Genomic DNA, 144,179 nt, shown 5'->3' with positions numbered 1-144,179 from the left:
TTCTGGTCCCTGTGTGTCTGGGCAGTGGTGGTGGGGGGATGTGGGTGAGTAGCGCCCAACAAAGGTGTTTATGTTAATGAGACTGGTTTTTGGGGCGAAATACGTCTGAAAAGCGTATCAATGGTTAATATATGGCATGTGTTTGTGTTACTATGTGGGGGGATTTCGTTTGTGTAACCTCACTGTTAGAAAAGCATGATGTTTGAATGAGTAGAATATTTGTTTGTGAAATAAATGAAAATGTTGATTACGTTTTTAGGGAGCCCGGTTTGCCTTTGAATAAAAAGTTTAGGAGGTAAAGCGTGTTTTATTTTGTTGTTTTTTTTTAAATAATCTGTTTAAAAGAATCACGTGTATTACCTGTCTTTCAAACATAAACCTTTAGGAGGTAAAAACTGATTAAAAGAGCTGTTTAAATGACTTATTACATGACTTCTAAACATGATCCTTATGAGATAAAATGTTAAAGTGTTGGCTAAAAGAATCGCCCGTATTGTTTAAACTAGAAGATTTTGTGAGATGTCTTCCAATTGCCGGGAAAAGCATTAATGATGTTAAAACCGATTCACCTCTGTGTGTGTGTGTGTGTGTGTGAGAGAGACAGAGAGAGAGAGACAGAGAGAGAGGGTCATGTGTTTCCTGGGGGTTTGCTGACCAGAATGTTTACAGTGTGTTTATGTTAATGAATTAAGGGACAAGTCGTGTGTTTCAGTGTTTTACGACACCTACCAATGTGTACAATATGTGGTTTAAGTGAATCTTTGTTTCTGAAATTACTTCTGTGGTAATTATCAGTTTGCGTAACTAATCTATCAGAAGGTACTAGATCTGGTGTCTGAATGTGGTAGATGTATTAGAATTGTGGACATTTTACGTGTGTAGCTGATTTGTGTAATCCTTCTGTCGAGAAATGAACAGGTAACATCTATTGCCTATGCTGTTGAGAAAAACACTGTGATGTGTAAAACATTTCTACATTCCTTCAAGGCTGTATGAGGACGTTGTTCTCTTTTACTGAAATAAAGACCAAAACCATTGGTGTTATTCGTTGTGGAGACCGAAGTGACAATATGTCTGAAGAAAATTAAAAATATTTATTACATAGCCTACTTTCCAAACAAGGTACTTTAAGGGTAAAAAAAAAAAAAACTTTTTAAAAGTGCTGTTTAAAAGAATCGTGCGTTTTGTTTCGAGTTTTCGGAAAAATGGTTCACTGATGAGGATACTAACACAGAACTGTCGCTAAATACATAAGCTTTGTCTATGGTTTGACGTCCCATGTCCCCACTGGCTGATGATCTTCATGTAGTGTGAAAAATGTACATACATCCTCCGTGACTACATTACTTAAGGTTTAAACATTTTTATTTTGTGGTGGCAGAAAGACAAAACTGTTGTACATTTGGTATCTAGTGATTTTAGAATTAGACCCCCAACTGTCAAATATGTTTTGTGAATCTCTTTGTCAGGCAAAGATCACGATGGCAAGGAAAGAGTATACAAGAGTAATTGTGGTGATCTAATGCTTAGGAGTTCTACAGTACTTCGACTTTCCAACTTTCCAACATGGCCCTCAGAGAGGCATTATCTAAGGTACGTATATATAATATAGATCAGACGACCAGTCTGTCTTTACCCTCTCCTGATCTGGAGTCAAATTTATTACTTTTTATTTCCTCGTATGGGTTTATGACAGTGAGCAGTCATATACACTATAAGCCAAAGGTATATAAGCAGGCGAGTTATTTTAAAGGTTCCAAAATAATTGAACAGTTAAGGCATGTTTCCAACAGAACAGAATATTAGACATTTAGTGTAAATTAGTGTAAAAAAAAATTCTCTGAAATATTTCAGTGAAAATATTTTTCCATATTAAAGACATTATATTAGAAATGATAGTACAGTCTTTGTTGATAAGTTACAAACTCATACTTTGTAATAATTCGTTTAGGAGCATCGGAATCTGGCAAATAACTTTTATTCCATTTAGGCATACAATAAAAGTTAATAAACAAATGAGGAAGAAATGACTTGTACACTACTGCTGCGGATATTAAGTCAAACCATTTTGTTCAAACTTCAGCATGATCCATAGTGTAGCAGAAACTTATGACACCTTATGTATACCATGTGAAGGATTAAGTTGACTAGTCACTTACAGTTACAAAGACATGTCCTTGTGCAGGATCACCTTCGCATCAGCATTGCCCATTGCACATCTTCTCCCATGTCGACGTATAAGAAAAGTTTATTTCAAAGTCACGCCATTCTCCCAAAAACATAATTAACATTTGTTTTAATTTATTTCTCAAACATTCTGCTCATACGTTCACATTCAACCATCATACTTTTTCCAACAATGTAGTTACACAAAACGAAATCCCCCACACAGTAACACACGTATACCCAATATTAACCATGTGATACTCTTTTTCTTACAGACGTATTTCACCTAAACCATCCTTATGCTTCAAAATAAAACAATAACACAAAAGTAATTTCAGAAAACAAACATTCTCTTATGCCACAAAAAGGTAAACATTGTGTGTGATTAATTCAGGGAGAAACACATTTCACAACACTCTCATTAACATAAACACATTTGCTGGGGGAGATCCCCCACAATACACAAAGCCCCCACCCCCAGGAAAGGAAGAACACAGCCCAGACATAGAGGTGTCAGAATGACCCACTGATACAGTCAATAGGGTTATAAGTGACCCATTATCTGGTCCAGGAGAATCCGGGAACAAAGCAGGGGACACCCTGGATGGGGTGCCAATCCACTGCAGGGCACAACCACACACCCATTCAAAGACTACGGACAAATTGGAAATGTCAATTAGCCTACAACACATATCGTTGGACTGTGGGAGGAAGCTGGAGTACCTGGAGGAAACCCCAGAAGCATGGGGAGAACATGCATGCTCCATGCACACAGGGCGGAGGTGGGAACGGAAGCCCCAACCCTGAAGGTGCGAGTCAGATGTGCTTACCACTAAGCCACTGTTCCCCCATGAATTACTTCTTAAGTGAATGAATTCTTCTTAAGGCTAACAGTAAAATATTGTACATTTTAGTTTCGGCAAATAATACCCAAGTAGTGACTAATTTATTATTTTTGTGTATTGCTTGGTTAAAATGTGAATGTACTGTGCATGTATGTGTGTATTTGTCTAGCTCTCTCCAACTCTTTGTCCTGAATATTCACCACAATTCACCCCTCCCCAACATGGCCGCCCATCGGTGTGTTTAATAAACCCAACCAAGCAGCTGCCCACGATGCCCTTAAAAGAAAAAAAACACATAAATGATAAGCCTGTGAGAGCATTATAAATCCCACAACACACTCAGCTCAGTTTGTTTTCAGCTGAAATGTGGCCGCTAACCTCATGGAAAATGAAAACCTCCTGATCTTAGAGGATAGTTTCCTGAAGAGCATGTGTAAATATTTCTGATATAAATCAGCTCGGTTGAATCATAAAACTGATACAATGACCAGCAGGTATGTGTTGCTGATTAGCCGAAATCTTCCCCATCACAAAATCTCGCCGCTGCCTTTCTTTCGTAAATCATCAGCAGAAGATAATGCGGTAATAATTTCCTAGATTTATCAGAGCACACTTGCAAAAGCAAACACACTTTAGAATGTCCATATTTGGTCTGGTGATTGGGGTTCCATAGTGGGAACTGAGGAACTTGGAGGAAATGACATTAAAGTTAGCCAGAAGCAGTTATCAAAGTGGTATGAACTTCTGAAATAAGTGTGTGTGTGTGTGTGTGTGTGTGTGTGTGTGTGTGTGTGTGGCCAGCCAGATGTGAAGATGAACAGATAAGAAAAGAAGAAAATAAGACATGCCTCAAGAGCTGTCAGTTATAAGAGTCCTCTTATGATCCAGTCTAAACAATTTTTACACTCCACCTCCTCTTTATGAACTCTACATTTCAATGTGTGTGTGTGTGTGTGTGTGTGTGTGTGTGTGTGTGTGTGTGTTAATGAGAGTACATAGTGTTTCACATGTGTGAGCAATATGGCACAGATGGTGTCTCTTGAAATGTTTAAGGGAGGTAATCGAGGGATCTTGAGCAGCCAAAGAGAAAAGTCAGCAATTTTCCACTCATATAAAGAAACCCTGCAATGCTGCTCTAAATATCATAAAGAAAGATTTTTGATTTGTTTCATTTACCAAAATAACCAAATTTACACCTACTCCAAATGCAGTAGCTCAGCCAAAACATGTAGTGTGCTCTCTTACATTTGCACTGCATGTAAGAGACTAATGTTGTTAACAATCAGTAGGATTTTTTATACTAAAATATTTTACATATATGCATACCAGAATCTTCATATACTTGCTTCAGACCACATTGCTATAAGCTATGCGGTTTGAATTTTTACATAAACAGTTTTGTAAAGTAGAATGTATTTACAAATTTAAGGTGTCAAAGTAAAACTGTGTCATCATCATTTCCAGATTTCCAGCTCAGTTTCTGCCTCACCACGAGTCACTTTGAGAGGACTTGTACAAAATTGTGCTAAGCAAAAATGTAATACGGGGCTGAACAAACGATGTTATTGTGTTCAGCTACAAGGTAATGTTTGGTCATGTTTATAGATCACAATAGATCATACTGTGATGAACTGTATTGCCAAGTGTATTTGCATAATTAATAATCTCTCTCTCTCACTCTCTCGCTCTCTCTCTCTCTCTCTCTCTCTCTCTCTCTCTCTCAAGCTGTATGCATAACTTTGACCTGCATGATTCATCTTAATACTCTGCATCCTCTGCACTTGTGACTCACCCTCTGCTGCTGTGGATGATGCAAATAATGCTGCAAATTCTATGATGTAAATGAGAACACAAATGAGTGAGTAAACAGTAACATGACTAAAAACTCTTTTCCCACTGCCCCTAGAGTCACCGCCATAACCTCCCTAGGGGAACTAGACTTATATATATTGTAAAGGTGACAACATGTCTTGTAAACAACAACGACTGTAAGTCACCTAGAAGCAGAAACGCCGACCCTGCCTCATCTGTCTCTGTTGCCATTTAAAAACAAAATAAAGCCAGTGCTATTTAGACATCTATGTCATTGTTTCCGGCCTGGCTGCACCTCGGTTGCCAAGACACACACACACACACACACACACACACACTTGTGGGGTCACAGTGTGAAACCGCAATGAATACTCTAGGGTATGCAGGGTCAAAGGTCTTACACACTTAGACTCCTACACAGACAATTAGGCTCAACCGAGTTTGTATAAGCCTGACTTATACAAAAGACATGCAAAAGAAAAATCTGAGGTCTGACATCGTTGGACTCTAATACATATGTTATACGTTTCGTGTGGCTAAAACAACAGTACAAATGTGATTTGGCTGCAGTTTCTTCCAAGTCAAGACCTGAAGTCACCGGAGGATGACAAACAAAATAAGACACCAAGAAAGCAAAGCTACTGGTTATGAGTCAGATATAATGGAAGCAAAAGTCAAGAAAAAACATACAATAAATCTATAAAATGTGTGTGTGTGGGGGGGGGGGGGGGCTTGTGGGATTTTCACAGCTTTTCCTTAAGCTGTGAAATCAATTTGTCCTACTAACGACTGGAAAAAGGAGACAGCTCCTGAGGGAAATATATGTGGGGTTAATAGGACAGAATAACAAAACGTGTTTGAATAAAACAGAGCAAAAACAAGCCAATGCATCTCTCCATCTCTCACACAAATTACTCTTTCTATTCAGAAAGGTTTGAAAGTTTAATGAAGTTTAATGGAGGAAAAATCTAACTTACACATATTTTCATTTACACAAACATTTGCTAGTTTGGCAAACTGGACTCCTGGAGTTACGAGGCTAATACTGATATCGGATCTCCATCCCATAACATGCACATTTACCCATACTTATATATATATATATAAATGAATAACGTTATAAAGAACAAGCCTAGTAGCCTAAGTGCATGATCACAGTTTCACAGCCACTATGTAAACCAGGGAAAGATAAATAGTGCATCATAAAATGTATCATTCTGTGATAGTATTGCTATCATGACCATAAATACCTGCCCAGATATGTTAATTATATGTTTATTTCATATATGTTTTATAATTATTGTGTAGCTACATGCTGTAACATAATGGGGGTAGTCATCTAAAACAACCCCAATGATATACAGTGGGTTAACATGGGCTAAGAAACGCTAAGCAAGTGTAGCTTTACATAGACCGCAGGATTGTACCAGAGGTTCCACAGACGGTAATATATAAAAACACTGTATTTTATTCAAAAATAAGGGAATAATTACACAACTTAAAAATGTCCTTGAAGACTGGATAATGTTTTTAACATAAAAGATAATGGGTGAGATCTTGTGTGCTTTTGTTAGCTAATTTAGCGCCAGTGCAGTACTGAAGCAGCAAATGTCCATCAGTATGTCTTCAGGATCCAGATGTGCACAGCTGAGAGAGATATTGTATATGACAGAAGACTTGCAGCTGTAATTGGGTCAACCAAGAAATGACCCAGGGGGAAATCCAAAAAAAAAAAACAATTAAGTCCATTTCAGTTTTCAAAGGGGAAGTTTAAAGGTGAGTGAATACTTTTAAAAGGCAATGTATACCGAGTTATGAGGAAAATTAGATTTTTTACTAAACCATAACTCCATAATGTTACCATGTTACCATAATTATTATGTTATTCCTAGTTGTACAATTCCCTTTTTATGCTACATTAGTGCATTGGTTTAAAAAGGCCTTGATTTTGATTTTTTGGTTTCTCAAGGCAATCTTAACACGGTATGAACCTGAGAAGGTACCACCATATTGCTGTCTCTCTGTCTTCCATCACACTGTCTGATCTCACCAGTTTTCGTGCCTAAAGTTTCTTGTTTTAATAAGCTACATCCTTGCTTCTTCCAAAACCTCAAGGTTTGATGAAGCCATTTGGCTGGCAACTTCAGTACCCTAAGATTTGTGGTCAGGATGCTTCATTGCCAGTCTCCGAAAAGGGATAGGAGTCCCACTCAATGAAGTTTCGATTACATTCTCATTCCTCAGACAAATTGTAGGTCGACAGCTGTTTCCCATTGTTACTGTCTGAACAAATCAAACGGGCCCAGATGAAGGTATGATACTGTATTTAAGCAGGGGGTTGGTTCCAGTCGGAGGAATACTGATGGGGAGGAGAGTAACTAAACCCAGCTTGGCCTGGACAGAAAACTGTAGGGTGGTGATGCGCTTGGAGGAAACAGCAGCTTGGAATCTCTGAAGCATTTGAGAATGTTCACACACTGTAAATGGGACACTAGAACGATAATTACTTCCAGAGAATCAGGAATGGTTCCCAGAAATGAAAACATGACAAAATGAGCCTGAATGCCACTCCTGAAATCTTATAAACAGCACCACTCTGAGGGATGCACTCTCAGCGTGGATTACTCCGATTAATGGGTGATACTGTTATGCTTTTAAGGCTCAACTAATAGCCCAAAGCCTTTATGACCTTTCAGCACACAGACTATATTGGCAAGGAAGCAACCGGACTAAGTTACTCCTGTCACTCTGATACTCCAATCAGAGCCATTAAAACACACCAGTGTTCTTCACACTCCTTATTGTGGTCTGTCCTACTGCAGTTTCCCTGTTCCCTGTAAATGCTGGTTGGGGTGTTTAAAGTTCATAATATGTTTTACTTAAAGGAATTCCTTTACTTAAAGGAATACTTTTTCCGCATAATGTCTGTATACAATTTCTGTAGCTTAGAAGCATAGGAAATTTGACACCATTTAATATACTAGAGAAACTAACTTATAATGGAACAGCAGTTGTTGTAATGTAAAGTAAAGTTAAACAGCTGTTCCCTATAGCCTCTCTCTCTCTTTCTCTCTCGCTCTCTCTCTCGCTCTCTGATTTCAAACCTTGAATGGATGTTTTTAATAAATTTACACAGGTATTTGATGATGGCAAGAAAAGAAATCCACATTAACACTCTGGGATTGGATGGTTCACCAAATATCTCTAGTTTCACAGTAGAAAAAATATTTCCTGAAATAATAAAGGAGCAGCATTGCTCCAAACATAACATGAAATTTCTTCCAGGCTGGGAAGAGAATTCATCTGGTAGCAGAATAGCGTGAGATTTAAATGCACATGTGTGTGACAGGAAGACAATAAAATGCACATACTAAGAAACTATTTTAGGACAGTGGCACGTATAAAGATACTGTTTTAAAAAAAAAAGTCCCAAATCACCACAACATTGCAAAGCAGAAGAAAACAACTATATGCTAAAGGTAATTGTTTTGCATGTCTAAAATGGAACTGGATGCAGCACATATGCCTGTGTGTTTTATGTGGGTAGCTCATGTGTATGTGGCTAGAATCTTCTCGTCTTGCATTTCCTGTTTTGTATAGAATGACTTTCACACGTTATATTTGGCAGATGGACTAACATGTGTAAAAGCTCATCCGTCTTGTCTACCAAAGCATTTTACTGTTCTTCTGAAAAAAACTGATATAGTTTTTCACGGTTTTCACTGGTGCAGAAATATCATAGGGGAGTTATGATCTGTTGCACAGCTTTTTGAAGTTCATCCACTATAAGAATTTGGCCAAGATACCATATCTGCTGCAAACAGCCAGCTCTTAAACTCCACATCATGCCTTTATGCAACTAGATCTCTCTTGGAGCTGTTTAAGTTGGTGTGCTCTTGGCAGTTGTCTCATCTAGAGGACTAAGAGTTTCACTCGAGCAACACCACTTTGTTTTGTCTTTACATTCCATATTTTAAAATGGTGGGCCTGGTTTAGTGATGTGCCGTTGTGTTATGGAAACTATAACATCTTTTTATTCTATAGTATGACACTTGATTTGGAGAGAATCAGACTCAGGGTTATCTTTCAGTGACGATTGAGGATGAAGGGAGGGCGGACTTGATTAATAACAAGCCATGACTTGATGACTATTATTTTGTTCCATTTTTATGCCCAAATTTTTAGTCATTAAGAAACTAGAGAGGCACATTGAAAAATGCAAAATGGAGGCCCTGAAATAGCAGAGACATGCTCCTGGGGCACAGCTATATTTTCTTGGCTTGGCTTGTTTGCATTTCTAAAGGACTACTGAATGGACTATTGTTCTTACATAATGATAAATCTAAACGAATAAATTAGTGAGGGTGAAAGTTCAGCTCACCCTTACAAGTGTACTGACTCGTGACAGTAATCACTTGATCAGATCAGTCAGGTTTGATTTGCATTGTTTCAGATGAGTGCCCAGACCATTCCAGATAAGAAGCTCCATCACTGGTTCAGATTAGCAGAGAAGATTAGCTCTATGATTTCCTGTAGGCAACCATGCAGCATTCAGAGTTTTACCATGTCACATCAGTAAAAAAAGTAAGAAATTGAAAAAATAAAATAAAAGTTTACGTTTAAAAGTGTAGGTGTGAATATCGATCAAGCAGAGTCAATATTCTGGGAATATAATTACAAACATAGGCCAAAATTTAAATTTACACAATGGTTCCTTACATCAATTGGTTTATAAAATTTGCTTTTAGGCATTTACTGCATGAATTATTACAAAAAAAATGTTGAATTTAATTCAAGTAATAAAAAATATTGTAGAAACTGTGAAAAATGTTTTGTTTGGGGGTTTTTTTGTTGGGGGGGGGTAGTTGGTAAACACAACACTGTGCAGTGGTGGAAAGTATCATATAGTCAAAAATAACACAAAATGTTTGTGGTTCCAATTCCAATTATTGCATTTTCCAGACTATAAATCACAGAGTTTTTTTTTTTTGTCACCTAGTAAGCATGTAAAAGTTATGTAATCCGCTGAAGATTTACTGTATGCGTTTTCCTGAGGGTTAATTCATGGGACCATCTCAGTTCACACTATGGGTAATCAGTTTCAATAATTATTAAATATTCATATCTTGGCAAATACTCTGAAAATGGTCAATTTTGCAATAATTAATATGTTTAGTGAATTCATATTGTGTTAACAAGCAAAATGTTAAGTTTAAAATGGGTGCATCTGATTGGTTGTGTGTGCGTGCGTCTTCCCGTTATTGGGGGAGTTCTCACGATGCGTTTCATTCTCAGTAAAGCTATGATTGTGACGAATCGCGTGTTGAGTATTTACTGATAAACATGTTCCCTTACAGGTATCTAAAACACATTTGCACACAAATGTATAATATTGTGTGTTGTAGTAATGTATAAATTGTAACTTGCAATTTACAATTGCAAAATGTCTGAAATTACAACAGTTTTTCTTACTTTGAATGCAAAATAATATAAATACACTACCAGAGAAGCCTAGTGTCTTTTTTGCTATGTAGGTCTGCTTGAATTCATGAATGCACATACCACAGTTCCATTATTGCCTGTTGTTGCCATATGGCAACAATTACATTTTACCATTGAACAGCACACTCAAAATATATACATAAATGACAAAAAATAAATGTTAACTTATCTCAGATAGTGTTCCAATTGTTTCCTTTAAATAGTTTTGCCTAAATATTGGAAAAGTAATCAAATTTTGAGAGCCCTCCAAGGATGATCTATACCATGCCATGTGATTGCAGATAAGGAAGTGCAAACAGCAGTTCCTGGTCATCTGACAAGGCATTTTTTTTGTTATGTCAAAGTTAAAGCCCACCTTTACCAGTTAAATTGGAAAACAGTATTTTTGTATTATTGCATATCAAAAAAAAATTACATCAATTAATGGCAACACCATGCAGTAAATGGTTAAAAGCTAACAAATGGATGCACATAGTTCTAGTGTTGCACATGGATGCCTATAAAAGTCTAAAAATTACCATCCTGTAATCTTTTTTCTTTTAATGTATAATGGTTACTATGTTTAAGCTCTCTCTAAGGAAAATGACTGTTGTGATAGAAGAACTAACTTGATTAACTTAAGGGACCGGCCACCAAATAAAATGTAACTTTAAATGAATAACAAGTATGATGTCTCATTCTTTAATAAATAAACAACTGTAATCATTGGCATAAGTCTATGGTATAAGGGAATAAAACACTTTTGGACATTTTGTTACTGGAAAATAATGAACGCCAATGTGGTATTGACCATCAACTTTGCATCATCACACCACTTTTTTAAAAACTTATTTTCATATAACTGCATGCAATGAAATGTTTTATTCCTTACTTTGCTTACTTAACATTATACTCAGATTTACAGCAGCCGTTGAAGCTGCTGTCATTTTTTAGTCAGAAAAATTCAGTGTTAAAAGGAAACATAGTTTCATATTTGCATTGTGACTGCATGTATAATTCATCACACAATTTCCTTGAACTGTGTTGAATTGCTTGGTAGCACAAATTGACTTGCTGATGTGGTTGTTGACACTGTATAACATACTATATATTTGATCAAAAACGGACCATGGTATAACCCCAATCCCAAAAATGTTGGGACGCTGTGTAAAATGTAAATAAAAACAGAATGCAATGATTTGCGAATCTCATAAACCCATATGTTATTCACAATAAAACCTAGAAAACATATCAAATGTTTAAACTGAGTAAATGTACCATTTAAAGAAAAAAAAATACGTTCATTTTGAAATTCATGGCCACAAAACATCTAAAAAAAATAATAATAATAAAAAAAATGCTGGGACGGGGCAACAAAAGGCTGGCAAAGTAAGTGTTACTAAAAAGAAACAGCTGGAGGTTAATTGGCAACAGGTCAGTAACATGATTGGGTATAAAAAGATTATTTTAGAGAGTCTTTCAGAAGTAATGTCTGGGAAGAGGTTCAATCTGCAAAAAAAAACTGTGTCTACAATTTGTGGAACAATTTCAGAATAATGTTCTTTAACGTAAAATTGCGAAGACTATGAATATTTCATCATCTACAGTACATAATATCATCAAAAGATTCAGAGAATCTGGAGAAATCTCTGTGCGCAAGGGACAAGGGTGAAAATCAATATTGCATGCCCGTGATCTTCGGGCCCTCAGGAGGCACTGCGTTAAAAACAGGCATGCTTCTGTAATGGAAATCACTGCATGGGCTCAGAAACACCTCTACAACTCAGTGTCTGTGAACACACTTCGCCGTGTCATCCACAAATGCTGGTTATGTCACGTACCGTAGGTGGGGGCGGAGACAGTCGCGGGTGACAGGAATCAAGGCAGAAATATCCAAAGGGGACAGACAAAGTTCGTGGTCGATAAACAGGCGAGGATCATGCGATCGGTCAAACAAACAAAGGAGGCAAGGCAGAGCTCGAAGTCAGGGGCGGAAAAACTGGTCAAAAGGTAGCTTAGTCAATGTACGAGAAACGGCTTAGGAAATGGCAGAGAAATGAGTCAACTGAACATTACTTCGCAAACTCTCCTCTCTTCCACAGTCTCTCTAATACTGTGGTGTGATTGTCCTTGTAATGGCTTGCAGGTGTGTGCTTAGAACTCTGGGGAGGGTGAGCGCATGCGTGAGTGGGAGGTGTCGTTTGCAGCGGCCATGTTGGGAGTGAGTGTTGCCTCCTGGGAAATTGAGTCTTGGCAGGGCTGAGATATGACAGGTTAAAGCTCTATCATGCAAAGAAGAAGCAATATGTGATCATGATCCAGAAACGCCGCCGTCTTCTCTGGGCCAAAGCTCATTTAAAATGGACTGAGGCAAAGTGGAAAACTGCTCTGTGGTCAGATGAATCAAAATTTTAAATTCTCTTTGGAAACCATGGACACCGCATCATCTAAAGAGGACTAAAGAGGAGAGGAACCATCCAGGTTTTTATCAGCACTCAGTTCAAAAGCCTGCATCTCTGATTGAATGGGTGTGCCTATGGAATGGGCAGCTTGCACATTTGGAAATGGCATCATCAATGCTGAAAGGTATATACAGGTTTTTGTGCAACATATAGTTCTATCCAGATTCCATCCCATCTTTACTTCTGAGAGACTCTGCCGCTCTAAGATACTCTTTTTATACCCAATCATCTTACTGACCTGTTGCCAATTAACCTAATTAGTTGCAAAATGTTCCTCCAGCTGTTTCTATTTAGTAACACTTACTGTTCCAGTCTTTTGTTGCCCCCGTCCCAACATTTTTGCGATTTGTTGCGCCCATCAAATTCAAAATTACCTTATTTTTTGTGTTAAAATGGAACATTTCCTCACTTTAAACATTTGATATGTTTTCTATGTTCTATTGTGAATAACATATGGGTTTGTGAGATTTGCAAATTCTTCTGTTACATTCTGTTTTTATTTGCATTTATTTACATTTTACACAGCGTCCCAACTTTTTTGGAATTGGGGTTGTACATCACACAGCAAAAAAAAACATTGCTTTTGCTCAACACATGCATCAGATTCAGGAAGAAGGTCTGGCTAAAAGGCTGAAGCAGCGACAGACAACAATGACCACAAAAACCAAAAGCTAGACCATGGCTGTGTCTGACGTCAAATATTTTTACAGTATCTACTGCATTCAAATCAGTACCTACAGCTCGGCCGTCGATGCAGTACCTACTGATCAGTATATGTGTGCAGTATGAATACAATCCAGACATACTACATCTGCCATGTTGGCATTGTCATGTGACCTACAACTTAAAAAAGAGCCAACATGCTGCCTTCTGCCATTTTTTATTCTGACAACTCTTCCACACCAGTTCCATTGCATTATGTGGTAGCACAGTATCCATTGGTTTCCCTACAGCAGAATCTAGGCAGAAGCAGTAGGTCATGTCTGTGTCCAAATATCCCTACTACCCAACTACACAGTAGGTGAAAGCAGTACGCCAAAGGAGTACAGTAATATGTCCAAATTCTCAGAATTCATAAAACAGTAGGCGAGAAATACCCGGATGACCTACTGCTTCAGCCGAGATTCTGCAGTATGGAATCACTGGAAACTGTGGATACTGTGCTATCCCATAATGCAACGGGACTGGTGCGGAAGAGCTGAGAATTGGCTCCACATAGTACCTCCAGATTGTATTCATGCTTACCACTTATACTGATCCCTACGAGCAGTAGGTACTGAATCAAATGCACTAGCTACTGTCACAGTATGCAATTTCAGACACAGCCCATGAGTGCCCTACAAGATGTGACTTAGATTCATTAAACCAAAACGTGAATCAGGTGTACTCATGTGACATGAGTGTTGTGATCAAGTGAGGTGCAGTGGCTGATGAAAGTTGTAGTCCTGTGCTGCAATCATGACATCATCATTAGTGTTGAAGAATCGCTGGTTTGTGCAGCAAAAACTACATTTGCATTCCTTGAAGTGGCACAGACAAAAAAGAAAGAGGGAAAAAGTACAAAAATAAGAGAAAGATGTTAATAAGGAAGAGGACAGAGGGGGAGGAACCATATAGTGCAGCTCACACCTGCTCTGTTTGTATGTTTTCAGCAAAGTGCAACAGTCCATACCGCCAACATTTTTCAATGATTAAGTCTCAAAATTTAAGTTTGAGTATACCACAACACAAATCTGATCAGTCAGAAGGTGTTGATTTATTTTTTTTTTAAACAGACAACTAGTTATCCACATAGGCTTAGAAAGGATGATCATGTGGTTCCCTAGATTAAGCTGTAAACTTTCAAACTTTCAGTTTTGTTGGCGTTTCACACAACCGTGTTAACGAACCGTTTGAAGCCTGCATGTTAGAAATGAATTGGGTGATAATACTGTAGGCTACCGTTTCATTTGGGGATGAGTTATTACTTTAATGTCTGTTCAGTCTGTCAATTTCAGATGCTGTATAAAAGTTACACATTTAACTGAATTCACTCTGAGAAATGTATTATTTAACTTAGTTAAACTTCCATTACAATATTGATTATTTAAAAATTCTTTTGTATTTTCATATTTGGAAATCCGGTTAATTTATTTATTTTATTTTTTTTGCTCACCCAAACTTTGCTGGTCTCTACAGCTTCATTTTGCATGAATCATGCATCATGAATTTTCATTGGGAAAAAAACTGTATTCATGGAGGATGGAAGAGAAATCGGTTCAGGCTTTAGTGCGTTAGCTCCAGATATTTCCCACTGCAGGCTTTACCAATTAGCTCATTAAACAGAAGGTCCCAAACATGTTGTCTATGTCTGGCACTCATTCAGCTCATTACTGGTGTTTTCATTTAATTCACAACAGAGAGGAATGCCAGAGGCCATGAGAGGCCCGACAAATGATGCGAGCGAATGATGATTGTCTCCAGAACACAACAAATTAGACCAAAGTGCTATCTACAATACACTGACTCAGCTAGCAGACCACACTACATACACACACACTGCTACTTCGTCTTTTGTGACGCATTCATTGGAGTATGTACACTCCTTAGCACTCAACAGAATGACAGAGCTTATCAGCAAGCTCAGGACACAGTGTAACAGCTGAAATAACGGATGAATTCAGCTACAAGTTTCAGCTGCACGGAGGACAAAAAAGTGTGTAAAAGGGTGATATGTACGGCATGACAGCAGAGTGAATGCTGTTAATATGCTGTAATACGCAACCAACTGTTTATGGATCAGCGTTCATCAGGTCTCAATTTAGCCAGTATTCAACTGTCCTGTATTCAGACCTTGAGGACAAAAACATTAAGGACTCAAGAACTCAAGAAAGAAAAAAGAAAGAGAGAGAGAAAGAAAGAAAGTGAAATTCTGAAAGAAAGAAAGTTAAATGCTGAAAGAAAGAAAGAAAGAAAGAAAGAAAGAAAGTGAAATATGCTGAAAGAAAGAAAGGAAGGAAGTGAACTATGCTAAAAGAAAAAAGAAAGAAAGAAAGAAAGAAAGAAAGTGAAATATGCTGAAATAAAGAAAGAAAGAAAGAAAGAAAGAAAGTGAAATATGCTGAAATAAAGAAAGAAAGTAAGAAAGTGAAATATGCTGAAAGAAAGAAAGGAAGTGAAATATGCTAAAAGAAAAAAGAAAGAAAGAAAGAAAGAAAGAAAGAAAGAAAGTGAAATATGCTGAAAGAAAGAAAGAAAGAAAGAAAGTGAAATATGCTGAAATAAAGAAAGAAAGAAAGAAAGAAAGAAAGAAAAAAGTGAAATATGCTGAAATAAATAAATAAAGAAAGAAAGAAAGTGAAATATGCTGAAAGAAAGAAAGAAAGGAAGGAAGTGAAATATGCTGAAAGAAAAAAGAAAGAAAGAAAGAAAGAAATTGAAATGCTGAAAGAAAGAAAGAAAGAAAGAAAGAAAGTGAAATATGCTGAAAGAAAGAAAGAAAGAAAGAAAGAAAGAAAGAAATTGAAATGCTGAAAGAAAGAAGGGAAGGAAGGAAGGAAGGAAGGAAGTGAAATATGCTGAAAGAAAAAAGAAAGAAAGAAAGAAATTGAAATGCTGAAAGAAAGAAAGAAAGAAAGAAAGAAAGAAAGAAAGAAAGAAAGAAAGAAAGAACAGAAGTGAAATATGCTGAAAGAAAAAAGAAAGAAAGAAAGAAATTGAAATGCTGAAAGAAAGAAAGAAAGAAAGAAAGTGAAATATGCTGAAAGAAAAAAGAAAGAAAGAAAGAAATTGAAATGCTGAAAGAAAGAAAGAAAGAAAGAAAGTGAAATATGCTGAAAGAAAAAAGAAAGAAAGAAAGAAATTGAAATACTGAAAGAAAGAAAGAAAGAAAGAAAGAAAGAAAGTGAAATATGCTGAAAGAAAAAAGAAAGAAAGAAAGAAAGAAATTGAAATGCTGAAAGAAAGAAAGAAAGGAAGAAAGAAAGAAAGAAAGAAATTGAAATGCTGAAAGAAAGAAAGAAAGAAAGAAAGTGAAATATGCTGAAAGAAAAAAGAAAGAAAGAAAGAAAGAAATTGAAATGCTGAAAGAAAGAAAGAAAGAAAGAAAGAAAGAAATTGAAATGCTGAAAGAAAAAAGAAAGAAAGAAAGAAAGAGAAAGAAATTGAAATGCTGAAAGAAAGAAAGAAAGAAAGAAAGTGAAATATGCTGAAAGAAAAAAGAAAGAAAGAAAGAAAGAAATTGAAATGCTGAAAGAAAGAAAGAAAGAAAGAAAGAAAGAAAGAAATTGAAATGCTGAAAGAAAAAAGAAAGAAAGAAAGAAAGAGAAAGAAATTGAAATGCTGAAAGAAAGAAAGAAAGAAAGAAAGAAAGAAAGGAAGTGAAATATGCTGACAGAAAGAAAGTAAAATGCTGAAAGAAAAAAAGTGAAATATGCTGAAAGATTTTCCAGTCATGTGTTTTTATAATGTCACATTACACGTTATCAGTATTATCAGCAAATGGTTTCCAACTCTGATAACCAGTAGCAGTCATAATTTCATGCAATGCCTTATAACAGATAAGCTACTTCATAAAGGATGAGGTTTGCTAGAGCTGGCCAGAACACACCATACAGCCATGTTTAAAAAATGTGCGAGAATCCAATTTACACGTCCACTAAAATGTGCCCATTTACGTATGTAAACAACAACATTATGGTGTATAGAGCCTCCAGGACCTGAATATAGCAAGTAGAAAATATAGGGTTTAGGGGTGGACCTGTGTTTCAGTAAAAAAGTTTCAGTAAAACAAGTATAGAACTACTGTATACAAAAAATATATAGGACAGCCTGTATAAGCACACAGCAGTTGTGCTGGTAAAGCTGTAGCAATGTCAGAGACACTGAAGCATCAGTGGCACAAAACAGCATGATAATGATCTGTAATGATAATGAATAATGCAGAAGTCATTAGCTAGCTGAGTCATCTAGACTGTAAATAGACAGATCTTTTGAGCCTTTGCAGAACGGAAGCTCTGTATTATACTTTGATGTTCAGTAGCAATTGCCTGTTGTGTTAAATATATTCTATATTGCTGCTCTGGCCTATACAGTATGCAGGCTTTGGGAATTAACGGAATACATGTAACGGCATTATGTAATCAGGATACAAAAAACTGGTAACTGTAATCCATTACAGTTACGTCAAAAAACAAAGTAATCAGATTTCAGGTACATTTAGTAAAACATGGGAATACTATCAGGATTACAAATTTTTTTTCCATTTAAGACCAAAGAAATTAATCTTTTGACATGACACAATATAGACAGCTGCTTGATTATAGTTCTGGTTCTGTCTAAATAAATCAATAAATAAAATAACATTTGGGCAAATTTGGTAGAAATTAACAAAAATTGTTCTCTGAAATGCTTTTCTTAGAAAGACCATACGTCCTCTTTTTTGACCCTTAAAAAAAAACATCTAAATTGGAGAAAATGTCCGGGATTCGGCTTTAGTTTCATTATGATGTGCTTATGGTCTAATAATGCATCATGTGTGTGCATGTTTGCATTGCTTTAAGCCCTCTCTGTAATTCCTGCCTTTTCGCTCACCAATTGGTCGATTATAAAAGGCTTGCAGCAACTATTGGCCAAAGTCCTCCCTCTCAACCGTTAGCCTCCTCTCAGAGAACGTGCGAAGGTGAAGCGCTGTTGTGTACGCCGTCAAACAGTTGCTTGACAATAGCAGCAAATGACAGCTGTCCTGAGTCGAAACAATGCCTATGCCCATATAAGGTCATTTTAAATTTCATGTTATCACATTGCTTCATATTTACATGGCCATTCAAATGTGTAAATGATGGTAGAAGATACACTCCTGGCATCCGATATTTTATTTTATTCCATACGGATATTCAGAAGAACGTAGGAAAAAAGTAAAACATGGGCAGAGGGAAACCAATTTTATTTATATATATTTATGTGATGCTAATGGGGTGTCTTTTTCAGTGTATTAAAGTCTGCATTCATAGTAACACTGTTTTGAATGCAATTAAGACAACAAACATAAAGAACCACAGAACCATATAGCTCAACTGGAGCACCCTATACAATAAAAATGGTTCTTGACATGAAGGAGGTTCTTTGCAGAACCTATGGTGCTGTAAAGAACCATTGAAGAACCTTTAACAGTGTACAGAACATTTTTGGATTAGTTGTGTCAAAAAGTTATTAAAAACTCCCTTTACTTTTACTCAAGTCACTCAACCCTTTCCACCACTGTCTAGTGTTCTATAGCTGGTACCTTTTCTCCAAAGTTGTAAATATATTAGGGTTGTTCCACAGAGAATGCTGCGCAAGTCAACTTCCTATAAGAAACCGGCCGTTACAGCACACATTCGAGTTTAAGCTTAACTTTTGAGAGCGTTGACCATATGAGTTGCAAATAATATCAGAATATGGGGTTGGTGTGGTGACTGTGGCGGTCCTCCTGCTGTGCTGGTTCACCCTGACCTCATAAATACTATTCCATTAGCTGGAATAACTCATGTCAATAACTACATGTCACATGGGACCGTGCAGCTGAATGATGTACCAGATTTTACAAAAAAAAAAAAAACGAAAAAAATGTGGAAAAGCACGTTTCTAAAACTAGCTTACTAGCAATAAAGATGCTATTAAATTAGCTAGGCCAGTGGTTTTCAAAGTGGGGGCCGCCCCTTGGGGGCCGCCAGGGGGCGCCCGGGGGGCCTCAACAATTTGGTGTGCCCATCCCTCCCACCAGTATGTTTTCTCTTTCTCACTCTCAGACAACCACACCCACACACAATCAATTCCTAATGTAATGTAAAGATGTAAGATGTAATTATTAAAAAAAAAAAAGGGGGATATATTCAGAAGTCTGTATTTTTTATGCGTTTTAAAGACCTCTGCAAAAGGGGGGCCTCGGTCAAATGTTAATGCCTTTTGGGGGGCCTTGCCCTGGTAAAGTTTGGGAACCGCTGAGCTAGGCAACATTGTGGTATGTTGGAAAAATAACTACACTTTCACACTATAAAATTAGCTCCAAATTAAAATTAAGTGTTAAATAAAGCCAGTGTTACACTGAAAGGCTGCCATAACATATATTAATTTAGATAGCTATCTCACTCAGTACTATTACTTGGTTAAGGTTGTCAAGTGTCCTATAGTAAATAGTCACTACACTGATGGTGGAGGAACGACTTCCTACATTATACAGACTAGAATAACTTTTTGGTCAAACTATTTCTTTATCTTCTGCCAGAAAGATGGAGAGAGTGAGAGAGATGGACAGAAAAACAGATCAGCAAGAACAGGAAACCAAAAGATATGTCAGATATCGTAAGAGTTGGGTTTGAGTTTGAATAAGGCAGGTGACCTTTAGCATAACCTACGTCTTCCCTGTGAGCTAATCTGTCTCTCTGTAGAGTGTTATCTCCGTAATTAGGATAATCCAGCATTGGCTTCCTGATGAATGGGGATCGCTTTCATGAGTCAGCGCTCACAAATGCTTCTCGTAACCACAAAAGGGATCATTTTACCACTTCTCTCTCTCTCTCTCTCTCTCTTTCTCTGTGTCAGTAAAGCTACAAGTACAGTTTCCCCCTTTCTTTGACTCTCATTTCATTGCCTCTTCTTTTCTCTGCTTTGGAGTCCACCCCAAACCGCCATGTAGAAAAATAAACCCTCATAAATCGCTCATGCATGGCTTCAAAGACTCATGTGCTCATACTGAAAAAAAGAGGTCGTAACGATCGGACCATCTTAGGTCACACAGCACGATTCTGGTACCGGTCCACTGACTAACGGATGGCAGAGAGTAATGCACGAAACATGAGGCCACCATTTTAGACGGGCCGGGGAGAGAGAGAATGAGAGTGATGCACAAAATCCGAAGTGGTAACAGTCAGCTGAGGAATGTTGTGTTTATCTCGGCCTCTGTGACACAGTCTGAATACTTATCAGCAGGGAGGAAGTGTGCGTGTGTGTGTGTGTGTGTGTGTGTGTGAAGTCTGAAGGTAGGAGGCTGAGGAGGTCAGCTGTGAAATTGTGTGAGTGTGTGTGTCTGAATAATAACATTTAGGGGAGTAAAATGCATTATCCACAAGGGACACTTTATGAGAATGAATTAACATTCCCTCTGCATGGAGGCAATTATGTCATGTCTATTTATACAGTGCATACAAACAAATTCATTGAATTGAAGCTCTGTATTTAAGGTTTTGTCTTTGTAACCATAAAGTTGTGGGTTGAAATCCCAAGGCTGACAGGAAGAGAGCAGAGAGAATGGTCAGAGAAGAATGGCTAGACAGGTTTGAGCTCAATTAACCACTCTTTACAACCGTGCCGAAAAGCATCTCAGAATGCACAATATATCACACCTCGAGGTGGATGGGCTACAATAACAGAAGACCACATCCAATTCTAATCCTGAGACAAGAACGGTGGACACAGGTTCACTGAAACTGAAGATTGAAAAAAGACAACGTCCAAATTTCGGTGAGCCTGTGCACACAGTAGCCTGGGGAGTATATTGTGGAAAGTGAAGAGTGGTCTTCTTCTGTTGTAGTCCATCCACCTCAAGGTTCGATGTATTGTATGTTCTAAGATGCTTTTTTTATCAAGTTGTAAGAGTGGTTATTTGGGTTACTGTAACCTTCCTGTCAGGCCAAACCATGGCATTCTGGCCATTCTCCATGGTACAGTGTTCTGAGTGGTGCTGCCCAGTGGCATTGTGGCTGTACAGGCCATGTGGGACATACCTGTGCAGGCCTTGAGTGGGACTATGAGCATCTACATTACTGAAATTAGATCCCGGCAGCTTTTAGAGGATTGTGTCTTTGTTCCTTCTGTGTGTGCGCGTGTGTTTTTTTTTGTTTGTTTGTTTGTTTTTTGTAATTGTGAATTAACAATTTTGTAATTATAATTGTAAGGCACTATATAAATGAAACACATTATTATTATTATTATTATTATTATTGTTGTTGTTGTCATATAACTTCCTCATCATGAATTCCCGATACAGTGAATATGTAAATTAAAGACATTAGAATACAAAAGACATCCTTTGTACCTCAGTCCCCACAATATGGCCTGAATTTGCATAATGATACAAAACTGGCTTGTATATTTTATAATGCAGTCAGACTAAGTGGACTTTTCAGACTTTCTACTCAGTCTGTGCACGCATTAATTCCACTGAATTTTATCATTTAAAAAATATTTTATACAGTTTAAGAATTATCTCCTAATATAGCTAATGTACCTAAACACTGTTTTCCGTACGTAATGTTTTCAAAGAACCTGGCCAGACAGATACAGCAAGTTTTGACTGGGGTTTTAATTTAGTTAAGGAACTAATAAGCCCCAAATTAGTGGAAAATAACATAACGTCATTCATGATATCAGTGGTATGTCATTATCTGAATTATGAGCAGATCTCATTACAAACTAAGCAAGTTTCATTGCTCCGGAATTTGATATAACTGAATGTCAGTGCTGTGCAGACATGAACAACATGGATCGAGAAGAAGGATGATGGCCAGACTCTGGTTAATACCTATACACACTGGTGCCAGTAAATATTATGGCACCCATCCATGGACAATATTTTTCTCCTGCATGATTTTCATTCTGTAGGGTCTCTATTCATGTTTCTTCCCTTTTACAGGACCCTTGCTTGTACACAGATGAATATACATAGGAGTTAATTTATCATCAGCAAAACTGATCCGAGGTCTGTAAAGATTAACTTAAATAAATAAAATAAGAAAGAAAGAAAGTAATAGATAGATCCAGCCATCCAGACTGTTTATCCTATACAGGGTCACAGGGGACCTGGAGCCTATCCCAGGGAGCTCGGGGTGGCTGTGGCTCAGGCGGTAGAGCTGGTTGTCCATTAATCGTAGGGTTAGCGGTTCGATTCCCGGCCCACATGACTCCACATGCCAAGTGTCTCCCAATGGCAAGCTAGCGCCTTGCATGGCAGCTCTGCTACCATTGGTGTGTGAGTGTGTGTGTGAATGGGTGAATGAGAACCAGAGTAAAGTGCTATATAAGTGCAGACTATTTACAAGGTGGGGGAGACCCGCGATGTGCAGGGCACAATCGCACACACATTCACACAGCAATTCACACACTACGGACAATTTGGAAATGCCAATCAACCTACAGTGCATGTCTTTGGACTGGGGGAGGAAACCAGAGTACCCAGAGGAAATCCCCAAAGTACGAGCATGGGAATAAATAATTAATAATTAATTGAAGTTCTTTATCCTATATTGATGCCAAATCTACAAATTGGAAATGCTATCATGCCATCAGCGTCATCTGTCAAATAAGAGTTAAACAGTTAAAAATCACTTTTCAAACTGGATGGGTGCTAAAAAAACAAATAATGTTAACAAACTCAGGTGCGGTTTCATGGTTTGCAGAATGTGCTATGAATCACGTCCAACTGGTTTTGCTGCACCATCATACAACATGTATCTGGTTGTTTATTTAGTTCTTAGGTCAATATTAATAAAGACTTCATCTCAGTACAACCAAACGGTTTGTTTGTTTTTTTCTTTTGGCTCAGACAAAACATTTCTAGTGAAATAAAGATTACAAAAGGATCTTCTTTGTCTCATGGGAAACATAAGGTGATACGTTTGTCGGCAAAACTGGTTTTTCGCAACCTCTGATGGATGGTCTAAGAGATCAAACACAAGAGATAAAAGCTGAAGAAGACAGAAAAATAAGAGAATGTTGACTGGGTGAGCGAGTGGATGTGTTCGTTTGGTCCTGTAGCATCTGCAGAATCGTTCATCCCCAGAGACACACACACACACACACACACACACACACTTTCCTCTCTCGCTTTTTGATGTCTGCTAGCACTGCTCTTTCTCACAGGATATTATGCTTTAACGACGTTCTAAGAAGGCTACAGCTCCTGACCACAGTCCTTTAAAGACAGAATGACATTACAGTAATTAAATTCTATAACCAGGAAATCTAGAATGCACTAGCGTTCAGTAATGTTCATTTGTTGTCAAATTTGTTTTTGATCCTGCTATTGAAATCGTACTTCTCTAATACTATGTCCAAATGGAACATTTGCACTTTCTACATGGGAAGTTGAACACACAATACACATGCAGTTCATCCCTTCCAGGAAAGTCGTCCTGATGAAAAAAAACCCCAAAACAATAGAACAGCAGAAATTCTAATGGTTTCCACTACAAATACCATTACAAACCATCCTTAACCATCAAACCATCCTCCACTTAACAAACCATCCTCCACTAGACATAACATGCCACCAGTAGAAGTCAACAGAGACCCACAGGGAGCATTACAGTTTCCATTAAAACTAATACTAATACTTATTCCCATTATAACCATTAAAACCATTACAGATTCTGTAAGGGTTTCTATTGTTTTTTCAGCATTACAGTTTTAACTTAAACACTGTTTTTTATTTGACACACAATTCATTTACTTTTTATAGCATGTCTTTTTTTTTTTTTAAATAGATGATTTGTTTATTTTCTCATGTTTACCTAGGCCATGTGACTCCCCTTACAGAAAAATAACATATATTTTACATGTGATTAAATGTTATTTGTGCATACATACACACGTTATACTAACCTGAAACCGCATGTGATTGCAAGTAAACACATTCGGTAATTAAGATGCTATGAATTAAATGTGTAAATGTAAATTATTCACGTTAAATTTGTGTGACTTTTCTGTAAGGGAAAAGTTGCCGATGTTGCTAGGCAAGAAGTCAATCAGCTAGCTAGCGACTGATACTAATGATTTAGCTAGCAAGCTAGAAAAGTCTACATGTGTAAATTTAATGTGTAAATCATGTGATTATTCACATTTTGAAGTTTGTATGACTCTCCTCTGAGGTAAGCCACAAGGTCCCTGTTGCTAGGCAACTGGGAAATATGAACTAGCTAATGGCTGATGTTAATGTTTTGCTAGCTAGCAGGTAACTACTCAGTCTTTTATATACATAGACAGTGTAATTGCAGATTGATGGTGGAGGCAAAAAAAAGAAAGAAAGAAACATCAGGAATATTAACTTTTCTCTTAGAGATGGTGGTAAATTACTGTAAGGACGCCATAGCATGAGGAGGGTTAGAATCCATACTGCAGAGATTTATTAGCAACGGGCCTACAGTAAACACTCCAAAGGTTGTCATCAGAAGCGTGGTCACATTCAAACACAGAGAGGAAGATTGAAGTATTATCCAAAATGTAAGACAAAAGGCAAAATCCAGAAAACAGGCAAAAGGGTCACTAACACAGAGCATAGGTAGCATGAACAAATGGCTTAGTAAGGCAGAATAATACTGGCAGTACGTCACAACGTAACCCAGGAAGCACATCGCTTATAAAGCTATAGACAGGAAGTGATGTTAATACTCAGGTGACGGTTCCCTCTGAAGGAGGGGAGAACTGTTCATAGCCGGAAGTGTTACAATTACTAAGAAAAGCTTCCATTTGAAGTGGATTAGCTAATCCCATTAGCATCAACCATCTTCCACACGTAGCATCTTCCATATTGATAATTGTAATAGACAAACTATAGAGCCTAGGTAAATGATGAGTGTTATATGAGGACATTTTATACACTGTCTGGCATTAAAAGAGCTTTTCTGGCCAGTCCATAACATGTTTTAATCACACAAGATAAATTTGCTTTAATGTTGTGGGACATTCCCAGACATTCCCATCTTACCAGAGTCTTCTGTACGACACTCTACAATCCCCAGACCAAACACAGGTCTAGTGAGAGGAGAGGAGCCAGACCTAATCCCTACTCTCTGTTGCTCAGTGGATTAGAGGTTATCAGTATGTCTCTATCACTGGTAAGGGACCCTTGAATAAGTCAAGCCAAAACTTTTTTTTTTTTCAGTTGAGAGTGGTCAGCAACCACAGGTTCAGCCAAAGGGTCTCCAAATGTCATCGAGAACTAAGCTTAGCTAATCTGTTCCTTCCCTTATCTTCAGCAGGGGCAGATTTTGTTGGTGAATGTTATGTTCTGTTTAACACACTTCTGTTTTTTTGTTTTCCCTAAAACTGAAACCTTCTAACATACCTAACATACATCTAACAAGTTATGGATATTTAGTCAAATCCACACGTGCAATAGTTTATTGTTATCAATGCAGTGAAGTTGGACTTGTAAATTTGCCCATTAAGCCTGGACAAAGATTACTACAGATTGCAACCGTGATATGACATTAAAATTAACATTAAAATGATTCTTTTTTTGTTTTATTTAAACTCATACAATCTCAGTCATTGGAGCAAAATAAGGACTTATTAAAATATATAAAGTATAACGCTAAATTTTTATGGACTATTAAGGCCACTCCTTAGAGAGAGAGCGAGCGAGAGAGAGAGAGTGAGAGAGTGAGAAGGGAAGGGAAGAAAGAGAAAAATCTATATAAATAATAGAAAAAAGGAAAGCAGAATACTTTCATTTTAAACAAAAAAAATGTAAGGAGAAATGAAAAAGAAAATATTACACACATGTATGTGGCCATCAACAAATTAAAATCAAACTCATTTTGACAATAATAGATTGTAGAAATGACTAAAAATAATATGAAAGTTGAAGCTTTGAACGCTGATCTGTTTCAGCAGAGTGTACAGAAGAGGAGGTGAGAGAGCTGGACAGACTAAAGGACTAATGCGCTGCTGTAGTGTTCAAGCTATAAATTTGGGAGAAAACATGGATGCTTCCATGTCCGTGTCTTTTGTTAGCAACAGACTAGCCAGCTAACTGTGATGAGTGAAGTACAGTTTCCTTCTCAAACATCGAAGTGTGTTGTCGGTGTTAGATTATAATACAGCATAATAAGGTAGGAAGTGCCTTGATGAGTTGAGGAAACTGTCCCAAGTTCCCAAATAGGAATTCCAATCTGAGAGGGCATTTTCTTTGGTTTTTCCTAGTTGGAGATCAGAAATTATGAGTTACGACTTTCAGTCGAATGCAGCATAAAATCTCACTAGTGCCACTATCACTATCATTGTAGGTAATGTAGGAAACGGTTAACCAAAGTGAGAAAAGACCACGTCTATGAAAGTCACAAAAATAAATCACAAAATAAATGTTTTGCACAATTGAAGATCACGTGCTAATTATAAAGATCAATATGCAAGGGGTAGGCGCACAGTGGCTTAGTGGCTAACACGTTCGTCTCACACCTCCAGAGTTGAGAGTCTGATTCTCAACGCTGCCCTGTGTGTGCCGAGTTTGCATGTTATCCCTGTGCTGCCGGGGTTTCCTCCGTGTACTCCGGTTTCCTCCCCCAGTCCAATGACATGCGTCGTAGGTTGATTGGCATGTCCAAAGTGTCCGTAGTGTGTGAATGTGATTGTGCCCTGCAATGGATTGGCACCCTGTCCAGGATGTACCCCATCTTGTGCCCGATGCTTCCTGTGATAGGTTCCAGGTTCCCCGCGACTAAGTAGGATAAGCAGTATAGAAAATGGATGGATGGATGTATGGATGGATATGCACGTGGTTCGGGGTGTACCACTTGTTTTAACAAACAGATATTCAGAACAACAAATACACTGATTAAACAGGCAGGGCTATTTACTCTTAAACGGTCACCCGATTAAACCGTCAACCTGTGTTTACTGCCTACTACAGATAGACATACCCATCCATCTCATTAGAATGTGAATTATGATATCCAGATCAGACAGCACACTGTAACTAGACTGACAGACAGATAGATACACACACACACACAAAGGTGTGTAAACAGGTACTGCTTGTAGGCACTGGTTATGGTAATGTTTCTCACAGGGATATGGTTTCCTAACAGGAAATACTGCTGTGTTACCCAGGCGTTATACGCAAGCGCTATAAAGAGAGCAAGCATGACGACAAGACTGAACTTGACTTTACAGAGAAGGTTACTGCATGCAGATGAAACCACCAAGTGACAAGCAGATTGAAAGACAGACATGCTGTAACTACTACTAGAGCACTTTAAAACGATATACTTTCAACAGTAATTCGGAAAGCTCTAACAAAGTAATATTATTATTTTTCATTTTCACATTAATGAAAAACAGTAGAATTATGGGCCAAGTGCAAAACTGCACCAAAATAAAAAGCAGTGCATTGGCCTGTTTATCATTATGTTTATCTTTTTCATACAGTGTTTGTATATACAGAACATTTGCCACACACCTCCAGGGTCGGGGGTTCGATTCCCGCCTCCACCCTGTGCTTCGAAGGTTTCCTCCAGGTACCCTGGTTTCCTCCCCCAGTTCAAAGACATGCGTTGTAGGCTGATTGGCATCTCTAAATTGTCCATAGTGTGTGAATTGGTGTGCGAGTGTAGCGCTTGCCTTTTGCTATATTAGTACCACTAAAGGTCAATAATATTGTGACCACGTTTAACAACCAAATATATGGTGGTGCTCTACTTTTTATCTATTCAGTTTTAGACTGCGGTTGCATTTTTTCCTGCTTTGTACAGACTATAACCCTACACAACATTCTTCCTTTAGTGTAACTGGACTAAAGGTCTAAACTTTTTAAACTAAAATGTCTGACGAAGTAGCTACTGTAGACTTTTTTTTTAATCTGCACAGAGAATAGTTATTTACTACAATAACATAAAATCTCAGATCATTTATGAAATATGGCTCTTTTGGGGGGTATTTTTGGACATTGTTTGAAGAATGACGTAAAGGTACAAAACTGCTTTTTCTTGTCGCTTAAGTGGTACTATCAAGTATACATCTTTTGTACCTTTAGTATGTATCGTTTACATGGGATGGTGCATGTGGTGTACCACTTATTATGCTTTACTTTAATTGGACCCTTTAATTAGGTCCAATTAAGCACCTTCGATTATTTTTTAAAGATACAGTATTCATGCATACTAAATGTACAAAAGGTTTCATTTTAATGGATCCATCCAAGCGACACAGAAAATACAGATTTATAGCTTTCTGTGAGTGCATGACGAAACAAAACAAATAATATAGTCAAACAGACAAAACATGTCTTTTGTGTGAAGTCTGTTTTTTTGTTTGTTTGGGTTTGTTTTTAGCTTTGTACTGAAGCTGTGAGGTTAAAGTAGCTAAGAAGTAAGAGACGTTTATAGCTACCAGTTAAGCATTGTGCAAACTGCATGCATAAAATTACAATATACTATGCGCTTCAGTTTCAACTACAAGTTGAAACTTTTGTCCATTTGTATATAAATAAACAGTATATATAAACATACAGTATCGAAAGCAGGTTTAAGACTGGCTTAAATTAGTTAGCATGGACTTTGCTCAGCTCTTTCTTTCTTTTGAGCTACATTAGCCTTGGGGTTTCAGTGCAAAACTAAAGCAAAGGTCAGACGCCGAATGTCTTGGCTGATTTTGCGTACAAGTACATTTATGTACATTTAATTTCCCTTGACAACGAGTAAATTTTTATTGCCAGCTGCAATAAAACAAACTGCAATAAAACATCTCAGAAAATATAGGCTACATGTTTAATGGCAATTCTAGTTGTCTTTTTAAGTACATCTCAAGTTGAATTATGGTCTCGTTTGCATTCGATTTATCCAGTTCAAACCAGTAAATTGGGAGAAGAGTTGCTGCAGAAAGCAAAGAACGAGAAGAGAGTGGGTGCAAAGAGTGTGGTGAAAACAGAGCAGGAGGAGAAAGAGATCAAGTCCAGCCCACTCCTGTTCAGCGTGTGACCTGCTTGTCTGTCTCGACTCTGTTTCACTCCCCACATGCTGCACAATACTAACCACCTTCAGCCTTCATTACTGCGGTGAGTAAATGTTTCTCAATTTTTCTTTTCTTCATGAGTTAACCAGTGTAAAAATATGCTGTGAAAAGAAGTTTTGCTTGGTGTCCTATAGCAAAAAATTTGATTCCTCTTGTTGCATAACTGTCACATTCAGACGCACTACTGAATATCAGATCAGGGCATCTAAAATCACGAATGAATTTGATTGGTTATTGGTATGCATTAATACACAATAATCAAGGGATTTCTTGATTATGCTACTTGAATGGCAGTGTAATGAAAGAATTTAAACAACACCTTCAACTTTCTAGCTTTCATTCAAATTTCCAGAGCTGTAAATTGCAATTCATTGCTCTTGCAATTCTATTTATTTTGTGTATTATTTTGGATGTAATGGAGTCTTTGCATATCCACACAGTCCAGTACGAAAGTTTCAGTTTACATTCGAAATCACTATAAAGACTCAACATTATACCGCCTACATATTGCCACACGGTGCAATCTCAGTATGCTTTGAATTCTACAAGAAACATACTGTCCTACATGAGATGTGGTCCAAAATTGTCCTGAACCAAAATGATTTCCATTTAATTCATCCAAAAATCTCATCTGGTTTGTCGATAAAGCACATAATACAAAGTTCGTAGACTGGTTAGAGAGCACTTTAGCACTTTGCTCGCACTTTGAAGCTTTATAAGATGTCTAGAAAAGACTGATAATATCACAATAATGATTAACATAAGATGCATTATGCAGCCCTACTTTCCGCCGTTGAAATCCCGGGTAGTGAACTTCAGCGAGTGTAACCTGAGATCTTAAAATGTTACCATGTGTCTGAGTGAGGCACAGGAATGCTGAAAAATCCTGGAGCATTTTCCTGTTGTAAAACCATCCCATGGAACTTTTTGTATAAACTTTGTTATAGATTTTTATTTTATGACTTCTACATTATCAAGCCAGTACAAAACAAAAAAACATTTTAGATTTCCAAACATTAGTTTTCTAGCACAAAATTAACTGTTATAGAAAAATGTTTGTATGTCAGTAAAGAAAGCAGCATATTATGTAAGAGACATTTTTCACAGAAAAAACACAGTGAAGTCTGCTGAGTTTTGCTTCAAAAATAAGAAGCAAGTGCGAAAGTCAAAGTCTCCAGAATAACTGTGGCTGGTTCTTCAAGATGCACAATAAAACTTACAGCTCATTTCCTTATAAAACTGTACAAACTGTACCGGAGACTACTATTTTTATTCTTATTTTTTTGTCACACCAAATATTGACTTTGTTTTTAACTTTTTGACTTTGTTTTATTTATTACTGTTTACTGCTCTTCATAGTATTTTTTTAAATGTAGAAATATTTAATTTCATTATTTTTGAAGGCATCTTTGCTCTATAGCATTTCTTTGCATATGCCTAGAACTTTTGCACAGTACTGTGTATTGTATGTGTGTGTGTGTATATATATATATATATATATATATATATATATATATATATATATATATATATATATGTATACATACATAAACAATGTATATATGATGTGTGTGCGTGGTGTGCAATATTTTGTTATACAGTTATTTTATGCTACCTTCTATTGTATGTGTATGTGTATTTTATTGTATTTATTGAATTGTATTTAATGAATTTATTGTATTGTACTATGTATATATGTACATGGTAAAATACATTTTATATACATATATATATATATATATATATATATATATATATATATATATATATATATATATATATATATATGGGCCAGTTACTTTTCTTTTTTGGAAACTTGACATTTATTTAACCATTGAGCATGCACTCTGAAGCTAGCCTTTAATAACTGCTTTTCAAAATATTCTGAAGACAGTTAGTTTGTATAATAATAACCTTTTTACTGTAATATCCAATTCATATTTTCATGTAATAGTCTAATGTGTACATTTCTCAAGAAGCGTACATAAACACATAGTCTATGTTAAATTTAGCATCTGTAGTGACCTGATTTCAGGTATATAATGTATAATATTATATAATATAATATATAAACACACACACACACACCATATTCCATTTATTCTACTTTCTTCATGAATCCACATTAATTGTTTTTTCTTTGTTTAGGCACCATAGGGCTTTGGAAAGTAGAGTCTGGAAATCAGAGTTGCGCTCTTCTGCCCTCTGGTGGGGTAAATAGTGTTGGGACGCTACATAATGCCACTGGAAAACAAGGAATAATTTACAGACAAAACATAAATGGACAAACATAGAACAAAAATAGCTCTTTGTCCTTGAGCAACTTCTGCACGATGCCCAGCCAAAGGACTTTTAAACAGTAATCCAGCACTGAAAGCCCAGTGAGGAAGATTTAGCCTATCAAAAAAAAAAAATGAATTGGCCCTTCAACATTTATGCTGATTACCATAACAATAGTGTAATTCGACACCACTATAATTACACAGGGAAACTGAAACAGGACAGATATAAGGATGGGCTCAAACCAGAAGCTATCGCATTTGTTCTTATTTGCCTGCTTATTGTTGTGGAAAACACAATTGTATTGGTGGCCATCTGGAAGAACAAGAAGTTCCACCTGCCCATGTATTACTTACTAGGCAACCTGACTCTGTCGGATCTGCTGGCCGGATTCACATACATGGTCAATATTATCATGTCAGGGCGCAACACTCTTAATTTGACCCCTCTGCTTTGGTTTCTGAGGGAGGGTGGAGTCTTCATCACACTCGCCGCATCAGTCATCAGCCTGTTGGCCATCGCCATTGAGCGTCACATCACTATGGTGAAGATGAAGCCCTATCATGGCACCAAGCGCAAACGCATGTTTGCCTTGATTGGTGCCAGCTGGGCGCTGGCCGTGTTGCTCGGTGTGCTGCCCATCATAGGCTGGAACTGCATGGGGGAACTACAACTGTGCTCCACCGTGCTTCCACTCTATGCCAAGAGCTACGTCCTGTTCTGCGTCACTGTCTTCATTTTTATCCTGCTGGCCATTGTCGTGCTATACGGGCACATCTTTCACACAGTCAAGAGAAATACGAAGAGGTTGGGCAGCCTACGGCGCAAGGGCTTGGCACGCCGCTCACAGCAGTACATGGCCCTGCTAAAGACAGTTACCATCGTCCTGGGAGTCTTCATTGCCTGTTGGCTGCCGCTCTTCCTGCTCTTACTGCTGGACTTTGTATGCCAAACTGGAACCTGCCCCATCTTGTTCAAGGCGGACTACTTTCTGGGGGTGGCCATGATCAATTCGCTGATCAACCCAATTATATACACACTGACAAGCAAGGACATGCGCAAGGCCATTATTAAGCTTCTCTGTCGTCGCTGTTTGATCAACGAAGATGGTCAGGTAAAGAAGATCGGAATACCCTTCCTGGAGTGCAGCTTAAGCAAAGCTGAGACAGCCATTCACCGTGGCCTTGAGACCACCATCTCTTCTGGGAATGGCACCTCCTCCCCAATTCGAATCATCTCCCCAAAAATCAAAGCTGTCAAACTGTAAAGACTGATTGTATCACCAGGTGCTGGAACATGGTGCAATTCCACCGGAGATTGCCCGAAGCTACTAGCACCCTTTGAGAATTAAACAAACACTTGAGCGTTCTCGGGACAAGCAGTCACAGGTAAAACGGGAGCTCTGATAAGTTTCCTGCTCAAGTCTTTTGACAGAAGTCTAAAGGCAAACAGCGTGAGAAACTGCACTGGCAGCATCCCGCCAACACAAAAAGTCGGAGCATGCCCAAGTTCACACATATAAAGTGTATCCCCTATGGGACTGTAAATGAAATCTGGCATCAGATCTGTGGAGACTTGGATTGAAAAAGGTGCTTAAATTGTGAATCAGGTATGCTTAGACATCAAAATCATGACAACCATAACCTAGAGGTAATAACACCTGAAGATGGCACCTAATGGGGGGCCAGATTACTGTAATGGACATCCCAAAATCGGACTGCTATACAAACATTGGCTTTAAACCTGTATCACTGTTTAGAAAGCTCAGATGACTTGAGTCACAACAGTTACAGTATGCAGAGAGGAGAATAAGCAGGTAGGCAGTAGGCGGTGTGTGAATTATGGGTTAAGTCCTGTGACAAAGCCAGATGCAGGAACCTCCGCGGAAAATCTAGGTTTATAAAAAAAAAAAACACCTATGGGAATTTCTGAAGGTAGGCGGAGGCCTCCTTTTTCAAGCACTTGTAAATAACCTTGCCTAACAATATTACTTTTTTACATTTTTAAGTTATTACATTATTTTGCAAGGTCCAGAATTTCATTCGTCAGAGATCTTTCAGTCCTGTAGACTCTACAGTCGGCTAAATGGACTTTGCAGCCAGATCAACCTGGAGAATGATAATCCAGGCTTTTTCATTTCTCAAACAAAACCATAAAGCCTAGGTAAGCTAGCATTCAAATCCACAAAGCATTCAAAGCATGCACTGTTCCATGCTTAAAGGAAATTTGCCACATCTTTATAATTCATGCACATGTAAATATTCCTCTTACCGCCGATTATCAAAATGGCCGCGTTGTGTGTAGAATGTATTTCGTATTCCATACAAGATGTAAGTCACTGTGTACAGTTTTCTTGTCATTACAATGCATTTTCTATTGTCCTTATAATTGTACAGAATGTTTCTATTTTTAACATCAACGTGATCTTAAATTATGTGCCTTTCTGCCTTTGTGCCTAAAATAATAAATTTCATTTGACCAGAACTGATGTTTTCTTTTAGTGTCCCCATACTGTCATATCTCCATAAAGACCACTGCAACTAGTCTGAAGGGGAAAAAAACAACAATTTGATATACAGAAAACTTTAGCAAGTGTGTATTTGCTGTGTGTTTAAAAGCTTCAGCAGCAAAAGCTATAACCGTTATAAGGAGGATGTCGGAGGAAGTGTAGCCACCCTGTCTGCACATCTGGTATAGGCATTGCCCTACATATCTTAGCCCACCAGAGGCTGTAAAAACTGTAAAAGTGTGTCAGTCATAAATAACAAAACCTGCTGCCATAAACCGCGACCCCTAAAGGATACAATGAAGGATTAGTTATTCTGCATTTAACACAATGGGTCAAAATGATTCTTATACCAATCTATTACTGGATGTTTAAATTTGATATATTTGATAATTTTAGAATGTTTAATGCTAAAATTATCTGATGCTAGCCATAGTACTGATAATGAGTGAAATTCTTTTCTTCGCATACCCCAGCATGTTAGGAAGTTGGGTCAGAGCGCAGGGTCAGTCATGATACAGCACCCCTGGAGCAGAGAGGGTTAAGGGCCTTGCTCAAGGGCCCAACAGTAGCAGCTTGGCAGCACTGGGGCTTGAACCCCCGACCTTCCGATCAGTAACCCAGAGCCTTAACCGTGTAATTATTAAGCCACCACTGCTTCCCACTGTGCTGAAGACTTTCTAACATGCTATGCTTTCCGTAGCAAAACCATATTACAGTAGAATTGTACTGTATACTTGCATTTTATTATTCTCACGGAACATATGTAGAACATCTACAACTAAAAGATACTTTCTCCTCCAGTTCACCATACCAAGGTTCCAAGTCAGTGTAAACAGAACATTGATATTGATTAGTAAAGTCCGCTTATGTTTCGTTCATCCTCAATGTTGATTGGCCAACAGAAAAAGCCTTATAAAATCAAATTTATCGTTGAGCTTGGAGATAGAACTTTAAACTACATAAAACGTACCTAAAACAAATCTCACAGTGATGACGTTAATGTGGTCGGCTCATTTTCAACCAAAAATCCAGATAGAGCAGGATATTACATGCCTTAACCCTTAAATTGGTGTTTATAAGCAAGTCTCCTTTTTGACTCTTTAACCCTTGGACTGTGATATTATCTGATTATTTATATAGCTCCCTCTGTGAGAACTCTCTGTTTATCATGATTCTTAGTAAACCTAGGATTAGTCTTCATCCAAGAGATCACCTTAGCTCTATGTATGCAAATCTAAACATGTATTGTAAAGTGTATTTCATAATATATGCTGTAACCACCAGTAAGAACTTTGGCTTTATGTTACTTGTACAAAGTTTATTGTTAAGGGTTTATCTTATGTGCTACCTGATGACTGGGCTTTTTTCTTTACTCTTGCAATGCCACCTGTTTTACATGGGCATGTGTCTACCTGACAAATTGAGGAGTTTATTATATTTACCGTAAGAGTTGACCACCCATAATAATCAATCTTTCATCTGTCATTTCGCAATCTGCATCTGACTATTTCCAACAGCCAATAATTATATTGTTATAAGCATTCAGCAACCCTATTGTTCAAAGCATGTTTTGATGATGATCACAGATGCCTTTGAAAATGTGGTCATAAATTAGATGAGTCAGAGTTTAGATGAAAGAACACGCACTACTATTGATCAAAAAATCTTGATCATAAATCTTGATATATGTCCTGATATAGCTCAAAGCCAAATAAACATCTAGCTTTTCCAGTGACATAAAAGTTGTAATTTTGTCAAAACAAACACAAAATAAACTCGTGTCAATGCAGAAGTGTTGATTTATGGGAGTAATTTAAGGAATCCTATGGGAATACAGCATGCAATAAGTATTTAATGAATCACAAATCCATACTCGATTTTGTCATTTCAAAAATGGGTAACTTCACGTGTAATTATTAAGCACACATTGGGTTAATACTTTTTTAACTCTCGTTATGGGTTTACAGACAGGAGAGCATTTATATAAACACATACAGCTGGCAGTGGTCATTATTGGTAAGACATTACAAAATGGGTTTTTTTTAAGTGTAATGCATTTATATACATAAACAGCCCATAAGTCAGCACATCTGTGTGACATTATTAGGACTGATTGCATTTAAAGGCCTATAGAGTCGTGTGAAAAAATATGTACACCCCATGGGAATTGTTGGCTTTTTTGACATATTTGGACAAGTGAACATTTGATCATCTTTGAAACAGCACCTATTAATGAAGTTGATATACTTGAACAAAACCACAAGGAATTTTTGCTTTTTCAATCATTTAATCTGCAGAAATATCAATAGATGTGATTTTCTTCTGTGGAAAAAGTAAGTACACCCTTGGCCTCAGAAGCTAGTATTGCCTCCTTCAGCAGAAATAACTTCTTGGAGGCGTTTTGCATAATTGTCCACCAGGCTTGCTGGAATTTTTGACCACGCTTCCATGCAATATTCTTTCAATAGCAAGATGTTTGAGGGTTTTGAAGCTTTTGAAGTTCTTTATACTAGTATAACATATGTAGTCATAAAAAATAAGTCTACCGAGACCTCTAATTATTATTTACAGACCCCCAGGGCTATATTCTGAATTCCTTGGTGAATTTGCAGATTTCATCTCGATTCTGGTTGTTTTCCTAGATAAAGTTTTAATTGTTGGTGACTTTAATGTTCATTTTTTATAACTCGGAAGACCCTCTGAGAACAGCGGTTGCGTCCATTTTAGATTCAGTAGGGGTCAGTCAGAATATAATAGGACCCAATGATAATGGTGGTCACACACTTGACCTGATACTAACATATGTATTAAATATAGAAAATATAGTAACACTTCCGCAGTCTGAAGTCGTCTCAGACCATTATCTTATCTCGTTTAAATTGCATATTGATCATAATATTTGCACCTTGCCATGCTACCGTGTCAAACGTACAGTCATGTCAGCTACTGCACAGAGTTTTATCAATAACCTCCCAGATATATCAGCTATGATTGGATTGATCCTGTCCGATCCCAAAGAACTTGATCACGTGACTAAATGCTTAGAGTCAATGTTCCGCTACACATTAGATAAGGTAGCTCCACTTAAAAGAAAAATAATTAGAGAGTAAAAGCTAGCACCTTGGTATAACGATCAAACACGCACCTTAAAACAGACCATTCGACAATTAGAACGTAAATGGCGTCAAACCAAATTGGTTGTATTTCAAACAGCATGGAAGGAAAGCCTTCTGAACTATAGAAAACCTCTTACTACTAGAAAAGTCTATCTCTCCACCTTAATTGAAGATAACAAAAATAATCCTAGATTCTTATTCAATACTGTAGCAAAACTGACTAGGAATAAAACCACCACAGACACATGCACACAATCATTACATAGCAGTGAAGATTTCATGATTTTTTTCAGTTTTATAACTAACACTGTAGATGATAATATAGCAATATCAGATCAACGATTAGAGTGTTTTACTCCCCTTAGAGAGACCGGACTAATTTCATTAATTTCTTCATCAAAATCATCAACTTGTATACTAGATCCTACATGTAGATACATACATGTTTCTTCAAACTGATTATTTCAGAAGTAATCAAAACCCTTCTAAATATAATTCTTGCCTAAGCACTGGCTATATACCTAAATCATTTAAACTAGCAGTAATTAAACCCCTGATTAAAAAACCTGACCTCGACCCCTATCAATTGTCCAGCTATAGACATATATCAAATCTCCCTTTTATCTCCAAGAGCTTAATAAAAGGTTGTAACACAGCAGTTATGCTCAGACCTACATAGGAATAACATTCATGAAATGTATCAGTCAGGATTTAGGCCTCATCATTGCACAGAGACAACGCTGGTTAAAGTGGTAAATGACCTACTACTGGCCTCTGATCGGGGTTGTGTCTCCTTGCTTGTGTTGTTTGATCTTAGTGCAGCTTTTGATACCATTGATCATACTATTCTCCTTGATAGACTAGAAAACGTTGTTGGCATTAAGGGAACAGTCCTCTCCTGGCTCAGGTCTTATTCGACCAATCAGTTCGTAGATGTCAGTGGAGATTTCTCTGTGCATACTGAGGTAAAGTTTGTTTTAGGCCCACTGCTTTTTACTTTATATATGCTACCTCTAGGTCAAATTATTCGTAAACATGGAATTAGTTTCCATTGTTGTGCTGATGATACACAGCTGTATGTTTCAGAGAAGCCAGAGGACAGACAGCAGCTTAATAAAGTTGAGGAATGTGTAAAGGACATTAGACACTGGATGCTTATTAACTTCCTCTTACTTAATTCTGATAAGAAAGAAGTACTTGTACAAGGACCACGTGTAGCTAAAAGTAAGCTCTCTGATTACATAGTAACTCTGGATGTCCTTTCTGTTTCATCATGTGCAGCAGTAAAAGTGCTTGGTGTGATTATTGACCCCAGTCCTTCATTTGGCACTCATGTAGATAATATTACTAGGATAGCTTTCTTTCATCTCAGAAATATTGCTAAGATAAGAAATATAACGTCACTACACGATGCAGGAAAATTAGTTCATGCTTTCGTCACCTCTAGGTTGGATTATTATAATGATTATTGTATTGTAATTGTCTGGATGTTCCAGTAGGAGCATAAACAAGCTCCAGTTAGTCCGGAATGCAGCTGCAAGAGTCCTTACTAGAACCAAAAGATATGACCACATCACCCCGCTCTTATCCACACTGCACTGGCTCCCAGTAAAATTTCACATTGATAATAAAATACTACTATTGGCCTATAAAGCACTGAATGGTCTTACGCCACAGTATCTAAGCAAACTTTTGGTCTTTTATGATCCACCAAGCCTACATCGATTAAAAGGTGCAGGGGGAAGACCTTTCTCTTACAAAGTCACACAGTTATGGAACAGCCTTCCAAATAGTGTTTGGGACTCAGACACAGTCTCAGTGTTTAAGTCCAAGCTGAAAACATATTTGTGTAGTCAAGCTTTTTGTGAATAGATTTTCTTTGGGTAAAGGAGCAGATCTAGAGGGCTCACAGGTATAGAGTGTTGTGGTGAACTGGGATGTTTGGATGCTGTCGCCACCCCAGTCTCACGCGTTCACCGAGGTTTGTTGATGGTGGAATGGCTGGCCGCCTTATGTTCCCTCTATATCTGTGTTATCTTCTGGCTCTCCCTTTAGTTATGCTATCATAGCTAGTCTTGCCAGAGTCCCTGCTTGCACTCACACAAAGTACATTGTCCTTAAACATTACAGGACAATAAGCATACTTAATAATCTCTCTCTCTCTCTTTCCCTCTCTCTCCCGCTCTCTTTCTGTTGAGCTACACACAATACTCCTGAGATGCCAGTGATCCTGACCCCTTCTGCTCTCCGGAACTACCGGATCCATCCTGATGCCCTACTTCTGGTTGGAGTTCAGATGGAAGTTACATGCTGCTGCTGAGGATAGCCCCACGTGGGGCAGCCTGGAGGTCACTGGGATTGCTGAGGATGGTACCACTTAAAAACCATAAAGATAGCTTTGGACCTCAATTCATGTGAACAGTTATGCTATGATGCCTAGGACTACAATTACTATTATAGCCTCAGCACTGCAATTACCACAAACAGTTTTGCACTCAAGTCTCCATCAGTGAACAGTGGAGACATTCAACAAAACAGACTTCATGTAAAAAAATGTAATGAATTTTCCTGGATACACAACTGCACTATTTGACCATGAAGTATTAGCACATGTATAGAAGGGATTTATTTGTAATTGCACTATCCGTTGTCACCCAGATGAGGATGGGTTCCCTTCTGAGTCTGGTTCTTCTCTAGGTTTCTTCCTCATATTGTCTCAGGTAGTTTTTCCTTGCCACTGTCACCTCTGGCTTGCTCATTAGGGACAAATTCATACATTTAAAATCTATATTCCAAATTCATATATTTCTGTAAAGCTGCTTTGGGACAATGTCCGTTGTTAAAAGCGCTATACAAATAAAACTGAATTGAATTGAATTTGCTAGTGTGATTAGGATCATTATCCTGTTGAAAGGTCCACTTTCATTTCAGCTTCAACCTTCAGACAGATGGCCTCACATTATCTTCAAGCACTCTTTGATATGATGCAGAATTCATAGTTGAATCAATGAATGTAAGCTGTCCAGTCCCTGAGGCAGTGAAGCAAACACAAACCATAACATTTCCACCACAGTGCTTCACAGTTGGTATGAGGTGCTTCTCCTGAAAAGCTGTCTTTTGTCTGTGCCAAACATGTCTGCTGTTACTGTGGCCAAACAACTCTATCTTTGATTCGTCTATCCAGAGCACATTATTCCAAAAGGCCTGGTCTTTGGGAAACTGTAGTCTTGCAAAGGCTTTTTCCTGGCACGCCTCCCATGCAGGACAAAATCTCTTTCTGATTGTAGAAGCATGCACTTTGACACCAACAGTTGCAAGACTTACTAGCAGATCCTGTTATGAAATTTGGGTGATTTGGGGAGACATCTTTTTGCATCAGATGGTCTGCTCTTGGGCTGAATTTGCTGGGACAGCCAGTCCTGGAGAAATCTGCAGTCGTTTGAAATCTGCCTCACCTGTAGATGATTTCCTTGCAGTGGAATGATGTATTTCAAATAATTTGGAGATCTTTTAAATCCCTTGCCAGACTCATAGGCATCCACAACATTTTTTTCTGAAGGCCTTTCTGTTCAGAAAGGCCTTTTCTGAACTCTTTAGATCTTGGCATGATGACACCACACACATCAATAGCAAAGGGAACACCAGATACTAGATATGAAAGGGGAATAAATAAGACAGGTTCCACCTGCACTCAGCTTCTAATCACTGGCACCCAATCTTGAACACCTGATTCTAAGTTTATGGATTTGAAGCTGTGATAAATGCAGGGGTGTACTTACATTTTCCATGCGACTGATCTGTTTTTTTGTTAATTTAAACTGTGAAAATTACTACAAAATGTCAATTTTATGTGTCATCTGACAGAGTGCATCAACTTTATTAATAGGCACTGTTTCAAAGAGGATCAAATATTTGCTTCTCCAAATATGTCAAACAAAAACAATTTCCATGGGATGTATTTATTGTTTCACATGACTGTATTTACAGAAAAAGACTTTAGATGAGACTATAATTACTTATTACCTACATTGCATCATAGCTCCAGCTCCAAACTAAACCTGCAGTGGTTGGACTTTGATTGACTGTGCAAATTTGATTTTTCACCAAAATGTTCCTTTAGTGACTTATTATCTGCAATGATTATGCCAATGAAGTACCTATAATGTCTCTAAATAAGAATAAGAACATTTTAAAAATGGGTGTGAAAAAGTTGTACATAATTATTAACAAATTAATATAATTCAAATGAATTATAAATAACTTTTTAAACTTTTATTATTCTAGAAACTGATCATCATCAAGCTGTTTAGGCTGAATTACTGGCATCAGTTGTATTTTTGACAATATAATATGATAACAAATCAATAATATCAACATTTATAGCTTGTTTAAAACCTATATTAATAGTATTGCTATTACAGATTAAATATCTTGGCATAATAGACTACTAAAACATTTACAGTTATCTGACAACAACATTTAATATACAATATTACACATTATTATGCTAGTCTTGATACTGGAAGATCAGAGAGACTGTTTGTTTGTTTGTTTGTTTTCCAGAGCATTTTTGCTTCTTTTGGTGTTATTAAAACATATTTTTTCTAATCAATTAATGAGGCAACTTTCATAGACATTATTATATCATTATACATGATACATTATAGCAGCTTTATAGAAAGTTTTTCCTTTCCCTCACCAGATTCTTCTTTTAAGTTAATAAAAATTTAAAAGAAGTTTAAAAAAAAAAAAAAGCAGAAAATGTACTGTTCTAGAAAATAAATCAACAAATTCTGACCAATCAAATTCGAGAGTTCAAGAGCGCTGTTAAATAAATAACTAAAAACAAACATGTTAAGTACCTATTGTGTTGAACTGATTGACAGCTGACGGGGCGCTGTCCAATAGTACAAAATAAGAATAGAAAGTGAAAGTGTCTTTCCATCGTTGTTGTTGTTCCTTTGTTTGTATAAAAGTCCTCTTTACCTGACACAGAGAATGCGGAAGTGATCCACTAGGTCGCTAACTCTGCAGTTTCGCGATAAACCCGCGTAGTTACAAGCCTCTGCGTTCTCTATATTACAACATAATTAATTATAATTAATACATATCCGCAACTTGCCTCAAACATGCACTTTAAAGGCTTCACTTTCGCCCAGACGCTATTGTTTATCAAATGCGGCTGTACTTCTCCCTGTGCGCCGCCATGTTCAGCAACGTCATGCAACCATCAAAAACTGCTCTTTAAAAAATGCGCACTCGTGTACTACATAGTGTGTCATAACAATGCCTATACGTGTGTATAATCGACTATTCAGTTTTCCCAGACCCCCCCAAGTAAGATTAGGTAATTAACTCCTGTATATTGAGGTTGAGGCTTTTGCAGTTGATTAGGGGGAGGAAATAAAAGCAAGCCTGTATAGGGAAGGAGGAAGATATTTGGGACACAGCCCAGCTTTTATTTTGGCGTTCCGGATCGCAATGCTTAGTCATGGTGACTTTATGGCTTTCCCTCGCTCTCATATGGAGTTCGGAAAGCAATGCAAGAATCCAGTCGTGTCACTTTGAAAAGGCGGCTTTGTGAGTACAGATTATCCCTAACACTTTTACGTGGGTGTGTGTTTGTGCAGTGCTGTTCTGCATTATTTTGGGGGCTGTGTTTGGCTGTGTTAGGGATGTATAAGAAGAAGATTAATAAGGGAAAAGACTGCGGGATGTTTTTGTGCAGTGTTTCATGCCTGGTTTGTGGATTTGTAACACGTCCACTCGTCTATACAAGTGCATGAACCAGTCGGCAGTTTGGAGCAGGAATAGTGAATGCTGTAAGGTCGTTTATGTTTTAAAGTGAAACTGCGAAACGAACACTTTGTTCTTTCCGTGGTGTTTACATCACTTGTTCTTGCTGTGTCAGGATGCTTTAAGTATTGCTGATGTTTTTTTCCTTGCTGCTGTTCAGTTCTCGATTCTGTTTGGTCAGGAGGTGTTGATGAATTGTCTATATCAGCAGCTCTGACAATAGTTCCGGCTGTTGTTCAAATCACAGGTCTATATTAATGCGCGCCTTATCGTTTCTATAGCAACAGCTTGCGTAGAGGCGGACGTATACGTTAATCTAAGACTAAGCTTAAACACATTTAAACAAACCACAACAAAGTAAAAAGACAACGATATAATATGATGGTGTTTTCTGTAAGGAGATATTTCACTTCACATTAATGGAAGGAGTCTCTAGTGTCAGCCCTAGCTTTTTTTTTTTTTCCCCTCAGGCAGGGAGTTTTCCACCACAGGAAAGTCTTCAAGATGAAGGACTTTGCGCTTTAACTTCGCCATGTCGTAACTCCTGCATCACGGCCCACCGCTGTCCAGCGTTTTAATCTGTACATGGTGTGTTTTCCTGAAGTGCTGTAGGAACCCTCAGGGTAGCATTGCATAAATCCTGGAGCTCTGCAATATTTTGTGTGCGTGTTAAAGTTATTATACACCTATTATTATGCTTTTTCAGATATCAGCTTTCACATAGTGTGTTATAGAGCCGTTTGTGAACGTAAAAACGTCTGCAAAGTTTCAAAAATCAAAGCACATGACAAACTGAGTTATTGACTCTCAAAAGAAGGAAGTGATTCTGAACAGCTGAAACGAGTCGTTAGTCATTCCAGACTTACTTCCTGTACAGACCTGCGTAGGTTTGTAATAAAAAGCCCCGCCTCTGGTGTTGATTTTTTTTCATATGGAGCTGAAACTCATTATGGTAGTGGGCGTTTCCTTTCTTTTATAGTTAGTCAATCCGTACAGGATTTCGCAACATTTTTTTTTGTGTGTGTGAGATTGTTGTGGCCAAAATGCTTGATTTTTCTACTGTTTTTTTTTTTTTTTTTTCCGAAATCTGCGACGCAACCTGCAGGGCAATTGCACAGAATTGAGTTGCATGGTCAGTCCCTCCAGGGGTTTGCAGATCGCAGAAAACAACGCAAAATCAAGCAAACTTCGCTGCAGAATTGGGCCGAGACATGTCATGTGACTTCATCACAGTGCGCATTCAGCCAAAACCCCCTACGATTCGCTTGCGTCAAACATGAGTCACATTTACTGACAAAAATGCCGTTTCGCCAGTTCAAGAAGTTTTCTGCAAAAAAAAGCACCCAAAAAAGAAATTGTGCATCACAAATTTTGAGAGAAAAAGCCGCAGCAAAATCAAGAACTTTTAGCCAACAATCATGCAAAAAAAAACTCTGCAAAATCCTGTACAGTCTGGTAAATAAGACCTGTTAGCTGTACTCGTGTTTGACACACGTGAATCGAAGAGGGCTTTGGCTGACTGTGCGTTGCAATGACGTCACATGACGCATCTTGGCCCAAATCTGCGGTACTTTTGAAACATTGCAAGCTTCTCTGAATATTGCAGAGTTTCTGCGATCACAGAACCCTTGAGGGACTGTTTAGGCTGTACAGGCTAGTCAAACTGATTGTTCTAGTATAGCTGAATATTTCCTGATCCGAAACCTCAACATCTTAAAAACAAGCATAAATTAAAACTGCGATTTTAATAAACCCAGGGAGATTTTTCTTTATACAATTCAAGACGTTTTAAATCTGCACTTTAACACTGTTCAGGTTGTCTTCTGTGGATGGAAATGCCATATTAAGAATTTCTTTACTTCTGTAAAGAGTGCTATTATTACGTTTAAGTGTTGAGCTGTCATCATTTATCATAGGTTTGGCACTTCGAGTGCTGTGAGTTAATATTTACCTTTCAGTGTGTTATTTTAGCTTTAATTTGGTTTTGAGCACAATGTGCTGCCGTTTTTACTTTCTGCACACGGTTCACATAATTAATAGGCAGGGAGAGAATATGTCATTTTGGTATACATACCGCTATTATAGGCTTTAACGTTGTAACAGGCTGTTATTTATTTAGTTTTACGTGTTGTACATAATGTTCTGTTCTCTTATTTCCTCTCACTTCAATAAAGTCAACTCTGTGTCCGTTGAGTCACTGCTGAAGGCGCCTTGCCAAAACCATTAACTTGCGATTTTTTTTTTTCTTTCTTTCAAGATCACATTTGCTGACTCTGTCTCCTGCTTTCGAACAAGTAAAACAAATCTGTGCAAAGGTCATTAGGTCCAGTGCAAAATGACCATCTAATCTAAATTGTCTCCAGCAAGAATGATCTATTTTTCTCTGATTTACTCTGTGATGTAACGTTAGTCCCTTTTAAACACCGTTCTTCCTGGATCACTTACTCCTGTTGCAGGGTTAGGTGGAATTAGCAACTTAAAAATCACAGCTTATCAGATAACAACACAACAAGGAGTTCAAGTGCATCCTGAGACATTCTGTGCTTGGATGATTAATGTGGCAAAAGTTTGGCCTGGCAGTGCGGGTGGAAATGGATATTTGGCTGCGTTCAGAATGAACGATCATGGTGACCGAGTAAAGAAACCTCTGGAAAAACTGGCATATTGAAATTGGTTCATTGTTTCAGTGTAGAGTTTAAATTCAAGATTAAGCAAAAACATTTTCAGGTTCAGAAATGTCAGTGGCACTAATTGAAGTCAGTTCGCTTGCTCTGATTTTGTGCACTCTGATCCCATTTCAGTTCAAATCTAGTCTCAAGCTAAAATGAAAATGAAACCATTTAGCAAAACATCATTCGTTAGTGCCGTTTGTTTTAATGGGTGGAGCTGCTTTGTGTTGTTTGCACACAACCTTTTCACTTTACACTGTGGGCTATACATTGGCTGTGTCTCAAATCGATTGCTGGTGGTGCCGTACGTAGATAATTACCATCTAGGGGAGGAAAATGGGCAAGTGGCTGGCCACACACTTGAAGATTTTAAGCCCGATTTCCACCCTCTCCAACCATCGGGGACAATTCGAGTCTTGTCGCTGCCGACTTTTTGCCCAAAAAATTCACTCAATTGTGTGGTGTCATTTATGATTATTTTACAGCTCGGGACTGAGCCGGAGCCTCCCCGATCCAAAATCGTAAATATCAAACACGTATGAGGCGGGATACCCGCAATAGCCAATGAGAGCGAGCAAGGCTCACCAACCAGGTGTTGCGTGCTTTGATGGCGGAAACATGGCAGCCACAAACATGCCACGAATGTGGAGTATGGTTCCGCAATAGAGACAACCGAAGAAAATTTTAACAGCATATTGAGCCTAGGATGCTGTGCTCTCTGGTTCTTGAGAGAGAGAGCGAGAGAGTTAAATAATTTTCTGCTGTGTAAATGAGGTGGAGATCCTCGAGATCGTTACTATGTTCGTTACTGTGAAATCGTTACTACAATAGACAGGTGTGTGTGGTCTCGCGGTCTGGCCGAATCGTCTAGCGTGTGCATACGGAGGATTATAATGTAAAAAATCGTTTGAAACTGTCCTTATATCTGTGGTCTCCCACGGTTTTAAAATCGGCTAAGATTTTTTAAAAATCATTTAGTGTGTCCCTGGTATAACCCGGGCACCTGAGACAAGCAGATTTCATGTCTGGGCTGTTTGTTTTATTATTCATAGCTGCCTGACAGACAAGGTGTTTCAACAACCAGAACCAGACAAAATAACCTAGTCTGTATTGATAAGCATTGTTGCGCAAGTTTAAATTTGATGCGCTTCACAGTCGTGCCTTGATGCTGTAATTATAGCACAAGCTGCTCTTTCCAAATCTCACCACATGCTGCACTACACGCATCAGTTGACACACAAGAACAGTATCTGTAGAGCGGTTTTTACTAGGCGCATTTACAGACAATCTTCAGGAACGGGCAGTTATGTGGAAACACTAATTAAGCTGAGCAAAATAAACCGCAGAGAACATGTGTCATATAACTCTCCTGCTAGCACAACATGAGCAGTACGTCACCTCACACCGAGACAAAAAATAATGTACAGATCATCATGGAAAAATACAACAAGCATGATAAGTGCATCCTGAGAAGTAGTACTTTTTTGTTGTTGTTGTATTTATTTGTGATAGTTTCTATATGACCTATTTTTATGACATTTTCTATTTTGTCCCAATGCTGCTCAGTATATTGCACAATTCTTAAACGGTGGTCTTTATCCATGAGAACGAGCAAACTAGGAATTTCCTTGTCCGAGGCAAACATGTCTTGCACCTCCAGGGTTGGGGGTTCGAATCCCACTTCTGTCCTGTGTGTGTGGAGTTTGCATGTTCTCCCTGTGCTTTGAAGGTTTCCTCCAGGTACTCCGGTTTCCTCCCCCAGTCCAAAGACGCGCGTTGTAGGCTGACTGGCATTTCCAATTGTCCGTAGTGTGTGATTGTGCCCCGCGATGGTTGGCACCCCGTGCTGGGTATCCCCCGCCTTGTGCCCCGAGTTCCCTAGGATAGGCTCAACAACCCTGTGTAGGATGAGCGGTATGGAAAATGGATGGATATATTACTATATTATTTATCATGATATTGATATTATATCATCATATCGCCCAGCCCTACATATTATAATAAAGTTCTTGTATTTTGAATCTTTATATTTCTACACAAATAGCTAACCAACTTTTAATTGGACACCTTAGGAAAAAGTCTTAAAATTAGTTAGTTTACTATATAGGTCTTTTCATGCACTCACGATGATGATTTGAGACACACTCCTATGCTTTCAGTAGGCTACAATTCTGCTGATGTCAGAGAGGTCCTGTGACTCCAGGAAACACCGCAGTCACACTGACAGATAGGCGCAAAGCCCTACTTAGAGTCACCTGTCCTAAATAGCAGCTCCGTCTCAGTTTCATTCTCACACACCAAGTAAACACGCAGCGTGTAGCTAAGAGAGATCTGTGGCGCCTTACTTCCATGTGTATTTGACTTGACCTCATGCAGGTATGTGTGGTGTTGGTAATATTTATTGCAGAGCATAGATGTGTGGACATAAATATCTGTTTTCTAAGAAAGTTGGGTATTTTCATGTTGATGTGATGTTAAAGTGTGCGTGATTTCAGTCTGATCCTTTCTCTCTCGGTTTCTTGTCCCTTAGGTATTCGAGTAAGCAGTCAATGAAGACCGATTGAAATCCACCATCTTTCCTAAGCCATTCCGTCCCGGAGTGATCCGCTGTGTTTTACCTTGAAGAGGGTGGGGGCACAGACTAATTAACTTCTGACACTTTGTCCACACTGGAAACCGGCTAGGCCTGGTTTTATTACTGTAGTGAGAAAATCTTTGAGGCAATGAGCTTTTAACAAGCCTTTTTACAAGCCTTTAGAATTTAGGCTTGTTAGCAGATTCTGACCTGACATTCTTTGTTTTAAATGCCGTTTTAGAAAGTCTGTGTTGATATAGTCCCAGTCCAGCAGGAGCGTAAATGTGCCCCATGTTTGCACACTAAGCGGACTTCCATTCACCTGCAATTGCCGTTCCTGCTCCAGCTCTCACAGTTTCTGCTGTTGCTTCCATTACTGTGATTGCGACACCTCAAGTCACAAATTCTGAATCCTTCCTTGTGAGGTCATTTACAGTTTCCTTTTCTTGGTTAATGGGCCTCGTGTAACAGGATGATGTTTAAATTTAGCAGGAGGACGTAAGCAGATCACAGGCTTTCTAATAAAGGCATGTCTTGTTTCCAGAAACTCCAAAATGGATTGTAAATTACATGTTGACATGGAGGTAATCCACAGACTGAAGTTTGTGCTTGATAGTGCGTACAGCATGCCCTAAAGAGGACATTTCAGCCTGAGTAGATAAAGTCAGTGCACTATAAAGGAATAGTGTGTTCCTAATGTTGCTTGCACTTTCCCCAAAAGAAAGATAACTTGGCCAGGATTTTGTAAACCTTGATCCTTGGTTGCTCTGCACGTATCTCGCACTGGCGAGTGAGGATGAAGGCGCCGGGCCGCGGGCGTCGCTGAACATGTACGCGGCATCAGGGATGACTGAGTGCAAGGCCGAGGTGACGCCGTCGACGCGCAATGGCCACCGCGTGTTCAGCTACACGCTTGAGAGCCACACGGCCGCTGCCTTCGCCATCATGAATGAGCTGCGGCTTGAGCGGCAACTCTGTGACGTCACGCTGCGAGTAAAATACAACGACCTGGAGGCTGTGGACTTTGTGGCACATAAGGTGGTGCTGGCATCCTCCTCACCTGTCTTCCGCGCCATGTTTACCAATGGCCTGAAGGAGTGTGGCATGGAGGTAGTGCCCATCGAAGGGATCCACCCACGGGTGAGTGATTTAATGGTACTTTTTTAGAAATTTTGCCATGTAATGTAAATTATGGCTGGTCAGTTCCTTTCCAATTGCATAATTTTAATTACTTACCTAATTTTGTATGCAGATGCATCTAAATTTCAAAAAGCATGAAGTCTTATACTGCTACAAACTGAATGAATATTACCAGTAGAGCTACACCATGTGCAAAAAGCCACCTCAGGCCCTTAAAATGTTTGTTCTCTTTGCAAGATCTTAAAATGTTTTGTCCCCTCTCAAACCCCTGAAATGTTTGGTCCCCTACCAGGCCCTTAAAATACTTGTTTTCCCTGCATGTTCAGTTAAAATCTTTCAGTTAATATTTCTCCAACTCCATTAAATCCCTTTAATTTTGTAGTCCCTTTATAAGTGTCTAAACTGACAAGTACCAATAATCGTAGTCAACCTCTTAACTGTAACCCCATGTGAGACGCCTATAAAAGGTCCCCACTATTGCTGTGTTGCAAACAGGAAAACTAGTTCTGAAAGAAGCCGCCCTGATGGTCCGGAGTGAAAGGAAGTAAACTGTTGAATATTTCCTGATGGAACAAGATGTAATGTACAACCAGAAAACACACACACACCTAATACAAATGTGTACACACATGCAGACCATGCAGAGTGATATGTCTATGTCCTCTTGGATTGCACATCATACATTGACACTAGCAGCAACAAGTCACTCATGTCACTTGTAGCTTGTCTCTTGTAGGCATGTAGTGAACACTACTGTTGTTGCCTGTGGACGTTCACTGTCCTGCCCTTTTTTTTTCTTTTTTTTTTTATAGTAGCTATACATCACCTTTAAATCAAACTGGTTAAATGCAAATTATATAATGCATTAATCAGTGTAAAAATTGATGGTCTGATTTACATATCTCATGCAAGGCTTCATACTGCCTTCATTGGCTGATTTAGAAAAGGCAAGCCAACTGTACAATTCACCAGAGGCATTAATGATCTCGGCTACTTCCTTCAAAGCTTTATTTTTCTTCCTAATGTCTCTATACGCATTTAACGACAGGACAAGATGAATCAGTTTTGTTTTCATTTCGGTGCGTCAGACAATAAATAGTCCCTGAAATCATGGCTCCATGTTGTGCATGTACGTAGAAAACGGGTGGTCGCCTGGTGTTTGCTAATGGGAAAGTAGGGTAAGGGTAAACTCTACACTCACTCTTGAATGCCCGGAATCTTCGTTGTCCAAGGCTTGCTCAGTGGTTCAAGGCTTTAAGGCTACTGATCAGATTGATGTGCGTTCCACCAACATCCCACCAGTAGGTCCTCAAGCAAGAATCTTAATAATCAAACGCTCGTTTATATCCTGTCTTAATTGTGAGTCTCTTCTTCTTTGGCCAATATTTGTGTTATTTGGTATTCCATTAGTGTTTCTTTTTTCTACATCTGCCCGGACAGAACTGAATAGCAGTAAATCTCATAATACTTCCCGGAATAAATATTTACAAAATAGTGACCATCTTGAAAAGTGAAATTTATGTTGCATTCCTTTGCTTTAAGAGGTTTACTAGCAAGCTGCGTTTAGAAATATATCAGATTTTTCACTAACTGATGTAGACTTGGGTTTTTCCTCTTTATGAGAAATGAGGAATGAGATTTGTATAATAAACACTTGCACAACGTGTTTGACCAGGACAACCAGACACAGAGACTGTGGCCCACATTTTTCTTACACACTAATTAATTATCAGGAAGCACTACTTGACGTACTCATTACATACATATGGTGTAGTGGCCTGCGATATCCAACCACCCACTGTGCTTCTCTGAAGATAAGATCTGATCTTACTCTGTGATAGACAGGGAAGCTGATGTGTCATGTTGATATGGCATGGTGTGTCAGGAACTGTGAACCGTGGATAAAGATTACAAAGAGATGTCAATAAAGATGTCGATTTGGTCGATTACTCTGGACTTCTTACCTGTATGAGTATTCTGTAACAGGACTATAATTATGCTTTCTTTATGGAGTGTTATTCTTCTCCATTACGTTACAGGTTTGGTTCATCTTACCCCACATGTAGTCTATCAGTCAAGGAATTGCAAGGAATTTAGTTTTGCATTGAAGCTATAAAGCAAGGTTTATATTGAATGAATTTCAGCTGTTGAGTCATGAGTTAAGGTCAGCAGTCTTAGAACACATAATATGATATGCGCACTGCCAGGAGATTTGGTGCCATTGCGACCACAGTTAACTGGCAGGAACGTTGCAGCAGTGTAAGAAATTTTATTAAAAGTTCAGAGCATGGCCACTGCTATGACGCACGTCTCAAATGTAGGAAAAAGCCAAACTCGCAGGACGGCTACGAATATAGTAGCAGCATCAGCAAAACGTAAACAGAAAAAAACATCATTATTACCCCAAACTCATTTTTTAGAATGTGTGTGTTTGTATGACTCTATTTTGTACATGAGTTCATGCTAATTGATAATGTCTACTTTTTTTTTCTTACATTTTCTTTAAGTGGAGGTCTATATTTAGAGGATCTTCATTGTACAATGTGATACGGACAACACGTTATCGCACAGACTGTTATGGAATTCTGCCAAGATTTTATTGGGATCATCTCGTACTTCGACAAGTAATAAACTTAAAACCAGATTAATGTTTTAAACAAGCAATGAAATCGTTGTCTTGGACAATAGGAATCGCTTTTTAGTGCACTTTGGTGTCACTCTGCACAAGATGAGACGAGGTTGTTTGAATTCACCACACAAACGCACAGTAGGCTAACATAGGCTACCGGCTAGGAAGCTAAGTACATACCCAGGACGTGGAATTGTACCAGAAAGCTGAAAGTTATGCGGATGATAATAGTTTTGAAATTATGGGCTGTCCTTGATATTGAATTGTTTATTTACAAGTTTGATCTTGTTGTTGATGTTCTTTGAAGCACATATATGAAGATTAGAAGCATTGTACAATAAATGTCTTGATTGATCAACTACATTTGCAATAAGGGAAAAATTGTCAATTGGATTTCTATGTAAACAAATAACTTTATTACTAGGATTTCTACATGTATTAAATTAAAAAAAAAATAGAGGAATACACTGATTAAACACAGTGATAAAAAGACAATAGGGTGCAAACATATTTGTGCAAATCTATACTGTGCAATATTTTTGACGAACAAGCTCCTTTAAGATTTAGATGAACAGGATATTTCTAATACTGCTCATTTCCTTAAAAGGACAGTTCACCCAAAAATGAAAATTCATTCATGGAATGACGTGAGGGTGAGTAATTGACTGAATTTTCATTTTTAGGTTAACTATTCCTTTAAGAGTGGGTGGGAAAGAGAGAGAGAGAGAGGACCTGTTAAGTTTCCCTTTTTCTATTAATGCTTAAACATTTATTACCCTTTTGAACTTCACTGGTAGCGCGTAACATTCAGTTAAAGCTGGAAGAAGCTGGAGCTCCTAATATTCTAGCACTTTATTTTTCATTCACTTTCCAGCTATATCAAAGCACATGACCAACCATCACCAACAAACTCTATTTTCTCCACAATTTGGTTACCTGCCAGTTCCCACCCACCAGCAAGCTCTCCCCTATGACACATCAGCTACCAACATGCTCTGAGATTGACAGGGGAGAGCGTGTATGTCATTGCTCCCAACGAGACCGCATGACCAGTTTTAGTACCATGCCACGCTGATCCGGTCAAGGATGGTTGGAGCATCGTCAGACCTAGAATTAGCAAAATAATGCATAACAGATGTTTATAGTACTAAACAGACAACAATGTGTGATTTTTGAATTGACAGGTAATGGGACGACTGATAGAGTTTGCCTACACGGCAAGCATCTCAGTCGGAGAGAAGTGCGTCATCCACGTGATGAATGGAGCTGTGATGTATCAGATCGACAGCGTGGTGAAGGCCTGCTGTGATTTCCTGGTGCAGCAGTTGGACCCGAGCAACGCCATTGGCATCGCTAACTTCGCTGAGCAGATTGGCTGCACCGAGCTACACCAGAAAGCCCGCGAGTACATCTACATGAACTTCAGCCAGGTCAGACTCTCATGTGATACAGATCATTCAGCTACAGTGGGTGAGACACATTGGTACGGTCACAGGATTGAGGAATAGTGGGATGCATAAACTGTATACAGTACTCATACAGTTATCAGGAATAACGTTAACTACTATTTAAGAAGCGAAAATCCAATGGGGCATGATATTAAAGGAAAATAATCAATGACAGGGTGGTGTAATACAACCTGACACAAAGCACTCTGAAGTTAATTATTTTCCAATCAGCTGTTTTGGTGTTTTCAGTCAAGTGAATGACTATGAGTATTCAGCAAATAAGCTTATACCAAATAAGGACATAGCAGTTATTGCAGTAGCAGCCAGGTAAGGTATATAAATAGTGACAAGAAAGTAAATACGATCTTGTTATAAATACAGTAGCAGCAAAAAAAATGCAATACAGTTGATACAGAAATGTGCAAATATTGCAGTGGGAGTGGGATGGTGATCAGTTCAGAGTGGGTGTGGGTATCAGTCCAGTCTCTGAGTATTTTGGAGTCTGATGGCTTGGGGAAGAAGCTGTTAGACAGTCTGGCTGCGAGGGTCTGAACACTTCGGTACCTTTTTCCAGATGGCAGGTGGGTGAAGAGTATGTGTGAGGGGTGTGTGGGACATCCACAATGCTGGTGGCTTTGCAGATGCAGCGTGTGGTATAAATGTCTATGATGGAGGGAAGTGAGACCCCGACGATCTTCTCAGCTGTCCTCACTATCCGCTGCATGTCTTGCGATCCGATACGGTTCTTATACCACAGCGATTTTTGTTTACTAATGATTGACATCCCATACTTTTAATCCATTTATAGTTATTATATTTAAGGTTGTAATGGGTAATGATGTTCTGGCTAGTGAAAAATACGGCTAGCTAGTAAATTTGGAAAACTATCTATAGTGGGTGAGTAATAAGGATAATGTCAAGATTTTACTCCCTCCAAGATCTGAGTGTGCATTACCTTTTGGTGAATGTAGTTGGGGTATATATACAGTGGTGCATAAATATGACCAAAAAGTCCTCAAAGTAGATAAAGGGAACCCAATTAAACAAATGAGACAAAATATTATACTTGGTTATACTTGATTTTTATTTATTGAGGAAAATGATCCAATATTACACATTTGTGAGTGGCAAAAGTATGTGAACCTTTGCTTTCAGTATCTGGTGTGACTCCCTTGTGCAGCAAGTACTGCAGGTAAACATTTTTGATAACTTGATCAGTCCTGCATATCGGCTTGTACGAATTTTAACCTGTTCCTCAGTACAGAACAGCTTCAACTCTGGGACGTTGGTGGTTTTCCTCACATGAACTGATTGCTTCAGGTCCTTCCACAACATTTCTTTTGGATTAAGGTCAGGACTTTGACTTGGCCATTCCAAAACATTAACTTTATTCTTCTTTAACCATTCTTTGGTAGAACAACTTATGTGCTTAAGGTCGTTGTCTTGCTGCATGACCCACTTTCTCTTGAAATTCATGGACAGATGTCCTGACATTATCCTTTAGAATTTGCTGGTTTAATTCAGAATTCATTGTTCCATCAATGATGGAAAGTCGTCCTGGCCCAGATGCAGCAAAACAGGCCCAAACCATGATACTACCAATACCATGTTTCACAGATAGGATAAGGTTCTTATGCTGGAACGCAGTGTTTTCCTTTCTCCAAACATAACACTTCTCGTGTAAACCAAAAGTTCTATTTTGGTTTCATCCATTCACAAAACATTTTTCCAATAGCCTTCTGGCTTGTCCACGTGATCTGTAGCAAATTGCAGATGGGTAGCAATGTTCTTTTTGTAGAGCAGTGGCTTTCACCCTAACCCTGACCTCGAGGACTATTACACATCTTGCTTTTGGAGTGATCCTTGTTGGTCGAGCTCTCCTGCGGAGGGTAATAATAGTCTTGAATTTCTTCCATTTGTACACACAGTATGTCTGATTGTGGATTGGTGGAGTCCAAACTCTTTAGAGATGGTTTTGTAAACTTTTCCAGCCTGATGAGCATCAACAACTCTTTTTCTGAGGTCCTCAGAAATCTCCTTTGTTCATGCCATGATACACTTCCACAAACATGTGTGATGAAGATCAGACTTTGATAGATCCCTGTTCTTTAAATAAAACCGGGCACTCACTCACACCTGATTGTCACCCCGCTGCTTGAAAACACCCAAGTCTAATTTCTCTATTTAATTAGACACCTTCAATTTAACTGCTAATCATAGTGGTTCACATACTTTTGCCACTCACAGATATGTACAGTGGAAAACACCTGATACTAATTTCACCTTCAAATTAACTGATAATCCTAGAGATTCACATACGTTTGCCACTCACAGATTATTGGATCATTTTCCTCAATAAAGTGTAATGTTTTTACCATTTGTTTACTTTTGTTCTTTGTCTAATTTTAGGAATTGGATGAAAATCTGATAATGATGCAGGTATATATAGAAAATTCTTAGAAAGCTTTCAAGCACCACTGTACATGGATGTGTGGGTGATTAGATGTAGTCATACCTGTTCTGCTGCATTGTACATGTTCCTGTGAAAGCTTCCTGCTAGGAAAAGGTGTGTCCAAAGAAGCCATTTACTTTAAATCACATGACACACGTCATCAGTTATGGTTTGTGTTTGAGACAATTAAAAAAAAAAAAAAGTGTAGTTTTTAAAAAAAAAAAAAAAAAGTAGTCAACTGTAGTTCAGTGAATGACTTGTACATCTATAATGCATTCATTCACAAGAGGAAGGAGTGCCACTGATATAGCAGAGGGAGAGTATTAGTTCCTCTTCTCACTAAACCTCGGCAGTGATCTTATATCTAATCTCTTTTAAAGCAGATGTTCTAGTTATGCGCTTATCTTTAGATGAAGGTTCCAGTGTATACTTACAACAGACATCTGCAGTTCAACAAAGAAAAGGATCAGTGGGCCATACATGTGTGTGATTATTGTTGAATCGTCAAACTGATTGTTCTGGATGCTCAGTCAGGATAATTCTCATGTTTGTAATATAAGAAGAATTTCTGATCTCTCACTGTTGTGTGGTGCATAGCTGAGGGGAAAAATTGCATACCATCCACTGACATTTTGTGATAAAATAAAACAAAAAAAACTTTCTAGCAATGTTGATGGCTTACAATCTGTGTGACCCATCCCCACACAGTAGTTTAGTCTAAGACTTAACTGAGTGTGAGATTCCTTGAGGTCCAAACAAAGCATTGTGTAGGATTTACACAATGATGGTGAAAGTAAAAGATTTTCACAATCTTGTGTGGGGAAGTGCACACATCAATCCCCACTTAGCATCAGTCATTATAAAGATAGTCATATACTTGTCAAACTAAAGAGACTTGAACACTAAATATGCCCTGGCTGAATGCCTACATCACTTTGTAAAAATTTGGGTACATGTAACATTTTTTGTTTAACTGTTCAGATGGTTCAAACATCGTACTCATTCCCCCGTCGTTTCCTCCACTCCACCAGGTGGCGACGCAGGAGGAGTTCTTCAATCTCTCTCCATGCCAGCTGGTAACGCTGATCAGCCGTGATGAGCTGAACGTACGCTGTGAGTCCGAGGTATACCATGCATGCGTGGCGTGGGTGCAGTATGAGCGTGACGAGCGGAGGCCATACATGCAGGCACTGCTACAAGCCGTGAGGTGCCACTCACTTCCGCCACACTTCCTGCAGCGCCAGCTTGAGCACTTTGAATGGGACGCACAGAGCAAGGATTATCTAGCACAGATCTTTCAGGACCTGACACTGCACAAGCCCACCAAGGCATTGGCATGCCGCACACCTAAGGTACCGCAACTTATCTACACAGCCGGTGGCTATTTCCGCCAGTCACTCTGCTACCTCGAGGCGTTTAACCCAGGCACTGGTGCCTGGCTGCGCCTGGCGGATCTTCAGGTGCCCCGCAGTGGCCTGGCAGCATGTGTGATCAGCGGGCTCTTCTACGCCGTTGGAGGGAGGAACAATGCACCCGATGGCAACATGGACTCCAACACTCTGGACTGCTACAACCCTATGAACAATTGCTGGCTCCCATGCGCCCCAATGAGTGTACCCCGGAACCGAATTGGCATTGGGGTCATTGATGGTATGATCTACGCCGTTGGGGGCTCACATGGATGCATCCATCATAACAGCGTAGAGAGGTGAGGATGGTGGTTAAACAGTTAACAACTGTGTACCGTGAAAGAAGGTTCTCTTGACTGACCTTTACGACTGACTTCCATTTGAGAACCCTCTTAGGGGTTGAGGAATTCCTGCTAGGAAAAAGAGTAGATTTAGACTTTAACGTTCATCACCGTCAGTTTCTTATCAAACATAGAAGTTGGCTGGATATGTAGGTCTGTTGCACTGTTTCTCAATCCAGCGTTAAATTTGGTTCTGCTGTGCCTGATACACTTGCAGTGGTGCCATCTATGGTTTAGCTGTAGCGTTTACAATTTTTGGCCCCATGGCAATATGTGAGACAGCTGAAAACAACTCAATCTTTCCCCTTCAGGCAATTCACTGAAGGGGAAAGGACGTGGGATGTGAAAACTGCACATTTGCTTTAGATAGCTGTTACTCTCTTGTGTTCTGCTTCACATTGACTTTATTTACATAAACCTTGAATTTGAAACCTATGAATGTACAAGCCTTGGTCTAGTCAGCTAATTCAAATCAAGTGGGTGGGACTGTTGTCTCTTTTAGTTGGTAAAAATGGAGGAGTTGCTTATTATTAAATTGCAGTCACATCAGACTTTTGTCTCAGATTTTCCTTAATGTTTCTTCATGCACTTTCCCTTTTATTCTCTGCCTGCTAGGATATTTTGGAAGTCTTCTCTCACCTGATTAAATCTTTGAAAAGGTGTCTGTCTTTGAGTACATTCTATATTGTCTCTTAGTACTAAGGCATTACAACACAGTAAGACTTTGTAATGCATTTAGGATTGAGTTTGTACCCAAAATCCCTGCAGCCTCAAAGTTGGGTTCTTAAATGGCTTTTATTTCTTGCTCTCTCTCCTGCTGTCTCTGACTGTCAGTCATATGGCTTTTGGTGTCAGCGTGCCTTTTCTCACTATGATTCATCCACAGACACTTGAAGAGGAAGTGGGTTTTATAAGTCCAGCGATGGGCCTCAAATAATGAAAGAGCCGATTTAAAAGAATAAGGAAGAGAAACTAGTTATTATTTGGAATTTGCTCTACTATCAAAGTATCTGTCTGTTAATGCAGTGTAGATCCTACAAATCTTTAAATGGAAAGAATCTTTTGTTCCTGTATAATTCCTTACATTTCCAAATATCTCTATTTCCAAATATCTCTATCACTATTACATAGTGTAATAGAAATGACTGTATGTGGTTTGTTAATCTATTAAACACATCTTTATGAAGAAAACTTTCCACTGTTTTGAGAATCATAGTGATGCACATTCATACTGGCTAAACAGGAAGCGTCATCACAAAGAGCATGGAAATAAAGATGATGTGCATAAATATTCATCCCCATGAACTTCCCCCACGTTTTGTAGTGTTCGGCTCATTCAGAATTCCTTTTGGGCTCTTGGTTGATTCTTTGACTAATCCCATCTTTACCAGGTCACTGCCTTTTGGTAGATGGCCTACTCTAGGCAATGCCATATTCTTTCCATTTTTATATATTGGATTTAAATATTGATATGTGGGATGTTCAACATGAAATATTCGTCAGTACTTGTGTAGATTCATGACATATAATCCTGATTAAGTCAATTCCAGATTGTATCACTACAACCTGTGGGAAAAGTTCAAGTGGGTAAATAATAATGCAGGGCTCTATATTTTTTGAGCCCTTTGTCTTTGCTGGAGCTCTGCTGATTCTGTGTGTGTGTCTGTGTGTGTGTCTGTGTGTGTGTGTCTGTGTGTGTGTGTCTGTGTGTGTGTGTCTGTGTGTGTGTGTCTGTGTCTGCGTGTGTGTCTGCGTGTGTGTCTGCGTGTGTGTCTGCGTGTGTGTCTGCGTGTGTGTGTGTCTGTGTGTGTGTCTGTGTGTGTGTCTGTGTGTGTGTCTGTGTGTGTGTCTGTGTGTGTGTCTGTGTGTGTGTCTGTGTGTGTGTCTGTGTGTATGTGTTCCTTGCAGGTACGACCCGGAAAGAGACTCGTGGCAACTGGTGGCCCCCATGCTGACCCGGAGAATAGGGGTGGGCGTGGCTGTCATTAACCGCCTCCTCTACGCAGTGGGTGGGTTTGATGGAACGCATCGTCTGAGTTCGGTGGAGTGTTACAACCCTGAGAAAGACGAATGGAGGGGCACAGCACCCATGAACACTGTCCGCAGCGGAGCAGGTGAGTCCTTGCCGGACTTTTTGCTAGTCCAGCAATTATTGGTTTAGGAACTGTTAGGGGTGGCCTGAGACAAACTTTGGCATGCTGTTGGAAAATAATTGGAAAAGAATCAGCTTTGGGTCAGTGATTATTTTCCTCTAACAGCACACCTGGTCATGTTTTATTCCTAAATTATTGACTCTCTTTATTATATTATTCAAGTTAGTTCGGTTGGTTACATAATATAGTGACACAACTGAGTTCTGCTCATTTAAAATAAGGCGGAAGTTTAACCTCCTATGCACTTCCTGACCTTCCTTTGTTTTCATTTCCAAAACCATAACCCTTCTAGTTCAGTCATTTAACAACATCTTTCTGCATAGTCATGATACGTCTGCAGCAAGCCCATATTTCCACAACCATAGTAACAACTTTTCAATTCTACATTAGTCACTGGAGGTCAGAAAAACAAGGAAGTTAATTTGTCCATTAATTTGTTTTTCAGCACCCTGTGTATTGGGTAATACTTTGTTTTGTCGAGTCATTCACTGTAATCGGTTTCCTCAGGTGTGTGCGCACTGAATAACCATATCTATGTAATGGGTGGCTACGACGGCACCAATCAGCTGAACACGGTGGAGCGCTATGACGTGGAGACCGACAGCTGGACCTTCATCTCATCAATGAGACACCGGCGCAGCGCACTGGGAGTCACCCCCCACCAAGGACGCATCTACGCACTCGGTATGGGGAAATATCTAGCTCTCATATTACCAACTTCCTTGTTAGCTGATTGATTGAAGAGATCATCAACTCTAACTACCTATCCTCGTGCCCTAGTTTTTCAGACAGACCACTGTCCCTGTGTCAACAAGGGCACATCTTTTGTTAAAGTTGATCTAGAAGATGTCTTCTTTGCTCCCCTGCATAAATTTATAGAATACAAATCTCACCATTAAGGATGTCAAACAGGGCAACATGACTCAAAAAATGACTCCACCAGCCCACCATATTGAACTCATGAAGACCTTGCTAATTAGCAGAGAAGTGGAAGCAGGTGTCTTAAATGACATATAACGCTATGGGCTCGAGTGTGACCCGAAACACCAGTTCTACAATGTAAAAATGTAATGCAGTACATTATGAATGCCCTCTGGTGGCTGGGAGGTGACACTGCTGTCATTCGTTATTCTCAGCTGTTATTTATGAGTTTGGGGTTTGGTTTCAGCCAAAAATTGCTAGTATGCAGGCCAGGAAAACATACCCTTATGGTACTTTTCTGCAAACTGGAGCTAGTCGGCATGGATCTGGCAGGAACGCGTGTTTCTAGTTGTGTAATTCTTTTTGGCTAGCAGTTAGACTGCGCTGATCCGATACTGCCTGAAATAAATTTCCATCCTGAGCACAGTATTAGCTGCAAGAAAAGTCAATATGCAAAACTTTTTATATGACTGAGCTGTTGAATTCTCAAATCTGAAGGCGTGAATTACTTTTCTGTAATACCGCGACTCTGAAAGGAGCTCCAGGTGTAATTCAAATGATCGGTTTTAACGAGCGCGCTAATTCGCAGGAACTTGTTTGATGGATGATCTACACAATCTAAGCCTAGAGTAAAGGATTAAGAAACTCTGTTGTTATTTAACAAACAAAAACATATCATCCTTGATCTGGTGAAGTAAACCTTTAACGTTTTACGGAAGGAGTCTCCAGTGTCAGCGCTTTGCAACAGTAAGTTTTTCGCCACAGGAAAATCTTCAGGATAGTGGAGTGTTTTTTTTTGGGTTGATGGTTTTTCAAGCTCTGCATTTAAAAAAAAAAAAATTATTATTTATTTTTTTTTAATTTATTTTTATTAACTTCAAGGCAGAAAAAGAGATGGGCTGGTAATGTTTGGTGACTTTAAATGTTTGAAAGTGTTTTTAATTGGTTTCTTCTGCTTTTTTTCCCCAACAGGAGGATATGATGGGAACACATTTTTGGACAGCGTGGAATGCTATGACCCTGAAACGGACACATGGGCCGAGGTCACGAGGATGACCTCTGGGCGGAGCGGGGTCGGTGTTGCGGTTACCATGGAGCCGTGCCAAAAAGATTGTAAGAAGGGTTGTCCGAAAGATTGTCAGAAAGAATGTCAGAAATTCTAGTGCCTCCTCTCTTCTCCTTGCTCTTTGTCCTTCCATATTTCTATTCCTTCCTCTTTCAGCCAGGATCACCAGTGATTAAAATTCTGGTGCTTCGAGAACTTTCAGAGTCTTCTATAAAGGAGAGCAAACGGGTCTCTGGACATTTACAGGGTTCAAAGCCGTGGTGTTGACTATGAGATCGGAGAGGCCAGAAGATGCTTCCAGACAGGACTGGTTAATATTTATTTGTTGTTGGGTTTTATAGCCAGACCACCAGGCATCGGGATCATTTAATGTGAGTCAGCCTGTGTCTCCTGTTTGTATTCCTGACCAGCCTTGTCCAGCTAAAACAAATGTGACTACAAGCCTATCGTTTCTCCTGAAGTAGAAGTTGCAGATCAGCACCTTGGACCACGGATGTCAACATTTTTTAAAGTGCCATTATTGTGTCTCACAATACATTTCAGTGTCCGAGTCTGTGCTGCTGTTCCGGGCTTATTGAACCACAAGGACACAGAGAGGCAGTGAACACTTGTGGGCTGGTTCAGAAAAAAGTCAAATTCACACAATCTGCCACTTACTCTACATCTATTTGTTCAGCAAAAACATGTTTCGTGTCTGATGTTTGCTTCTTTAGTTTTGCACCAGGCTACGAGTTTAGTGGAGCGAAGTAAGGAAGTCTATCTCGCATAAATATGATTTTGTAAATAACATTCTTCCAGAATTCACCCAGACTGTAATCTCGAGCTATGTAAAATGGGACCACGATCCTGTAGACCCAACAAAAAATAATGGCAGTGGGACTCCCCCCCCCCCCCCCCTTTTATATTTTCACTCTGATGTTCAGCAAAACACCATTAAACGTCCCACATTAGATGAGCAAAATATTTCGATATGAATTTGGTCTCAGTTTATATCTGTACTGATCACTATACTATAGTTAAAAAGATTTGTTGTTTTTAAATGAATTATTTGTTGAAACAGAACTAAGTTCAGGATCCAGAGCAGGCAAAAACCAAAACATTAGGAGAGGATGGGAGTGGCATTCAAATATTTTTATTTTTTTTTAAGATAACCAGCGCTGTTACTACCTCTACCTGGAGGTTATGTGGATGATAATACAGTTCTACTTTGAAGTAAAATATGTAAATGTGCTCTATCCCTACTATTTTGCTAACATATTTGTTTCCAAACATAGCTTACAGATGTCAATTGAAGCAGGTTTTTTTAAAAAAAATAATAATAAAACAGATGTGGCAGACTTCCATTATTTGTTAGTTTCGTAACTCCAGTGCAAAACATGATTCAGATATCAAACATGTTTCAGCTGATTGAGTACATTTGGGTAACTTTTTTTTATTTTTTTAAAGCCCATGTTCTGGTTCCACTCATCAGGTACTTTATCAGGACCAACTGATTCAGGCATATTGAAGCAGGGGAAACACTTCATTCAACTCATTAGGTAATTATCCATGTATATTATAGGACTCGAATTCGTTGTGTATTAGCCAATCGCTCATTTCATGATCTTATTCACTCAGGGTGTGTTCTACGGGTGTGTGCTTACAAACACTGTTGTAATACACCGCCTTTGTAATTAACTAGTGAGTTGAATCAGTTTACACAAGCTGATTGTTAATGCTGGGAACTACAGTTGCCTAACCCTGGTTACTGAATAACTTGATTCAGTTTAGTGTTTTCTCTGCTGAAGTCACTTACCTGTTAATTCGTAAACCCTTCACGAGTGTGTGTTTGTCCAGATGGCGTCTCATTTAAAAGTGTTTCAGTGTCCAATCTGGACCTGAGGAAAAACAGTATCTAAAATCCAAGAGCACAAATGAAGGAAGTATAGACAGATGTCTGAGATGAAGGTTTTGAAAAGTAATGGAAAAGAATGTGGGTCCTGTCATTCGATGGATGGGTTCCTTGCCACTTGAGGCCAACGCAACAAGCCGAACAGACATCTTTCCTGGGCAGGCAAAAAAAAAAAAAAATCCTGATTAATGTATTTGTAACAGTATTTTAAGCTACATTTTCCCAAGATTTTTAGACAATTCTTGGAGTTTTGTACAGGGTCTGGATTTCGCTTTTATTTATTTTGGATTAGCTGTTTTGTTTTTGTTTTTGTCCCACACAACCCCCGGCAACCCCCGCCGGTCTTGACCCTTAAGTTCTACTTTAGAATAAACGGACCGATCTCTTTTTGTATTTGTCGAATACTGAGCATGTGCCGGATTTGGGACGTGACTGCAACTAGTGACTTCTCTTTTTCTAAGTCTGGCTGGTTTTTTTTTGTTGTTGTTTTTGTTTTGTTTTTTTTAAAAAAAAAAAAAAAAAAAAAAAAAAGGAAGTAGTTTTTTTTGCTTTAACACTTTATTAACATTGAGAGATAATTTAAAGACTGCTTTGTACATTTTACAGCAATCAGTGTATTGTACAACACATTGTGTATTAAAGATATCTGTTTATTGTAGTTCATTGTGTCCCTGGTGATGAGTTATAAACCAAGTTTATTTAAGTGAACTGTTGTGATTGAAGCCATACTACCTCAACTTCCTCAGGAATGGAAAAAATGTATAATTTGGTTACAAATAAGACACAACTGATCATCCATGGCTGGGAGCCAAAAGAGCAAAATTTGCACTGGAGGGATGGCATACTTTCTCTCCTATGTCAATTACCGTGACTAGTCAATTGTGGGCATCAGTGATGCGGAAGGGGGTAGATAGTACTTCCTCACAGTGTTTCACATGGCCCTGTGACACATGAGCAGCAGTTAGTGACTTCACATGTCTCAGAGGAAGCATGTGTTAGACTTCAACGCTTCCCTGCTTGTTAGTTGTTGTATGATAGGGCAGAGCTGGCTGGTGGGTGGGAATTGGCAGTTGACCAAATTAGGAACAAAATGGAGGAAAAAATGTCGATTTAGATCTTCAGAGCTTGTTTGTTTATATTAATTTAACCCTTATTCTAAAAAATAAAAACCTAAATATTATCCAATAAAAGCCATGTGATATAAAGTATTTCCTCCCCATAACATAAGAGCAATAAGTTATGTTATATCCTTAAATGAATACATCCAGCAGTAGTGCAAAAAAAAAAAAATTCTGTGTAGAATAGTGGTAAAAGTGTCATTCAGTGTGCGCACACACACACACACACACTGTTGCATCGATTATCATACTGTATGTATATTGTGTAACTAATTATCAGAATGTTTACCTCTTCAATGTTTTGCAGTTTGTGTGTGAACATAGAATAAGCATAATCTCATCTGTCTCATTTTGTCACTAACATGATTATAAAGATAAAGAAACCTTCTTTTTTTCATTAGAGATTCATGAAACAGGATTAGTAAACATTTTAGCTTTTTTCCCCAGACCCTAAGCCAAGTAATCTGAGAACACTGAATGAGAGAGAACAAAACTGTGGAGAATCTGGGGGGTTCCTGAGGACTAGATAAGGTAAAATCAGGTGATCCATTAAATAAGGTGTCCCAACATTCTTGATACAGCTTGTCAAGGGACTGGTCAGTAGCTTATTAGGTGTGTTTGGAGTTGAGAACCAATTTATGGCAAACACCAGATCATTTGTATCGTTGTCATTGTGTTACAAAAAAAAAAAAGTCCTAGGGTTTGTCCTAACCTTTGCAGAAAAAAAGATTTTGTGATAACGGAACAGAAGGTAAAAATGTAAAAGAAGGCCCACAGATACTCAGCTCTGTGACTTAAGGCAGCTAATATATAATACATTCTACAACCATCAGTTATGTCAAAAGCCACATACAGTGGTGCTTGAAAGTTTGTAAAACCTTTAGAATTGTCTATATTTCTGCAGTAATCTGACCTAAAACTTTTTAGATTTTCACACAGAAGTCTTAAAAGGAGATAAGGAGAACACAATTAAACAAATGAAGAAAAAATATTATACTTGGTCATTTATTTATTGTGGAAAATGATCCAATATTACAGTGCTGTGAAAAAGTATTGGTGATTGCTTCTGTTTTTGTGTATATCGCATACTAAATAGTTTAAATCCTCAAACGAAAAACAACATAAAACAAAGGCAACCTATGTAAGCACACAATACAGTATTTATTATTATTATTATTATTATTATTATTATTTTATTGATGCAAAAAAAAAGTTATCCAACACCTATCACCCATGTGAAAACTAATTGCCCTCTTAAACTTAAAATCTGGTTGTGCCACCTTTAGCAGCAATAACTGCAACCAAATGCTTCTGATAACTGGAGATCAGTCTTTCACAGCACTGTGATGGAATTTTGGTCCAGTCTTCTTTGCAGAGCTCCTTAGTCATCCATATTGGAGGGTGTTTGAGCATGAACTGCCCATTTAAGGCCCTGCCACACCATGTCAATTGGTTCAAGTCAGGACTTTGACTAGGCCACTCCAAAACTTTAAGCTTTTTTTTTTTTTAGCTTTTTTTGAGCCTTTCAGAGGTGGACTTACTCATATGCTTTAGATCATTGTCTTGTTGTATAGTCCAGTTGCGCTTGAGTTTCAATTTACGGACTGAAGACCGGACGTTCTCCTTTAGGATTTTCTGGTTGAGAGCAGAATTCATGTTTCCCTCAATTATTGCATGTTGCCCAGGCCCTGAAGCAGCAAAGCATCCCCACACCATCACACTTCCACCACCATGCTTGACCGCACACATGATGTTCTTTTTGCGGAATTCTGTGTTTGGTTTAGTTTGGCCAGATGTAACGGGACCCCTGTCTTCGAAACAGTTCTCATCAGTCCACAGACCATTCTGACAAAAGGTCTGAGGATCATCAAGGTGTGTTTTGGCTAAATTCAGACGAGCCTTAATGTTCTTCTGGGTTAGCAGTGGTTTTCACCTCGCCATGCTTCCATGGATGTCATTTTTGCCCAGTGTCTTTCTGATTGTGGAGTCATGAACAGTGACCTTTATTAATGCAAGAGAGGCCTGTAGGTCCTTTGATGGTGTCTTTGTCTCTTTTGTGACTTCCTGGATGAGTCGTTGCTGTGCTCTTGGAGGAATTTTGGAAGGTCGGCCACTTCTGGGAAGGTTCACTACTGTGCTGAGCTTTTCCATTTGGAGATAATGGCTCTCACTCTGGTTCTTTGGAGTTCCAGAGCCTTTGAATTAGCTTTGTAACCTTTCCCAGACTGATGTACTTCAGTCACCTTCCTCCTCATCCTTTCTGGAATTTCTTTCAACTTTGGCATCGTGTGTTACTGCGCAAGACCTTTTAACCAACTTCATGCTGTTGAAAAAGTTCTATTTAAGTGTAGATTTGATTGAACAGGGTTTGCAGTAATCAGACCTGGTTGTGTCTAGTCCAGCTGAACCACATTATGAATGCAGTTTCATAGATTTGGGGAATTAGTAACTAACTAGTAACTAAATACATTTTATTTAACACAGGCCCAGTTGGTATTGGATAGCTTTTTTTCTACAATATATAACAACATTTAAAATCTGTATTTTTTTGGTTACTCAGGTCGCCTTTGTTTTATCTTAGATTTTGTTTTAATCTCTGAAATATTTTAGCATGAGATATACACAAAAACAGAAGAAATCGGGATGGAGGCAAATACTTCTTCACAGCACTGTACATATCTGTGAGTGGCAAAAGTATGTGAACCACTAGGATTAGCAGTTAAATTGAAGGTGTCTAATTAAATAGAGAAATTAGACTTGGGTGTTTTCAAGCAGCGGGGTGACAATCAGGTGTGAGTGAGTGCCCGGTTTTATTTAAAGAACAGGGATATATCAAAGTCTGATCTTCACAACACATGTTTGTGGAAGTGTATCATGGCATGAACAAAGGAGATTTCTGAGGACCTCAGAAAAAGAGTTGTTGATGCTCATCAGGCTGGAAAAGGTTACAAAACCATCTCTAAAGAGTTTGGACTCCACCAATACAGAGTCAGACAGATTGTGCACAAATGGAGGAAATTCAAGACTATTATTACCCTTCCCAGGAGTGCTCGACCAACAAAGATCACTCCAAGAGCATGACCTGTAATAGTCCTCGAGGTCACAAAGGATCCCTGGGTAACTTCTAAGCAACTAAAGGCCTCTCTCACATTAGCCAATGTTAATGTTTGAGTCCAACATCAGGAGAACACTGAACAACAATGGTTCGCATGGCAGGGTTGCAAGGAGAAAGTCACTGCTCTCCAAAAAGAACATTGCTGCCCGTCTGCATTTGCTAAAGATCACGTGGAAAAGCCAGAAGGCTATTGGAAAAAATGTTCTGTGGATGGATGGGACCGAAATAGAACTTGCATCCAAGGTCAAAAAACGCTTTAACGTGCTCATAATTTAAACTGCAGCGTTACCTTTTTTCCTCCCAGTATCACAAACGACTCGTTAAATGATCCATTGTAAAGGATTCATTCTAAACTATTCTAGAGCATACTCTGCTCTGATTGGTCAGACGTCCCAGTCTGTTGTGATTGGTCTACCGCTGTCAGCAAGCAGCCGATCAAGACCAGAGGCGGGGGGGTTTGTTACAAACCTATGCAAGTTAGTACAGGAAGTAAAGTCTGGAATTACTACCGACTCGTTTAAGCTGTTCAGAATCGCGTCCTTCTTTTGGGAATCAATAACTCTGTTTGTCGTGCGCTTTGATTTCTTAAACTTTGCAGACGTTTTTTTTATATTCACAAACAGCTCTATAACACACTATGAAAGGTATGAAAGGTAATATTTGAAAAAAACAAACATAATGGGTGCACTTTAAGAAATGTGTGCCAATAAAACACAAGGTGTATTTCACCGCATGATGGCGCCACTCACCCACTCACCATGCACTGTTCACTGCAGGGTGTAAACCTGTCAATTAGACAAGTGATTCTTCTTGGGGGGGTTTGATCAGTATTTTGACATTAAAAAAAAAAGAAGAAGAAGTAATTATTTGAGGCTGTGTGACTAATCTGTTTTTTGCAACATCAGCCTGTTAGTCACAGAGTGTTCGTGTTAGTGAATTTCACGGTGGTACGACAGAGCACTGATGACGATAGAAAAAATATCTAGATCATAGAGTCATCATTTGTTTTTAATTTAATCACACTGGGGCTTGAATTAAACCATCCTGGGTTTGTAAATAGCCTACAACTGAGCAACGTAGCTCCTCTACCTTTTAAGAACGGTTTCGTTTGGTGCGGCTGGAAAACGGTCATTCCAGCACTTTCTGCGTCTCTTTCAGCGGAAATAATCCAGCCTAGAGGCAAAATTCTGTTTCTTGCTGAGAAGAAACGACATAAAACTATGCACCAACTATCATTTTTATCTGAGATAAACAGGTAAAAACGTGCGGTTTCTGTAGCTTACAGCTACACCTACTGTCTTCATGCATCACCATTCATGTTGCCAGATTGGCCTCGATTTACAATAATGCCGTTATTATCATTGATAACTGAAACTAAAAGAATAACTTTGCACACAGTATATCTATGTAGATTCATACATTAGTATACACTTGTTACGTGGTCAGTTTGGAGCTCGTGACTATTCCGCAGGGGGGATAAAAACGAGTCTGCGTTAGAAAACCATCGAAACCAATCTGGCAACCCTGGTTATAATAGCGCCGGTGGCGGTCCCCAAGACTCAGTGAAAGAACAGAAATGGAGCAGCACTAATGAGATGAAGGTAGCTACAGGGACTTGGGAAGATGGTGAACACGTGAGAAAAAGCAGGTGAGTTGCTCATAGAGGACTGGTTTGTTTACTTAAATATCATTTAGTTACGTTCAGGTGGCGTTTACTTTACACAGTCGTCTATAGAGGCTATGAAGAAATATACACATTTAAACAGCACTTTGTATTGCACCTAAATGTGCTTGCATCCCCCATGGATTATGGTAGTATTTTCTGTCACTAAACTTGTACTAGTTGTGTTCATGTTTTTGAATAGGATATCTTTATTCTATAGAGGAAACTGATATTTTGGCATCACTTAGTTAAAGCGGCGGTATGTAAGTTTTTTTTTGTTTTTTTTTTTTTTGTTTTTTAATGAAGTAAGCATCATTCTTGAAACAGTTCTGCAAAACATGGGGTTCCTGGGCTGCTGTAAATACTTTTGAAGTAAAGCCTGTACAAGTAATTCAGAGTAAGTCAGAACTGTTGGGTTGGATTTGGTGGGAGCTTTCAGACACACACATTACCTCGTTATTATAAGATCGGTTCCTCAAAAAACATGCTGACTTACTTCTGTTAATAATGCAATATCATTAAAAAAAAACAAAAAAAAACTAAGATACCATGTGTCACTCGGAAGGTATCCTAAATGTCGTAGGTGTCCTTCATGAAGGAACTAGATGTATTATAGATTAATTCATCTTCAGTAAGCACTTTAATCCTGGTCAGGGTGGCGTTGGAATGTTAGCGAAGGTGGAAATGTTACTGATTGCGCCGCAGTTCTACCATGGAATATAATAGGAGCAGTGTTGTACATTCAAGAGAACGCTCACATTGTTTGTCCAATGGGGAACAATATTATACCAGTACGTACCTTTTTCTGACTTTGATCCAGCCCAAAATAGAAAAAAACACCATCATTATATATGTCTTCTTTATGTAAACACAAAAATATCTAAAGACATCTATTCCTGAAGGGCAGCATGGAGGTGCAGCCAACCCTGTGCTAATGTTAGGATCTATGCAGAGTTTCTGTGCATGTTCGCACCATGTGGGTTTTGTCCGGGTTCTCTGGTTTCCTCTCACCTCCCAAAAACACACACGTACGTGGATTAGCGAATTTAAATTGCCCCTAAGTGTGACTGTGTGTGAATGTGGGTTTGTGTGTGCTCCTGGTGCCTTGTGATGGACTGTTGTGCCATCCAGGATATATTCCCACCTCACCCCCAGTGTTCCTGAGAAAGACGATCGAGCGTGACCCAATCCAGAGTTTACTGGTCCAGAGGTTAAATTGCTTACTTAATATGAATGAATGAATAAATCTACTACTGAATACTCCCAGTATGAGCAACATTATGAAAAGTTGCTGACGCTTTCAGCCGTTGCAAACCAGTCATTCTACTCTAATGGATGACAATGGAATCTAGTATCTATGTTTTGTTTCTGTAGTTGACAGACAGAAAGCATTCCAGTATGTTACACAAGCCTCTTTTCTACCCAAAATGCTCTTGTTCTGAAAACAGGTTACATGTTAGTCACTGAACTGCTTTCTGGAAAAGGAAGGACCGTTTGTACAAAAATAGTGATATGAAACGCATACAATACGTGTGATAATACCTGTAATATCTCATATTGTAATACTAAGCTAATAATCAATTTTTTGTTTCGTTTTAAATTCAGACTCCAGGATGATTCCGGTTAACGAGTTCCGGAACATTGCATCGGAACAAAATCCGCGGTTCCGAGTGTTAAAGCCATGGTGGGACGTCTTCTCGGAGTACCTCTGCATAGCCATGCTAATGATTGGCGTCTTCGGATGCACCATGCAGGTACAAAACGTTTTGGCTTTCATATGCACTTAGCTTCCTCCACCCTGCTCACGCATTTAAATTCTGATAAGAGAGCAACTCATGTGACCGGTTTTTGTTTATTCATTCAAATAGTATTCATAGATTAGGTTCTCTTTTCCACTGCGTATTAACAGTTATATTCCTGCCTTGTTATCAGCAGTACAAGTCTGAGTTGTACAAGGTGAATTGAAAGTCAGTGTAGATCTGTTATTAAGCTTCAAAATGGCTTTGCAAACTTGGTCCAGTTTCGCTGTCACAGAAAACTCCTAAAAATACCAGAAGAAGAAGAAGAAGAAGAAAAACATCTGGGAAATATTAGTGTAGTCATAGAGAAGTGTACAGTTGGCTTTTTAATCTACTGAGCTTGCAGATTGCATTTTGGACTGTATACTCACTTCCCCTAACATTGCATTAGTTAGTTATTAAATCGTGGAAAAGTAATGAGAGCTATCTATATCCTATTACCCAGCAGAAGAAGTCTACCTAAATTGATATCTTTTAGCTTTATTTTACCAAGAGAACACCTAATGACACCTAAACAACAGGCTGCATAGCTGGATTTCTGTCAAAATTTTAGGATTTTGTTTCATTTGATTAGTTTTCAAATTGTTCTCATATTGCTTTCTTTCAATTCTGAATTTTAGTCATGATCTACACGGTTCTTTGTTGGTGACAGGGATGAGTTTGAGCTAATTTTAACATAACCATCCTTTTCAAATTAACCAGCCACTAGTCTCTAACAGTGAGTAGGTACTTCACTTCTAATAGTTTCTAATAACACCACAGTTTGTGTGATTATGTGCCAGTTGGTCAGAAAGGCGCCTTTAAGGGTTGTACTGTTGACTTTTAAGGTTAAGCACGTTGGCAGATGTGAGTCATTCTACAATGACCTTCCATGAGCAAGACCTGTTACGTATGCATGTCCTTATTTCCTAAAAAAAAAAATTAGTGGGATCTGTGGTTTATATTACACATATAATTGCACATTCATTGCATTCTCGTGTACTTGTATTACGTCACCTTGACTTCCCTGCTGCTGGCTTCATGTGAAATAGCTAAGCTATTTTTATTTATTTGTTGCAGTGATGTAACCAGGTTAACCACTTCTGAACAAATTATTTACAGAGGTGGCCTGGCAAGAGACAAAGGAGAATAAAGTAATGAAAGCCAAAAGAGTGAGAGAGTGGGAGAGAGAGTGAGAGAGAGAGAGAGAGAGAATGGGATAAAAATTCAAATTAAAAACATCTATAAGCCACATCAGTAGGCTCAATTATAGACCAAAAACGTTGTAATATGTGGGAAAATTCGGACCTCAGTTCTGCTCCCAGTGTTTAAACTTTATTCACAAGTTCTTACTGGTGAGTCTGACCTTCTAGAGCATGTAAGGCGTAACAGTCTTGCCTGTTTTTGCACTGTCCTGACCTAGATTCAAATAGAATTGGATTAGATGCTCTCTAGGGCTTAATATTTCATTCATATGATCTTATATTAGCAATTATAAGCCTGCTCCATGCAGCCATCTAGACCTACCATAAAATGATTGAGTAAGGCAGATTTATTTTATTTCCATGTGCAGAAATGGAGCATCGCAAGTCATTTGCTACTTGTTGGGTTGAATAGCTTCTAGTAGCGTTAGGTGATAGAAGAAGAAAATATCTGCTTACCATACTTGAACACTCTGTATGTATCATGATATTTAGTTCTCTTGAATGCCAAAAAAGCACCATTTTACAATTTAGAAAGCCTATGCAAACTATAAATGAATTAAATTTTTTTTGTTAGGAACGGCATTCAAAATTGAACCAGCTGATTTGATTTTTGTTTTAAAAGTTTTAACATCCAATTAGCTAGTAGATTAGTACTGTGAGTAACAATGGAGTTAATGAATGATGTGGACGTATTAACATTATACGTATTTTATACTTCCAGAAAGGTATACAGTGATATATTTATTGATATCTCAGTACAGCGACCGTCATCTCACCTATAGCTACTATGTATGTAAGGAATAAAACACAACAATACATGCTGTAGATTATTGTCCTATAACAGCATGTCCCGATGTGTTTTATTCCTTTAATGCCACAGCGATTTGTTATTGATTACAATTTGTAATTTATTTACTAACGTCACTTTTTAACTGTTTATCGTTAATCATTAACATTTAACGTCATGGAACGTACACAAAGGCGGTTAGTTCCTATTATCGCTTACTTTATAACAGCTATAAACAGCTGTTCCCTTACCAGGCTCTATTTTTTCTCTCTTCAAGTTATTACGACAAAAAAAATACAGAGCTTGTCATGTTACTGAGTAACCAGATTCAAAAATGACATAATTCTGACACTGGAGACTCAATGTTAAATAAACATCTAACAGAACACTTCACAATATTAACTGTTTTATGTTTTTTTTAGTTAAATATCTTTCAATTACATCCAAAACTACTGTCAGAGCTATCCGACACCTTCAGATTGGAGAACTCAACGAGACTGTGGTATAATTAAATGGTGTGAACCACATGATTTAATGTGTACATATGACTTGTTTCAGGTATCAGGTATCTGACAACTCTCTCTTTTGATAGCTGACACAGGAAAAGATCTCCTGTCTCCCTGATCGCATCACTGGAGACTCAGATGAAGACATGGACTGCAGCTACCTCCAAAAATCCAGAGAGAACGATAGCCTATGGGAGCATGCCATCACCAAGAAGATCGCCCCAAACATTGTAGAGGTGTTTGGCCGAAAGAACAACCTTGACATTCACCAGTACATCTTCATAAACAGTTACTGCTACGAAAGGGCAGTCCACTGGTACGGCAAGTATTTCCCCTACCTGGTGGTCATCCACACCATGATCTTTATGGTAGCAAGCAGTTTTTGGTTCAAATTCCCCGGGACATCGTCCAAGATCGAGCTGTTTGTGTCGATCCTGGGGAAGTGCTTTGATTCCCCCTGGACCACTCGAGCAATTAGTGAGGTATCTGAGGAGAGAGAAGACATGGTCACATGGAAGAAAAACAACACACCAAAAGCATCAGCAGTGGAAAGCCCTGATGAGGAGGACAAATCTGCTGTCTTTATTCGTTCTACGTCCGTTGTGTCTGACCGGGAGAAGAATGTGCTAGAGCCTGAGCATGCTACATCTGTCCTGGACAAAAAGGAAGGTGAGCAGGCCAAGGCTCTGTTTGAGAAGGTGAGAAAATTTCAGACTCATGTAGAAGAAGCAGACCTCCTCTACCTCATGTATGTCCTCCAGACCTCACTCAAGGTGATCAAATTTGCCATCATCACTATATATAGTGTTTTCCTTGTACCAAATATTGAGATTGTGGTGACTTGTAGAGTCCCGCCTGACCTGACTGGTTTTGGTTTGTTCTGCTGTAATAACAACAAAGCGCACCTCTTCTCGAAACTAGCCTATTGTTACATTGGATTTGTTGGTGTGTATGGATTACTATGCATCTATTCTCTCTACTGGCTCTTCTATCGACCACTGAAAGCATACTCCTTCGAGCATGTGCGTCTGGAGACAGGGATCAACGACATCCCTGACGTTAAAAACGACTTTGCATTCCTCTTGCACCTCAGCGATCAGTACGACCCTCTCTACTCTAAACGCTTTGCTGTATTTCTCTCTGAAGTGAGTGAGAGCAGGTTGAGTCAGGTCAACCTCAATCACGAGTGGCCCATCAAGAAACTCCGCACACGTCTCTCAAGGAACGCCAGCGACCGCTTAGAACTGCACTTGTTCATGCTGCCAGGTTTACCCAGCACTGTGTTCGATGTGCCAGAAGTGGAATCTCTGAAGCTGGAACAGATCAATAACGTAACTATTCCTGGCACAGTGACCCAACTTGCAGCTTTACAGGAAATCTCCCTCATTCACTGTCCTGCCAGACTTCAGCTAGAAGCCCTCACCTACCTACGAGAGAACCTGAAAGTCCTCCGCCTCACCTTTGGCAACTTAGAGCAGGTCCCCTTGTGGATGTACACTTTAACAAATCTGGAAGAGCTCCACCTGAGTGGGCCACTCACCAATGAGCTCCATCGTGGTTCCACCTTAGACACCTTGAGGGAGCTCAAGAACCTTCGTGTACTGACCTTGCGTAGTAAACTAATCAAGATCCCTTCCAGTGTGTTGGATGTAGGTGGCCAGCTGCTAAGATTATGCGTGCACAATGAGGGCAGCAGGCTTCACTCCTTCAGCAGCCTGAAGAAGCTGGCAAACTTGGCCATACTGGAGCTGATTGGCTGCGAACTGGAGCACCTCCCCAGTGCTATATTCAGCCTCACCAATCTGCAACAGCTGGATCTGAAGGAGAACAAGCTTACCACTGTGGAGGAAATCCTTAGCCTGCAGCACTGCCACCGACTGAGCACGCTCAGACTATGGTACAACTCCATCCACTACGTCCCCGAGCACATCAACAAACTGCGCTCACTTGAGACACTCGACATGAGCTGGAACAAGATTCATAGGCTGTCGCTGCACCTTTGCTACTGCACCAAGCTTCGGCACCTGGATCTCTCCCACAATCAACTCACCTCACTGCCCCCTGAGATTGGGATCCTGCAGAGTCTGTGGCACCTTTCTGTAGCTTACAACTCGCTGGAAGTGCTCCCAGAGGAGCTGTTCTCCTGTAAAAGGCTGAGGACTCTTGAGCTGGGGAATAACAGTATTGCCTTTTTGTCTCCGAGGGTTGGGAACTTGGCTCACTTGGTGTGTCTGGAACTAAAGGGTAACAGGATGGAGTCTTTGCCTGTCGAGATAGTTGACTGCAACCTACTGAAGTTGACTGGGCTCATCGTAGAGGAGAGTCTGATTGATATGTTGCCTTCTTATGTAAAAGATAGAATGAAAGAGAGGTGATTCATTGCTACTCACATTTGAGTTTGAAAACCAGAGCATATTCCGTACAAAGAAAGATGCATCACTGGATCTAGAACTCAAACGTGTGAAATAACTTGGGCCTGACGAATTTTTTTTGAAATTTTTATTTACCTCTCTATGTAGGAAAAAAGAAACACACACTACATATTGCATTTCAGATGAGCAGTTCGATTTAATGGATGTTATTTATTGTAATTGCTGCATTGAAGTGCCTTTGCAAAAGTTTGTATCTTTTTTTTAAATAAAATGTTTCATACACTTTATATACAGTCATTATATCAATAAGTTTATATTAAATCATTATTTCAAGGAACTTTTGACCAATTTTAAAACACATTTTAAAACCTAGTGAATGTTATCATTTTTTCTCTGTCTGGTGAAAATGGACCTCTGCTAATTTAATACACTGTCTCAGGTTGTATTAAGTCGTCATCCCTAAAGGACTTTTCAGGCTTAGTAAATCACATTGCATGTGCTAAATGAGTCTACACTACCTGGCCAAAAGTATGTTGACACCTGACCATTACACCCATATGTGCCCATTACTAAACCATGCAGATTAACATGGAGTTGGTCCCCTCTTTGTTGTTGTAACCGCCTCCACTCTACTGGGAAATCTTTCCACTAGATTTTCTCATGTGGCTGTGATGAGTTCCGGCAAAAGAGTGAGAAGGCCTGGCTTGTAGTCACGTTCCAATTCATCCCAAAGGTGTTCAGTATTTTTGCAATCAGGAATCGGGCCACTCGAGTTCTTCCACATCAAGCTTGGCAAACCATGTATTTTTGGATGTCTCTTTGTGCACAGGGTTATTGTCATGATAAAACAGGTTTGGGTTTCAACGGAGGGAAATCGTAATGCTATACAGCATACAAAAACATCCTGTATAGCTGTGTGCTTACAACTTTGGGTGGAAGAACCACATATGGATGTGAAGGTCAGGTGTCCACATACTTTTGGCCATAAATTGGTATATTTACATTTACCCTGCCCTGTATTGTCCATTTTTAACTAGAACTGTCCTAACTTGCTTATTCATTTGCAAAGAAAAACTGGGACAGCGCACGCTATTTTGTACAATCTTCCATAGACCAATTAGTTACCTTACGATCATGGCCTCAGAGATGTCTCTTCCAGATGTTTAACACAGCACAAATGAGTTTCTAGCTTTCTAGGTTTCTTTACCTGTACACCTTTTTTTAATTGCTTCTCCTTTCTTGCCCATTGTTTTGCACGTTTCACAGCTCATGGGTAACATCAGTTAATTACTCTAAGAGGGCATGGTGGTGTAAAGTTTGAACTCTATAGACTTGAATCACAGCCCTATACTGGAATGCAGTTCAGCTGGCCGAAGAAAAAAGATTGTTCAACAAGATGTAACTTGCAGCAGGTATTACCTGCAGCACTACTAAGCAGCATGTGCCTAGTTCTAACAGTTCGTTCGTATTCAAAACGTTCGTTTCAAAATAATAGCGAAAGAAACTAATGAAAGTATTTAGATTAACACCTCAGGCATACTCACATAAATGGCTTACTAGAGAAGATTAAGCTAGATGAAAGGATGTTGGATCACACACCGGTAGCAGACAGTTATGAGTGTCTGGATCCATGCTTAAACTTAAAAGCTAAAATCAAGCACAATGTCAAAAGCAAAAGATGCCACTTGCTGAAGTTCAAGGTTTCATGTACCCTAAATGGACATTTTCATCTTATTAAAGTGAGTGTACTGCAGTGGCGTAACCAATTCTAACCAACCAGCTTAAGTCTCTGCCCGTGTCCTGTGTCTATAATGCTCTAAAAGTAAGGTGAAAAACTTTTCTAGATGATCAGGGTTAGTCATAAATGGGTGTAATGATGTGGCATGTTCTTCCTTTGTAAAGAAAAAATTACATTCAGAAACTGGTCGTGAACAGGAGACGCTCTTGACTAAAACCATGTAAGCCAAGCTCATTATTTGTACACAGTCAGAAATACCATTATTTAAAGTATAAACCTCTCATGAATAGAGTATGGAAGCCCGTTTCCATAATGATGAGAAACTTTCTCGTAATAATGACTTAACATCTCAGAATAATGAGAAACTTTCTCGTAATAACGACTTAACATTAAGTTAAGACATGAACAGTTTACAGGCTGTAGGCAATTAAGGTCACAGTTACAATAACTTAAGACACTAAAGAGACCTTTCTACTGACTCTGAAAAACACCAGAAGAAAGATGCCTAGGGTTCCTGCTCACCTGCGTGAACATGCCATAGGCCAGCTGCAGGGAGGCATGAGGACTCCAGATGTGGCCAGAACAATAAACTGCAATGTCTGTAATGTAAGATGCCACAAGCTTAGTTCACGCTACACGATTTTAAGCCCGATTTGCAAGTCGCCGAGCTCGCAACAACAACCCTTTGATCGTAGGCAAATCATCAAGCAATCGACGCTCACCAATCGGCAGTCGATCGTTGTGTGAACTACTCAACAATGCATCAAAGAGGCTCGCCAACACATCGCCAAGGCATCACCGACGCCAGACTGATATTTGGCATGCTGAATATGCTGGGCAGTGGTGGTTTAGTGGTTAAGGCTCTGGGTTATTGATCGGGTTCAAGGCGCAGCACTGGTTGGGCCCTTGAGCAAGCCCCTTAACCCTCTAAGGGCTTCTAGGGGCCCTTAATCCTTCAGGGGTGCTGTATCATGGCTGACCCTGTGCAACTTCCTGACATGCTGGGGTATGCGAAGAAAAGAATTTCACTGTGCATATGTATATATATATAAAGACTCATTACCATTATCAATATCTAGAGCTGTCGGGCAACTCCACATCCTGTGGTGTGAAAAGTGTCATCACTGGCAGTGATTGCAGCGACAAGCTACAGGCAAGACATGGGGTGAGGTCACCGTGAGGAAGGGAAACTCGTGAAACCTATGGCAGAAGCATAAAGGGGAGACGCTTTTTTCGCATCATATATCTGTGTCACTTCTCACATGTGTTTTCGTGACAAAACGTAGTTTGGACACCAGATAGTCGTCCAGTGAGAGAGTCGTTGTCAGATCATGTAGCATGTGACCCTGTGTCGCAGTGCAATCACATAATGTGAACACCACAATGATTTCAAGACTCATGATTACAAGACAGCAAGTCGCGTAATGTGAACAGCACAACGATCTTCTGACGTTGAAAGTCGTGTAGTGTGACCTAGACTTTGTGTGATTAAGACTGTGCTACAGGGAGACAGGAAGGACAGCTGATCGTCCTTGCAGTGGAAAATTACATGTAAACATGTGTCACTCCAGATGTGATCGAGAACTTGCAAATGCCTTGGTGGAAGAGTGGAGTAACATCTCACAGCAAGAACTGACAAATCTGGTGCAGTCCATGAGGATGAGATACACTGTAGTACTTAAAGCAGCTGGTGAACACCAGATACTGACTGTTACTTTTAATATTGGATATATATATATATATATATATATGTATGTGTGTGTGTGTGTGTGTGTGTGTGTGTGTGTGTGTATGTGTGTGTGTGTGTGTGTGTATATATATATATATATATATATATGTATGTATGTATGTATGTGTATGTATGTATGTATCTACGCCTTAGTTATAAACCATAGTTATATCAATACCATAGTTACTACAGTATTAAGTCATTGGATGAAGTCATTATTACGAGAAGGTTTCTCAATATTGTGACTTACAGAATCATATTTTTTTTACTCAACTGTGGTGGAAACGGACTTCCATAGTAGAGCGCTAATTATGTGTTTAGAAATTCTCCCTTGAATGCGTGCAGTGACATAAGCCTCTGTCCTCTCACTTTATTTTTGTCATCCCTGAAAAAGACTCACTTTCTTTTCCCATCACTCTTTCCATCTTATTAGCGCTTGAAACTGAAGCACATGCCGAAACAAGTTTCTATGATGAAACTAAAATTATCTGACCCAATGTTCTGAATGGCGCCCTCTAGTGTTGTGCCAGGATGATCTGACTGCTTTTTGTTTCTGATGCCTGACATTCTTGTTCAGTAGGTTAAACAGGATAAGCATTAATTAATCATAAAATCTCTGAATGAAGAACGCTAAATATACACGCTTAGAACAAAAATGTGTTCTTTAAGGATTTATTGAATTATTAAAAGTTCTTAGCTTCCATTAACAAAAAACTTTATGATTAGAAAACACTGTGTTGTAGGGTTATACATAGAACTGGACAACTGGAGAACCCTTAAAGGAAAACTCCACCCACCCTTTTTCCATCCATCCATCTTCTACCGCTTATCATTCCTTCAGGGTCAGGGGGAAACCTTGGAGCCTATCCCAGGGAGCATCGGGCACAAGGCGGGGTACACCCTGGACAGGGTGCCAATCCATCACAGGGCACACAATCACACTCACACACTTTGGACATGCCAATCAGCCTACCCTGCATGTGTTTGGACTGGTGGAGGAAACGGGAGTACCCCGAGGAAACCCCCGCAGCACAGGGAGAACATGCAAACTCCACACACACAGCCATGGTGGGAATCGAACCCCTGACCCTAGAGGTGTGAGGCGAATGTGCTAACCACTAAGCCACCGTGCGCCCTACCCACCCTTTTTATATATATATTTTTGGAAAAATAAATACATAAATAAATAAATAAGAATAGTTGTGATTTGTTCAGTGGTTCCGGTGCTAATTCTGCAAGTATTGCAAGATTTGTGTTATCTCTGGGAGAAATTAGTAGCTGTCTGATGGTCTGATGTCACAGGGCGGGACAATGTTATGGACAAAGGGGATAACTCTCAGGTTTCACTATTAGCTCCTAAAATACAACAGAGCAAGAGCTGCTTTTTCCTCACTGACCATTTTCCTTCATATTACTGAGAAATCCAGCGTAAGAAATAGTGCAGACAACAAACACTGGGTTCACCATTCCAGAACGCAATGCAGCTGTATGACACGGTTGAGCTGCATTTCAGTAGAGCAGTCTCGGCTAGATAGTGATCTAAGAGATGTCGAGCGTGATTGTATTGATGGCGGTATTAGTATGAAAGGTGAAGCTTTGGAAGCGGATCTGTTGTGTACAGGTGAAAGAGCTGGACAGAAGGACTAAAGTGCTGCTGCATCAGTTTCTTTAGGTAGAGATGAATGGGAATTGGTGTGGGGCATGGTGGATTAGTGGTTAGCATGGTTGCCTGGTACCTCCAGGTTTGATTCCTACCTCCACCTTGTGTGCGCAGAGTTTGCATGCTCTCCTTGTGCTTTGGGGGTTTCCTCCAGGTACTCCAGTTTCCTTTCCCAGACCAAAGACATGCACTGTAGGCTGATTTGAATTTCCAAATGGCCTGTTATGCAGTTGCCAAATTGTGTGTGCAGCTGTGTCCTGTGATGCGTTGGCACCCCGTCCAGGGTGTCCCCCGCCTCGTGCCGCGAGTCCCCCGGGATAGGCTCCAGGCCCCCCGCCACCCTGTGTAGGATAAGCACACTGAAAATGGACGGATGGATGGATGGATGGATGGAATTCCTATTGGTGGCACTCAGCAGGAAGTCAAAAGGCATTGTGGGTAATCTGTTAACCAAAGTCAATGAAAGAAGTTTAACCATAAAAAAAAATTGAGAATTATATCCTTAATTGAAAATCATACACGGATTCTAAATATTGATTATTGAAGTTGTTCAGGGTGGATTTTTTTTTTCTTGTAAGTGTGTAACAAGGTGGATAAATTTTTTATTTCTCCAGTGAAGGACCAGAAAGGACCTCCAACCAGAAAGAGACCTGAATGAATGCCACTGGAGATTTTGTTACAAAATGCAACAGGCAGCCAGTCTAGTCTTTTGGCTTTAAAGCAGAAGAGCCAACAATAACATCCATTGTGTGGGTGTCCTTTAAACAGCAACGGCACGGACAAATAAGATTCCTGTTCTCAGTGCTTTATTCTGTGGTCTACCTGAGCGATGGCACGCTGTCAGACCTGTACAGTTAAGCACATTCCTCTATGGAGTAATTATAAACGTCCTTGCTGACTCACCTTGGTATCAAGCACACACACACACACAATGGTGAGTGCACATGTAGACCACAAAAGAGGGAAAGTGTACTTATCCAGTTTATCAGTGCTGTCCATTATGCATCATTCTGTACACACTGAACAGTTTGTAGTTTAAATCAACTTCACGGAAGTTTCTAGAATATTCCTGCTGGTATAGTGTTATGTAGATCTACATTTTGTTGTTAGGAGTATATTTTTGGTCAAATCGTTCCTTAAAAGTAATAAAACCTCTAAATCTAAATCTAAACCTGTGGTTTAATTGCAAAAAGCATTCTTTTTTTTCTGTACTAAAGTTTGTGATTATTTCAGGTTGAAGTTGTGAATAGAGCCCTCTTGTGGTAAAAAGGACTTTCCAATTTCATACACACACACACACACACACACCGCACAGTTAGACAAAGCTTTTAGGGTTAAGAATTTAATTGTGTTTCAAAGAATTCGTGTAATTAATTAATAACAATACCATTACATCAGTACAAATCTTCAGGGTCAGGGCAAAGGGGTATGAATAAGTACCTTTATAAATAACATCAGAAATCCCACATTAAACATAAATCTATTTACAATCTGTCAATAAATAAGTTGATATTTTCATAAAATGCTATATACACATCAAAACACAAACAAACGCTAAATTATAATACACACACAAGCAAATACAAACTAAGCAAATGATCATACAAGTTCATCAGTGCATGCTGCACAGTCTCACTAGGTGAGAAAAGGCAACAGTTATTTCATGAGATTTCTTTTTCTTTAAAAAAAAAAAAGGTTAACAGTTCAAGTTTTCTACACAGACCCGTGCAGTAAATGTAACTTCGGTTATAAAAGGATGAAAAAAAAGAGCTGTTCTACAATTGTGCATGGCAAACCACCAAAATCGACGGCGAACGGAACGCGATCCGCGTTTCCGACGACAGTTTCTCTGCTCTGTGCAAAACTGCTGCTACATTCTTCATCTAGTATTAACTATCTAACTGAACGACAAGAATCAACTAAAATAAACATCGTACTGTAGTAATGTAACCTAGTCCTGTACATGAGAAAAAGTTCTTTGTGGACTTCTAGCACTTTAGACTGGCTTAGAATTCACAACTCAAAGCAGAAGTTTCTAAGACTGGAACGCTAGGGAGGACTCCAGCTGCCGTTTCAGCAGCTCCACCATGTCCGGCGTACACGAGGCCTGTGCGATGTCTAGCGCCGTGTCCCCTCGCGTGTCCTGGTGGCCGAGGTTCGAACGCGGTGCCAGGAACTCCACCACGTCTCTGTAGCCCTCTCGGATGGCGATGTGGATGGGCAGAGCGCCGGACTGATCGGGGATGTTGACCGAGGCGCCGTAATCGACCAGGACACACAACGTGTCCAAAAAGCCTGTCCGGGCAGCATCGTGGACCGGCGTGATCCCGAAGCGGTCCTGGATGTTCGGGTCGGCACCATTCTCCAGCAGCAGGCAAGCAACGTTGGTGTTACCCATCATCATGGCCTGAAGAGAACAGTACAGCATCTTTAAATACCCCTGAACTTAATATCATTTGAAACGTACATTTCCTCTTGAATAGTCGACTGTATAGATTTTATACCACAGCACTGGTGAAGTCTGGATTCTTACCACACCACACCATTATTTTCCTATAACAGCATGCCCCATCATGATTTATCCCATACATATAAATCAGCATTTGGGTCAAATTTACATGATATGGTATATTTGGACATATTTGCCGATTGTTAAATAAGTTGCTAAGAATATGACGATGCAAATCAAGACTCCGACCTGTCTTGGGACTTGTATAGTCGGTTCAGTAGTATCTAGGGTGTACTGAACAATTTATATTGATATTTTTGTAGTATTTTTAAACGTTCAGTGCCATAGAAGCGAATATATTCTAGCTATTCTAGCATATTACGAGTGAATTAAAGCTTACTAAGCCCCTAGAGTCAACATTACATTTCAAATGAAGTAACAGCAGCTGGTGCAACCCTACCATGATTCACGATGAGGCTGGGTTTGTGGTAAAGATAATAAACACTGTCATTATTGTCATGTGGCTCTTCAGCTATAGATCTTTGACATGTGAGTAGGTCCAAAAATAACTTTTACATATAAAGCTTGAATATATGTCCATACATTTGGATGTATGCTGTTGATATATTATGTAAATGCACTACTAATAAAAACAAAAACTGGCCAGGCAGGACTGTTGTGTGGTAAATATTTGGAGTAAAATAATAAGTCCGATATTTACCTTGAGGGTTTATCCTCATTGCTGAAGGTCTACCAGCCTGCTTAGTAAAATACCAACACAACGTACTTTTCGAACTCTGATGCCACTTGAAGGCCCTGATAAACTGGATCAGGCGTGTTCGGTTAGAGCTGGATCTATGCCGTTAGGGTTGGGCAACTGTGCTCCTTTACAGCCATTTTACATAATGAGTACATCACAGTAAATATTTACAGGCTGACCATTTACACATTCAGGCAGGACTAGGAAGCCTTGTTTAGGAAAATTAAACAAATATTTATTTTATATATTGACATATGGCATTATAAGTAACGGTATCCTACATTATATGTGTATTGCAACGTGGAGCACCGCGTTTTTATAATAAGTAGCTATAGTGATCTATGGACTATGAACTAAGAGGTGTTTTCTTTCTTTCTGGAAAATTCAACATATAACCACAAATATTAATTTCGTGGCTATAAACTGACAGTTCATATGTAATGGTATAGTATATAGTATATGATACCGTACATACTGCACCGTGCCTCATTAACTGACGGAATAAATAGCTATAGTATAGTATTAACGTATGACATATGTAATGGTATATTATATATACACACACATATAATATCATACATACTGCACTGTGCCTTAACGGAATAAATAGCTAGATATTTATGGATTATAAAGCCGTGTTTTAGTATGTTTTACCCAACATGTAATGTTGAATATTAATTATATAGTTTACATATACGCATCATATCATGATGATCGATGACAATATGATGTCCATATGTAACTGTATATAATTATACAGTACCGTATAGTGTATATATAAATGTGTGTGTGTGTGTGTGTGTGTGTGTGTGTACATATTGCATCCAGTATCATCTTTTATGTCTTATGGACTATGAAGAGGTGTCTCTTCCCCAGAAATTTCAACATACAACAATATAAATATTCATTTTGTAGGTTACCTCTGTGTGTGTGTGTGTGTGTGTGTGTGTGTGCACTCCTCAGAACAAATAGCTTTGGCGACTTACAGACTAAGAAGCCGAGGCTTTGAGCCAAAGTTATAAAGATAATATTAAAATATGAATATTGTTGCCTGCTTGTGTAACATTACGTCATCATTACCTCATCACGCGTAGACACGACGCCTCGTGACCCGACTCATAATATTTACATATATAATAATTGCTGTTGTGTGTAGTAATTGCTTGTATATGTGTAGGTGTGTGTGTGTGGCTTGTGGTACCTGTAAGGCTGTTTTGCCGAACTCGTTCCTGGTGTCGGGGTGAACTCGGCTCTCCTCCAGCAGCCTCCGCAGCTCCGCGGCGTCTCCTCTCGCCGCCGCCGCAGTCAGACTCTTCCCCGCGTCGCTCTCACTCAGCACCATTATTACTCCGGTTACTATCAGGGTGGCTTTTATCAGCCCTTCAAAACACACACCACAGAAGACAGCTTGTCGCCGTGTTTTATCGAAACATGACACAGAGGAAAGAACGCGGCGCTTGTGTGTTGTAGAGCTCCGCTTTGTTCGGTCTCCGAGCGCCTTTAATTAAATGCCGGCGGACAGCTCGTGCTAAGCTAACAGGCTAACTTGTTTATCACAGTGTAAACTAGGTTATAACTCGATTAGCTGTCAGGAAGGAGGGACGGAGGGTATGAGGAAGGAGGTAAAAACGGAATATTGTAGACATGAAACACATTAAACACACCAGAATTATTCTGCGCGTGAATAATTCCCGAGTGCTCTGCGAGTGCGTTTGAATTTTTTTTTTTACGAATAGGGAAATGAAAGTAGTTTAACGCAGCGAGCGCCGTCGCCTTACCTTATCTACGTCTTTAAATCGGTTGTTTATCGAGGTGTCGAGCGTTCACCGCGGCTCCTTCCCGTCGCTTTTTACAATGTTTATGACAATTTTTAAATAAATCAAAACAAACAAGTTTCTTTGGGCGCCAGTACCTTTAATTTGCGCGCTTGGAAAACAGTGACAAATTTCTATCGTGACTTCTCAAACCGTGACGGGGGAGGGGGGAAAAAAGCGTCCAACCAATCAGAAGCTACAAACGGGGACAAAACTGACCATATATGGTGAAAAGGGCGGAGTGCACGTGCGGTTGCTACAGTATCCCCATGGTAACTGCGCCTCTGGCCAATCAGAATGAAGGGCGCAGACGGCGGGCGATTTGAGAAGGTTACTTCTGCACCCCGGGACGTTCATTCATGTTTCTCCTTCAGTAGTGCGAGAATAAGTGAAAAGGGCGGGTTTATGGGCTTTTATTTTTTTTCTGTAAACTCATTGTATCTGTAGAAGATATCACCAAAACATGAACTCCAGTGTAATAATTTAATTCATGAAATAACATGTTACCTTCTACAGACTAAACCAAAACACAAATTGATCACTTTTTGAAATCATTATTATAAGAAAATAATCTTTGATTTAACATTTTAACCATGATTTAGTGCAACAACAATTAAATGTAAAAAAAAAAAAAAAAAAAAAAGCATTTCAGCCTTTAAAAACAATCTTAAGATTAATAACATTTTCCTTCTGCTTCCAAAAAAAAAAAGAACTGAAATATCAAGACAGCTTTTGATGCAAGGTATGACTTAACCAGATTATAATTTGCCTCGAAGCTTAAACAGGATCAGGAAATGCAAAGTGCTTCTCTAGTTCGTCCTGAGTTGGTAATCTGCAACGTAAAGGGGAAAATACATATTAAAAATCCACATTGATTCGTTTTTAAGGATTTTAAATAGCAATTCCAGTGACCTATAGTGGTTTTGTCACATCCTCTTTGGTCAGACCCTTTTTGCGTAATCTCTGGGTCTACAGGAAAAAAGTCTGAGTCACTCAATAATCTGTAGTGAAGCGATCGTTTAATTAAACTTTTCAGTTATAAGATTTTATTACATTTACCAAAAAGCACCAGTAATTCCTACATTTGTTTTTTTGTACATTAAGAAAAAGTTTTTAATCCATCATGTCAGTTGAATGGAAGACTACTGGCAGGTAAAATGACAAGTCTGCTCTCGAATACACTATATGGCTAAAAGTTTTTGGAGACCTGACCATCACGCCCCATATGTAGTTCTTCCCCAAACTGCTGCCACACAGTTGAATAGGATGTCTTTGTACACTGCAGCATTTCTATTTCCCTTCACTGGAACTAAGGGGAACTAAGCCCTGGCCTGAACTCCACTGAACACCTTTGGGATGAACCCTGACTGCACCCCGGGCCTCCTCACCCAACATCCAATGCCTGACCTAATGCTCTTCTGGCTGAATGAGGAAATCCCCACAGCCACTCTCGAAAATCTAGTGGAAAGCCTTCCCAGAAGAGTGGAGGTTATTATAACAGGAATGGAATGTCCAAAAAGCGCATATGTGTGTGAATGTCAGGTGTCCACATACTTTTGGCCATGCTTTCAGCGTACTTATTTAAGCGCACTGCCCATAAAAAAGAACCTAAAGGCATGCTGCTAAACAGTCACTTCACTGGTGTGGCTCATTAACACAGTCGTACTCTCTCTGACCCTTTATTGTGATTCTATGCAAATCACCGACCTACAGTAAATACACGCCTGCTATGTACAAACATGCAAATATTTCAGCTTACCTCCACTCTGTGTGATGTACCTAACCCAAGGTAATGCCTGGTAGCCACTCTTCTCGATGATCTTCATATATCGCACCTTATGAAATGAAACACAGCCAGACAGAATTCTGTTGCATATGATACAATTCATAATAATTACACAAATACACGGTAATAAGGATTGTTTGAATTATTAATAAGAATTAATAAGTAGTATTAGATTGATATTGCATGTAAATGTGATACAAATATACTGTAGCTATAGGAACACACAAACACACCTGTATTCCTGACACAGTGAAGTATGGGATCTCAAATTTGACTGTAACAGGTGGTTTTCCCTCCAGCTCATCTTTCTCCACACTGGGGAGGCCGAAGTGGGCTCGCATCAGGAACTCTTTCCCTCCCTACACACCCACACAATATTCAGACTCAAAGTAAATAGCCACATTAATAGGCGTAACATACAGCAAAATGTTCTGTTACTATACTACCTGCACATTTAAATTTTTTGCGTATGAAACCTAGAAAAATGACACGCAAGAAGGTGTTTTTATACTGTTAAAGATATTACTCACCGGGAAGGATTTAATGGTCCACACCACCAGGTTCTTCTCAGGAACGTACTTTGCATGGCCAGTGCTAGTTTTAAACTTTGGGGAGTCTGCATCACTTGGGACAGGAACACGCACCTCCACGTTATTAGCCACAGACTGCTTTTTAAACTGCCCTTTAGCCTGACGGGAGAATAAATTAGACCTGAACGACCGTGCATTAGTACTTCCGCATCTGCAGTATACGGGTGATTACCATAGACAAGATTTAACACGTTTCCCTGTAGTGAGTAGAGGCTAGTTTCTGATTAAAACTCTCAGAATTGTAGTCTAAGGCCAGTTGTTGGAACAGCCAATAAATATTTATGTGAAACACTTTCATGAATTCTTCAGTCATGGGTGTTTGAAAATTAATCTCCAATTCGTCATCATGTGTTACCAATACAGTCAGAATAGCTTAAAATGAACACAGAAGTGTTTCTGCACATTTCTTGTTCGCCATTTCTTTCAAATTGTCATGCTGGACTCTCCTACAGTGTACTAGGACAGCTCCTGCAGCTGATCCTTACTTCAAATTTGTCCAAAACTATTATGGACACTTTATAGGCAGTATCCCAGTCATTAAAACATGGAAATGCTGGGAATACAGATTTAGAATTAATTAAAAGTGCAAGTAGATTTTTCTTGCTATTAATGCATCAAAGTTGTGGTACTAGAAGGCCAAACTGGGAATTAGGCACCATTCCTTTAATAAATCTTTGAAAAAAAGAGCTTAGATGTTATTACTTTTGCTTGTGAGATGGTGAAAACAAGAAAACACTGCAAACCCATGTGTTTAACCTACCTTTACCATGATTTCCACTCGACTGTGAGAGAACTTTTCAATAACGGACTCGATCCAGATCAGAGGTTTCACCTGTATATGATAAATTTAGGGACGTTTTTTTGGACGTTACCATTAGCTCAACAATCGTATAATCTTAATGTTTTAAAATACAATGAATGGGGTCTCACGTGAGTATTGATGCGGTAAGACATCAGCTCTGACTCTCCGTCTGGAGGGATGAATGAGATGGTTCGGTCGTTCTCGAAGCGCGACAGTCGTACACACTGGTGAAACTTCACGTCTTCCATTGCTACAGTCTTCCCCTTGTCTCCTGCACACACAAAAAAACAGACAGTATAAGGTGGTCATATATGCTCTACCTTTCTTTATGATGAATAAAACAGTGCTTCGGAAATAACGGGTGATTCACCCCATGTCTGAAGTTAGTTTAGCAATTTCTGATGCAAAATTAGCCCTTTATGAGATTCTCTAATGAAAAAACAGAGAATGTGTGCAGTGGAGTTGTTGCTTACGGCCGGTAAGGGCGAAGAGCACACGGTCGTTGAGGCCCAGTCTGAGTTCAGGCATGCCCGAGAGCATCGTCTTCAGTTTAATACTGCCCACAATATCACTGCTCATTACGCTTCCATTGGCATTCACCTGCGAGCCACATACCAACCAATCAAGCTACTTACATTACAAACCATCAAAACACTACAAACGTATTAAAGAAATGGTTCTGTGAAAAATTAATTGTACGTAATTTTCCAAATTATACCAAAAGTAGTTGATCAGCCGAGACACGTTCAGTGTCTAACATTTGCTTCGTTTATTTTGCACTGGAGATAACCAAACTCTTATTTAACCTGCTTTGCACAATATCCCAGTATCTTTCTGTCTTGTGCACAATGACACCAAGGGAAAAAGATTTGTATGGTTTACAGAAGGTCATACTGTGTACTAAACCCGAAAAGCAAGCCTGCTTGGCATTACCCAAGAGCTAGATGTGGTTTGAGGCAGATCTTTATGAAAAAGAGATTGCGTGACATTGACATCATTGCTTGTTGGAGATACAAATTAGCTATAAATTAGGCAACGAAGCAAACATCTTGGCTAACTGAACCACATTTGGAGTCGGGGGGGGAGAGGGTTACACTATACTGCATGTGTGTATTCACAAGCTATGCCACACCCACGGCAGAAAAAGGAACCAGACATGTGGCATATCTGTAGATATCACAGATCAGTAATTATTTATAAGGGTATCATAAAAATCAATTGAATAAATTCCTAATCTTCACAATTTTAACACAAAGTCATTTTGCATTATTTACTACCGTTCTGTCGAGGGACCTCAGCACTCACCAGGACATTTATGGACTCGATGACGTCTATGAAAACCTCGTTCTTCTTATACTTTATACCTTCAGACCTCCAGGACACGGCGTTGGTGACTGTAGTGGGCACTTTGGCCTTAGCGACTTCCAGTTTGTTGCCTTCTTGTGTGATGTATCTAAATACAGAGGGATCGAGGGATTCAAACTAGTTAAAAGACAGCTATCATTCATCACACCCAGCTTACTGACAAATAATCTGTTGCAATCTCCTGTAAAGCCACAGCTATGCTAAGCCATCACACTCAGCCCATATTGCACAGGAATACTTTCCCACCCAACAAGACTGAAATGAACGCTTGCTGCTTCTTGACTAATATGCTGACAGTCTAGCCTACATTTCTCAAAAACACTGAAAACTAATCCACTGGCCTTTAAGAAGCATTGACTAACAATTTTGTTTAATTTAAGTCCTGGTTTAGGGTGTTGATGGGAACAGAAGGTGTTATGAGCACATACTCCTGTAAGATCTTGCTATCTGTGGTCTGAGGGAAGCCGAAATCCATGAGCTCATCCAGCAGCTCGTACACCACAACAAAGTTGTCCTGAATGCTCTCTTCCTCTAGCTCCTTAAAGTACTCTGTGAACACCTGCACAGAGAACACACATACTGTACACAAAGAACACATGCGTCATGTCTGGTTTGGCTTAGTTCTTTCGTTTGGAATGGGAGATTTGCATATGGGGGTTTGTGCAAATTGCAAAACACACAGAAAATAATAATAAAAAAAAATGCAGCAGCATTAACTCAAAACGTAAGGTCTTTACTGAACACCACAGGCTTGTTGCTTGGACACAGTGTACGAATATCACAAGCAAAAAGAATGACACGTTTTAGATTGTTCTCTAGTTAGCCTAATGAAAACAGTTTAATATAAAGTTACTTGCACTCACCGTCTACTTTAATAGGAATGGCTGTACCCCTGCACTTTCAGTTTTAGCACACCCATCCACCTCAAGATTTTTCATGTTGTGCATTCTGAGATGCGTTTCTGCTCAGCACGGTTGTAAAGAGTGGTTGTTTGAGTTACTGTTGCCTCCCTGTCAGCTCAAACCTGTTTGGGTATATGACCTCTGACCTCCCTCATCAACACACGCATATTGATGCTATGTGACTTTGACAGCGTATCTAAAATAACATCATATGAGTGCACTTGATAAAAAAATAAAAATAAACACAGATAAAAGCATCAGTAGATTCATTTAGGCTCATATTTCCTCGTACTGTATACATCCTTCAGCTCTTTGCTCTCCATCATGTCTCAGACTGATGTGTGCTATAGCCAATCAGCAACAAGCAATGTGATTTTTTTTTACGGCATTTGTCAAACGCTCTTATCCATATCGACTTACCTTTATCTCATTTATACAACTGAGCTGTTGAGGGTTAAGGGCCTTGCTCAAGGGTCGAGCAGTCGTCGGTGCTGGGATTTCAACTCACGAACTTATGATCACTAGACTTATACCTTAACCACTTAACCTCCCCTTTTTATATTTTGAGTAAATTTTTGCTGTTGCGTTTTCATATTTTGTATCTCGTATTTGTGTGTTTTTGCACTTACAGGCCACCGTATCCGTGTCTAATGTAGCTCACAAGTATTCATATCAAGTCTGTCTCATTCAAAATCTTTGCTGGAAATAAATACATCAACCAATCTTCATGTAACTACTTCATATAATAGGGTTCAGATGCGTAATCACTTTTTTAAATACACAGGAATAGAGAGAGATAGAACCATATTACGAGTGATCATATTTTGTTGCTATGACAATGTTATCATTCGTGTCTATCTTTTATTCAGTATTTACTAATATTTACTAATAGTTAATATACGGTATCTCACAAAAGTGAGTACACCCCTCACATTTTTGTAAATATTTGATTATATCTTTTCATGTGACAACAGTGAAGAAATGACACTTTGCTACAATGTAAAGTAGTGAGTGTACAGCTTGTGTAACAGTGTAAATTTGCTGTCCCCTCAAAATAACTCAACACACAGCCATTAATAATAACTCAACACACAGCCAATTTGGACATTTTCACTTAGGGGTGTACTCACTTTTGTTGCCAGCGGTTTAGACATTAATGGCTGTGTGTTGAGTTATTTTGAAGGGACAGCAAATTTACACTGTTACACAAGCTGTACACTCACTACTTTACATTGTAGCAAAGTGTCATTTCTGTAGTGTTGTCACATGAAAAGATATAATCAAATATTTACAAAAATGTGAGGGGTGTACTCACTTTTGTGTGATACTGTATAATATTTATTTAATTTAAAAAAGCATAGTACATTGCCATGGTACAGTCAGTACTGTTTATTTTTGTATTCAAGTTCAGCAATATTTTACTTTGAGTGTTATGTTTTCATTCAGTATTATTTTTAAAAACTATCGGTTGATTAAACGGTTATCGGCAGGTAGGTACCACCCAACTTAGTTATCAGTGTTTGTAAGATCCACTATCGGTCGACCTCTAATTCGAAGAGCATGACAATTCATCCCCGGCTTGAGTATCAACCCTCGGGCAGAGTTTAATTCCAATCTTATTCAGATGTGCACACGCACCTAAATTAAAGTCGAAATGAATTCGGATGGAAATTGAAAAAAAACCCTTGACATAACAAGCAGATTTGCCTTCCTCCTGCACTACAGTGAATAAGGTGTGCAGTGTCTTACCTCCACCAGCTTGTACAGAAAAGAATACACCAGAGATGCATTGGAGTTCTTGTTGGTAGTAGCCACCACTGTACGGTGATCATGTTAAGTCTCATAGACACAATAATCGTTTGTTATGTTTTATTTCTCTAAAGCTCACTAGACTTACAATTCATCTCAGTGCAGGAACTTATTTAGGAATGTCTGTACTAAACTCGGCCAAAAAAAAAGAAAAAAAAATGCAGATATTGGTTTTGCATTGGCGCTAGGTTAACTGGAGACTACACTCTCGGAAATAAAGGTACCCAAATGTGGTCTTCCTTGTCACTGGGGTGGTACCATTAAGGGTGCGTCGTTTGGACTTGTCGTATGTATCTTTCGCCTGGGAAAGTGCAGCTTTAACTCGCTTTTAGAGTAAAGCTTTAAGCGGTATATTAGGGGTCCTTCAGGTCAAATTATTTACTATAAATTAGTTTTTAAAAGGTACAACAGAATACCATTAAAAAGGTACCACCCCAGTGACCAGGGCAATCGGGCATTTCATAATCCTTTACACATAACACCAAGCCGTGCTATTTTATGATGACAATTCCTACAGCAGTACTTCTCCATACTAAAACTCTATCAAACCTGCCCTGGCATGAATTTTTAACAGTATTTTGATCCACTCCTGCACTCGTAAATTACAAAATCAGACAGGCCAGACCATTTCAAACTATTAAACCTGTGTGTGTGGGAGTGCCAGCCACTCAAAACCATTGATGAAAAGGATACAATAAAGATTGCTGTGCTTGATCCACATGAAGTGGACACTGCCATGCGAAATAACAGGGCACATTAGCCCTTCCTCTTCCTGTTGCAACAGCAGTGGCAGGAAATGGTCTATCTCCGACATGTCCACATCGCCTTTGTAGTTGCGACATATCAGTACCTGAAGAGAGTAAAATTCAAAAGATTTTGATAAACATTTGCATGCATGTCGATTATGAGTTTTCCCTCGCATACAAATCATCAGAAGATTGCTTTTACGTAAACGTTAGGTCAACCCTACAGTAACACTGTAGTTCAGGAAAGTTGAGTTCCTGCTTGTCAAGAAGGAATGTTCCTGATGCTTTTAATTTTCAGACGTTTCATACTTCTGAGAATGAAGCAGATACTACACGTGTGCGACAGGTTAAGACTACGTGATAAGTGTTTCTAAACGAATCTTACACAAGAGGTTTCCTCTGTACATTACGGTATTACTATCTTATGTGCAATTGAGATTAGTGTAAAGAGCACGCCTCCCTTGTGTTTTGTCATCCGCCCTCCTTAGACCATTGTGAAAGAAACAGAGCCTGCTCATCTCACATTACAAATCCAACAGACGTCTTCGGAACAGTGCTGGAAATGAAAGCGCTTCTACTTTACGCAACAGCTTTGTTTAAAATATACATATATAATTATAATAAATTTGGAAAGTAGCCCGTTTTTCCCTGGGATCCTCACTGGGAAACTGAGGGAAAAGTGAGCCAGCATATCTGTGATTTATTTAATTAATTAATTAATTTTCCACAATCCACCATCTGTATATATGATTGAGCTCTTATTCTTATCAGCCTGTTTGACTGGAAACGTGAATAAAAAATAAAAAATAAAAAGCATTTAATCCAAATCTCACTAACTGAAGAAATTAAGTAGGGCTAGAAATAATGTCAACATTTTGTAAGAAATTTCACGAAGGAAAACACTTCAGTGAATAGTCAGAAAATTATTAATATACACATTTGAATAGAGAGCTTAATATTTGACTAAATCTTTCTCTTTCTTTTTTTTTGTTTTAAATCTGGGGATGAGGGTTCTGTGTATGAACCCCTGGATTAAATTATGAGGCAGTGACAGGAAATTTAGGTGGATAATATGCAAACATCCCGAATGTTTTAGTGCTTATATCTGAAATAGCCTACACACTAGAATGTTTTAGTGCTTATATCTGAAATAGCCTACACACTAGAATGTTTTAGTGCTTATATCTGAAATAGCCTACACACTAGGACACTATAAAATAGTAGCTATATCAAAATAATATTTTATACACCTGGTTGCCGTGGAAACGGCTCGGGTGTCCTATTTAGTAGCCTATGGAAGTTTACTGTGGTAGTTTTGGACGTAGTCTTTAAAAAAAACAAAAACCAGATATACTGTAAAGACTGAAGAAAGACTTTTGCTAGATATTCAGGTTAAGGATTTAACACATTTTGAAGCACATTTATCTTTAACGAGAACACAGAGGTCCTAGCGGTCGCCATGTTACAAGAATAACAACGAGCAGCGACAAAAACCCTAAAAAATGCCATAACCTTCAGAACTTGCTATGCGAATACATATATTTCAGACTTTTTGTTATAAACACAAACCTGTTGTTTAACTCGAAATGTAACCGAAATATGACACAGAAGTAGAGTAGCTTTGTAAACTGGCCTAGACTGCAGTGTCCTGCTCGCGTTACTTCAGAGACAGACTCGAGCCCTCACCTTGCCTTTGAGATCCAGAATGAAGACCGCTGAAGCAGACATGACCTACACTTCACCGTCTAAAAACAACCGTTACTCACAATTATTCTTACAAAACCCCTTTATTTACCAACGTAGAAACAAGTTAAGTCCATGAACAAACCTATATTTAACGGGAAACTATTAATATAATCGTGAATTCCTCTGTTCCTTTTCCTCGTGCAGCGTGTTTACGTCACGATGCGCGACGTCAGGTAAAACATTGACAGAGCTTACCTGTAGAGCGCGCGAGGGGCCACGTCATCTCCACCGCGGAAGTAAAATTCACAGTTAATTCATTATTGTGTTTATTTATTTATTTATTTATTCACTTACTTACTTACTTACTTATTTGTTTGTTTGTTTGTTTTAGCTAAAATCGAGCACGAAGTTGATATTAATATCATGAATTGTATAGCTTGTTTCAGCTGCAGGGTTGCTAGGCTACGTTTTCTTTTTTAGATGAACCATGTATTAAATAATAATACATTGATGATGATGATAATAATGTAATACTTATGTAATTGTTCAATATATGTGAAATACTACCTACATAAATCCAGAAACAAATAAGCCTTGTATTTTTTTTTTGTTTGTTTACTTAAAAAAAAAAAACATTTTTATTGCTGAAACTTTTTTTTTATTTCTTTAACATCACTAAAATTAATACTTTCTCAGTTCTGGTACTTGCAGATTCCTCTTTAAGGTGTAGCAATAAACATTTCCCTGTGTGTTATGTTGTCTTTGGAATTTCATTTAATTTCTGCCAAAAACAATAACAACAACAACAATAATAATAATAATAATAATAATAATAATAATAATAACTGTAGGAAAATAACTCTCTCTCTTTGATTGCATTTTGGATAGTTCTCTTTGCATACTTCACATTTTAAATAATAGATATATTGTTATGATTATTTGATCTGTCTGTATAATAGAGATTTTATAGCGTATAAGAATAGTTCTGATTTGTGAAAGATAAATGTACTCTCAATCAATTAACAAAACTCTCATGCAATTAACAGACTATATACGCTATTCATTAAATAAATTATATAAATTATATGCAATTATTACAGTTAAAAATGAAATAAAATAAAATAAAATAAACCTCCTAAACCAAATGGTATTCTATTGACGATATTGTAGTACATATAAATGTCCACATGGTGGCAATGTGGTGTTACACATGCACTCTGCTACTACATTTAGTTCAAATAACACTGAATTGATTAACAGGTGTAAATAAAAAGTAGAGAACATTTTCCAAAGGGTCTTATAATGTTTATAAACTGGTGCAATAAGAGAACACTTCATTTTAATAGAAATTAATCTAAACAGCTTCATATCCTGTGGTATTTCACCTGTCTTATTTATCCTTCTTTATTTATTACTTTTTTATTTATTTATTTAAATTTTTTTACCTGTGCACAGAAATCAAAGTGTGGGATTTTTTTTTCATTTAGAACAGCTAAATCAATGTTTTTTTTTATGATGAATGCAATATTTGAACAGTCTTCCCCCTATACAATATATTCATGTTCATTTAAATATGAGATGACTTGACAGGGGGTTTGAATCCCACCTCCACCCTGTGTGCCCAGAGATTGCATGTTCTCCTCGTGCTTCGAGGGTTTTCCTCTGCGTACTCCGGTTTCCTCCCCCAGTCCAAAGACACGTGTTGTAGGCTGACCCGTATAACCCGTACTGTGTGAATGAGTGTGCGCTTGTGCCCTGCAATGGGTTGGCACCCTGTTCAGTATGTCCTCTGCCTTGTGCCCCGAGTTCCCTGGGATAGAATCCAGTCTCCGCTGCAACTCTGTGAAGGATAAGCAATATAGAAAATGGATGGATGGATGGACGACTGACAGGCCCCAAGGCGGATGTGGAATATTACAATCATAAAGAAACATCCTTGATGTACCAGGGATATCCAGTCCCAGCCCACAGAGATAAGCAGCAGTGCGTTTTGTTTGTTTTCTTTGCAGAAGCGTGTATTAATTTATGACTACTTTGACAAGGAGTCATAATCTACAGCCTGTATTGTGTTCATAAAATGAGTCATAAACAAGATATGGTTTCAAAATATCCAACACATTAGTAAGGCTTGTAAATGTGGGTTTTGATTTTATTTTATATTATTTTATTGTTGATTTTTGCTACTGAATTAAAAATAATCTATTTTTATTAATCTCAGGATATAACGCGTCACATTTTGTGTCTTAAAGCATTGCTTAAGTGATGCAGTGAATTTTATGGATTTCTTTTTCTGTAGCTCTATAATCAGTTATCTAGTTTCCCTGCACTTAAATGCAAAATATGTCCAATATATCACATGCATCCAGTTTCCCTGTTTTTGCACTTCCTCATCCCAGCTATGTTGCCAGGAGCAAGCAGAGTTTTTATTCATGTTGCCTTGTTCCTACAGGCTGGAGTGTCACATTAACTGACAAACACCGGCTCAGACACACAACTTAATGTCAGTTCTCTGCCATACGATATATAATACAATATAATATATCGAATTCGCACTTATCTTTGTTAAATAGCTCTGTTAGTAACATCACAGGATGTTACTGTAGCTTTAGCACTAAACCTGGGTTTGGGCTGCTACATTTGATGTGGAGAATATGTTGAGATCAGGATCAATGTTATCTCAGAATGAGAATATCCATCCATCTTCTATACCACTTATCCTCTTCAGGGTCACAGGGAAACCTGGAGCCTATCCCAGGGAGCATCGGGCACAAGGCAGGGTACACCCTGGACAGGGTGCCAATCCATCGCAGGGCACAATCACATACACACTCACACACCCATTCATACACTACAGACACTTTGGACATGCCACTCAGCCTACCATGCATGTCTTTGGACTGGGGGAGGAAACCGGAGTACCGCAGCACGGGGAGAACATGCAAACTCCGCACACACAGGGCCATGGTGGGAATCGAACCCCCGACAAGGTGTGAGGCGAACGTGCTAACCACTAAGCCACCGTGCGCCCACAGGATGAGAATATAAGATGTTAAAACAATGTTCTGCAAAGCAAAACTTATGACGCTATGGCGAATATAGGTTCTATTTAATGAGATAATGTTCATAACTGCAAAAGCAATGGGTAGAGAAATCCAACAGGTAACATTAATATTAAGTAATAGGAGACACCACAATAAAGTGTGGTAGATTAGTATAATTGTTAAGGCAAGATGTGTGGCTCAAATGCCATTGCGAGCAGTTTGGTAGAAACATACCTTGTTACTTGCTGCTAGTACCTAGCAGGTCTCTGGCACACAAGATCAGGAGGCACTTGTCTGCTTTCTGAAAAGTTGCCATTCTTGTGTCTATTCATTGAGTTAATTGATTCCATTCAGTTAAATTATTTGCTCAGTGGCTCAGTTTTTACAATTGTGCAGCCTGATCATGCAGACAACATGACTGTCGCACATACTGAAAGGATGATCTCCAGCTTGGAACCCATATCAGACTCAGTGAACTGAGATGCAAGCCAATGGCCAAAACCGATTCTTTCTGCTTGGTGCCCTGCTGAAACGAGCAAAACACATCTAGACATCGCACTATTCACATGAATTTGAGTTACAGAAACATTGGAGTTTTGCAGGCTACATTGTGGACCAAAAATGACCAAGGGTCAGCCACTTTTTAGTATGTGCTCAATATAGATCTGCTTTATCACAGCTCATGTGCTTTTGGGTCAATTTGAGTGATTCTTCTCCTCAATAGAGAACAGCACCTGAATGTTGAATGTTCTTATCACGTATTAAGAACAGTGAGTGTTTTTCATTCTCAACATCGGCACTATTTATGTGTCAGGCAAGGCACACCATCAGGACGTGCCATAAACCCGTATGATATCTTTAATATACAACCGCCGTTAGATCTGATGGAAACCACTGTCTGGAACAAAAGGATGTAGAACAGAATATTACATATTTATCCGAAACCTGAGTCACTTATGTTGACAAGAATGGCTAAAGGATGAACAATGAACCTTTACAGGTTACCGTCGTGGGGTTACAGTCACGAGGTCATGACTTTGCATGACTCCAGTAGTTTTGAAGGACCCCATCTTCCACTCATAGAACCAGTCAGTTACATACAGTACATAACCTTCCATTTTCTGTCTTGTCCCTTTAGTTTGCGGTCTTGAAATTCGTAAATCAACTGCACTTTTAAGGCATGTAAGTCTTTCGTTGTATACGCCTTTAAGATTGTGAACAACAATCATGTGTTTGTGAACATCATTTGTCTGTTCTGTTATTATAAATACTTATGAATATATTATAACATAATGTAATATTCAGTGTTGTTAATTACTGCATCCAAATTTCTTCTTGCCGATCAATTTATTTATTTGTCGTTATAATAGATTAGCTACTCTATCTTACTAATGACTTCTGAGATGAGGAAGGAAAAGCAGCAATAGTAAACTCTTACTGTAAATGACTTGCTAATATCACGGGTTTGTTACCCATGTGCCCATGGAAACCGTAATTAACATTTCAGAGGCACAGAAACTTGAGCCGGGTCTCAGACGGCTGCCGGGGTCGAGTTTGATTCCCCTGGGTGCAGTGACAGTCCCATAGGACGGCCACCTGATACACAATTGCTTTTCATAACTCCATACCTCTATAGCAACTGCAAACTCGTGATGATGCCTAGAGTACATTTAGAGAACATATTCTTCTGGGAAAAGCAGCAGATAGAACATCAACTGAGGGCAAAAGTTTAATTTACTGCATCTGCACTACATCGATGTCCTCAGAATGTGTTTTTGTGTTTTTAAGACTGAAGTGGTTATTATTTATTCGCAAGTAGCTAATGCTTTTAGCTCAAGTCTCTGAAATGTGTCTAAATGTATTCTTTGCCATGGCACTGAATGACACACCTTCAAAAGTGGTGTGATCTCTATGAGCCGCCCATGGCAAGGAAGCAGGCCAATAAGATACGAATATGCAAATCAAGCCAGGGATGCTAAAAGATTCTGGAATGCTGAACAAGATGGAGCCACCATCTACCTGTATGGATTCAGAGCGGATGTATATCAGTACATCTGCTGATGATGATGGAAATAGAAGTAATTGTTGTTCTTGTTGCTTTTTAAAATCCATAATCAAGAATCAGAGGCATTCAAGAAGGCATGGTGACCTAGTATCTGAAAATATGTGTGAGTCATATCTCACTGAACTGAAAAAATATTAGTAGTTTCTTGTCTGACTGCATTCCAACTGTGACGACGTTGACAGAACACAGTGGTCCTGCAGTATCAGCTTAGAGAGGACCATCATAACCAACTTATCATGAGTTGAAAGAACATAATGTGTGCTCATGTGTTTTTTGTTTTAAACTTTAGTCACACATTGCTAGGGTCAGTGGGCAGTCTTTCATCTTCATATTCGATGAACAACTAGAATAATAAACCTGAAAAGGGTTACATATTCATGCTTGTTGGTGGTATTATATAAAATTTTTAATGATCCAGACCACCCACGTTATCAATATTTCAACCCCCTTCCTTCTGGCTGCAGGTATAGACTACCCAAGTGCAGAAATACCAGCTATGGTAGGAGCTTTGTTCCTATGGCTTTACGAGCGTTAAACACATAGGTGATCAGCCATTGTGATGCCATCTTATACTCTGGCATTTGTTGTATGATCCTGATGTTTTCTTTTTGTCCCCTTCTTCCCTGTCTGTGATTGTTTTGATGGTTAATATGTATGGTGTTGTTGTGTTTATGTTTTCTACACACCTCGGTGGAAACTAATTCCATCTTTGAGGACAAATAAATGATCTATCTATTAACAGTAGTTCATAGACAATACAACTAGACAATTTTTTTGTTTAGGTTGTGGTTTTTTATTTTTTTAATTTGCAGATTGGCAGATCTACTGTAAGCCAGTTAGATGCACAGCATATATTGTATATATAATGTAATATTAAAAAAAAAAAAAAAAAAATCCTAATCAATTAAAGTTAGAAATGTAGATTTTCTTTGTGAGCATATGCATGAAGTGAAAGCCACCCCGCAAACCTTTTCACCATGAACTACAAAGAACTACAGCTTTTCGATGTAAATAGGAAATAGAACAGGAAAATATCGCAATTTTATTAGGGTTGTATTAATATAATCGCCTAATTTGCGTAATTGCTTTAGAAAATAGAAGCAGCCATGAAGCCTTTTACATTTCTGAACAGAGTGAAAAACTGTGGTTCAGCCTCATGGCACTGTGTGTAAACCTTATGAATAATAGAGAGATAAGAGCATGTCGATAAGATGTTTTGCCGAAGAGTCACACACAGAAACCCATAGCGATGAATCACTCCGCAGGAAAACTGAACAAGAACATTGAGACGACGATCATGGTGCTATATTACAATTGTATAAGTCACTTATTCTGTATAAAATCTATACTAATATAAAATAAACCTGTCTATGCGGTTATCAGTACATTCTTATTCTACATTCTTTTACAGTTTTCCTGCGTACAGACAGGAAGAAGTATGTGTGTGGAGGGGGGGATTCATCATTATGGGTTTCTGGGAATGTCTCTTTGGCAGATTAATTTATGAACATACTCTTATCTCTCTATTAATCATCAGATTTTCATACAGTGCCATTAGGGCGAACCACAGATTTTCCACTCTGTTCAGGAAAGGAACAGGAACATGTTTCACAGCTACTTCTGTACTACTAAATTTAGTGAACCAGACAAGACATGTTTTATGTCCTGCATTTGCTTCTTTCATTTTGCACTGGAGGTATAAGATTACTGTTGCTAACAAGTAAAGGAAGATAATAGCACCTTAATGTCATTGCTTGGTTGAAAAATAGTCCACCAACCAAAAATATCCAGAAACTGACACTGATGAAGGACTAAAGGCCGAGTTTATACGTTTCTACGATAAATTGAGTGGTGTGTTTTTAAAGCTGTACTTCACTATGTCCCTGAGTGTTCTTTTAAATAAGTAATTGGACTTTTACTTACGTAAAGGATTAAGGTGATTTTACCATCTCTGGATGTATCGGATAAAGTGGTCTCAGAGTTCATCTCATCATGAGGAACAAAATGCTCGAAATTCCTTTCTGCCTTCAGTGAACCATGAATATTAAATCAATTCAGACATTATTAAAGTCATGTTAAAAGGTAACGTTTATTTAACAGTAACACAAAATAAACACATTTCAGTTGTTACGTTGTGTTGTTTCCTTCATTTGAACCGTTCAGATACTCTTATCTAGCAGTCTATAACAGTCTTTCTCTTAAAGCAAAGTAAACCTAAAGGACACAAAAACTAAGTGAAACACATTTCCTTTATGTACGATTTTGCAACTCTTGTAACAATAATAATAATAATAATAATAATAATAATTTTTAAAAATAATAATAATAACCCTCCAGGCCTGGAAATATTATAGAAAGGCACAAATATTGTAATTAACAAGGTGTTGTGTTGAAGTTCATTTCGTAGAAGTGTTTTGGATGGCATTTACACATTATGACATTTATGATGTATACATGGCTCGTTTTTTAAAGTATAGCGCACTGTTATTTTTGGATTTTTTTTGGTCATATTTTATATAAATAGTACATGTAAAATGAAACACAATCAATGATAATGTACTGTAATTACAGTGCTGTTACAGATGGATTATAGTAGTCCATTGTACGCAGTTAATAATGTCTATAATGTGTTACGACTGTCGTGTACGTAACTGTATCTTTAACTTTTACGAGATTCCTGCACAATATTTGAGTTGTACCATGCCTACAGAATCGAATCTGTACTCTTACAGTACCTGGGTAATAACGACACAGGAACTGTCTTTAAGTTTACTTATAGTGCAACTTCTACACAAAATTAAAAGCACTATAAAATAAAAAGAAAGTCTTATTTGAAAACCAAAAAAAGCCAAAACTGGAGTTGATAAAGCTATGCTGTCGTGTACTGCATCTATAACAGTGTGAGTATCCTCAATAGTAGCAGTACCCTTATTTTTCTGAGTGTATTAGAAACTGAATGGTCAATATATATACATATATATTTTTACAAGAAACTAGAAAATAAAATGACACATTATATAGATATGTTACAATAAATATTTCATATATACAAAATCTGTGGTTTAAAATATACAAACTTAAAAAAAACTGAGTGACAGAAAAGGTATATACACAGGTATTATGTACACATTTTACATTTTCTTCAGGTAATGACTTCATCTACTGTAACAATTGCAGAAAAAACTTTCAAAATAGACATCTGCACAATTCATGAAGTGTACAAAAAACAACAACAGCGTAGTCAATGTACATGATTTGATGTTGATTACACGGTCTTAAATATCATTTTAAAACTACTCTCCCAAAAAAACAAAAAGGTTTCACATTTCACATATTCTATAGCTATACTAGCGAGTTATTCGGTGAATGTTCCAAAACCTGAGGATTAAGGCAACAAATAAACCCATCGTAAGGCATGTTTCAAACGAAAACAAACATAATCAACGTATCTAGCTCATCTACCGAAGGCATCGTACAGGCACATGGCTATCCGAAAGCACGAGCGCTAACATGCTAACATGCTGTTGCTCATTCACAGCAAACATCGTAAAGCTTCTGCTTCATCTGCGTTCTTCGACGAGAGGTAACAAGCTGTTTTCTTCGAGTGCAAAATGCCAGCGTCACAAACCTGTAAAACCTCGATTTGTTTTATTTCTCCCTGAATAGTTCTTTGGAAAGGTGACTTGTCATGCCAAACAAGTCACGGTAGTGTCATGACCGTCATGTATAAAAAGCTATCCATGGCTCAGGATGCTTCAATTCTCTCGATTTTTTATTTCAAGCCCGGATCTCTTTCTGATTGTGCAATGTAACTTCATACTGCAATCTAGTTCGTCATTCAGAAAGTTAATATGAATATGAAGTTCTCTAACCTTATCCATGGTGACTGTAGAAAACGTGTGATTACCATGGTCAAGAATATCAACACATTTCCCTGCCCTGAGACAAACTCCAAACATGCTTCTAATGGAGATCTATGGGCAGTTGTTGGGGCAGTCAGTTAACGTTTATACAGTGTTTTGGTTTCTATCAAGAGTATTTGTAAATTAAGCTCTAAATCTGTAGAATACCTTTACTTTTTATGTGTTTTATTGGCACACAATTCAGCAACTGCCCTTTCGTTATAAGAATTCCATTATAAGCTACTTCGAGTAAACAAGTTTTCTGTTCTCTTTTCTCAGGACGCATACATTTTCCATTCTTGTGCATGGTAATCACACATATGCTACAGATTTGGTGGGAAGAGATGACGCTGAAAAATACTAAAGTATTCCTTTAATATACATATTAAAGGATATGCAGTAGATGGTGTCAGAGCAAGGGCTCTTCATAACGCAGTGCATTCTGCAGCTTATAATTAACGAATGTGTCATGTGGTCCTTATGCAGGGCTTCTCAAAAAAGTTTTAGCGATATATATACTATCATCTTTTCATGTAGTTGAGGTTCTTCATATTAGTTTAGAAGTGGATCTGATGTAACTTCCTGTCTTACTGAATTTTGGCTGCATGATGTATGTAACAGTATAAGCATGCACCTGCTAAAGACATGGAAGGTTGAAATAGGACCTTGATCCGAAAGCATCAAAATTTGTAAAACATTTAGTGGCTTTATATATAAATATATATATCATGGTGATGACATTCTTCTGTGTCCATGCTTCATGTGGTGTTTTCCTTCACATTCAGATTTGTGCAGCAAAAAAAAAACAAAAAAACAACCTCAAAGCAGCATCTAAAGTGCCAGCTAACCTTTGAGTCTCTCTTGTTCTTTAGATTTGACTTCCTGTGGGGTTGTTTGTGTCTTTCTGAGAGAACCATCATGCAATGTCCTCCTCATCATCCAAACATAACATCTGGTGCTGAAAAAGAGAATGCGAGAGAGAAGGTGAGTGTTACAGGAAAGGTCAGAAAGAGGCAAAAGTAGAGAAAGAGAATGCCTTAAACCACATCCAGTGTTTCAGTCACGTCGTGCAGATTTGCTGATGAGATGTAAGACATAGTATCTTACTGTTATATGTTAAAAACGGAACTGAACAGAATTACTGTATTACCCTCAATGGTAATATTCAGGGTGTCCCAAAAGTCTCCATACATAGTGGAAATGAACACTTTTTAGCAAAATGTCTTCACAATTTTTTCATTCTTACTTTATATTATGTTTGTTGTTTTTTACATAGCCTTTAAGAACACCTTTGACCAAAGAAGAAGTTATTGAAATCATTGTCGCTGGATCAGGAAGCTGGCTCAAGACTTTAACAGGAAACATGACAAGCGACACTGCTGCCAAACTTATTAACAAATTCAAACAGCCTGGAAGTGTTCAGGACCGCCTGAGAAGTGGACGTCCACGAACATCCGCTGACGAAGGCACAACCGACTTCTGCTTCTGGCAAACGCAGTCCCGTAAGTATATACTTTTGGGACAGACTGTAGTTCGTTTTCAATCTGTTTGTGCTATTTTAGAATAAATTGCAGCAGGATGTCTAACAGCCTTGGGTTGTTTAAAGGAGACATCATGTGATCTTACTGGTGGGTAGACGTAGCCGTCTTGGCTTTGACTCCTGCAGATGTGCACCTGGTCCTCCGTAGTTTTCTGGTACACAGGGTTATCAAAGTGAATGGTGTTGGTGTTCTTCAGCCTCCAATGACGCCACAGCAGCACGGCGCCAAATGCAGTCAGGCATAACACCGCTGAGCAGAATGAGAAAAGGAGGGAACAAATTGTAGAAATGGCATATACTACATGGGTATATATAATTTCTCATATATACAGTATATAGGTCTTATACAGACCTATAGGGAGGATGACATAGAGAGCGAGAGAGTGTTGCGAAGGGCTGGTGACTGCAACGTACACATCATTTGAACCTACAGGCGAAAGAAAAACCCAGCAATTACAATACATGACACAGAGCTGTATAGCATACAAGATGTACTGTACATTTAGAAAGATTTTTATTACCTTCACGAGGACTGATCTCGGTCTTGGTTTCTGGGATGTTCTTCCGAGACCCAGCAGCACCTGAGGAAGTCATGGAGCCTGTAGTTCTGGGTGTTTGTTTGGTTGTTGTTCTGGTAGTTGTGGTGGTGCTTTGTATGGCAGGTCGTTTTGGTGTGGTACCAGCTGGAACTGGAGCTGGAACCACTGCTGTACTTGCTACTGGCTTAAGAACTGTGTGAACAAATGTGTGAATGTCACATTGTTGTAAAGCCAAACATTATTTAGGAAAAATCACAATTTTTTTTTATTTGTTTCTGGAGCTACATAGAGAAAGGACGTCTATCTAACTCTAAACCTTTTTCTGTAAAATACAGCCAGTTACACAACCCCATTCATAAATAAACAATTCTGTAATAGGAAATGTATAGGTAATAGTAAAGTAACAGGTCTATATTTACAAATGTAAGTTTTAAGTGTATGTATATTATTATAATCCATATAACATCCATGATAATTTCTTCTCCAATTCCACCCTCAGTTCATCTGCGCAGAACTGCACTAAACTGTAAGGAAAAAATAATTCAAGTAATTTCGATGACAAAAGATGGCCGCCCACATGGCATCAGAGATTTCATTGGAGTTAATTTAGTTCTAAACATTACAGAAGGACATACTCTGTCCTACACCACATTAGCGTGTCTGTATGATGTGGTTTGAGGAATCTGTTTGAGAAAACGGTAGACTTTTATCACGTCAGCTACATTGGCCTCATACTTTATATAAACTAACGCAGCAAACATCGGACACCGATCGATTCTTGACAACATTGAACGTAATGCAAAAAACAGTGTACCTTTGATTCTTTGCCCAAAATTTTTTTAATCTGTGTGACAACGAAAGTTATGCTGAGAAATGTTTATCAAATGGCATGCATACCTTCCACACACTTCCTCATGTCAGGGCCGAGGATCATGTGATCGGGGCAGGTGCAAGTGTATTTTGGGGAATGCTGATTCACTCGAGGAGCCGGAAGACACAAATAATCACAGCCGCCGTTCACATGGTTCCCTTCTTCACACCAATTCGTACCTGCACAGCAAAACAGCAGTTAAAGAGACATGCAAACGAGACAATGTGGAGGTTTTCTGTTGTGACTGTAGGTTTAAATCCCTCACCGCTCGGCTGCTTGAGGTTGTGGTACAGCACAATGTCCTTGGGAGACAGTAGGTTCTTCACTACTGTCATAATGCTTTTTCCCGTCAGACGATTTGCACTTCGGATGCTTCCGTTGGATGCGTCCGTCCAAAACACTTTCTCCTGTGTAACACAGCACATAAGAACCAGTGTCAAAAACAAAGAATATCATTTAAAAAAATCCTTAATCTAAATAAACTGGAGTTTATGAATGTCTTCTGGAATTCCTGTCAGTTTAGCTCATGTTAGCTAACTTGCTAGCTTTAGGTTTGGATATTATCTAGGTGAATGTCTTAAAAAGCCTCTCAGAAATCCTGTCATATTACCTCATGTTCATCAACAATCTACCCAGCTTTACCTGCAAATAATTTAATAATCATTTATCAATATGTCTTATATATCCTCTCGAAAATCCTGTCAGGTTTAGCTTATGTTAGCTAGCTTGCTAGCTTTAGGTTTGGATATTATAAAATTTAGGTGAATGTCTTAAAAAGCCTCTCAGACTGCTCATGTTAGCTGTCTATCTGGCATTACCTGCAAATAATATAATAATCATTTGTCAATATGTCTTAAATATCCTCTCGAAAATCCTGTCAGGTTAGCTCATGCTAGATAGCTGGCTAGTTTAACCTGTGCATCATGTAGTAAACATTTATGAATACGTCTTAAAAATCTTCTAAGAAATCCTATCAGGTTAGCTAATGTTAGCTGTTAATGTTAACAGTGAATGATAATAACATCTATAAAGAGATCAATTAATATTCTCTCAGAAATGTGGCCTGTTAGCTAACCGGCTAACAAAACGTATGACATTACATGTGCATATACGAATGCTGATGACTTTGTTCTTACTACTTCTTTTTTCTTCCAAATATGGAAGTGGAAAATTAGAGACCTCAGATTGAACTCTTTTGAGTCAGAAATTGTTATAATGGGTTTTTTTTCTTCTTCTTCTTTTTTTTCCTGAACTACTCTTAAACATTTTTGCTGAACTACTCCTGAACATATAGATGCTTTTGGAACAGCATGATTTATAGGTTTGTTTGTTTTTTTTACATCCCACCAAATCAACAACAGGTTCGCACCTCAAACACAGCCAGCGAAAATGGATTGGCCAGCTGCCACTCGTCAACTATGAGTGTATGACGCAAACCACCATCCACACCAATGCTGGAAAGCATGTGCAGTTTAGAGTCCAGCCAGTACAGCCGCTGATTCACCAAGTCTGAACACAAACACATGCACATTCATACTATAGACAGTCATGTACCATTTCCAGTAAAAAAAAATCCCCTCTCATATTTAATCCTTTTAAAGCCACAACGCGAACCCAGAAGCTGTGCTAAATATAATACAGATCAGTTGTTGTGGGTAATTGAAACCCTCTGGCTATATAGTACTTAAAACTAGCCTACAATGGAGCATTCATATGATTAAGGGATTGTATATAAGGTCTAAAGTGAATGGAAACTGCTTACTCACCTAGTGTGATGCCACTGGGCCAGACGATGTTGTCAGTGACCAGAGCTGTACGATCTGCCCCGTTCAAACCACTCTTCTCTATCCTGGCAGGGTTTCCGCAGTCGGTCCAGTACATGAAGCTACAGTGGCAATAAAATACATAGCCCATTAACTTAATAGACCAGGGGATCTCTACTGCAGTCCTCACACAGTTTAGAGTTTCCTCAGCTCCCAACAAACCTGATCCAGCTCATGAACAACATGATAGTTAGCTGATGAACTGGATCTGGGGTGTTAGGAAAGAACTTGAGACTGCTTTAAAGAGTCATTCGTTACTCATCACATCTAATAATACAGAGGAAAATATTATAGCATATAAATAGTAGCTTACTTGCGTTCTGGATCTACAACAATATCGTGCGGCTTATTCAAGCCCACTTTGATAAGAGTCTTGCGCTTGGACCCATCCTTTGTTGCTACGGAAATGCTTTGAAAGAAACTGTCGGTCCAGTAGATGTTGCCATGAACCCAGTCAACAGCCAAGCCTTCGGGAGAGGAGATCTGGCTGTCAATCAAGGTGACGTGGTTGGTAGGATAAGCAGCCTTGTCTATGGGAGTGCTGGGAAACATACAAAGGTGTTTCAGGACCAGAAATTTACTTTGACTGCACCACAATGTTTAAATGTGCGTCTCAAACTCGGTTAATCCCATTGGCTGGCGGACGATCAACTGACCGAGTGCCGAGGCAAAAATTGAAAACAAATCTTTATTTTGGATTTGAATAAGCAAATAAAGCCCAATTTTGCATTGAGGACCCGTAGAGTGCATTCAAGGCTTGTCAGGAATCAAATGCACTTCTAATAACGTATTAAAAAACTATTAATTTCTGCTGAATAAAATATTTTTCAACCTTTGATGATCAACCACTAGACACTAGTTCTCAACCTTTTGTGAGCTCTGGACTCCTAGAATATTTCGAAAAATCCACAAGGACCCCCTCACTCCACAACAATTATAGGCTATATATTTAACAGTCATTTCTATATATGTTGCTTTATTTGATTCATATTTAACATTAATAATATTAACATTAAAACTGAATCAAAACATTCCAAGATTTTATTTTTTACATTTTCTTGTTGGTGTGACATTTAATTTGACTCTCTGAATTATCTTTTGTTCATTTTGTCCATCAATGCGAGGCTTGAACTTGTCTACCACTCATAGGTTTTTGCAAATTATCATTTCATTTGTAAATACGTTTCAAGTAAATCCATCAATGAACGATCGTCAGCTTAGCTGAATGCACGTGAATAACCAAATTGGTTCATTTTAAAACATCTAATTTGAATATATTTTGATACATTTAACAAAAATATATATATAGAATATTATTTAAACATTATAAAAACTTTCCCAATGACCCCCTGCAATTACACCACTGACCACTAGGGGTCTGCGGACCCCCGGTTGAGAAACTAGGGAATAAATGGACCAGTTAAACAAATTCATATATAAAGTAATCTGTATAGATTTTAGAATTCTTATTATGCGTTCGTTCATCAGTGTTGATACTGTATGATGAACTCGCTCACCTGTAGATCTTTTTGTGGAAGAGATCAGACCAGAAGATTGTTTCACTAGACACATCCATGTCGAGTGCCACCACGTTCTTCAGTTGCGGGATCAGACATGTGTACTCTTTCTTATCCAGTGTCATCTTCCGCACCTCGTGATGGTTGGTGAAGTACAGGTAGGGAATGTTATCTGCAGGACAAGAAATCAAATGCTAGCAGTAAGAGGCAAGTATGTATTCGTCACATTATAAAGCAATCAAGCAATTCGAGGCAGTCTTTTGAATACGCTGCTAATGATGATGTGGAACTTTCTGAATCCCAGACCACCGGTTCATTTCCTTATCACAGATTTTCAATTGATTGCAGCATGTGACCACGCCAGTAACACCGTCTTTGCTAGATAGTGACCACTTCCCTTACATATGAGCTTTCCCTGTTCAGAAAAAGCAGAAGCTGCGTCTAGCTAGGACAGTTTAATGTTTCCCCTTCAGCTTTCCCCATCAGTTTGCAAATTCTATTCTCACAGTTGTTATGACCGGAATTACTCCTGTGTTAGGGAATTCTAGAGAAAGCTTTCGACCTACCAGAAACAGCTTTGCACTCTTTGGTCATGGGGTCCATCTCATAGCCCTCCTGACAATCACACTTGAAGCCGCCCACCAGATTCAGGCACACCTGAGCGCAGGTGTCGGGGTCAGCACACTCGTCAATGTCTGCAGCAGAAAACAGACTTGATGTCAAATGTAAATGCTAGAGATTCCACATGTCCACTCATTTCATATTATTTGGGCAACCTGAGACAGAAGGTTTGTTGTTTTCCTGCTCCAAAACGCCATCTTTAATGCACAAAATCCTGGATTGTTAGCTCTTAAGCTCAATCAAGCATCATAGAACAGGAAAACTGCTAATCTGGAAATGGAGTAAGACTGAAGCAAAGGACTTCATCTATTCAGGAAGCATTTCCTGTTCTAGACAAGTTCTTTTGACTATTTTTTTAAATATATTGTGGATGTCAAATTTGGACTGTTAGAACACTGGTGTTACCTTCACAGCGTTTTTGGTCCACCAGGCGGTAGCCTGAAGGGCAGAGGCACTCGTAGCCGATCTTCAGGTCTTTACAGTCGTGAGAGCAACCGCCATTATTTTCAAGGCACTCGTTGACATCTGGGGAGAAGAAGAATGAAAGAAAGAAGAAAAAAGGAGTCGGTTAATTTAGAAATTGACCCGATTTCTCCTTCTTCTCCTTTGCTTAAACCTATAGTCAGCGATTTCAGCTGAAGTTAGCTCTTTTGAAACTCAAAATCCAAACAAATTCAGCCCCTCCCATCAGTGTTCCCTCCAAAGCTACGCAACCAAAACAGTGTACAGTAGTGTTAGTGCAAGAAGTGGCACTTACTAAACTAACAGACAACATGAATGGCAGACTCTTATAAAAACAGGTTACATTTAGGATGCTTTAGGGTCCTATGGTTTGTTTCTGTGGGGGAACAAGTTAGAAAAGCTGAACTATTCAAAACCCCAGTAGAACACTTTTTTTGAAGAGTGTAAGCTTGTTGAGATGCCACTTTTTTTCTGACTAGCTTTTACAGAACTTGTGGCACCCCTGGGATTGAAGATTTTGTACTGAGCAGATATTCACAGTTCCTGGAATCTGAGAGCTTTGCTAAATATTTCCAAAAAAAAAAAAAGTGTTCTGCCTTAAAATCCGCTGACTCCACCTTTAAACCGTTCATCCTATGTCTGCACATTTCTCCCTTTCTTATTCTAGGTCTCTTCTGCTTAAACTAGGCTTTGGTTGGTCTTGTCTGTGTGATGTGAAGTTCCACTAAGCTGCCATTCTGGTACTCCGGTGTGTGTGTGTAGATGGTTATATGATGTTCGCACTCACTGCACTCTTTGATGGGCTCGTCAGACAAGTCCCTACAGTCACGCTTCTTGTCGCACACTTTATCGATGCTGATGCACTCTCCGCTGCGGCACTGGAACGTGTCCGGACCGTCACATTTACTCACTGATGGGAGACAAGGGCATTAAATATTAACCCTTACTGAATATTAATGTTTGAAGAAAGATGCCTACTAGCAAATAAGCAATAAGAAGCAGGACGACGTAGGCCTGATCGGCACACCCGTGTTAGAAAATGCGCTCACCAGTGGCACAGCCTTTCTCGTCACTCAGGTCCTTGCAGTGGATCTCACCGTCACACTGGTGGATGCCAGGAATACAGGTACCGTCGTTACACTGGAACTCGTCGGGTCGACAAGTAGCCACAGCTACCAATGAAAACAAACGCATTCTTAAAAGTAAACGTACGTTTTCATTATCAAGCTGATCCAGAGCGCATTGCTTACAACAGAGAACAAAACAAACATAATTATTTACGGTTCACTGGTGGCAGGTGCATATTACATATTACACAATTTCACAGTAGGGTCCAGCACCCTGACTGCACCGCCTACTGTGTTATAATAATAATATTAATAATAATAATAATAATAATAAAGAAATGGTTGATGTCTTTTGTGTTTAACTCAGATTGTAAGACTTTGACTCACTGCAGTTGGCTTCGTCAGAGTGATCGGTGCAGTCGAAGCCTCCGTCGCAGCGCCACATGCTGTGGATGCACTTGCCGTTGCTGCACTGAAACTCCTGTTCACTGCAGGGGCTTGGTATCGGTTTCTGGCCACAGTGCTCACTCCACTCATCTGAGCCATCTGCGCAGTCTGGGTCTCCATCGCAAGCCCACAGCTGCGGAACACACACCGTGTCGTTGCACTGAAAAGAGCCAGCTATACAGGTGGGCTTGGGGCAAGAGGCCTCGTCGCTGCCGTCTGAACAATCAGCGTCCTCATCGCAGACGAACGAGGAGGAGATGCACTGGCCGTCTGCGCAGCGGAACTCGTCTGACGTGCAGTTCTTCAGGGCTGAGGAGAGCATATGACGTGAGGGTTAAGCACTGGTGTTAATGGTACAATCAGTAGGACTAATCTCATGAAGCCCTGTTGACTTCTCAGTTCAGGAGGATTTAAGTTTAAAAGAAAATGATTAAATAATCAGTATTTCTATTCATGTTAACGTTTGGCGATTAAATTAATGACACAGTTTCCAGAAAGTACGCTGTAATCAAGCAGGGCGATTCAAACAAACCGTAGACCACCAACATGCAGCCAATCAGAACAAAGAGCCATCTCTACATACCTATGCTTTTAGAAAAAAAAAAAGAAAAAAGGTACTTCCGTGGTTCTTTGAATAGTTAAACATTACTAGCGCTCTAAAGGGGCTTAGCTTGAAACCCTATGTGTACTATGATAAACACTGGCTTATACAGTATAGCCTGTGCTTGCTATAAAGAACATACATAGTTATCTAGCTCACATAAACGTACACTTGTTAGACCTTGTCATTTAAGACCAAATGTCGAAATGACCTACATTCCTGAATCTTCTAATTAATTCTCGGATTGATGTGGTGTCATTCTATAGTAATAATACGACAGTGGCACATGATTGATGATGGCGTACCGCAGCCCAGCTCGTCCGTTCCGTTCTCACAGTCGGCCTTTCCGTCACAGCGCCACCTGGAGGACACGCACTGAATAGGGCTCCCGTTGCAGGTGAACTCCGACGGCAGGCATTTCTTCTCGGCTGCACAAGAGATGGGTCATCGTTAGAGTGAATGTTCAATACTGATATAAATCCAGAGACTCTGATCTAATTATGACAGTAGTTATCAAGCGGGTGTGACTCACTGCAGGTGGCAGGGAGCTCGTCGGTTCCATCTCCGCAGTCGTCCGTCCCGTCACACACCCAGCGGTTTGTAATGCATTTCTTGTTCCCACACTGAAACTGACGCTCGTTACATGTAGCAGCACCTGCAGCACAGTAAGCAGAGCAACATTAAAGGAGCGGTTTGTCATTTTTTTTTCACAACCCTGTGCTGTCTGTGAGGTGAACTGCAATCAAAACATTTACAAGTCTTTCCCTTCCCCTAATCAACCCTACTCCCTCTGCTGAAACTACTAATGCATTTTAAGGAAAAGGAGCAAAGCTAAGTAGCTATGTTCTAAGTGCTCACGAATGTTATTTCTGGTCCGGAAAAATCGCATTTACAGTAAGCAGCTTTAGATGAAGTAAAATTGTAACATGGAGTTTTTAATTAGGTATCTAATAATGATAATAATAATAATAATAATAATAATATAATTGTTATAATTGTAGATAATAGAATTGTTATCAGCTTAAAAAGACTTTTAAATATTCCACACCGCACCGTTAAACAATCATTTATGGCCTTCTGCTTTAGTTTTTTTTTTTTTTTTTAACACGTTCCTCTTTAATAGATCAGTAGCATTTACATTAGATGTTGTAAGCTTCAAAATGTCAGAAGCTAGACCATGGAAAAAGGAAGCTGGTTGTGTCTAATGATGTTTAAGAATTAATGATTAACAACATCACAAACCTTAATCATGGGACGCGCCATAAAATTTATCTGAACAGATAACATGCGTTGTGTACACACAGATGACCATGAAGTTGAGACGTACTCACATTCAGACACACACACCCTATACACACCCTGTAATTTTTGTTTTTTATGTGTTGTAATAATGTAACCAGGTAGCCAGGTGTGACAGTTGACATGAATAAAGGCTGAAAAGAAATGAAAACAGGATGTGGAAAGACCTAGGAAAAGACTGAGAGAGAGTGAGAAAACCCCAAAGAAACCACAGTGTCATGATATCATGAGAAGGTGAGAAAAGGAGAATGAGGGTACATTTCGGTGCTGTTGACAGCTCAGGTCAGACGTAAGCAGGTTGTCACAACCACATTCTTCTGTGGCGCTTTTTTTTTTTGGTCACAATATTAAGCCTTTTGTTGTTTCAGCTGATGACATTTTTGCCTGCCTCTTTAAGACAGTGGGGAGAGGAGGAGTTCAGTAATCACACCACCAGTTGCTCACTGGTCTCAGAGGATGTTCTGAATAAGTCAAATACTACGCAGGAGATGGTAGAGGCGGGGAAAGTTGTGGATAGCAACCATATCGGGAACTCTGAACTGAACAGTTTTCTAAACTCTGTCATTTCTGGCAACTGACAGCAGACAGGGTATTAGTCATAACTGTGTTGCAATATAAAAAACCCAAAAGAGACCAACCTGCATTACTGAAATAATCCAACATTACAGTGTTGCAGCAAATACAGGAAATACAGTGACCATCCCAGACTTTGAGGTTGTCCTTTTCTTACCTGCTTAAGAATTTGCATGGCAAATCTATACTTATGAACACCAGCAAGAGAGAGCTAGAGAGATAGAGAGAGAGAGAGAGAGAGAGAGAGAGAGAGGCACTTGGCAAATGTCCAAACATCAGTGCGTGATGTATATTTTAATTCTCATTTAATTCAAAACTCATGCTTTCTTTTCTCCATGTCAAAGAGCATAATATACTCACACATGAAGCAAAAAGTAAAAATAGTACCACATACAGTGCACTTTGGAGATTTCCATACAGTACGTTCATTCCTCCATTCATACAAAAACAAGGTCATATCACATGTCATATCAATGTCACGCAAGGTCATAATCACACATATCTATAACAACACTAACCTTAAACCAGACCTTCAAACCTGGAGTACATTTAGAACAGCATATTTCCTATATAAAGATAATATTACAGTCTATTTAATGTGCAACCTTAGACTTTCAGTGAGTCGAAAATGGAAGTTTAACATCTATCTATCCATCCATCTATTTTCTGCACCGCTTATCCTACACTGGGTTGCTGGAAGGCTGGAGCCTATCCCAGGGTACTCGGGGCACGAGGCAGGGGACACCCTGGACGGGATGCCAACCCATTGCAGGGCACAATCGCGCACACTTTCACACACTACGGACAAATTAGAAATGCCAATACAACGCATGTCTTTGGCCTGGGGGAGGAAACTGGAGTACCCAGAGGAAACCCCCCAACCCCGGAGCTGCAAGGCAAACGTGCTAACCACTACGCCATCGCGTGCCCGCGAATTTTAACATTCCTCTGTGAAGTACAAAACAGGATTAAGAGTTTTTCACTGCTACTCTCACCTAGTTAAAGGGGTTGAGTGTTAACATAAAGGAGCTCGACGGTGAAACATGTGTGCTTTCCTCCATTCAAAATCTCTCCCTATTTTTACAAGCCATTCTACGTCATGCGAGAGCTATTTTTGCATACCTACTAGGACAACCCCGTGCTAACAAAGCCATTGTTGTTTGCTGAAACCAACATGTAAACCCACGTAACTCAAAATCACTTTTAAAAAAACAACCCTTTAGAAATAAATGCCTTCGTTTGTTCCTTAAGACAAAACTCTGCCCGAGGTTATTTTTTGGCATCCCTCTGACTGCGTTTCCAATTTCTTAGAATCAGGTGTGCACAGTAACAACCTCTTATACCACAACTGCAATTTGTTTTTTATTAATAACATTAAGGACATGTCATACTTTTGATCCGTTTATAGTTACATTTAATGCTGTGGAAAGTCCACCAAACAAGTTATCACATATGTTCTCACAGCTATAAACAAACAGGCATTCTCTCACCAGCTTTTTTTTATTTTCTTACATCTTTACCTCTGATGGCTACAAAGCACTCATACTGGAGACTCCTTCCACAAATGCTAAATAAACATCTCCTCAAAGCAAACTTCGTTATACTATATAAAAGTCTGTGTTAGTTGGTGATATAGAAAATGACATTGCACTGGAATGAGGACATTCTGCAACTTCACAGAACTACTGTCTGAACTGCTGTTATAGAAAATGAAGACTTTCTGACCAATCAGAATTGAGCATTCGGTCGATGTGTGCTCTATCTGATAGCTGGACTCAGTTTATATAACTCAAACAATCCATAATCTTATCGAATAACTTTACTCAATCAGTGCTGTAACCTGCTTCGAAAGTACGATATTTGAAAATTGATTTGAGTTGGGCCACACGACGCAAACTCTTCCACATATATTGTTACAATACAGCGTTTGCAGAATCACTACATTATTGTGGAAATGTTCGAAAAGGTTAGCAGCTTCCATCGTTTCAAGAATTCCCTTGTCCCACACGTATAAACAGCATTTACGTAGATAGGTCGTCTGTAATACTTGTCCGAATATGTTTCTTAACATCATTTTTCTTCCATTACAAACGTCTCCTCAGCTGCGTGCCCTGCCTTTTACGGGTTTGCATGAGTGCTGCGTTTACTGAACTACTGACCTTTCTCTCTGCCGCAAAGTAAATTTAAAACCAGACCATCCTGTGCACTGAATTTTCATTTTTAAACAGAACAGCTCCACTAACCCACTCTGTAACCATTATGAGAGGGGGAAAAACGCAAACCTGAAAGCAAAAAAAAAAGTCATACTGTAACCCTCTCATAGTGCATTCACAGTATGACAATAAATAAGTAAACTATCCAACGATATAACTATCCAAAATCATTCCGTGTATCTATTCCTTTCTGGGCTTTTCTCATTGTAGAGGATTTACAGTTAGGGTGTTTAGAATCTTTTGTATGGCAGTGCGTCTGTAGGACTGTACTGTACAATAGGTTTACTCTTGTATGTCTCTGTCTCTCAATACATCCATTAGGCAAAGGAAAGAAATGCTTTGAATGTCATTTGAACTGGCAGCACTGCTCAGACAAGTTTGTCGACTTCTTACGACAGATGACCAGACAGGATTTCAGAGCGAAAAAGGGAGGGGGGAAGGTACAGAGAGAGGATAAGTAGTATGCCCTTTATCAACAATGACAGTACATTATCTAGGTGGTACAGTAACTGTTGGAACAATTGATGCTTGGAATAACTGTTTAAAGGGGGGGACTGCAAAATTCTGAAAATGAGGACATACAGTATAAATGTAACTGGACAAAACTATAAAATATATATATATATATATATATATATATATATATATATATATATATATATTTAAATCAAATTACTGCAGCATATGCAAGTTAACATAACTAATGTTTCATGCATGAGAGATGTTATAATGCAAAATCAACTGAGAATGAATCCTATAGAATTGTCACCACACCGCACCCGACACAGTGAAACCAGTCTCTACCACGCCCACTAGTTATCCATGCATCATGCTAATACAACCAAACCATGAGCTCTCTTCTGATTGGACGACGCTGCACATGCTGTCATTGTGTAACCAATAAGAATACCCATGTTAATCCCATTCATTCTAGTCATGTAAGGAAGAAAATAATTGTTTGGGGGTTTTTTTATGTTTAAATATTAACCATAAATTCATAGTGTATAGTTTATATCCATTTAACATTTTCAGCATTTTCATTATGTGAAATTAATGTGAAACCTGAAGGATGGGATATTTTCTCTGTAGATTTAATCCCTAGTGCCCCTGTTCACTATCAACAAGTACTGCAGTCTGAATGAGAAGAATGAGTTTGTCTAAGGAGGAAAAAAGCTCAAATACAATGACATGCTGCAAAAAGAAGTATAGTGTGTTTCTAGCGTACCTATTTCATTATATATGAAATGCAGGTTATGCAAAAGAGTATGTCAGTGATAAACAGAGGGATACATATGGCAATGTTAATATACATATTAAATGTATAGTTGTAATGATCATTTTCAAATGACTCTTATTAGTTACACAAAAATATTAGTAAAAATAGTATGTAGGCTACAGTTGATAGATAGATAGATAGATTTTAAAAAGTTGGGTATTTAAAGTTGCTTCATACATTATTTAGGATGTATACAGTATTTTCCTACTGAATTAAATTCTCATAATGCTGATTAATATTTAGTCACTACTAATAGGCTAACTTTAATTATTTAATGATTCATTGTACTTACGGCTTGAAGGCAGAGAGATGAGTCCAAGCAATACGCAGCTCAAAACTACACTGCAGTTTTTCCTCAACAGCATCTTCCTCCGCACTAAACAGGTTTATTTATGGGATTTTTCTTCTTCTTATTATTATTATTATAATGTACTTCAAATATATTTAACAGCACGCTTCTGTCACGACTTCCGCTCGTTAGTGTACTGTAGTGGTTAGTGCAGGGCCGAGAGCGTCTTCTTACAGTGAAAAACCTCCTCGCATCCAATCTCATCCATTTCATAAGGACAGCGCGCGCCGGTTGGGGTAGGGGCGGGGCTTTCTCAGTGGCGTGATATCTGAAGTGAAGTACGTCGGAGTATGGGAGGGCGGGGCTTAAGGCGACACGTCATGAATGGATGAGAGTCGGCTTTACACGCCCATCACCCCAACCCCACCCCCTATTTATGCGCCCTCTTGGATGGATGAACTGAGGGTTATGGGGACATTTTGGTCCCCATTTGGACTGCTTTTTTCTTTAAAAAAAAAAAACCAACAACACACTTTCAGTTTTTATGTAAATAATAAAAAAGGGTTAGGTTTAGGTGTAGCAGAACATTAATTAGCTGCATGAATAATTATGTCTGTGGAAGGTCCTCGCAAGGATAATAAAACAAACCTCTGTGTGTGTGTGTGTGTGTGTGTGAGAGAGAGAGAGAGAGAGAGAGAGACCGTATGATATATTATTAAATTGAATCAAAACATTATTTGCCTTAACAGCCAGCATGCTTAATCTATTATGACATTCCCATTATTAAAATAATAATAATGATTTCCCTCCACATAACTCATTCCTACTCAGCATTTACTTTGATACAAAATCCTTCATGATTGTGCAGTACAGGCATCACTCACACCAGGGTGACTCCCACTTTTTGCCTATCAGGAAGCAATTAGAAGGTTCTAGAAATCCTCCCCCGTAGAAACACTATTCCCATTTGGGAACCGGACCCAGGTGGTGCCTCATCTGGGGAATCTGCAAGACTGGCCTAATCCTGATTCTGCTTTTTTTTAATGTACATAGTCATTTTGTCCTTGTAACAGGATGCAGAATCAATATTTATTATGCCCCATGTAAAGTGAATTATATAAAAGAGAAACTATATATTGGGGAGGTAAAGAAATGCTTTTAAATAAATAAAAACATAAATAAAAACATAAATAAATAAATAAGCCACTTATTCTCTATAATCCATATAAATTATATGATTATTAGAGTAAGTATGGAGTCATCCTTTGAGTTAATAAAGACTTGGATATTTTGCACACAAAAAAGTGATTATTTTACAAATTCACATTTTGGTCATGCACTAGTTGTTTAAAAAACATCACAACAATGTTTGCATATGCTATTTTTCATTTTCATTTTCATTACCTCTTTGAGCTCCTAGTTCTGACAGGACCAATCACAACTATGGAAAGCTGGTGGTGTGATTATAAGGCCAGATTTACCCCACACAGCCTGCATCTGAAAAAAATGGCTACATGATGTCTTCTAAACATCACATGGATTTAACACAACTCTGTGCTTATCAATATTCATAGTTATTTCACAAGAATTCTGCTTTTTGCTCAACAGAAATCCTTAGCCGTCCAATGTTCCCAGAGGGCTACACGATGCTTCCAGAGCCATAATTTACAAATAAACTGGATTCACCAGCATTGGAAGTGCGAAGTATGCGTCTGAGTGTAGGATAACATGGGAATGCTGAAGTGTGTAATATAATACAAACTTTGATAGACATGTTAATGTTTCACAGATTTCTGGATGTTAACTAAAAATCAATTGTGCTCACCCCTCCTATTTGCACATGAGGGATAGCCGATGAGATCATACTGCAGGAAGAGAGCAAATGACAAGAGAGCATTTAAGGAATGCTGAAATAGCTGCTGAACTACATAGCACTTTAGCCCCCCCATCCAACCCCCCCCCCCCCCACACACACACACAGACACACACACACACAACGCACAAAGACATCCATACAATCGTATGTGTGTGTTCATATGAGGCAAGACCCGACCCAACCCGCCCTTTGGCAATGATTGTAGAAGAGATGAATGTGTGTGTTGTATGGGAGTTATGTGTGCTTAGTGGGTAGTCCATTACCACATGGGCATTACCACATTGTTTTTAAATGTGATACATTGCATTAAAGGTGTGGTTTATAAAATTGATTGTTTCTAGTCTTGTAATAATCATATAAATTACAAGCATACCTCAGAATAACTGTTATTTATTGTGTTCAAAAATACACAGTATCTGTCAATTTAGACCTTTTCTGGCCCTGAAATTAGCTCACCGCCAGAAAAGCTCTGCCCAGCACCAGCGATAAGTAGTTTAAAAAGAAGGGGTGGGATAGGTTGGGGAAAGACTTGTCAATGTTTTCATTATAGTTCAATAAGAAAAGTATTAATGATGCAGTGTGTAAAGTTTAATGGATCTAGTTCTGTGTTAAGCATACAATTTATAAGAATACCTTTAAAGAACCTTAGAGATTTATTGTGATATTACAACAGAAGATGTCGGAATAGTGTCTTCCTTTTAGATCTTTTCAGGCCCTGAAATTAGCTCCGCCCACAGCTAGGTCTGACACTTTTCCTGCAAAAACCAACTCACCAGGCATTACTAGTTTCAACAGAAGGGGTGTGGTTGATCATTTTCTTTGCAATTCACCTTTGAAACAGCACAGGGCTCTAGAAATGATCAACTGCTCCTTTAAATTCAGTACAACAGGTATTAAAGCTGCAAATTGCCAAAAAAAATCGTAGTACTACACAGGTTTGCTGTTGGGTCCTTAAATGTTCTAGATTAGCCAAGGCATGTTTTGTGTCTTCATTGGGAAGCTTAGCCTCATGTTTGCAATCTGCATTTCTAAATGATATAACTCACCTCAAAACTGTACTGATTCGTTCAGTATCACAATCAGACTTGATTACAACATTTCGGACACTGTATGACAGTGTGATCTACAAATATGCACAAAAGGATGCTGTGGTGCTGGTGAGGCAGCCATCTTAAAGCAGGATTCGCCTTCTTCCTCAGCATAGATAGCAGACTTCGGTAGGAGATGTGGCCCAAAGTTTGAAGATGAAATTGTATGTTAAATATGATAAAATATTTAAATATTTAGTTTTATGAAGGTGAATCGGTATTCTTGAACTTTACAATCTCTCTTGAGATGGTTATTTCAGCATACAGCTTGCACTGTTACCTTATAAGTACATTAGCCTGTTACAGTAGCTAAACAATAAAGAAGCCATTTTAAGACACCAGACATGTCCCTGCTGATCAAATCACTTAAGGGTGGCCTTAAATGTGTTTTACACTCTGATGGTTCTCTCTCTCTCTCTCTTCAGAAGAATCTGAGAGAGAGAGAGAGAGAGAGAGAGAGAGAGATAGAGAGACAGAGAGAGAGAGAAAAGCAGTGATGTGTACACTGAACATTTTTCAAGGCAGTTTTGGCACTCCATCCTCTCTCTCATCCCTTACGGGTTTTCCAGCTGGATGTCAGCTTACTCTGGGCAAGTGTTCAAAACACACAATTTCCTGGAAGTAGGTCGCCCTGCCAAATGACGCACAGGGCAAGAACTTTCCAGAAACAGTGAAGCTTTACACACACACACACACACACACACACACACACACACACACACACACACACACACACACACACACACAGTCCGCAACCAGTGACCCTGTCCTGCTGGGGAAAAAAATCCCAATAGAAACCATCACAGAAATTCTAATGGTTTCCACTACAAATACCATTACAAACCATCAGCTAACTGTTAAAATCATTACCTTTACCATTATTGGTTTTTAATGGTATCCACTAGACATAACATGCCACCAATAGAAGGCAACAAATTACCAGTAGAGACCTACAGAGACCATTACAGTTTCCATTAAAACCATTACAGATTCTATGAGGGTTTCTATTGTTAGTTTTTTTTTCAGCAGGGTGCTACTACCAAAAGCAAATTCTTAGCATGCTAATGGTGGAGCTTGCTAACTGGCTACTGAGCAAAATGAGCTAACTAAGGAGTTATTTGGATAAAAAATATAAATAAAAAAAAATAAAAATAAAAAACACAGCACCCTCCAGAATAACTGGCATGAAAATTAGAAAAAAAATTATATTCAAGAACAAATGCAATAAGTGATATGAACTCTAGTATAAAGGGACAAATAGTTGTATTTAAACATGCATTTTTTTGCACATTTATTTATGCATTTATTTAACAAAATACTGCCTTCAAATGATCAGCAACATTGAAATGAATATTGTGACTCTAAAAAGGTTTTAGGGGTCTTGGTCACATCCTCCATTTTGAGTTACTTTATATTCTTAGGTTTGTGCATTTAAACTTCTGTGTTCCATTGAGGCCACGGGTTTTCATTAGGGTGTAAATACAGAGCCGTATAAAACACTGACTTGTGTGTAACCATTTCTGTGTTTATTTGGATCATCATCTTGCTGAAAGCTCTATCTATGTCCAAGAACCTCCTGGCAGAGGTTTTGGACTGAAATTCTGAAATATCCTGGTACTTAACAAAATGCATTATGTCACTGATATGTAAATAAATAAATAAATAAATAAATAAATAAATAAATAAATAATAAGAGGCCCTGATCCACTTTAACAGTATTACCTGATTTGTGCATGTCGAACATTATTTGGCTTTTCTAAAGGTCAACGGAATTTTACGTGCGTGCAACCTCATATTTCTATCTCACGGAAACAATTTCTGGGGACTGACAGCAAATTTTTTTTCCAAGAATGACAGTTTGTTTCCATTTAATAAAATGCATATCTTAGTGGCATCAATAATTGTAGCGTATACATTTCAGAAAGACTATAAATTTTTTTGTTAGGATATATTCTCACTTTACACTCAGTGTTTCAGGCTCAGTATACACTCTGATCAGGATAAAGCGGTTATTGAAGATAAATGAATATGAATGATGATGTTGAGGCACCAAGGAGTCTTTTAACAAACTTTACTAAGTTAATAAAGTACTGGAACAGCCCTTATGATTATCATGATGATTCACCTACGGACAGAGGCATGATGAGGGTGTGTTAGTACTGGAATGCGCTGGCTTTACACAATATGCGATTCTTCAGATGTGGTTTAACACAGTGTGATTTACGGTAATCTGTAGCTATAACCAAATATAGTACTGAAATTGGTTCATAGTGTGTGTTAATCCCTATTGCCACCTGGAGGACACCGGTGTGCATTACAGACTAAAATGTCTATATTAGGGTGCAAGTTTGACGTTGAATCGTTTGGTCAATTTCATTCCATCATGTGGTCATTTCTTTGAAAACACAATACAGAGCACAGTACCCCGGTACAGTCAAAGTTACATTACTGTGACATTACAGTATTTTATTGTTAAATCTGAGTGTCCACTGACACTCACTGACTAACACAATACAGAAACGTACTTCATTTACTATGGAGTTCATTCCCAGTGTAAAGTAATCATACGAGAAAGCAACACTGACGATTGCAAACGTTGAAAATTTCATGAAATTTATTTCGTTTATAACGTACATCACACTTTTAACAGGTTGATACATTTGCTGAGTTTTACCGGGACTAGCGCTTTATAAATGCAGAGAAGATCTAAGCGCATAAATTGTGGTTTGCGATCGCAATACGTCCGTCGCAGAGACGTAAAACGACGATTTGTTGGTGTAGGACTGCCCTTGTGAGCTTAAGTTACAGTCACAGCTGTATATTTACACACCTGGTAATAGAATTTTATGGAAGGAATGCAGTGTCGCTTTCACGTATGATTACTTTTACGTTTAATCTCAGCAGAGGAAAAGAGGAGACACCCGAAAAAGCGTTTTAAAACACCTACATAACACAACGTTTCTACAAAAAAAAAAGTCAAACTTGACAGTAATTCGGCATGCTGTCCACATCGACATCAACTTTCATTTGATCTGAAATACGCTCTTATCCAGAGCAACAAACACGTCAAGACTACCAGTGGTGTGTTAGATACATGTTTTAAGAGGTGAACGTGACGTACAGTACATGGAGCTCGACAGTTCTTACACACCATCTTGGTGGCAGTCCTAACTTGGTACCTCAAGCTGGGAAAGAAAGATACAACAGCTAAATTGCTAACCCTATTTGCATGCAGCTGGACGTTACATGGTTGCGCACCAAGATTTTAAGATGGCACAATACTATAAACTGAAAATAGCGCTACGTAAATCACACGCACACGTGGCTGACAGGATACGGCATTAATATACACACAATATACAGTACGACTAATGCAGAATTTCAACATAAAAACAAACAGGTCCACAAGGGGGCAGTGTGCAACAAATTGCATCAACATCAAAGCACATGCAGTACAGGTTTGAATTAAATACAACTTGTCTATGGGATTTACTTATAGCTGTGTAACAATGTGGAAAAACTCTAGTTGGTAGACTAGCTATGTCCTGTGCATGTGATTAGCCAGGCTTCAGTCCAGTCATTTTTTTTTTTATAGCTACAATATATGATTATTAGAGAAGAAATAGACCAACAATTTGCTGTGAAAAACAATCAAGGATGCAGTGAGTCTGCTCGTGATTCTGTTATAAGCAGTATTTTTCCATCATATCTCTGGAAGAATCTGCAATTATTATGTCCCTCTTAAGGCTTTAACAATACAGTTTACGTTGATTAGTGTCTTTATCCCTGGTCTTCATCACTGGCAGTGTTAGAGCGCTCCTGAAACACATAAGCAGGAAATGACGTGAGTGACATTTGGCTGCAAGATACTGTACTTAAATTTGCAGGTTTTCTATTGGAACAGCAAGGCCAATTCAATTGTTTTGGCTGTAGAATGAAGACATCTGGGTTTGAGATCAAAAGATGAACATGAGAGTTTAGAATTTCAACATTTATTTCCTGGTACTTATATGTAGATGTGTTAAACGACATAAAGCATAGAACCTTTTGTAATAAGACCACCCAATTTGTAGGCGAGCAAATATATTGGAACATGTGACTAAACATCTACTCTTGGTTTTGGCCTTTAGTTTCACCTGTGAAGACTGCATTTGTTGTTAAAAAAAGATAAGCCAACGTGAAGATCAGAGAGCATTCCATGGGAGAAAAGCAAGCCATTTGCAAGCTAAGAAAATAGGGAACCATTGCATAAGCATTGGGCGTAGCCAATACAACAATTTGGAGTGTCTTGAAAAGGAAAGAAACCACTGGTTTATTGAGCAACAGACACGGAATGGGTCGGCCAAGGAAACAAAAGCAGCTAATTTCAGAAACATTGTGAGAGCTGTGAAGAAAAACACAAAAACTACAGTTAGTGACATCACCAACAACCTCCACAGGGCAGGGGTGAATGAATCACATCCCTCATCTCAAATCCATCTTTTGATCTCAAACCCAAATGTCTTGAGTGTATATAGCACAAAGAAATGAATAGGCCGTGCCGTTCCAATAGTTTCGGAGGAGACTGTATTTCATGTTTTGTTTAATCGGCAATAAATGGTTTAGCAATACACTTAACTTCTATTTAAAAGAAAACACACTTAAAAAAGACAAATCCACACTGAACAAAAGAGAGTGATGCAGCGGCGCTTTAGTCCTAGTGTCCTTTAGTCTGTCCAGCTTTCTCACCTCCTCATCTGTACACTCTGTTCTTTTATGCTAATACTGCTGATGATAAGATCAGCACCATCATACTAGTCGTCTCGTGGATTGTTGTGTCTGCTGAGACTCGTATAGCTGTATGGCAGTCTGGAACTTTGAGTCCAACTTCCATTACTTCTATGTCTACTGTGAACTGTGCAATATTCCATTTGTCCTTTATCTGTATATAAACGAGGTGTTACTCATCTGTATATATTCATATTTGTATTCATCTGTACATGCATTGAGGTGTTCATAGTGTACATATTACCATTATTATTGTTTTTTTACTATTATTATTCTGATTTTTCTATTCCTATTATATATATATATATATTTTTAGACATTCATGTGTATTCTTTCTTTTTTGTGTAATTGAGCTGCTGTAACGAGGGAATATCCCCAGTGTGGGATCAATAAAGTTTTATCTTCTCCTATCTCATCCTATCTTATGTTAGAGTTCTCATTAATGTGATATTGAACGTTGCTAGAAAATGGTGGGTGAGACAAGAAACGCTTGCTCTTTTGTTTTTAGGAGCTAACAGCGAAACATTCCTGCTATCACTTGTGGTTGAGATTGCTGAGCCCCCCGTCCCCCCCATTAAACTCCATTGTAACTGCTCTATCAATAACAATGTCCCCGTGTCATATTAGCGCAGCACACAACTGCTAAGTTGTCATGATAATAACAAGCACACAGTACCAACAAACAAATTAGCACCAGAAATGCTAAACACATCACAGATATTTCAATCTAAACATATTTAATGCGTTTCTGGGAAGAGTTTACCTTTAACACTTTAGTGAAGAATCTAATTTATGCAACTCAGCTACGTGTTTTGGCTTTGCACTGAAGTTACAAGGCTAATGTAACAAACAACTAATAGATATCAAGACAAAATCTTCTATAAATATTTTCCAACACACTATAAACGCCGGCCTCATCCAATATTCAGTTCTTCAGACGTGGTTGAACACAGTGTGACCTATAAACAAATCTCTACTGTGTAGCTAAACACTGCGACATTATGACGGCAGCCATCTTTTTTTTTTTTCCTTGAAGCAATATTGCGTTATTCAGTCTCTTAGCATGGAGCCTCCCAAAGTTTGACAACTGAATTGTACCAGAATACACTGTAACCCAGCAATTTCACAAATTCATGTATTAAAAAAAAAAAAAAAAGACTATGTAGCATAACAATGTCATTTGAAGCAAGAACATGAAGATTTGGGCATTTTATTTCGAATTCTATTACATGTTAGTTACATTAGCCTCATAGTGCAAAACTAAATCAAAACACAAGTCTTGGTTGATGATTTACATTTGGGGTAGCAGGAGTTTTGTGTACATTTAATTTATTCGTAACTATTTCTTTAAAAGCCTTGTATGTGTGATGTGTGTGACTCACCTCCTCTCGTTCGTCCTCGGTGTCGTCATCACTGACGACAGGTTTGGCTCTGGTTCTCCCTCCCCTCCTCCTGCCCTTTCCTCTTTCAGCACTGCGCTCCTTTCGGCCCAGTTTAATCTTTACCTTCACTGAGCGAGCTGCCAATCATCAGACACACACACACACACACATATACACATGAGTTATACAGTTATGTTGACCCTTCATGTTAAGTCGCCTAATTAACCAACATCTCTTTGGCTCCCTGGCACCACAATCACCACAACTCACAACCAGTCTTCCTTTCGTTCCGTTCCAGAAACTCGTAACCTACAAATACCTTTTAAATACATTTTTAACAGCCCAGACCTTCATGGTAAAATAGGTACATGGACAGGCAAACCGTAACGGTGTTGCTCTACATACTAACAGTAGTGCTACAATTATGTATGTAACGATACACCCTGGTCTGATTCGATTTGATTCGCAATGCTGAGTTACACAATTTGATTACATTTTATTCTCAGAAAATTTGAACAAAACATTTGAATGAAGAAAAACAATGACTGAAGGCTCCTTTTTTTAAAAATTATTATTTCTGAATCGTAAACAATGCAAAACAATGTGCATTTTTGTCTATATAACACGAAATACATTAAACATGTTTATGAACAGGGGTTTAGTATTGTAAACAACATGTACTAAAGGTTAACCATATCTTAAAAATAAATAAATAAAGGTGATCCACGCACATTGTCACATTTTTGCATTGCAATGCATCATTACACCTCTAGCTACAATGCACACTCACACTCAGACTCGGAGCCTTCGTCCTGTTCCTCCTCCTCTTCCTCGCTCTCATCTCCTTCGCTCTCCTCCTCCTTCTCGATCTTTTGTCGCAGGCTGGTGAACACCGACTGCAGCACGATGGAGTCCTCGTAAATCTAAACACACAAAAATGATGATGAAAAAAAAAGAAATGATGAGCTTATGAGTTTATATCTGTATCAGTTCACATGTGTGTGCATGTGTGTGTGTGTGTGTGTGTGTGAGTGTGTGTATGGTTTCACACCAAAGAGCCCTCCAGGTTGAAGGTCTGAGCATTCTGACACAGCAGCATCACGTCTCTCTCCAGGTCATTCAGACTGCGATAGCGGTGGCTGCGGATACGCTCCTGCACAACACACACTTTATATCAGCTTTCAAAACACTTAAACATTTGTGTCATATTACTAAAACTATCGGTTTAGATCAAAACCTAAAGCAATTTACACTCTACTTCAATTAAATTCGCCTACCTTAATATTACAGAGTTACACATTTCTTTACTATAGTTCTAGCGCCTAGGTTTCTAGGCTAAAGCTCCTGACCTTAAGATTTTAGGCTAAAATTCCTGGGATTAAGTTTCTAGGCTAAAGCTCCTGACCTTAAGATTTTAGGCTAAAATTCCTGGGATTAAGTTTCTAGGCTAAAGCTCCTGACCTTAAGATTTTAGGCTAAAATTCCTGGGATTAAGTTTCTAAACTTAAACTCCTGGGTTTAAAATTTTGGGCTAAAATTCCTGGGATTACGTTTCTAGGCTAAAGCTCCTGACCTTAAGATTTTAGGCTAAAATTCCTGGGATTAAGTTTCTAGGCTAAAGTTCCTGGGTTTAAGATTTTAGGATAAAAATCCTGGGATTAGGTTTCTAGTCAAAATTGCCTGGGTTTAAATTTCTAAAATAAAAACCCTGGGATTATGTTTCTAGGCTCAAGTTCCTAAGATTTTAGGCCAAAATTCCTGGGATTAAGTTTCTAAGCTAAAGCTCCTGGGTTTAAAATTTTGGGCTAAAATTCCTGGGATTACGTTTCTAGGCTAAAGGTTCTGGTTTTAAGATTTTAGGCTAAAATTTCTGGGATTAGGTTTCTAAACTAAAGTTACTGATCATAAATTTATAGGCTTAAAATCCAACTTTAGGCTAAAGTTGCGAGGCTTATGATTCTAGATTTAAATTCCGGTTTTAATTTTCTAGGCTAAAGTTTGTGGGCTTAATTTTCCAGTCTTAAATTTCTGATTTTAAGTTTGTAGGCTAAAGTTTCTGGATTTACGATTCTTGACTTAAATTCCTGAAATAGTTTCTGGGAAGAAGTTTCTTGGCTATAGTTCCTGGATTTAAATTCCTGTATTTATATTCCTGATTTAACTCCTGAGCATAGGTTTCTAGGCTTTTGGAAGCATATTCCAAAAAAAAAAAAAAACCCTTAAAGGGTCAGAGTACATATAATCCTAGGCTAACATTACTTTCTGGTATGAAAGTGATGAATTAACACTTACAGAACAATGTCAATGTGTAATCTTGAGTGACTGTGTGGTACGTAGTTAGGAATGAATGCATGTGTGTTCATACAGTGAGGGAAAAAAGTATTTGATCCCCTGCTGATTTTGTATGTTTACCCACTGACAAAGAAATGATCAGTCTATAACTTTAATGGTAGATTTATTTGAACAGTGAGAGACAGAATAACAACAAAAAAATCCAGAAAAACGCACATCAAAAATGTTATAAATTGATTTGCATTTTAATGAGGGAAATAAGTATTTGACCCCTCTGCAAAACATGACTTAGTACTTGGTTTAAAAACCCTTGTTGGCAATCACAGAGGTCAGACGTTTCTTGTAGTTGGCCACCAGGTTTGCACACATCTCAGGAGGGATTTTGTCCCACTCCTCTTTGCAGATCTTCTCCAAGTCATTAAGGTTTCGAGGCTGACGTTTGGCAACTCGAACCTTCAGCTCTCTCCACAGATTTTCTATGGGATTAAGGTCTGGAGACTGCCTAGGTTACTCCAGGACCTTAATGTGCTTCTTCTTGAGCCACTCCTTTGTTGCCTTGGCCGTGTGTTTTGGGTCATTGTCATGCTGGAATATCCATCCACGACCCATTTTCAATGCCCTGTCTGAGGGAAGGAGGTTTTCACACAAGATTTGACGGTACATGGCCCCGTCCATCGTCCCTTTGATGCGGTGAAGTTGTCCTGTCCCCTTAGCAGAAAAAAAACCCCAATGCATAATGTTTCCACCTCCATGTTTGACGGTGGGGATGGTGTTCCAGGGGTCATAGGCAGCATTCCTCCTCCTCCAAACACGGCGAGTTGAGTTGATGCCAAAGAGCTCCATTTTGGTCTCATCTGACCACAACACTTTCACCCAGTTGTCCTCAGAATCATTCAGATGTTCATTGGCAAACTTCAGACAGGCATGTATATGTGTTTTCTTGAGCAGTGGACCTTGCGCGCGCTGCAGGATTTCAGTCCTTCACGGCGTAGTGTGTTACCAATTGTTTTCTTGGTGACTATGGTCCCAGCTGCCTTGAGATCATTGACAAGATCCTCCCGTGTAGTTCTGGGCTGATTCCTCACTGTTCTCATGATCATTGCAACTCCACGAGGTGAGATCTTGCATGGAGCCCCAGGCCGAGGGAGATTGACAGTTCTTTTGTGTTTCTTCCATTTGCGAATAATCGCACCAACTGTTGTCCCCTTCTCACCAAGCTGCTTGGCAATGGTCTTGTAGCCCATTCCAGACTTGTGTAGGTCTACAGTCTTGTCCCTGACATCCTTGGAGAGCTCTTTGGTCTTGGCCATGGGGGAGAGTTTGGAATATGACTGATTGATTGCTTCTGTGGACAGGTGTCTTTTATACAGGTAAGAAACTGAGATTAGGAGCACTCCCTTTAAGAGTGTGCTCCTAATCTCAGCTCGTTACCTGTATAAAAGACACCTGGGAGCCAGAAATCTTTCTGATTGAGAGGGGGTCAAATACTTATTTCCCTCATTAAAATGCAAATTAATTTATAAAATTTTTGACATGCGTTTTTCTGGATTTTTTTGTTGTTATTCTGTCTCTCACTGTTCAAATACAACTACCATTAAAATTATAGACTGATCATTTCTTTGTCAGTGGGCAAACGTACAAAATCAGCAGGGGATCAAATACTTTTTTCCCTCACTGTATGTGCAGGTGTGAGCATTCACCTTGATCTTGCGGAAGTCGACAGGTCTACGGATCAGCTCGTAGTACTCAGGGAGCTCTTTACGAGACGGAAGCTGGATGAAGACTTCGCTCAGCTGTCGGCCATTACTGCTGCGAGACCAAGGAGAGGGTTTAGAGTACGCGGAGAAACATTCGAATATGTATGTCTCAGTTATTTACGATCATGGCGTATCACTTTTATGCTTGCAGCTTGAAATAAAAACATGTCTAGGCTTCTATTTTGCTCCCTTTCGAGGGTATTTTCTACCAGAACAAAATTCAAAACAATATATTTTGGACGTCAAGCACAGGTCAAAGAACACATACGTAACCAGTTTCTCACCTCTCTTTGTATTTAATAACAGCTTCCACAATCTTCTTCATCTTCTTGGTGAGGCTGGGCGGGTTCGGGGTTATCTTCTCGGCCGGAGGTCGCCCACGCTTCTTCTGTCTCTTACTGTCCTCATCTTTGTCTCTTGCGCCACGTGTCCCTGATGTAGATGGACCAGCATCAAGGTCACGATCACGCTTCCTCTTTCGGGTCGTCTTTTTGTGGCGCACTTCCTCCTCAATCTCGTCCAGTGTGCCTTCCTCTATCGCCTGCATGGAGGAAAAGGTGATGGGAAAAACATTGATGAATGAGTTCTTTACTTTCTAAACTGTAGCAGTTATAACTGACCATTTTAAAAATTCTGCTACAGTTGCATCCTTTTTTTTCTCCTCCAGACACAGTGACCTCTGACCTTGAGCCACTGTTTCTCAGTGAGCGAGTCGCTGTAGTCCACTTCCTTCCTTTGGCGTGAGCCGCGGCCGAACATCTTCTCTGCCTCCTCCTCACACGTGAGTCGCTCGACCTCAGCGTCGTCTTTCATGATCCACGTAGGCAACTCGTCTTCCTCCATGAGCCGAGGCCTGCGCTTCGGGTTCCGAGCCTCTTCACGACGCCGGTCCAAATCCATACGCTGCACATAGGGGATAATGCTCTAAACTATTGCTTTTTTTGTGGGAATTTTAAATGTGTGGCTTGTAACTTTAAAGAGACTAGTTACACATTCACTGAGTTCAGAAGTCTAAAACTGATTGGAACTACATGCAATAAGAACCTTCTGAATATGTAAGAGGAAGGCAAACCATAAAGTGATCAAACTCCTCTTCACTCCTTGCGATCATCTGATTCACAGTTTCATCATCTGGAACTTCGTCCTCCTCCTGAAGAAACAAGGACAGAGAAGAAGAACGAGTGAGAACTTTAATCACTCTGCAGAAGCACATGAACCGCATCGACTTACAAGTCAGTATGGACATTCAATATGTCAATGTCAAAAGATGTAATGAAAAATAATACCAAGATATAGGGCATATAAATATCTGACACCTCGTCCTGCTCCTCATGCTCCAGGATGGCCTGCAGGAACGCACGGCGCTCGTGACTGGATGATTTCTGGTCAAACATGCCTGCTTGGATGACCTTTTGGTCCACGTTGAGCTTGTACTTGGCCGCAGCAAGGATTTTCTCTTCTACACTGTTCACGGTGCACAAGCGCAGCACCCGCACCTCGTTCTGCTGCCCGATACGATGAGCTCGGTCCTGAGCCTGCAAGTCCTACAAGAGGGAAAGAAAGAGAAAGATGAGTATGGCATTCTCAAAAATATCGTCTTTATTCGGGAACTGCCAATCGTTAATATTACAAATCACACATATAATATAATGTAGTTAATTTGGACTCCATGTCGTGTTATTTAACGTCTGTTACCGAGCGAGGGCTCAGTGTTCAGGTCACTGTATTACCTGGTGAGGGTTCCAGTCACTGTCAAAGATGACCACCGTGTCTGCGCTCTGCAGGTTGAGTCCGAGACCCCCCGCCCTGGTGCTCAGCAGGAAGATGAAGTACTGTGACTCGGGATCATTAAACGTCTTTAGCAGCATGCCACGGTCCTCTGCCTTAGTGGTACCTATGTATAAAACGCCAAAACAAGAAGAGTTACTGCTGTAAGGTCAATACAGGCTCAACATTTGATTTACTTAGTAATTATTATTGCAGGATGATCTCATTGAACATGTTCAGTTTTTCTTATTGCTTAAAAACCTGAAAAACTGAAACCCTAAAACCTCACCATTATGTCTTTAATCTCTATGTTTTGATTCATGCGTTGAAATTATTATTATTATTATTATTATTATTTCCTGAGTGATCAGTGGACATTTTTATAAAATATCTATTTTATTTAACTAAAAAGAGCATCCCTGAGGTGCGTTATCTGGGTTATCTACAGTTCACCATCACCCAGAGGTGTCGTCACGTCTGGAGGAGATGATGTATATTCTTAAAACTTGTCATGAACCTGAGTTTAAGGCGTTGATGTGACATCTTGGGGGTCAATTTGTTAGACAGCAAAGATACAACAGCCCTTAACAACAATTAAAATAACTTACATTATTACTTACATTGTAAATAAATGTTACATAAAATTAACATAAAATGCATATTGCTATGATAGCTTTAGGACTGCAATTGTCATTTGCTTGTATTTTCTCATTTTTGTAAGTCGCTTTGGATAAAATGGTCTGCTAAATGAATAAATGTAAATGTCATGAACAGTTTTGCACTCAAGTCTCCATCAGCAAACGAGGCAGCAGTGGCTTAACGGTTAAGGCTCTGGGTTACTGATCGGAAGGTTGGGGGTTCAAGCCCCTGCACTGCCAAGCTGCCGCTGTTGGGCCCTTGAGTAAGGCCCTTAACCCGCTTTGCTCCAGTGGTGCTGACCCTACCCATGACATGCTGGGGTATGAGGAAAAAAAGAATTTCACTGTGCATATGTATGTGTGATCAATAAAGACTTGTTAACTTTGGCAAAATAGACTTCAAGTGAAAACTATAATGAATTTTCCTGGTTACACAATTGCACTTTTTGACCATGTAGTACACAGTTATAGAAGGGATTTATTTATAATTGCACTATCCATTGTCACCCAGATGAGGATGGGTTCCCTTATGAGTCTGGTTCCTCTCAAGGTTTCTTCCTCATATTGTCTCAGGTAGTTCTTCCTTTCCACTGTCGCCTCTGGCTTGCTCGTTAAGGATAAATCTATAAATTTAAAATTTATAACGTGAATTGATATATTTCTGTAAAGTTGCTTTGTGACATTGTACATTGTTAAAAGCGTTATACAAATAAAACTGAATTGAATATTATTGTGATACAAGGTAGGGCTGTGCAATTCATTGTACTTTAATCATAATCCATTTTTGGCTTCCTCAAGTATTGACTGGCTTAATATTTAATATATGTTTATTGCTACTTTTAAATAATATCAAGGTTCAGCTTGAGTTGAGCATTCTGAGATACTTTTCTGTTCACCACGATTGGAAAGAGTGCTTAGTTGGGTTACTGTAGACATGCTCGTCTACAAAAGTTCCTATATTGTATAGATTGATGGGTGATGGGATAGAGAGTGACAGGGTATGAAATATATAACGGAGAGACACTGAGGATCGCATGTTCACAGGTCTAAAGGTTAAATAAATCTGAGGCATTTAAAGTGCACCTATTATGGTTTTTCAGATACTACCTTTCATGTAGTGTGTTATAGAGCTGTTTGTGAATGTAAAAAGTCTGCAAAGTTTCAAAATCAAAGTGCACGACAAACGGGGTTATTTACTTATTCTTTCCTTAAAGAAGGAAGTGATTCTGAACAGCTGAAACGAGTCGTTAGTAATTCCAGACGTACTTCCTGTTCAGACCTATGTAGGTTTCTAACAAAAAGCCCCGCTTTTGGTCTTCATCGGCTGCTGAAAGTCGTTACGGTAGTGGGCGTTTACTTTTTGAAATACGCTGACAGTGATCGACCAATCACAACAGACTGGGACATCTGACCAATCAGAGCAGAGTTTATAATGAGATTTAGAACGGATCATTTAACGAGTCGTTTGTGACACTGGGGGGAAAAAGGTAATGCTGCAGTTTAAATTATGAGCATGTTAAAGTGTTTTTTTGATCTTGGATGCATGTAAATCTATTGTACGAGACCTCTAAAACAAAATTAGAAAACCATAATAGGTGCGCTTTAATTGTAAATCAGCCAAGAATTCCTTCCCCTGGTTATTTTCACACCTCTAAGGACAAAAATAAGAAATTATAGAACATTTTGAATAAAAAAGAGAAAAGTACTGTAGAAAGGGAGACAGGATTAGCTGCTGGTCATACCGTCCAGACGGAGGTATTTAAAGTTGCGGTATGCGAAATAGTCTTCCATGATGGTCATCAGTGATGTCATCTGGCAGAAGAGCAGCACTTTGTGATTGGTCGCTCGAAGTTTGGGAAGAATCCGGTCCAGCACCTCAAACTTTCCAGAAGCTCGATACAGGTCAGGACTGGTTAAAGGTCAAAGGTTAAACAAAAAGGTCACTGTATGGGCTAACTCGATTATTACTTTCGAATGTTATGGCTACTTAAATCTTCATGAGGTGCTGAGGGACTCACCCTTGTACTATACCACCAGAGAAACCCAAGTGCTCAGAAAAGGACTCCTGCGTTAAGTGAAGTGTAGCATTAACATTAAAAAGGGCCCACAGTTCAAAAAGTGCTTTTAGACGTTTAAATTTTGAAAATATTACGATTTTTTAATGTAGAAGTGCCTTGTAAGAACCTGTTCTTAAAAAAGAAGCTAAAACTACTCTATCTATTTTACGTATTTTATTTTAAAAGCAACATAATATAGATCGTGCTGGTAAACAGAATGCTTTAATGCAGGTATAATATAGTACCTCAATCTGCTGGAACATGTAGGGATGATTACAGATCTTCCTCAACTGCATGATAGTGTTCATCAGAGTTTTAGTGCCGCCTTTACCCTGAAACACACACACACACACACACACGGTAATACTTTGTCATAACTCCTGCATTTAGATACAAAGCAATCGCAGAATGAAGTGTTTTTATACCACAGCGCTGTCGAATTCTCACATCTGATTGGTCAAAAGGTGTTGATTAATTTTCTATAACAGCAGCTCCGACAATAGTACTGGCTGCAAGGCAAATCACAAGGTGATATTACGGTGTTCGTTTGACTTAACAATAATACATCTAATCGTTAATATGGTGAAGTTTTCCGTGAGGACATGTTTATTTCACTTTTCTCGAAGGAGTCTCCAATGACTGCGTTTACATGGACAACAATAACCCACTCTTAATCTAATTAAGACCATAATTTGATTAAGAAACTACCATGTAAACAGCAACCTTAATCTAATTAAGGTCATAATCTAATTAAGCTCTAATCGAATTAAGACAGGTGGATTACTCCTGTTTTAATCGTATTATGGACGTGCATTACAGACATGTAAACACCTTAATCACATTATGAACGTCGTGTGAGAGTTTTCACCGCATTTTGCGACAGGACACGATCACACACGGCAGTTTTACGTTTTACGGCGAACAAGAGAGTTCGGCTGCGTCCCAAACTGCATACTTGCCTACTATAGGCCTGCAGTGGGGAAAAATACATGCATCTCGGCTACTATACAGTAGGTAAGCATGCGATTTGAGACGCAGCCCACGGCTTCAAGCAGTCGTCTATTTGCACGTATAGCTTGACTAATAATTAACCGCACTTGAAGCGTTCGTAAAAAATTTAAATAAAAACACCCAAAACTGTATACGGTACCATAACGAAGACGAACTGTATGTTGATATGGGAAATTCTGGAGCTCTATGTTCTATAACATGTAAAACGGGTACATGACAGGAGTATTCTAAAAGCGACTCATGTAAACACCTTTATCACATTATTACCTTACTTAGATTAAGGTCAATAATTAGATTATTGCTGTCCATGTAAACGTAGTCAATGTCAGTGACTATGTTTACATGGACAGAAGTAATCTAATTATTGACCTTATTCTGAATGACAATATTCTGATTAAGGTGTTTACATGAGTTGCTTTTAGAATACTCCTTTCATGTACTCGTTTTACATGTTATAGAACATAGAGCGATTAACGTCACACGTCATTACGTCACCGCGCCACGCCGTTCGACGTCCCTCCAGAATTTCACGTATCAATGTACAGTTCGTCTTCGTTATGGTACCGTATACAGTCTTGGGTGTTTCATTTTACGAAAGCTTTAAGTGCGGTTAATTATTTGTCAGGCTATACGTGCAAATAGACGACTACTTGAAGCCGTGGGCTGCGTCCCAAACCGCATACTTACCGTCTATATAGTGGCCGAAATGCATGTATTTCACCTACTATATAGCAGGTAAGTACGCGGTTTCGGACGCAGCAATGCTCTCTTGTTTGCCATCAAACGGTTGAGCACTGCCGTGTGTGTACGTGTCCTGTCGCAAAATGCGGTGAAAACTCCCACACGACGTAAATAGTGTGATTAAGGTGTGTACATGTCTGTAATACACGTCAATAATGCGACTAAAACAGGAATACTCCACATGTCTTAATTCGATTTGTGTTTAATTCCAGTATGACTTTAGTCGGATTATCTTTAATCTGTTTACATGGTAGTTTCTTAATCAGAGTATCTTCTTAATCAGGTCAATATCGGAATATTGCTGTCCATGTAAACGTACTGATAAATTCGTACCAGTCAGATTATAAAGCTAGAGGGTTTTGCACTTTGTGACATGTCAAATTGTGTCATATTCCCATTAATAAAAAGTTAAAAAAAGACACTGACTGTTTACAGCTCTTATCATACAAGTGATAACAGGAGCTTGTCTGATTTGTGGACATTCCACAACAGATTAAACGTACGTTGTGTCATTCTTTAATAAATTTCTCATCCTTGGCATATCGCTGTGGTATAAGAGGAACAAAACATGTCAGCACGTGCTGAAACATTAACTCAGCTTAGCGTCGGGCCGCATTACGCCACCCTGTTGTTGATTATTTTCCTATAACAGTACACCGCGTTGTGTTTTATTCTTTATTAAATACCACCTGCACATATCATTTTATTAGTTATTTCAGCTACAAGTTATCCATCATACTAAGGTCTGAACTAAGGACCTGACTACTTACCTTCTTGTCTTTTTCAGATCCATCGGTGAGCAGAACCCCTTTGGCCTGCATGTGTCTGTACAGAACCCTCTGCAGCGCTGACATATCACACTTTATCACGTATTCCACCTGCAGCAACACACAACGGACCACCCAAGTTCAGATTTATCATCCAACAGTGCAGCGATCGGGGTCCTCTTATTTTTTTTAAGCTTGTAAGCACTCTTAGCTAATACTAATCTAGGAACCTGACCCGTGTGAACTGACCTAGGAAAGAAGGTTGTTATCACATCTATGTTAAATGTTACGAAATAATTTGAAAAAGATTGCGAGTGATCATTTGTAATTTATGTTTCGTAAGTCTTTCCCTTAAACATCTGCCTGCAGCTGTATATTTTCACAAAAGATGTGCGAGTGTACGTGCTAAAGGTTCTCCTGACCTTCTCGGGCAGCTGAGCTTCCACCTCCTTCTTGAGCCGACGTAACAGGAAGGGGCGGAGCACTTTATGGAGACGGCGAATAATCAAGATGGTCTCCTCTTCGTTCAGGTCCACCTGTGTGCGAGAATGAGAGTTTTATATTAGGATGATTACAAATACAATTAGCCTTGTTAAACCATGTTTGGTGCATATGAATAAGTGTTAGTAATATCACAGTGAATTAATCTTTTGGAGGATCTAAAGACATTTTGACCTTAAAGCCTACACATGAAGTTTATCTACACAATGCTAAAGTGGTAGCTATAAGCTTCCTGTCTTTGTTACCATCGGAGATACGTAGCTCCAGTATAAAAACCACCAAACAGATCTCATCCAACTACTTAGGTGCGGGTTTTTTTGGCTGAAATATTTAGAAATGTGAAACATAATGTGGATTAAAAGAGGTGAAATTCACTAAAAACTGTTCAAAATAAGATACGACACACGATATGACAGTCAAATGAGTGCAGATGTGTGTGAGTGTGTGTTCCTAATGTGTATGTCTAGAAGAAACCCTTTTCACGAGCTCTAATCGAATGCTTTTTGCATCGGAGGTGTCACTGAGCACTGAATATATAACATAAAAGCAACCTAAACTACAATTTAGAGAATGTTTCTCATTACAAAATGATAAGAAACCTTCAAAATAATTGCTTTTTTTGTGTTTAAATGGCAGAAGTAGGTTTATGCAAATTTAAAACCTGCACTTCGGTCGTATTCACTTGCACATGCAATCAAACTGTGATTAGCATAGACTCTTCCCTGTGTTTCGTTTTGGACTCTTATGTAGACACATCCCAAACTCTATATTCATTAAAGTCTTCCATAAACTCTGTTCGTAAATTAGCTTGCACTATTCTTATTATGTCAGGCCCAGAGGGAATACAGTAAATAAACAAAAAACCACAACAAAGACTCAGACCTTCTCTCCAGTCATGGCAAAGGGGGCATTGAACCACTGCTCGAAGGTGCTGCAGCTCTTGAAGATGGTTGGCAGCAGGAAGTTGAGTAGTGCCCAGAGCTCAGGTAGCTTGTTCTGCAGCGGCGTCCCCGTCAGCAGGACGCGCCTTGGAGCTAGGTAGTGTGTGTTCAGCACCTGAGTCAGCTTACAGTGGTGATTCTTCATCCGGTGGCCCTCATCCACAATCATATACTTCCAGCGAATCTGGAACCACAGTCACAATGCATGCGAATGAGTTCAATGCAATGAGGGAAAACTGGACCAGCCTCTAATCTGGGCTTGAGGGGAAATTAGACAGACTCTGTCCATAGTGGCTGTAACCCTGCCACTTCCATCCTGTATTTGTGTGCCTACCTACGGCCATCTGGGGTCAAATCACATTTGACTACATGTAATGGACAGTGGACTGCGACCGTGGATCAAATCTATCCCATAGTAGTCAGCTGCAATTATGGAAGAGCAATAAAATTCACACACTTCTGACAATTTGGAAATACCAGAGCCATAACACCTTGCAGCTCTCGCCTGGATTCCCAATGAAGCTAAAAAGGGTTGAGCCTGGCTTGGATGGGAGACCTCCTGGGGAAAACTAAGGTTTCTGCTGGAAGTGGTATTAGTGAGGCCGGCAGGGGGTGCTCACCCTGTAGTCTTTGTGGGTCCTAATGCCCCAGTACAGTATGGGGACACTATACTGTAAAAACAGCACCGTCTTTCGGATGAGACATTAAACCGAGGTCCTGACTCTCTGGTCATTAACAATCCCAGGGCATTTCTCATAAAGTGTAAGGGTATAACCCCAGTGTCCTGGTGAAATTCCCCCATTGGCCCTAATCTAACAGGGCCCCCTAATAATCCCATCTCTGAATTTTCTACATCACTCTCTTCTCCACTAATAGCTGGTATGTGGTGTGTGTTCTGGCGCACTATGGCTGCCGTCGCATCATCCAGGTGGATGCTACACACTGGTGGTGGCTGAGGAGATCCCCCCCATACAATGTAATGCGCTATATAAATCTAAGGAATTATTATTATTATTATTATTATTATTATTATTAAATGCCAATCAGCCTACAGTGCATGTCTTTGGACTGTGGGAGGAAACCAGAGTACCTGGAGGAAACCCCCGAAGCACATGCAAACTCCGTGTATACAGGACGGAGGTGGGATTCAACCCCCAACCTTGGAAGTGCATAATTTCAAAATAAGTCTAATAAGGGTGGGCGAGAAGATGAAGGAGTCCTGCAAAACAAGTATTACCTTCGCCAGTACTTGTTTGTCTTTAATGATGTACTCGTAGGTGGTGAGAAGAACATTGAATTTGCCACTGCGGAGTTGAGGAACAAACGCCCGTCTGGCTGCAGGAGATCCCTGGGCACATAAATATCAATTTTTAAATCAGTGTGGTTTCGATTTAAAGATCCTTAATTTTGTGATCAAAAACAAGCCTTTTGTGCTTTTGTGTGCTGAAACTCACCTTGTACGAGACTTTCACTACGGACGGGGCCCATTTGTCAAACTCGTACACCCAGTTAGAAAGAGTTCTGTCCGGAACAACGCATACTTTAAAATGAAGCAAGAAACATAGAAATAAACGAATGTTTTTGAAACAGCACCGTGTCACTCACGAGAGCGGTACGATGATGAGATAGGGCCCGTTGAGGCGTTTGTACTCCATGAGGTAGGTGATGAGCGCGATGGTCTGGATGGTCTTTCCTAAACCCATTTCATCAGCTAGGATTCCATTCAGATTATTATTGTACAGGGACACCAGCCACTCCAAACCCTTAATCTGTTAGAAGTGAAGAGAATAGAGTTCAAATTGAATCACAGATTGCATTATTGCTATTTAGGGAATAAAAGAAGGGTCAAACATATATTTTTTTAAATGTGCAGTTGTATTTGAGAACTTGCATACATATATATATATTAAAAAAAAAGACAAATGAAATGGAATGTGCAAATGTATAAGAAAACTAAAAATGTGTAAAAATACATGAAAACACTGCATGTTAAATGGATTGGAATATGCAATCTCAAAATCATCCTAGCCTAGCTTGCTAGAAAAAGTTTTACCAGACAAAAATATATTAGCATAACGTTATAGCCTCATCTACCAGCTTAATTATGCAATATACGTATGTATGCAATATGTAGCCTTAGCTGAACAGAACGTCTTCTGGCATT

General features: G+C 39.0%; 7 protein-coding genes across 14 annotated transcripts in view; 3 read left to right on the top strand and 4 right to left on the bottom strand.

Annotated features, from left to right (window-relative positions):
- Positions 1-31,922: 31,922 nt before the first annotated feature.
- On the top strand, positions 31,923-33,734 carry s1pr5b (sphingosine-1-phosphate receptor 5b). The gene has a single exon (XM_053638068.1). The coding sequence runs from the start codon at positions 31,923-31,925 to the stop codon at positions 33,054-33,056; it is 1,134 nt and encodes a 377-aa protein (XP_053494043.1). The 3' UTR covers positions 33,057-33,734.
- An 8,942-nt stretch (positions 33,735-42,676) lies between these two features.
- Positions 42,677-62,336, top strand: keap1b (kelch-like ECH-associated protein 1b). Of its 6 annotated transcripts, none has more exons than XM_053638028.1 (8): positions 42,677-42,994; positions 48,410-49,594; positions 53,408-53,653; positions 57,155-57,831; positions 59,782-59,987; positions 60,534-60,710; positions 61,920-62,060; positions 62,170-62,336. In XM_053638028.1, exons 2-8 carry the CDS (start codon positions 49,283-49,285, stop codon positions 62,187-62,189), a joined length of 1,779 nt encoding a protein of 592 aa, XP_053494003.1. In that variant the 5' UTR covers positions 42,677-42,994; positions 48,410-49,282; the 3' UTR covers positions 62,190-62,336. The 6 variants fall into 6 exon arrangements, with proteins under 6 accessions (XP_053494003.1, XP_053493999.1, XP_053493997.1 ...); XM_053638024.1 differs by adding an exon at positions 43,681-48,255 and having other exon boundaries at positions 42,678-42,994; positions 61,920-62,336; XM_053638027.1 differs by lacking the exon at positions 42,677-42,994 and adding exons at positions 43,001-47,793; positions 48,042-48,255 and having other exon boundaries at positions 61,920-62,336.
- Positions 62,337-69,620: 7,284 nt separating this feature from the next.
- On the top strand, positions 69,621-76,735 carry si:zfos-323e3.4 (volume-regulated anion channel subunit LRRC8E). The gene is made up of 3 exons (XM_053638730.1): positions 69,621-69,785; positions 71,406-71,554; positions 74,163-76,735. The coding sequence occupies exons 2-3, from the start codon at positions 71,414-71,416 to the stop codon at positions 76,449-76,451; spliced, it is 2,430 nt and encodes an 809-aa protein (XP_053494705.1). The 5' UTR covers positions 69,621-69,785; positions 71,406-71,413; the 3' UTR covers positions 76,452-76,735.
- A 6,166-nt stretch (positions 76,736-82,901) lies between these two features.
- cdkn2d (cyclin-dependent kinase inhibitor 2D (p19, inhibits CDK4)) lies at positions 82,902-86,874 on the bottom strand. The gene is made up of 3 exons (XM_053638405.1): positions 86,563-86,874; positions 85,986-86,164; positions 82,902-83,982 (listed from the first exon to the last, which is right to left on the bottom strand). The coding sequence occupies exons 2-3, from the start codon at positions 86,124-86,126 to the stop codon at positions 83,611-83,613; spliced, it is 513 nt and encodes a 170-aa protein (XP_053494380.1). The 5' UTR covers positions 86,127-86,164; positions 86,563-86,874; the 3' UTR covers positions 82,902-83,610.
- Positions 86,875-87,067: 193 nt separating this feature from the next.
- Positions 87,068-96,523, bottom strand: ap1m2 (adaptor related protein complex 1 subunit mu 2). The gene is made up of 13 exons (XM_053638404.1): positions 96,427-96,523; positions 96,285-96,343; positions 94,546-94,702; positions 93,793-93,860; positions 91,570-91,700; positions 91,082-91,229; positions 90,250-90,376; positions 89,905-90,047; positions 89,735-89,806; positions 88,915-89,073; positions 88,618-88,743; positions 88,358-88,433; positions 87,068-87,430 (listed from the first exon to the last, which is right to left on the bottom strand). Exons 2-13 carry the CDS (start codon positions 96,324-96,326, stop codon positions 87,408-87,410), a joined length of 1,272 nt encoding a protein of 423 aa, XP_053494379.1. The 5' UTR covers positions 96,327-96,343; positions 96,427-96,523; the 3' UTR covers positions 87,068-87,407.
- A 5,694-nt stretch (positions 96,524-102,217) lies between these two features.
- Positions 102,218-120,815, bottom strand: ldlrb (low density lipoprotein receptor b). The gene is made up of 18 exons (XM_053638239.1): positions 120,434-120,815; positions 115,313-115,435; positions 115,086-115,208; positions 114,120-114,488; positions 113,715-113,837; positions 113,453-113,575; positions 112,609-112,728; positions 112,149-112,277; positions 111,583-111,754; positions 110,379-110,606; positions 110,009-110,127; positions 109,612-109,751; positions 108,508-108,649; positions 108,269-108,421; positions 107,354-107,563; positions 107,185-107,259; positions 106,919-107,082; positions 102,218-106,250 (listed from the first exon to the last, which is right to left on the bottom strand). Exons 1-18 carry the CDS (start codon positions 120,504-120,506, stop codon positions 106,209-106,211), a joined length of 2,628 nt encoding a protein of 875 aa, XP_053494214.1. The 5' UTR covers positions 120,507-120,815; the 3' UTR covers positions 102,218-106,208.
- A 5,013-nt stretch (positions 120,816-125,828) lies between these two features.
- LOC128615783 (transcription activator BRG1) overlaps positions 125,829-144,179 on the bottom strand; it is a 31,323-nt gene continuing 12,972 nt past the window's right edge. Inside the window, exons 16-34 of one of the 3 annotated variants that reach the window (XM_053638116.1) lie at positions 143,621-143,784; positions 143,470-143,536; positions 143,253-143,363; positions 141,957-142,199; positions 140,996-141,109; positions 140,577-140,684; positions 138,300-138,386; positions 138,016-138,062; positions 137,740-137,906; positions 135,323-135,486; positions 134,879-135,136; positions 134,665-134,742; positions 134,277-134,495; positions 133,877-134,133; positions 133,536-133,644; positions 130,595-130,696; positions 130,334-130,466; positions 129,544-129,680; positions 125,829-127,213 (exon numbers count right to left, since the gene is read on the bottom strand). In XM_053638116.1, coding sequence (XP_053494091.1) covers positions 127,175-127,213; positions 129,544-129,680; positions 130,334-130,466; positions 130,595-130,696; positions 133,536-133,644; positions 133,877-134,133; positions 134,277-134,495; positions 134,665-134,742; positions 134,879-135,136; positions 135,323-135,486; positions 137,740-137,906; positions 138,016-138,062; positions 138,300-138,386; positions 140,577-140,684; positions 140,996-141,109; positions 141,957-142,199; positions 143,253-143,363; positions 143,470-143,536; positions 143,621-143,784 — 2,604 coding nt within the window. In that variant the 3' untranslated portion in view covers positions 125,829-127,174. The remainder of the gene's footprint in view (positions 127,214-129,543; positions 129,681-130,333; positions 130,467-130,594; positions 130,697-133,535; positions 133,645-133,876; positions 134,134-134,276; positions 134,496-134,664; positions 134,743-134,878; positions 135,137-135,322; positions 135,487-137,739; positions 137,907-138,015; positions 138,063-138,299; positions 138,387-140,576; positions 140,685-140,995; positions 141,110-141,956; positions 142,200-143,252; positions 143,364-143,469; positions 143,537-143,620; positions 143,785-144,179) is intronic. The other 2 variants (XM_053638114.1, XM_053638115.1) reach the window with 2 other exon arrangements.

Source organism: Ictalurus furcatus, chromosome 12 (assembly GCF_023375685.1).
Source record: "Ictalurus furcatus strain D&B chromosome 12, Billie_1.0, whole genome shotgun sequence".
In the NCBI taxonomy this organism is placed as follows: domain Eukaryota; kingdom Metazoa; phylum Chordata; class Actinopteri; order Siluriformes; family Ictaluridae; genus Ictalurus; species Ictalurus furcatus.
This window is presented reverse-complemented; position numbering and strand designations above follow the sequence as displayed.

Excerpts from the sequence above, each read along its gene's own strand:
- s1pr5b (XM_053638068.1), top strand. The coding sequence starts at position 31,923 with ATGAATTGGCCCTTCAACATTTATGCTGATTACCATAACAATAGTGTA.
- keap1b (XM_053638022.1), top strand. The coding sequence starts at position 49,283 with ATGTACGCGGCATCAGGGATGACTGAGTGCAAGGCCGAGGTGACGCCG. Across the intron at positions 57,832-59,781 it reads CATCATAACAGCGTAGAGAG|GTACGACCCGGAAAGAGACT; the intron begins GTGAGGATGGTG and ends TGTTCCTTGCAG. Across the intron at positions 60,711-61,919 it reads AGGACGCATCTACGCACTCG|GAGGATATGATGGGAACACA; the intron begins GTATGGGGAAAT and ends TTTCCCCAACAG.
- si:zfos-323e3.4 (XM_053638730.1), top strand. The coding sequence starts at position 71,414 with ATGATTCCGGTTAACGAGTTCCGGAACATTGCATCGGAACAAAATCCG. Across the intron at positions 71,555-74,162 it reads TCTTCGGATGCACCATGCAG|CTGACACAGGAAAAGATCTC; the intron begins GTACAAAACGTT and ends CTCTTTTGATAG.
- cdkn2d (XM_053638405.1), bottom strand. The coding sequence starts at position 86,126 with ATGGTGCTGAGTGAGAGCGACGCGGGGAAGAGTCTGACTGCGGCGGCG. Across the intron at positions 83,983-85,985 it reads TCGGCAAAACAGCCTTACAG|GCCATGATGATGGGTAACAC; the intron begins GTACCACAAGCC and ends TGTTCTCTTCAG.
- ap1m2 (XM_053638404.1), bottom strand. The coding sequence starts at position 96,326 with ATGTCTGCTTCAGCGGTCTTCATTCTGGATCTCAAAGGCAAG. Across the intron at positions 91,701-93,792 it reads TTCTGTACAAGCTGGTGGAG|GTGTTCACAGAGTACTTTAA; the intron begins GTAAGACACTGC and ends TTCTCTGTGCAG. Across the intron at positions 90,377-91,081 it reads TCGAGTCCATAAATGTCCTG|GTGAATGCCAATGGAAGCGT; the intron begins GTGAGTGCTGAG and ends TGTGGCTCGCAG.
- ldlrb (XM_053638239.1), bottom strand. The coding sequence starts at position 120,506 with ATGCTGTTGAGGAAAAACTGCAGTGTAGTTTTGAGCTGCGTATTGCTT. Across the intron at positions 107,564-108,268 it reads CATGAGGAAGTGTGTGGAAG|TTCTTAAGCCAGTAGCAAGT; the intron begins GTATGCATGCCA and ends TTGTTCACACAG. Across the intron at positions 107,083-107,184 it reads CTATGTCATCCTCCCTATAG|CGGTGTTATGCCTGACTGCA; the intron begins GTCTGTATAAGA and ends CATTCTGCTCAG.